At 36.2% G+C, this 144,179-nt stretch overlaps 2 pseudogenes; one reads left to right on the forward strand and one right to left on the reverse strand.

Annotated features, from left to right (window-relative positions):
- Positions 1-4,780: 4,780 nt before the first annotated feature.
- On the reverse strand, positions 4,781-5,990 carry LOC122488281 (annotated as a pseudogene).
- Positions 5,991-18,964: 12,974 nt separating this feature from the next.
- On the forward strand, positions 18,965-74,343 carry LOC122488282 (annotated as a pseudogene).
- The last annotated feature ends 69,836 nt before the right edge of the window (positions 74,344-144,179 follow it).

The raw sequence follows: 144,179 nt of genomic DNA on the forward strand, positions 1-144,179 counted from the left end.
GAACAGTATATGTGTGACTTTGCAATTTATTTATTTATTTATTTATTTTTCAACGTTTATTTATTTTTGGGACAGAGAGAGACAGAGCATGAACGGGGGAGGGGCAGAGAGAGAGGGAGACACAGAATCGGAAACAGGCTCCAGGCTCTGAGCCATCAGCCCAGAGCCTGACGCGGGCTCGAACTCACGGACCGTGAGATCATGACCTGGCTGAAGTCGGACGCTTAACCGACTGCGCCACCCAGGCGCCCCATGTGACTTTGCAATTTAATAATTTTTCAAAAGTTTTTTTCCATTATACTATTCATTTACAATATGGGGAAAATATTAGTATTAAGTTGAGACATATGTAACTTCCAAAAATCTAACCATTTTTGACCTAAAAAAGTGGGCAACTTAATTGGTTTAACTTAACATATTCACAAACACTCCTACTTAATAAGAAAATGGAATTATATTTAAAATAATATTATACATGAATGTACTACGTGCATCAATATATTTAAATTATAACCTGTTATTCTATTGTACAGCAAATGCATTGCACAGTAAATTAAAAAATACACAATACAAGTTTTTTCAACAAATTTTTATTGAATGCCTATGATGTGCCTGATCCTTGTGGGGTTGATCTAGGAATTTGGTGTATATCAGTAAACAAGGTAGGAAACACACACAAAAAAATGTTATGGTATTGAGAGTGGTAAGTAATATGGAAAAAAGTTGGTTAGTATAAATATGATCACGAATACTGAAAGTTGCTATTTTAAATAGAGTTATCATGTAACAGTCTAATTGGAAAGTGTAATTTGAATAAATGCTTGAAGGTAGCAGGGAGGTAGTTAGTTGCATATCAAGTGAGAGTGTTTCAGAGTCATTTTAGAGAACATTTCAGAGAAGATAAAGTGGAAGAATGACTGAGATACTGGAGGAACATCACAGAGGCCACTAGACCGAAAGAACTGAAGGAAGAATACTAGGAGATGAGTCAGTAAGGTAGTATGGGGCAAGGTTGTATTATGTAGGGCCTTTTCCACCTTAGTTTTTACTTTGAATATGATGAGGATCCACTGGAGCCTTCTGAAGATTTACCTACTGTTTAAAATCATCCCTTTGGCTAATGTGTTCAGAATAAATTTGATGGGGAACAAGAGAGAGATAGGGGGACCTGACCAGAGGTCAGGTCTTTTGGTAACCTGTTGGTAGCAGTTGCTGTGACATACAGTGGTTATATCTGGGATATATTTTGAGGAGTATTCAACAAGATTTGCTTATGCTTGTATGTGGCATTTGAAGAAAAAGGAGTCAAGGGCAATCCCAAGGTTTTGGCCTGAGCAACTGGAAAGAAAGTGTGTGATCAACTGAAAGGAGAAAGATCCCAGGAAGAGCAGATGTGGGGGAGGGTGAAGATCAGGAGTTCAGCTCTGAACATCTTAATATATTTATTAACAGTCAAGTGGGGACACTGAGTAAGCTTCTTTCTATCTCTCTTGGGGTAAACGTTATCACTATGTTTTAAAAGGCACCATTTTACATGACACACTATGTTCCCACTCCCTACCTGTGAGAACTCATCTCTTTTTTTCCTCCTCCCTCACTCGGCTTTGGCTATGCTGGTCTCTTTGCTATTCCTCAAACATGTAGGCACAATATTTATTCTAGTGTCTTTACATTTCTGTTGCCTATGACTGCAATATTCATCTCTTAGATATCCACCTCGCTCACTCCCTTTCTTCCTTCAGGTCCTGGATGATGCTGGCTTATCAGGGAAGCACCCCCTGACCATCCTATATAAACTAGTGCTCCCTCTGCCTTGCACTCCCTAACTTGCTTTATCTTTCTCCAAAGCACACACAAAACATCTGGCACGGTATATATTTGTTTCTTCACTTGTGTAATTTTGGTTTCCCTCATTAGAATTTGAAATCAAATGGTGACCATAGAAGTACACTGATTGGATTTCTCTTTCAAGTGCAAAGATTGCAATGAGCCAACCGGCTCCATCCTCGGTGCCTTAGGAGTCACTGCAGCATTCAAGTATATTCAGCATGTACTCTTTCTAGTCAGCCTCAGCACAAAAGGAGTACCAGAGGTTGGCCATTTGTGCCTAACATGAGACTTTTTAATAGATCATATTTGCTCCAGAATTCCCTATTACATTTGCTGATTTTTTTTTTCAGGTTTGCATCATAGTATGAGGTTTTCCTGTGTAGTCTTCATTCCTCCTCTTTCTTTTTTCTTTCACAGATGTCAGATTAGTATTCTAGTCTCAAGCTTTTCCCAGCTCAATTCTGTTTTCTCCTCCTTTATCTTTCACAGGAGTTACCTATGAGTAATGGAGGGGAGTTACTCCTCCCAAGAAACTAGAAAACAACCATAAAAACCCTACCATTTTGCAATAAGAATAATAGTTATTGAATACTTACTATATATTAAGTGCTGTGCATGTATTATTTCATTTAATACAACAATCTTATGCAGAAGATTCTCTTATTTCCCATTTTTAAAAGGAGTCTCGGGGAGCCTGGATGGCGCAGTCGGTTAGGTGTCCGACTTCAGCCAGATCACGATCTCGCGGTCCGGGAGTTCGAGCCCCGCGTCAGGCTCTGGGCTGATGGCTCGGAGCCTGGAGCCTGTTTCCGATTCTGTGTCTCCCTCGCTCTCTGCCCCTCCCCCATTCATGCTCTGTCTCTCTCTGTCCCAAAAATAAATAAACGTTGAAAAAAAATTAAAAAAAAAAAGGAGTCTCAAAATGAAGGAGTTCACAAATGTGTAAATGCTCCTGTTGGGATTCAAAGTTGGAACCCAGGGGGTTTGATTACCAAGTTACAATGCTTCCCACTAACTCATGCCTTCATCTTTCTGAAAACAGCACCTGGCAGAGTCTAACATAATATTTCTTCAATCATTTTCAGTCTATGGAATTTGAATATTCAATTTTATTTGCATTGAGTTTGGAAGCCTTTTATCACCTTTTTTTTTCTTCAATGAAGAATATTGTATTAGGTTAACTAGATATTTTTTATTAAATAACTTTGTTTAAGTAAAGATACCAACAGTATCATTTAGATTTATTTCTGTCCCATATTGTCTCTTCTAAATTTAAGTGATTTACTTAAGCTTTAAAATGCTGGCTGTTTCAAAACAAACAAAGTGGAACTTTGAAGTGAAATGGTTCCTAGCCATCTTTCTGCTTCTTGATTCACCAGCCTTCCTTGGGCAGGGTTTTCTGGTTCTCCTGCCACTGTCTTTAGCCTCTTTGTGGCTTCTTATAGCTATCATTTGAGGATTATGGAATCTCCATATTGGTTAGTATCATGGATGGAGAAAACCATCATCATGGTGGAAGCCATTACTGTGATTATCTCTGTGGGTCCTGAAAGATGATGAGCCTCCAGAGCAGTCTTCCAAGTGTTGCTCTATGTCAAGAGAAAAATACTAACTTTTAAAACAAATTTATTTTTAATCCCATCCCAGTGGCAATAATATCACATCAGTCATCTTATTTGGCAAAATGGCTTGTTACACACTTTTGTTACCCACTTCCTAGACCTCTTTGAATACATTCCCTCAGGATTTCACACAGTTCTCAGATCCAAATTTGAGTCTATCCCACCTCTGTCTTTTAGAGCCACACGGTCTCACTCACATACTATTAATGCAAATAACTTTGTTAGTTTTAAATTTTTTTAATGGTTTTTCCTTTTGAGAGAGAGCGTGTGTGCCGGGGGCGGGGGGGGGGGGGAGAGAGAGAGAGAGAGAGAGAGAATATGAATGGGTAAAGAGCAGAGAAAGGGAGAACCAGAATCCAAAGTAGGGTCCAGGCTCAGAGCTGTCAGCACATCACAGGACTGGAACTCACCAACTGGGAGATCATGATCTGAACCAAAGTGGGAGGCTTAATGGACTGAGCTACCCAGGTGCCCTAACGTAAAGGACGTTAAAAATTAAGTTGCCACACCTGTGGCCATATGGATAGCTCTATTCTCAAGTCTCCTTAAAATTTATCTCACAAATGTATGCAGTCCCAGTTTATCTATTTCTCAAGGCTTTAAAATTTAGTCTCTGTTACTCCTACTTGGATTTATGATTATGCACCATGATTTGATCTGTTATTTTTCTCCGTGGGCAGTTGACTTTGAAGTGGCTCTTGGGACCATTATCTCCAGATTGGTTATCTTCAGTTGGAATCCACCAGGAAGTAGAAGATACACTTCTTTCAATTCATTACAAGGTACAGTTGTAATATGGGAGACAATTGAAAATCGCAGGGAAGATCAGATACTATAGTTAAATTAAGATGTTAGAGAAAAAAGATCAAGTGGTTTTTGAAGTTTCTGACAATTTATCTGTACTTTATAGGTAAAAAAAATTTGCATGATTTGTTTTGTTCCAACTGTAGTTCACAGTGTGGTGACTTTGACCTTGTTTGGGTATCAGGTTTGAACTTGGCATGCTATGGGTAGTATGGAAAATATGAACTGGTTCAGTGTTGCCCTTGGAATAAAGAAAACGACATAGCAAGCAATACCATATGTTGTTAGCCACTGTCGATTCGTTTTTTCTTATCCGAGAAGAAATATCACAAACACACAGTATTACAATGGACGGGGCCTTAGACTTTTTCAGGGTTCCATATTGTGCCTTTTTCTTTCTACTCATGTTGCTTTGGTCTTCTTGCCGTATTTCTACTAACTGACTTTTAGATCTCATGCTTTTCCATTAGGCCATAGGCTCTATCATCACTGACACTATAATATTAAAATAAAAAGGGCCCACTTTAAAACTTTGGAAGTCGCGATCCCACTTGCCCGTGGGCAGCACGGCCAGGACGCCTGCGCATGCCCTCTTTCTCGCTCTGGTCTTGGCGCTGCTGGTGGAAAGGAGCGGAGCGCGCGGGTGGGAAGAGCTCCTCGTCCACCAGGAAGGCGCTGTTCGCACTGGGTAGGTAGGCCAAGTTGAGGCAGACGGGAAGCTGGGCGGGGCTGCCGACCCACTTGGGTTTCGAGTGGCCGTTCTGGGACTGAGGACTTTCTGGACAGGGGTGCCCGACCTCCCTTGTCATTGTGCTTGCTTCGGACGCTGAGCGGTCTACGGGCCCGGTAGGCACCCGCCAGCCCCTTGATTTTGGCACTGGGGGCGGAAGTGCCGGGGTTGAGGCGGGCCAGGGACTTCCGGTTACGACTGAGGCCTTCTGTTAGCCGAGCCTGCTCCGGCGGCGGCGGCGGCGGCAGCGCCGCCACCATCACCTGGGGGTCCACCCAACAAATGGGGGAGGGGTGGGCAGTGGGGTGGGGGGGAAACTTGAGTTGTCAGCGGGTCGCGGCGAGGGACCTCACAGCCCTCCGTGTGGTCGGCCGAGTCTGCGGCGCCGGGGGCAGCGGGCAGGGGGCCAGAGAGGAGCCGGGTGGGCGGGGACTCGCTGATGGGCGTGGGCGGTGCTTCCTCGGTCCCGGGGCATCGGTCCCGGGGCCTCGCTCCAGGGACTAGGCGGTGGAGCTTCCGGGAGACGCAGGTGCTAGCCTTAAGGGCAGGGCCTTGCTTGCTGTGATCAAACTCACTGGGCGAAAGGGGCTGAGCGCCGCACCAGCCTAGGGCCGGGCAACGGGAGAATCTGCCGGCCTTACGCATGGTGGTGGGTGGTGGCGGCAGCACCTCCCGGAAGGATTTGGACAAGGACTTGCCCACCTCGGTGGAGTCTGGGGAGCCCACCTGGTTGGGCAGTGAGGGAGTGGTCACCGTATGATACAAGGCTGTTGAGCACTTAACTATATCTCAGGCTCTATGCATGTGCTGTTTACCTCTTGTCGTTTCTCCTCATCCAAGGTATGAATTCATTCCAGATTAAGTATTTCTCTTCGTGTGTCTCCCAAGACATTTTGTTGCATTTAAACAATCAGTTTTAGTTTTCATCATGAATACCCAGGGGGAGCAGTTCTTTTTCTGATAGGATATGGCAATGAATAATACCCAAGTAAAACAGTGGATTAGTTATTTTACCTCAGTAAAATATTGGCCTGGAATGTTACAATTCAGGGTTCTCTAAGGAGAGAAAGTTGGTTTTGATGAATGTTGGAATCATCGTGGTATGAAGTTGTACATTTACATGCTAAAATATGCCATCTTTGGGTTCTTTATTTAAAGTTATGAAAAATTAAAGTTCATAGAGTGCTATTAGAGTCTTGAAGAAATCAACTGAGACTCTTTATAGTAACAGTAATTACAAAGAAAACACTAGCATTTAGCACAAGGCCTCTCTCTAGTCCTCATCTTACCTCACAAGGAGAAGTAATTTCTGGTGCAGATTCTAGGACATTTTATTGGATCATAGTCATAGTGGTTAGGGCTTGCACAGAAGGAACTTCTCATCTGGGAATTTTATTCTTTGTTCAACTGCTCTTCATTACATTGTGTGGATGTAGTGAAAGTGCTGGAGTGCTCACATGTCACCCTGCCTCTGATTTCACTCTCCTTTCTGACTCTCTGGGTCTTATTTTTCCTCTGAAACTGGGGATGTGTACTTTAGACAGGCCTTAATAAACAGAGATCAGAAAAATACAACGCTTGTTTTGTGTTAAGGACAATGATTCTTGCTCGATCTATACACCTCCTATCTCAAAATGACCTGCTTGCTAAAAGACAGATTTCTGGACCCACTCTTGAGTTACGGAATCACAGTATCTGGTGGTAGACAGAGGTTTCCCTACCCAGCATATTGTTATGTATGCTAAAGATTTTCATTCCTGGGTTAAGTCTAATAGCTGTTCTCAATCCTGTCTGCATATTGGAATTGCTATGAATTGAAAACTATTGATAGTGTGATCATATTCAAGAGAAATGAGCACTTAAAGTGAATTCCCCAAGTGACTCTAAAGCACTTACAGTTGAATTCATGGGTTGGGAAAGCAATATTGCCTAAATAGTGAAGTCTTACGTTGATTTTGTCTTCCTTCTGACCTCATGTTATGTGGGCTTAATCAGAGTTAGATTCCTATAGACTCAGTTCAGTCAGCACTTCCAACAAGAAGGAAGATGAGATGCATTTAGAATCAATAATAACAACTGGAATATTTGCGTTGTGTTATTAGCCTGTGAATAAAAATGTGATCATCTTGAAGTCAAGTTAAATTTTGTACTAAAAAAATGGAATAGGTTTTTTAGTAGTAACAACAACTAACATTTAATATTTTTTATTTTTCAATTGAAGTATGGTTGAAATACAATGTTGTATTAGTTTCAGGTGTACAACATAGTTCTTTGACAATTCTATACATGAAGCTTTGCTCACCATGATGAGTGTAGTTACCATCCATCAGCATACATTATCACAATATTATTGTTTATATTCCCTATGCTGTATTTTTCATTCCATGTGACTTATTTTATAACGGAGTTTGTACCTCTTAATACCCTTCACCTATTTTGCCCATTCCCTCAACCCCTTCCCTCTGGCAATCACCAGTTTGTTTTTTGTAATTATGATTCCATTTCTGTTTTTGTTTGCTTTGTGTTTTAGATTCCATATGTAAGAAATCATATGGTATCTATCTTTATCTGTCTGACTTATTCACTTAGCATAGTACCCTCTGGTTCATTCATATTGTCACAAGTGGCAAGATACCGTTATTTTTTATGCCTGAGTAACATTCCATTGTATATATTTACCACATCTTCTTTATCCATTCATCTGTCTATGAACATCAAAGATCCCCTGAGTTTTGAAAGATCATGATAAAAGTAGCACTTAAATTGAAAAGAAAAATTCTTTACATCCATCTTATCTATTTTGAAAGTGATGGAAATCTGATGCTTAAAGGCCTGGTTACCACACCTGATGCTGAGTGTTATCACTTTTATATTGCTAAGACATACTCAAAACTCAGGTTAATGTGCTGTTTGTGTATCAGGACATCTCCTAAATGACTTCCTGGGGTATGGTGAGTCATATATTAATGGCATCTAGCTCAACCATCAGACATAGTGTGATAAAGGATGTATATTTACCTATACAGTTACTGAATTGTCATTTTTAATTTGAAGTCTGTGGTGATAATTTTATTGAACCTGAGCATTTGTTTCATTGATGTGATGTAGTATTTTGGTTTTGAAAATAGTAATTATAATTTAGACTGAGGGAAAAAAAATCAGTAGTTGTTTTATAATGGCTATTTTTGAATCAAATAGTCAAATCTCAAATTTTATTTTATTTTTTTAAGCTTATTTATTTTGAGAGAGAGAGAGAACACAAGTAGGAGAGGGGCAGGGAGAGAGGGAGAGAGAGAAAGATAGAGAGAGAGGGAGAGAGTCCCAAGCAGGCTCCTCACTGTCAGCCCAGAGCCAGATGTGGGGCTTGAACTCATGAACCCATGAGACCACCACCTGAGTTAAAATCAAGAGTTGGACGCTTAAATGACTGAGCCTCCTGGGTGGTCCCCAAACCTCAAATTTTAGTACACAACATATTTTCTTCACAAAAGAGATCAGTTTCTTAAGGATATTTGCCCTAAAGGAAAGGGGAAATGGACATGCATCAGTCTATTATCGTTTGCCTTCATTGATAAATAATGAGAGTCATTAAGATGTTAATTTGTTTTATTTGGCTATTAATCATTTTATTACCATTAATCTATAAATGCTAAAGCAGTTTAGGGTATAAATTAATGGATGGATAGGATTTTTATAATTAAGATGCTAAGCTTAATCAGAATCATGTAGTTGGAAATAATGCTAAATATAGTCAGAAATGCTTTGCATAATATAGAAAATATTACAAAGTGGTATGGTAAAGATACTTAAAATACATAAAACATTTTGGGGGCTAAGCAGTATTTTAGGTGTGTAAGATAATCATTTATAAATATGGCAGAATTGAGAAATGAGATTGCTTTAATGAGTAACTGAATAAATTGTGAGGCTTTAAGACTAAAGAGATTTTTGTTCTGATTTCATTCCCATTTTAGCAAATCAGTCTAAATCCTATATTGGTTTGATTCAATATCTGTAGCTGTCTTCAAATGTCCTTGAAATTCATCCTCATCTCTTTTAATACATGGGCTGTCTTATTACCAACCTAAAGAACTTCTCCGACACTCCTCCACAAAAAACCTTCAATTTGCTCAATATTTAATTTTGTGATTCACATAATATGAACTCCATTCATTATCATTAAAGACTCCCCAGACTCTCTGTTTTCTAATCTACCACTAAACCTCACATGCTCTCTCTTAACCATGTCAGAAATATGCTTCCTTTGTTCCTGATTATTTGCCTTTGGTCACAGTACACTCTTAACCTCTCATCCACAGCCCTGACTTTATTCATATATCTGTTCAAAGTGTTTCACATTTCCTTACTGGTTTCTGAATATCTTACCCCGCTATAATGTTTTTTGTTTTGTTTTGTTTTGTTTTGTTTTTTTTTTTTACTCTGTCACTAAAAGTAACTCTTTAAAAATTGCAAATCTAATCACAACTATCCTGTTTACAGCCTCTCAGTGACTTCAGTTATTCTTAGGATATAATTAGAAATCCATTATATGCCTTAGAAGGTCTTCAGTAATCTCATTTCTCTCATCCTCTCTAGACTCATCTCTTACCTTTTTTACTTTATTCTACACATTTTTGGCTTCTTTGAATTCCTGTGATAGGACATAGTTATTCTCCAACCCCTTTGGCCTGGTATTTTCTCCACACCCTTGGTACCACATCCTTCTGGTTTTTTGTTTTGTTTTGCTTCCATTTCTCCAGGTAGGAAGTAATTACAGAGATTGTATAGTTAGTGCTTTTAAAAAATAAATAACAGAGGGGCACCTGGGAGGCTCAGTTGGCTGAGTGTCCAACTTTTGATTTTGACTCAGGTCATGATCTCATGGTTGTGGGATCAAACCCCACATTGGGCTCCATGCTGAGCATGGAGCCTGCTTGGGATTCTCTTTCTCCCTCTCCCTGCCCCTTCTGCATGTGTTCTCTCTCTCTCTCTCTCTCTCTCTCTCTCTCTCTCTCTCTCTCTCTTTCTCCCTCTGTCTCAAAATAAATAAACATGAAAAAAAAAAGAATAGAGAGGCTTGGGATTCTCTTTCTCCCTTTCCCTGCCCCTTCTGCATGTGTTCTCTCTCTCTCTCTCTCTCTCTCTCTCTCTCTCTCTCTCTCTTTCTCCCTCTGTCTCAAAATAAATAAACATGAAAAAAAAAGAATAGAGGACCTTTGGGCAAGGTGGAAAAATAGGAACTGAATTTACTCTGCTGCTTAAAACGGAAAAAAATTATACAAAATATATGTAAAACATCTCAGGTGGTAGGATTTTCAAACAATCCTAAAAATCTCTATCACAAAACTTATGATTGTAACTTTGGCCACCTAACTATCTACATGTATTTCTTCAGTGACACCACATCAATAAATTTCATTTTTTGTATATTGAGATAAATCAAATTTTCAAAATGGATCTTGGGCTTAATGTAAAGCCTAAAACTACAAGACTTCAGAAAAAAACAGGAGAAAATCCTTGTGATCTTGAGTTAGGCAAAAATTTCTGAGATTTGATTCCAAAAACATGATTCATAAAAATACTAAATTGATGACTTGAACTTCATCAAAATTAAAACTTTTGATTTTCAAGAGACATTCTTAAGAGACAGAAAAGACCAGCCACAAGCTAGGAGAAACTATTTACAAATTTGTATATTTGAATACATAGGAAGTATATTTAGAATATATTAAAAATACTTTCAGAACTCAGTTATAAGAAAACAAGCTACACAAAAAACTAGGAAAAATTTTGGACACTTTAATAAAGCAAATATATTCATGATGAGAAGCATAAGAAAAGAGGTTCAACGTTACTAGTCAATAAATACAAATTAAAACCACAATAAGATACCACTGTATACCTATCAGAAAGGATAAATTAAAAAGACTAAAGTTTGGAGAAACTAGAACTCTTATATTCTGCTAGTTGTAATGTAAAATGATATGACTACTTTGTAAGACAATTTAGCAGTTTCTTAGAAATTTAAACATACACTTACCATATGGTCCAACTATTCAGTCTTAGGTATTTATCCAAGAGAAATGAAAGCATAGGTATTGCACATGAATATTCATAACAGCTTTACTTTAATAGCCTCAAACTAGGAACAGTCCATATCAACAGATAAATGGGTAAACAAACAATGGTATATCTAAACAATTGGAATACTACTCAGTAATAAAAAGGGATGGATTATTGATACATACTACAACACAGATGGATCTTAAAATAATTATGCTGAGTTAGTGAAGACAGAAGAGAGTACATGTTATGATTCCACTTATGTAAATTTTCAGAAAATGTGAACTGACCTATAATAACTGCAAGCAAATCAGTGTTGGCCAGTGAATGAGGGTATATGGTTGGGAGGGAGGACTTAGAAAAGGACATGAAACTTGGTGGTGATGGATATGCTTATTATTTTGATTGTAGTGGTAATTTTACAGACGTATACCTATGTGAAAACTTACCAACTTGTGTTTAAATAGGTGACATTTACTATATATCAGTTACACTTTAATAAGGTTGCTTTTACCAAAAACACCCCAAAACCAAACAAACAAAAAACCCAAAAGAAAACCCACACATATACACAAAATAGAGTATCCCTAATAGACAAAACTTCCCTTGAGCTCCTTTTTAGCTTTCCAGAGTTGATGAGAGGTGCGATTACTCAGCAGACTGAGTGGTACACACCAAAAAAGTGAGAGTCACAAACCAGTGGGTGTGAAGAATGTGGCTGCCAGTGGCTTGAGAATAGATCTGGGTTCTTGAGGTGTAGACTGGGAATTCCCAAAACCTTAAAAGTTGTTTTATCGGCTTAGGATTCTGGCCCATGGTGTCCAGTTACGCATTTCTTGAAATCAGTCTCCTGGTTTTGTGCCGCCAGCAATTCAGTGAGATTGCTCTGTACCCTGTTGTTCAGATTATGTATATAACATTTAAGGTGGGTAGAGTATTGTGAAGTCGAATTTGTAATTGCTTTAATTGATTTTGGTAACTCTGGACAAGGCCTTCATATCATAATTTTAAATTAGTGTTTTTTAATGGATCTCATGTACTGAGCATGCTTGTAAAAATGTCTTGATTATACTTATCATCTCTATGTAACCTGATGCAATTCTTATCTTAAACTTTGATGAAATTTAGTCTGATTCTATTATTGGAAGCTTAGAAAGCCTTTCTGTGTGATGAGCAATTAAATGTAGGACCAATGGTTTTGGTAAATAGACTACAAAATATGAAAACCACATAACCCCAGTAGTTATATGATACTAAACAAACTTTCTAAAACATATTTTTAGGGCTATACTCAGTACAAGAAAACATGGAATCAGCAGTTTTCTCATGGATTATTTTTTTGATGGCTTAATATTCTGGCCCTTGCATGACTGAAATTATAGTTAGAGTGCACTGGAATTTACATTGCTGTAAAATTCCCCTCCCTTCTTTTGCTGACTGTTGTTATTGATTAATATGATGGTCTATATCTCATGTTAGGAAGACATTTAGTTATTATGTTAAAATATCCAAATGCATTTTTAGACCACATAGAGAAAAATTAATTAGAATTTTTGGACCAAGGAGTAGTATTAGATATGTCTCCCATCAGACATGAAATCAATATGATCATAACATTGCTCATATAGACAGTATTAGTTATTGTCTTCTTAATCAATGAGATTCACCTAACTTTAAATGATTTGGTGGGGCCATTCTGAATAGACAATAACGATTAGTCCTTTTTCTAAGGAGTATCATACATTTCTAAGTGGATTCTTTATATCTGAATGTTTGTTGCTCATCTCAATTCACGTTATAAGGTTAAGATGTGGTTTTATTTTATGGTTTAATTTGTGCTCACTTATGCTAATTGAGGCTTGAACTAGTAGTTTGTGAGGAGTAAACAGACTGTTTTTTTCAGATATTCATATTTTGATCATGGCTTAATTGTACAAATTGTCATTTTTGATATTGCATTGACCTTTTCCAAACATAGCTATTTTGTATAAAGACTTACCTTTTTTTAAAAAAATCATTTCTGCATCTTCTTCTCTATTTTCTTCAGTTGAGGTGTGGCTTAAACTGCCTTTCAGTGGAATAAATACTGTGACCTCTCAGGTAAGACTTCCAGACTTTCTCCATCAAAATCTTTGAATCTTAATAGGTAGAGTCTTATTTCCATATCATTTTGAAGTTTCAGTTGAAACAATTCATTTGTCTCTTGAAGTCTGAAATGATTTTTCAGTTCTTAATTTTATTTAAATATAATTAAAATTTTTAATTAAAAATGTTTATTTTTGAGAGAGAGAGAGAGAGAGACAGAGACAGAGAAATAGAGCCTGATAGAGGAAGGGGCATAGAGAGAGGGAGACACAGAATCCAAAGCAGGTTCCAGGCTCTGAGCTGTCAGCCCACACATGGATCTTGAACCCATGAACTGTGAGATCATGATCTGAGCTGAAGTTGGATGCTTAACTGACTGAGCCACCCAGGCACTCCTATAATTAAAAATTTTAAATTACTGTTTTCAACACTTTCTGCTTCTTCCCATCTCTCTGCCTTCTCTAGTTAAATGCTTGACAGCAACACTACCCGAAATAAACACAATGCAAGCCACATAGGTTATTACAAATTTTCTGTACCTGTACCCTATAACAATTTGAGTCTAATCAAGAGACATAAATCACATATAGTTTAATATGAAGAATTATTGAGAAAGAAGAGTAACTATGAAGATATAAGGAAAACTGTAAAAGATACCCTAGACCTGAGGAAGAGTACTCAAGGAAGGATAATCTTGGAAAGGGGGCACTACTCCAAAGTTGAGGTTGCTGAGGGATTGTGTTCTCTAGAAATTTGGCTAGGGCAGAGTACCACCAGATATCCTAAATATCCATACTACTGATGACTGTGCAGCAAGAGCAAGATAAAAACCAAGAGCTCAGCATTCAGAATTAAGTAGAGGAGTCCTCTTCATCCCGCAGCATCTAACACCCTCAGACAAAGTTTGAAAGCATGTGGACTGTAAAGGCAAAATGCTTTAAGAATTCAGTCCCTTGCAGGGTGCCTAGGTGGCTCAGTTGGTTGAGCATCCAACTTTGACTCAGGTCATGATCTCGCTTTTGTGGTTTCGAGCCCTGCATCAGGCTCTTTGCTGACAGCTCAGAGCGTTGGAGCCTGCTTTGGATTTTGTGACTCCCTCTCTGCCCCTCCCTTGCTCATGCTCCGTCCCTGTCTATCTTTTAAAAAAATAAAATAAAACGTTAAAAAAAAAAAGAATCCCATCCATTGTTAAGAACAAGTACTGGAGAGTGAATTTTGAGCTCATAGGCAATAAATTGATAATTGACACATAACCACATATAAAATGGGTGAAATTAATTTCAATAATATATTGTATTTAATGCAGTATGTCAAAATAATATCACTTTAACAGTTAATTAAAATATGCATTATTAATAAGATATGTTCCAATCTTTTAGTACTATTTAAAATCCAAAGTATATTTTGTACTTACAGCACATCTCAAATTGGACACTAAATTTTCATTGGGTGTACTTGATCTATATTTAAATTTCATAAAACTTACAGTTGAAAAAGAAGATTTATATACCCAAATTGTTTGAAATATACTTAAAAGTTTTCAAAAAACATAATTAAGAACCACAAATCATTTTCCTTTAGCATTTACATTCATTTTGACAAAACTGATTCATATTTTTTAGAGGAATTGATATGAACTTAAGGGAAAAACATCAGTTTTAAAAAAATGTTTATTCTGAAAGGGAAAGAGCATGACTGGGGAAGGGGCAGAGAGAGAGAGAGAGAGAGAGAGGGAGAGAGAGAATCCCAAGCAGGCTCTGCACTGTCAGGGCTTGATCCATGAACCATGAGATCATAACCTGAGCTGAAATCAAGAATTGAATGCTTAACTGACTGAGCTACCAAGACGCCCTGGAAGAACATCAGATTTAAACTTGTGTTTAAGTTAATTAAATTCTCTAACTCTTGTGATAATATTGAATTCAAGAATTATAAAATTTAAAATTAACTCTGAATTTATCATTATCAACAAATGTTATTCAAAATTTCTTAGACATTTACAGCCAATTTACATAATGTTATCAAAAACAATTAAAATGCTCTGCATATAAATCCATGCTAGAAAAATGTATAAAAGCATTATTGTTGACTATATTATGAAGTTTGAATTTTAACATAAATTCTCACAACTGTCTAACGTCATAAATAAGCTTTTCCTTTCCTTGTTGATTCAGCTTTACTTCATTCATATGCAGGGTGGTATGGATTATAATTTGATAAGCAAGAAACCCACCTGGCTTTTAAAGAAAATATACTAACTTGAACATAACAAGCAGAGAGTCATCTTATGATGATAAGAGATCTCTGGGTCTTCTATCTTTCATAGACATGAAGCAGACAGAGAAAGTTATTCAGCTCTAAACACAGGCCAGAAGGCAAAGCCAATAGCCATGGTAAATCACTCTCAGGCAACTGATCTGGCTTTAATCAAGGAATTGATGAGTGTTTAGCTGTATTTCTGAGTTGTAATAGATCCTCGATTGCTATGAGCCTTCCTTACCCCTTCCTCCCCTTTTCTCCCTTTTTTTAGAGGTAAAATATACCTCACATAAAATTTACCATCTCACCCATTTTAACTGTACAGTTTAACGGTATTAAATACATTCATATTGTGCAACTATCACCACCATCCAGCTTTAGAACTTGTCTCGTCTTGTAAAACTGAAACACTATACCCATTAAACAATAACTCTTTAATCTCCCTTCCCTCAGCGCATGGAAGCCTCCATTCTACTTTGTGTCTCTATGATTTTTGACTATTCTGAGTACTTCACTTAATTGGAAGAATAAAATATTTGTCTTTTGTAACTGGCATATTTCACTTAGTACAGTGTTCTGTAGGTTCATCCATGTTGTAGCATGTTAGAATCTCCTTCCTGTTTGAGTCTAAATAATATTCCATTGTATTTATATATTATATTTTCTCTATTCATCCATTGATGAGTACTTGAGTTGCTTTCATGTTTAAGCTACTGTAACTAATGCTGCTATGAACATGGATGTACACATATCTCTTAAAGACCTTGCTTTGTATTCTTTTTGGTATATACTTGGAAGTGGAATTACTAGATCATATAGTAATTCTATTTTAAACTTTTTGAGGAACCATCATACTGTTTTCCACAGCAGCTATACATTTTCACCAACAGTGCACAAGGCCAGTTTCTCTACATCCTTGTCAACACTTGTTATTTTTTTGAGGTTTTTTTTGTTTGTTTTTAATGGTAGCTATCCTAAAGTGTATGAGGTGGTAGTATCTCATTGTAATTTTCATTTGTATTTCCCTAATGATTAGCGATGTTAATCATCTTTTCATGTCTTATAGTTCTTTGTGTATTTTCTTTAGAGAAATGTCTATTCAAGTTCTTTGCCTGTTTCCAAATTGGGTTTTTGTTGTTGTTGAGTTTTGGGAGTTATCTATATATTCTGGATATTAATAAATTATCAGATATATGTTTTGTAAATATTATATCCCATTCTGTGGGCTTCTTTTGTAATCTGATAGTGTCTTTAAATGTACATAATTTTTAAATTTTCATGAAGTCTAATTTTCTGTTTTTTATTTTGTTGCCTGTACCTTTGGTGTCATATTCAAGAAATCATTGCCAAATCCAATGCCGTGAAGTTTTTCCCCTGTGTTTTCTTCTAAGAGTTTCATAGGGCAAGGGCTTGCAACAGGGGGGTGGTACAGCAAAAATGGCCACCTGCCTCTTTGTCTGCATCTTTGTGATTAGAAGCCGCAGTCAGCAATCAGAGCACAGATCCCTGATATTTGGAAGACAGGGTCCTTTTTACCCACTGTGGTTTTTGGAAACTGTGTATTAGCTGTTCCTGGAATGCCTGCATGGCTGCCTGTTATGTGGCTGGGGAATAGGCACCAGGTTCCTGTTATTGTGCCAAGAGCTGAAATTGACCAAAATTAACCACAGTTGACCTTCTAAGCCTTTTTGTAGATTGCAAACCCTCCTGGTCTCTAGGGTCCCAAAATAGTTGCATCAGACATATTTTGCTAGTGCTATTGTAGTCTAGGTGGGGACACAGGTTCCTGGTGCTTCCTATTCCACTATACTCCCAGAATCCTCTTGGAATTAATATGCCTTTATGATCAATCTCCTAAAGCAGTTGTTTGGACATAGGCCAACCTTAAAATATGCATGTTAACAGAGGCTGTTAACATGGGCTAGAAAAGTGTGAATAGATCTTGGGAGATTTTAGCAAGTTCCCTTTTGGTTCGATATTAAAAATTATTTTGATATGACTGACTTTTATGTGTAATGATGTTATAATAGTTTCCTTTGTCCGATATGACATTTAACCAATAAGTAGTTGTATTTATCAGTCTGCAGAATAGAATCTATAATATCTAGTCATTTAAACCTAAAAATAGGTGATAGTAATTGGTTCATAATTTGCTTATTTGGTGACAAGGTCTAAATCAAGCATAACTTCTCACTTTGTAGCAAATCATGTCATTGGTCAGGGCAAATTTCCTCTGTTTAAAAAAATCATTTACCCCATTTTATCTTCAATTTCCATCCTATGTTCTCACCCTGTTTGAGAACATCCTACTGTTTGTATTTGTTCTTTTTAAAATTATGTGTATTGTTGTGGGGATTTTTAGCTTACATAAATTATATCATTATATAGGTCTAATTTTCTTATTTTCTTCTATTTAGCATTACATTTTAAGATCTCTGTTACTTTTTAAATGCCTATTCAATATTTCCCCTGTTGCCAGACAGTGGTTTATAATAGGCATATGTACACTTTATCTGTCCTCTTCCCAGTGGTGGACTCACAGATCTCCTATTCCTTATCGTTGCAAACAGTCTTTGCATACCTTCTCTTGTGGATTGGATCATAAATTTTATTTAGCATAAAACAGTGCTGTTAAAACTGGATTTGAGATAATCTAACTTCATATATGTAACTCTAAAGACTCACATCCTATGCTTCTCCCTGGGAATTTAAATTAAAGGCCAGAGGAAGAAACCTTTTAGTCCCAAATTAAGGGGCCACTGATTTTCCCACAGACTTACTAATGAAGTGAATCAAGCCATTATAGTGTGGTTTAAATTCTGTGTGAATATCAAGTATTGTTTAAATAGTCATTAAAAAATACTTATGGAAAGAAAAATTCTCCCATGGAAGTGTATGAAAATTGTTGCTATCATTATAAAGTCATTCAAAAGGAGCATATTATTTGCTATGCAGTCTATCATAAATTCTGACTTTTCAAAATAATTTTAAGTACTATGAAAGAATTGCCATTTTCTTCCCTCTAATCTTGAATCTTGGCATCTTTGCCAATTCTTCTGAACTGAATCGAGGTTATAATCCCCAAATAACACCATCCGTCAAATTTTCAGACTAGTGGCTAACATGAATATGTACACTTGAACTACTGGTCAACGTTTTGTACTAGTTTTAGGCTAATTCAAACTTAAATATCTAATACAATATAAATCACTTTCTTCCTATGAACAATGATTAAACATATTGAATTTCAATACTTTTTCTTTTTCTCCTTTTAGACATTTAGGAACTTAAAATTCTTTGAAATCAATTTTAAGATTTTTAAGATTAATTTTGAAATAATAATAATAATAATAATAAAATTAAGGCCTTATTTCAAGCCAAGAGTTTAGTATCATAGATTAAAAGTTGTCACAAATTACTTGAGCTTTTTTTTCATTGAGGTTTAGGGTCTTATCCCCACTTCTGGAATCTAAGTGAGCTTGGTGACTTTTCTGATCAGTACAGTATGACAGTGTGACCTTGTGTCTCTTTCCAAGCCTAGCTTTTAAGAAACTGGTAGTTTCCAATGATAATGTCGTGGAATGCTCGTTGTGAGTGCAAAAAGCTTCCATGTAAGAAGACTTTGCTGGAGATTCATGCTATGAAGAAACTCATTGGGCCACCTGGAGACCCGTATGGATGTCTGGTTAGCCCCTGGCTATCCCAGCCATTTCAGTACAGGTGTCAGACATGTGAGTGAAGAAACCTTGAGATAACCTCAGCCCCTCTTTCCCTATAATCAAATGAGAGACCCCAAAGAAGAGCCACTTCAATTGAACTCAGTCAACTCACAGAACAATATGAGAGAAATAATAGTTTTAAGCCATTAAGTTTTGGAGATGACTCATATTCAGTACTGGATAATAGGAACACTTGATCTCCAAATAGTTGCTCAGGCTTATGGGATGTTATGGGTAATTGTATTAAAACAAAATGTGTCAATGGGACCATGTGGACTCTCTTCTTACTAAAATAGTTTATTTCTATCTATGATAACAGGGGCAAAAAGCAGGAAATAATAAGTAGTTGCTAAATGTTTAGGGATTGGACTGAGTTTGAAACTAATCATTGCAGGGACCTATTGGCCAAAGAATTCCAGAAATAGAGACAAATGTATTTGCAACTGTGGATGAATCTGATGAACCTGAAAATGATTCTGTTGTTATAATGCTGGAGAATGTATCTCTTAGGAATTCTTTCATCATTCCCCAGAAAACAGTTAGCATTTCTCTGTGGGACCATATAGACCTGGGAAATTTTTGTTTTGTGAGATGAATCTTTGTTCATTTCTCCATCTGGGACTGTGTATATATTATCAGAATGTATGAAAGCATATTGTACTTTCATATGTCCTACCTTTGTGTCCTAAATCTGTATTGAACAGACCTGTGATCTACCTAGATAGCTGACACTCAGTATCTTACTCTGTAAAATGAAGATAATGACTGTAATGAGTTTATAAGTCTGTATTGTGAAGAACAAATAGAGAACTCATGAAAAACCCATGGCAATGTCTGGAAGATATTAGATGCCTGATGCCCAATTTATTAATATTAATTTAATTATCACCATATAAATCATAAGAATTGAAATAAAAGGTAGCAGCAAGAAAGATTGTTTACAAACAGATTAAGTCTCTATTTTCTCTATTTTTGAGCAAAGGGTCCAGTAGAATCCCAGTCCTTCCCAGTCCTTCCACTGCTATTTGCAGATGATTAAAAAAATATTTTCTTGAGTAAGTAGTAAATATTTGGATGCCAGTGTAAAATGTTCTCTGTGTATTTCTTTAATTTTAAATAGAATACTTTTGTATTTTGGAAGAATGTATGCCTTGCAGTTTGGGCCAGGTAGTGAAAGACTGTAAGTCCTCAGATGATACTTAAAGAATTTATTGCCTAAGGTTGAACTGAGTATGGAACAGTACAGGCTGAGTTGAGATGACTCCCTTCCTGGGGAAAAAAAGATGAAATAAGATACAAAATTCGTCATGATCTGGAGATTTTTTTTTTTTTTTACCTCTTATTCATTAAGTCTACCCATTGCTTGCCATAGAGTCCTCATTTTCTGTGTGTGGTTACGTATATTTGTTGGGCTGCCTCATCTCTGGGAAGCTGCACGTCCCTTCCTCCTGCCAGGGTCCCTCACCCCTAACCCTTTATCTGACTAATGAGCAACATGTATTTTTCTAATCTGAGAATAGAAATCACTTTGGAAAGTCTGCTCAGATGCACTAAAAAGTTAGATGTCTCCTTTCTTAATGTTTGTGTGACTGCCTGAATTTTGCTCAATCTAACCCCTGTCCTACCCTACTGAAAAATGCAACGCCTTTGTCTCTTCCAGTAGATGGTAAGCTCCTTAAGAGAGCTTGTTTTCGCTGGTGTGTACATTGTGTGGCATAAAGAAAGAAAGTACTCAGTAAATATTTGTTGAGTTAAGGAATAAGAAGATGCTAAAGTCAGAGGGTCAATTCTTGAGGCTGATCAGGAGAAAAAGAGCATGGTGCCACAGAAATTATAACTTGTGGCTTCAGCCCTGTCTTGTTTAACCACCTTTTGGAGGCTAGTTGAGTTTTCAAAAATTTTTCTTCCCATTTACTTTGCTTTTGTGTTTCCATATATATCTAGTTTATATCATATTTTACTTATGGGCCTGAGCCCCCTCTTTGTTAAAACATTGACCTGTTTTTATTTTCTAACTCCAAAGATTGAATTTATTTTTGCAGTAATAGTGGTGGCATTTGGATCACCTTTGCAAATGTGGATGTTCCCTTAACACACATTAAGACCTTATCACACTCTATAGTATTCCAAAAAGGGAGGTGAACTGTTTTCAAAGGTAATAAATAGCTTTAACAACAAAGGATGTAAACACCTCATGAAACAAAAAATCTCTAGTCATATGAATGACTTGTGGCTAAACATTTCAACAGGATCAGCCTTTGTTTCTTTGATCTTTAGGTTTTTACTTTTGAATGTCCACACCTGGCAAATGCAGTAAAATACACAGCATCTGGATTACAGAATGCAAATAACATCCATTCAGGCAAACCTTTAAGAATAGCTGCCTTGGTATCTGCATCATGCTTTGGAAGTAAATTGATTTGGACTGCAGTAGGAACTTTATATAATTTTATATGATTTTCAACTTTAACTTTTTTGGGGGGATAGACCTATTATGCCTCCCTCTTTGGTACTGAATAGGTCTTTTTACTATTCTCAATCTCATTTTAATACGAATGATATTAATCTAGTATTTTACTAAGAAGGACAAGTTTTCCTTCTTAAGTGTACCTTTTTGCTTTGCTTTAAACAGACTTCTGAAATGCAGGAGAGAATCATTCACTGGCAAGATTCTTAGAAATTTCCTTTATATTATTCATTGTCTTTAAGTTTTAGGTAGCTTGGAAGAATATAAAAATTTCAAACAAGATTTTTTTCCAATTGTACATCATCATGACTTCCTTTTTATCAAAACTTTTATGGAAGCAGGGATAGGAAATGTGTAGGGATTGGCAAAAAATAGAGGAAGGCAAACATTAATTATTGTGTATAATTGAGTAATATGCCTTAGAGGGGAAATGTTTCTGGGACAGGTTTTATGTTAAATAGACAGCCATGTGACTTAGTGCTCCAAGAAAACTTGTATATTATGTTCTCTTTAAGTGGATTGTTAAACTTGCTTTTAGATATAGTAAAAGTGATTCTAGGTTACTTAAGCAATTTATAATAATTCTAAGGTCTTTTTACTGAAAGCAATTTGGTTATTATATATTTATATGTGGCTGATGCAATTGGGTTATGGTTTTTAATTTCTGTAACCTGGCCATTGTTCATAGAAGGTATGCTAAGAATATGTTGTATTCAAAGTGTATAAAATTAAATACAATTAATATCTATTCATTCAGACAATGCTTTCGTTCTTTTAATTTTTTTTTCCTATCCTATCCATCTAAATATCCAGATGTTTGGTGTTACATGTGATTGTATGAAAGCTCTGATCTGAAATCCTATGGCTTACTGGATTACCCTTTACCCACATGGTTTAAATTAATAATAAAAAAATGAACCAGGGCAATCTTGCAACAAAAGAACAAGACTTTATTGTATAACAGAATTGCAGATGTGGAAAGGTGCTCATAATAGAGACAGAATATTTCTGTTTCATAGAGCATCTGGAATGCCACAAGATCTCTACGTTATCAGGAGCTAATGTTAGACAGCCTTGGTTTGTGATTAATTTAATATTCAGAGAAACTTTTTTTTAAAGCTTTATGCCATTCATCATCATAATGTCATTTTTGCAATCCTAAAATGATTTACAAAGTCAACTCTCCCCCCTAATTTCTAAAACAATATTAAGACATCAAAAAGTTTCAGATAGAAACTTCAAAGGGCAGCCAAATCAGAGATTTCTGGCTAAGACAGTTTAGATCATTTAATATCCTCTGGTTTCCCTAGGATTAAATTACAGCTTATAGAATTCTTGGAATCTAGCTAAGGAAGTATTATATAATACTGCATGGCAATTTTGGGGAGGCTGGCAAAAGACTGTACAAAGAAGGAGATGCCATCTTTTCAATTTATCAACCTTTCAGTGAGTGCTTGTGAAATGTTAGAGGTATGAGAAGTTACCCCAGTGTGAATATGAAGCTCTAATAACCAAAGACATGTTTGTGTGTAAGCTTGGGATGACATTCGTGTGGCGACACTTACTTTCTTCTTTGTTGAGTTGTCACATTGCAATGGAGCTTAGGTTCAAGGAGTGAAATTATGAATCATGAATGGATATCTGAGGCAGGAACTGATAATAGGAATTCATTCTGGCACAGCCACAAAGACAGTGTTTCCAGTCACTGTGGTTTTCTAGGGACAGCAGTGACTGCCGGTTGCTTGTGTAGTGCCACGATGAGGCAGGCCAGAATCACACCACACATCATTCCGGCTGTAGGAACGATCCTGTACATAACCACTAGGTCTCTCTGAGGAAATTTAGCATGTTCCAAAAGAACCGCATTCAGCTTGAAGTTGAGCTGGTAGAGGAGAAGGTCTGTGAAACAAATGTTAGTTCTCTGACTAAACCAAAATATAAGTGATTGTTACAGGAAATGACCTGTTACAAAGGACTTTTCCATCCCAAACACACACATGCTGCCAGAAAGATGAGCGTGTGGTACACTGTGATGTGCATAAAAGCAAGCTCAATCACTTTCAGGATAATGTATTTTTAAACAAATTTTGGCACCTTGGACTACCCTGTTGGCCTGATAGTAGGTTTGTTCATATGCCTTGGCAACAAATTGTACAAACAAAATGAACTGAAGTTTTCATAATTGAGAGAGGGAAGCAACAACAGAAAAGATAGAAATTAGAGAACAATATTTACAGAAAAATTACTTTTCACAATCTTAAGTTGGTCTTCAAAATATAAATGTATACCTGTGATTCCTAACTTCACTGTTTTGTCCATGTGCACAAGATCATCAGTACCCTTAAGCCACAAGCATATGATTTAAGTGCGAGATCTGCTTAAGCATTTAATGTATTGAAACCATAGTCTTAGGAAACCAGAGTTCACTTTGTAGATATATTTCAATTTAGCATAACTAAGTAGATCCAAACCCTTATTAGTTCAAGCTGCATTTTATACTGTTCCTAACATGTGTTGATCTTCCCAATGTATTTTATTTGCGCTTCACATTCTAAATTTAATAATGTATTCTATCAGAATGTGGTTACTCCATTGTGAAGAACAAAACTCTCTATTTGCTTAAGCGTAAAGTCTTGCACAAATTCCTTGATGTCATATTTTTGCAGCCATTTTCTTTCTTGGATTCTGCTAGGTAGTTACTTAGGATTTCTTTGTGTGTAATATGTCGAAAATAAAGGAAACCATAGCAGCACATTCAAAATTTCAGTAGCCATGACCATTACGTCAGTATCACTTCACACATTCATTGCATAATATTTGTTTGTCTATCCTCATTTAAATTTTTTTTAACTGTTTATTTATTTTTGAGAGAGAGAGAGGGAGAGACAGAATGTGAGCAGGGGAGGGGCAGAGAGCGAGGGAGACACAGAATCGGAAGCAGGCTCCAGGCTCCGAGCTGTCAGCACAGAGCCCGATGCGGGGCATGAACTCATGACTGTGAGATCATGACCTGTGCCGAAGTTGGACACTTTACTGTCGGAGCCACCCAGGGATCCCTGTCTATCTTCATTTTAAAGATAAATGAAAGTTGATAAAGAGGGAGTAGGTAAAGGATAAAAGCACAAATATGATTACAAAGCAGTGTTAGAGACACACAAAATATCAAAATGGGGTTAAAAGACTCAGTGCAGGAGAGATGGCTACTGAGCTATGCTTGGAGCTATGTGTTATGCTTTGCCTTAAAACATTAAAATTGGGGTAATAAATAATGGTGGATAGAAAAGAAGAGTGCATTTAAACTGCATGTGATTTCAGGGAGTTCGTGAATGATACAGTGGTATCCTTTTGCCTTTAGATTGACAATCCTGCCATCATTTTTAATGTATCTGCCAGGATCTGGATTATTTAGTATTATTTAAAAAATCCATTTTCCTCTCTGTTGAGGTCACACACTAATGGTCAATGGGGACCAAGCAGGTAGAGAAAGAGGTAAATGTGTCCTATTTGGGATTTTATATATATATATATATATATATATATATATATATATATATATACACACATATACATACATATATATGTATATGTATATGTGTATATATATGTGTATGTATATATATACATATATGTGTGTGTGTGTATATATATATATTTAACATTTATTCATTTTTGAGAGACAGAGCATAAGTGGGGAAGGGGCTGAGAGAGGGAGACACAGATTCTGAATCAGGTTCCAGGCTCCAAGCTGCCAGCACAGAGCCCGACGCGGGGCTCGAACTCACGAACTGTGAGATCATGACCTGAGCTGAAGTCGGACGCTCAACCGACTAAGCCACCCAGGTGCCCCATGGGATTATATATTTTTAAACAAGATTTTGGAATTCTTGGATTTGGAAAGACTCTTCCTTTTTAAAAGGTTCAATTGGTACCTCATTGCTATCCACTCACTGCTGTGAGGTCTCTCTAGGTGTAGCTAACTCCTCACCAGGTTAATAAGAAAACAAAAATTCTGTTTTCCTACTACTAAAAAAAGTGCAGTAGAAATAGTCAAAAGCAAATATAAAATTTTAGTAAGTAATTCATTTCAGGTATCGTCAAACAAGGGAGTTAAATTAAATCACATAGTAACATAATTTTGTGCCTGGATATAGAGACCACATGATAAGATACACATTCCTTTCTTTGAAAATCAAGAACTGAGGAGGATGTGGTATCATATGGGATCCTAGATATCCAGAGGGGAAGAATCAAGGCTTTGTATTTTCTTTATTCTGTCAGTTCTCGCTTTGTCAGTTTTTTCCCCTTAAGAATGGCTCTCATGCAAAACTGAGGGATATTAGAGCACAGGTTGTATATGAACCATTCTGTCTTCCACTGTCTATTTTTTAAAAACATCTCATATATGTTGTTAAAGCAAAAAAAAAAAAAATAGAAAAAAATAATTCCAATGATTACATTAAAGTGGTTTTGAAGGCACTGCTGTAAGTCCTCTGCACTTATACAGGTTCCCCATAGGCATATGTCATCAGTTGTCGGAATTCCATTTAGATTATGTTTCTGAGAACTGAACATTCACTGACAAGAACATGTGTGCTAAATGCAAATATTTGATTTAAAGGTAGGATTTAGCAGGATTTGCTGTGTCTATTATGCAGGAGATTGCTGTAGCCTTATTACTTGCAAGATGCTTTGGGGCATACCTTTTAAAAATCAATCAGGAGCCTTTTGATAAAGGACCTAGGTAATGTCAGCTGTTTTTCAGGTATTCAGTTGGTATGTGTATTTGCTGGACCCTATGAATTACGTGGTCTCTGTAAGACTACTTTTTATGAGTGAGAATTGTGCTATTTTTCAAATAAATAAAAGTACTTTATGCATTAGGAAAAACTATGGTGACATGTGAAATGTGGAAAGACCATAGCAAAGAATTACCTTTCAGACTAGATAGGTCTCTTTGTAATTCTTCATCAAATACTAATTATAAAGTAAATGTATACCTCTAACCAGATGCTTTTAGGTTTTTCAAGTGGCAGGAATGAAATTTCTTTGTACCTATGTACCTTTTTTGGTTAAACATAAATATGGAGAGATATATATGGCTTAATACAAATGACTCAGAAGCTAGGAAATCTCTCTTTAAATAAAGTAAACAAATCTAAAGAGGCTAGATAACTTTAGGTATGCTTAGACTCCCCAGTCACTGTTCACAAAAGAAAATACAGGTATTGGTATATCAGTTCCCTCCACAGACATGTGCTATCCAAGATGACCTAACATCGAAGACCTTTCCTTTGTAGTTAGTTACTGATGTCTGGGTTCTTGTCTTGTGTTGGGAAATGGCAGAGACTGGTCTGGATCCTGTGCTTGTTTTGGGGGAGAAGGCAAGGGACACTGCACTGTACTCTTTTTTTCTGAATCACCAGAAAACTTTATTGAAAACAAAAAGAAACATTAAAAATCAATTTCAAATTTTGTTTTAATAATACAAGGGGTCTAAGACAGATGCTAACAGTGCAGCTTCTTAGATGATCTTAGACAAGTCAATACTGATGGAGTTGCCTTTAAGCACAGCTTTGCTGATGTTGATAGTCTTTTCCCTTCTTTTTGAACTTTCATCTGGCCTCCCTTTGCGATAAGATCTTCTCCTTTTTAAGAGTTATTGTCTTCCTTCTTTTCCAGGTGGCTTAGTGGTGAGTGATTACTTGAGGAAAGCATCATGGGTATCTGCATGTGTAATGCCTAGAAAATGCTTTAAGGATTTCATGAATCAGAACAGTGGAATTTTGACTTTATTCTTTGACATACTGAAAAGTTTCTGTGTAGAATTTATATTTCTTTAAAGTCAAATGTTCTAGGGGCGCCTGGGTGGCTCAGTTGGTTAAGCAGCCGACTTCGGCTCAGGTCATGATCTCACGGTCCGTGGGTTCGAGCCCCGCGTCGGGCTCTGTGCTGACAGCTCAGAGCCTGGAGCCTGTTTCAGATTCTGTGTCTCCCTCTCTCTGACCCTCCCCCGTTCATGCTCTGTCTCTCTCTGTCTCAAAAATAAATAAATGTTAAAAAAAAATTTAAAAAAATGCCTTGTCTTTAAAAAAATAAATAAATAAAATAAAGTCAAGTGTTCTATCCATCAAAAGCCCTAGTGCTTACTGTCAATGATTTTTGAAGACCAGCTTTTTATTTTAATTAAGCCCTTGCTTGGAAACATTAGATTTTTGTTTTTGTTTTATGTCAATCTTTGTTTAGAATCATTTGGAATGGTGATAACGTGGGTAAGTGGCATTGAATGCTAAATGATACTTAGTATTTTATTCTCCATCTACTTGGTGTGGCCAGATTTGTATATGCATGTGTGTATATATATAACAAATATACGTATGGAATCTTTTCCTACTTAGTCAAAAATATGTTTTCAAAGCATTTTTTTTTTCATTGAACAGTCTAAATGTCTTTGGGTCCACTAGACAATGCTTCTGATAGGTTGTTCAGGTTTCTGATTAAGTTGAAAACTAGAATGTAGTTGAATAAAGATAAGAGTGCTAAGCTGTGTTCCAGGAGTACTTTTGCTAAGGACAAGGGAAAAGTAGAATCTGGTGGAGCAGAGTGACGTGGCAGGTAGGTGTTCAGTGGATGACAAACTGTTGCTAAAAGTAGGAATTGTGAATTAGGATAGAAAGATAAAAGGTGGTGGACAAGACTCCACATGTTTATCCTTTGTGGATACTATTTACTCTCTATCCCTCTCCTGATTGATTTACAAATATTGATTTAGTGCTTTCTATGTTTTAGGCATTGTTCTCTCTGTTCTCTGGTCACTGTCTCACTTGTTCCTTCATAAACTTGATTTAATTTGTGCCTAAGTCACCCCTTGCCTTTCTATTTGATTTTTCTCATTCTCACTTTGTTAACATCAATACAGTACTGCTTTTATAGTTTCACTCTACGTGCTCCACGGTGGTCATTAAAAAATTATGCAGAAAACTTTGTGCAGTGGCGTGAGAACAGATACTCAAGTCTCTTTACAGGCACTTTGGAGGTTAGGAAGCTTGCCTTCAAGGTAGATCTGACAAAAATAACAAATTTGTAGTTTCAGATAAAGTGGCAAATGAGATATAGTGGCAAAAGCCATCGACTTGGAAACCAGGTTCCTGGGCTATACAGAATTAGTTACTACCACTATGTGGTATTGAAAAGGTCTAACATTTTCTAGCCTTATTTCCATCCTCTGTAGAATGAAAGGGTTTAGTTATTTGGTTACTTGGGTCCCTTCCATTATAAAATTAGTTCTATTATTTCTGTTCTATTAGGGAGTTGAACATGGGTTACCTATTCACTTGGTGTATCAGGAACTTACCTAAAGTAATTTATAAAAGGTGCATTAATAGTATTAGACAAGACTCCCTAAGGTTATCTGTTTAATTAATTTTTTAGAATCTGGGAATCACTGGGCAGTATAACTACTGAAGATTTCAGGACTCATTAGTGGAACGCACATGTATTTTTGAATACCATTAAGAAAAGTGTGTAACCATCCTCATTATTATATCTCAGTATCTATAAGAAATGAACTTTCCTGGAGTGAGTTAAGCTTACTTCCATATTTTGACTTTCTTAAAAGATATGGAGACTTATATATCAATTTCTCTTATATGACAATCATTTATTGTTATTGATAGCCTTCTTCACAGTCCATGAAGTCGCACCTCTGGCTCTCTCTTCTCTAAAATAAATATCTTTTTTAAAAGTTGTGTATGCCAACTTAAGGGATTTTCAGTGAAGCTAAATGATCTAAAATGAATGTTTTGAGTAATTGTTACTTGGTGAACTTCACTGTATCACAGGGCATAAAACAGAAATATGATCTCCTTAATCTTGATTCTATTTTCTACATGTTCCATAACTTCCTCCATCAATACAACCAAAGCAGCTGAAAGTTAGAAAACTGTGGTACTTGTCTTCAAATCCCTTTGCACTTAGGTAGTGGGTGTGAAAACAGAAATGTAAGAAACAGAACATGTGTGATATATGAATCAAAGTGTAGAGGCTATTTGGTGTGAAACAATGTGATCCTTGTAGCTCCTGCTAATGCATCATTCAGCAGATGCCTGAAGAAGACAGAGTTTTCAATGGCAAAAACAGTCTCCTGGAAATAGACCCTTCATTCAATCCCTTGCATGAAATGTTACTGCATGAAAACAAAGAAATATCTTTATCTTACGAACTTAAAATAGGTGTCTGTAATTGGATACATAACAAATACATGGAAATAAATTTGCTCACATCATTACCTGTTTTCTGCAAAACTAGCTGCCCTCCATTTCAGTTAAAATTCTTAATGAGTCAAGGTGTCACATGTAACACATGGAAACAAACAAATGTGGCTAAGGTATATTTTTTAAAGGGTGTAACTTAACTGGTTTTCCTGACCTTGGGCCCCAAAATATGATTGTAGTAATGAGGTAGAATTCACACAGCCCCAGACATCTGAATATAAGTACTTAGAAACATTCTTTAATCAAGAACTTCATGAAGGTGATATGCATAATCTTTGAGGATGACTGAATTATGGTAAGAACAATACAGATTTCTATTCAGTTAATCTAAATATTATTATATAACCACTTACAGGAGAAATACTGTAAACCTCAAGCCGTTTTATTCAGGGACTTGGTGAAAATGGATATGGGTAAGAGAGTATGGATAAGAGAATTGTTCAGTTCTGGTCTTACACAGGTAGTTATGATCTTCTGTGTGTTCCCAATTTTGCTTATCTCATGTGCTTGTGTGCCTTTTTCCTTTGTTTCAGTGGCCCTGTTTCTATTTGCAGAAGATACTTTATCTCTGCTACTGCAACTGGTCTAAGAGCTCTCAATATGGATCAATACCATTACTATGGAAGTTTTTATTTTTCCCCTTCATAAGCCCTGCAGAATATCTTATGAATTATTATTACTCAAGCATTGACTTCCCTCATTTGTTCAATACTGCAGGTCAACTTCTAACTGGAGAGTCTGTTCTGTGATCATATACCTCTGCTATGATTGGAAAGAGTGAGGTATGGGAATGTTTTACTTCTCCCGATTCCTGACTGGGGCCATAGTTGAAAATGCATCCTACTGTGGGTGGCCTCATGACACAAACTATGTAATTCAGTGAAACAAGCCCAAACTCTGTATCCTCTCACATCGTCATCCCCCACCTCTGGAATTTCAGAAGTTTCTACACACGGGTTTCACTACTTCTGATCCCCTGACTTTGCAACCTCCTTCCCTTTTGCCAGGCTCATGAACTACCAAGTCTGTACCTGTTGACATCATTTTTGCATTTATTGTTTCACTTCCTTTTTCTGTGGATATTTTGCCTGTGTTTCCTCTAAGTATATCCTCTGCCCTTTCACAGATCCTTTTCAGTTTCCCCGTCATTGTTTTCTGTATCCACAGGCTGGTTTCAGGGGTGGACAGGTGGTGCAAACCCTGCTGGAATGTGTTTTATCTTTCTTCTAACTTAGGTATGATTTGAACTTGGAGTGTGGTCTATCTAATGCTCAAGCCATAGTTCTAGTGTGGATTAATTCTTAATGCTTGTCGATTTGGTTGTTTTGGAGAGGGTGAGGAGAATATTTGGAAATGGTCAGTCTTGTTCTCTAAACCCCAGTGTTCGTACTTTTAATCGAGGTATCATGTGAACTTGTAAATATCGTTGGACTACAAGGTGTCATGGATGTAAACGTTCAAATACTCCATCTAGAATATAATTGCTCATTGGATGAACAAAGATTTGTTTTCTTCTATCTCGTGGGGGGCTTTCTCAGGACATGTGTTGTAAGCTGTGTGGTCTTTATTATTGGTATTTGTTATTATTACCTGTACATGTGTCTACCTCTACCAGGACCAGAATTCTGCTTTTCACTTTTGGCTATGTCCAAGCCCTAATCCCTTTTTATAAAGGTGTTGTTACATTAGGATTTTCAACAGTGATTAAAAACAAAATAACAGAGTAACACTTTTAGAGATAGCATATGATTGAGACTCGCTATCTTTTTTGAGCATCAGAAAAGTGCTTGACACTTTCGGAATGTCTCCAACTTTTAGTTTCAGCTTTACCTGAGTAATGTTGGAAAATATGTTTGTGTAAGCTTTTTTGAAATTTTTTGGAACAATATTATGTATAGCATGAGCAAAGAAGAAAAGAATAATTTACTAGGTGTTTCTTTTGTCATCTTGTGAATGAGAATTTATACTAACTGATGGCTAGCTAACCCTACTGAGATAAGATGCTATGACTCATACATGATAAAAGATTCATTGAAATGATCTGATGTCAAGGTGATTTTGTACATAATAGAAAAGTGGGAAGATTTAGAAGGGAAATGAGAATTCTCTTTAATTTTTACATACTCAATTTACTAAAATCTTACATTAAACTGAGAGTTCATTTAAAAAAAAATTGTTTGCTCTGGGGCACCTGGGTGGCTCAGTTGGTTAAGCATCCAACTTTGGCTTAGGTCATGATCTCACAGTGTGTGAGTTCGAACCCTGCATTGGGCTGTCTGCTGTTGGTACAGAGCCCACTTCGGATCCTCTGTCCCCTTCTCTCTCTGCCCCTCACCCCCTGCTCTTTCTCTCTCTCTTTCTCTCTCTCTCGTGCGCGCGCGCGCACTCAAAAATAAATGAACATTAAAAAAATTGTTTGCTCCTGTTACTCTCTCTCTGTGAGTTGGTTTTACCATAAGAGCCTCTAACTTTCAATAACATTTACGTTATATTAGTCTAATACTATAATATGATCACAATATTAATATTTTATGATAGATTGTAACAGTAAAGTACAGTAGTTATTAACATATTATACTAATATGTTTATACTAATATAACATTTATAGTAGTATACAAAATGTGTATATAAAATATATTTAAATATTTATAATAAATATAGCATGTTTCATCTTGGTCTTTTATCATAATGATATATATATATGTATATATATCTCATAGATAATATATCAGTCTTTACTGTGTGACTCTGAGCTCTTTGAGGATACAAATTGTATCTTTATTTTTGGGGTCAGTATGCTGCACTTACTGGGTAGTTCCTTAATTTCTAGTCCTTAGATACATTTCTTTATATATCAGCTCCCTGAAATATGAGTAGTCCCCCATCCAAAAAAGAAAAGGTGTTCTGTGCCAAATAAATTTTAAAAATTGTAGGTTAAAAAAGAAAGTAAATAGACTTCTTTTACAGCAGGACTTCTTAGGGACTTTGATTAGCACATGTGTGTTGTGAATCTCACAGGGAAGTTTTAGTATGAGTGATTGCATTCATTCATTCTTTCATTCATTCAGTATATTTTTAGTGTCTTAAATGTGGCAGACGTTATTCCCATTTATTCAGACTTAAACAGAGAACAAGAAGACAGGATCTCTTCTCCATGGAGTTTCCCACTGATAACAGTATTTTTTTCATTATTATTATTTAAAACATTTTTGAATTTGAGTGGACTTGATGTACACTATTAGTTTTAGTTGTGTAACATAGTGACTCACCATCTTTGTATCTTTTGCTGTGCTGACCACAAGTGTAGCTGCTGCCTTTCACCATGCGCACAGTATTTTTTCCAAGGAATATCTCCTCAGAAGAACTCTCTGCCCTAAATATTTTTAAATTCATATTATATGTAGTAGTATATATTTCTCTTTCTGCTTTTGTTTTCATTCCTGTTTAGAGATGCCTGGATCCTCAATCACTACTATAAATGCTAACAGCAAATATTTATTGAATACTTATATGCTAGTTATTGTGAATAAACACTGAGTTCACTAAATAAAATGGCAAGGCAAAATGGTACAACCCTACTTATCCCTGACATTACTTTTGTCCTAATTCAATTTTCCATTTTTTATCATTTGATTCCTAAACTTCCAGTAAGCTTAAAATTTACATATTGTATTATTTCCCCAGGTATGTATTTTCTTTTGGGTTTCCAGTCACTGCAGAATTACAGGAATGCTAGACAATTAAGGGTTTGATTATTTTGGTGCCTGATCATCTTAAGAAATGGTTTTGTGTTCCAAAACCAAGTAGTGGCTGAGAGTAGAGACAAATTACATGGCTTGTTTGGAATCTTGAAAAGTCCCACAAAGACATGATTGCTTGAAAAGGATGTAGAACTGAGAGTAGAGGCACCAGACCAAGATGTTTCATCACCAGAGAGAGAAACAGGTTCCAAACAGTGGCGTCCACAGAGGGCTGTTGATGGCCATCGTGTCAAAGTTCTCATTCTTACTTTTCATTGACAGGGAGCTGGCATGCATCTCAGCTGTGTCAGGAAGTGTGTTTTTGACATTTGAGAGGTGAGAAGAGAGCCAGGAAGTAGACATTGGGACCTTTGAAATGATTACACAACTTAAGCCGGGTTCTTATTCTGTGGAAATAGTCGTATCGAGTTATAAGTATGAAAATCGGGCTCCACTGCTTTGTAATGTCTAAAGAGCTTAACATTTCATCTTATTTTAAATAGCAACAATGATGTACTTCACCTGCATTTAGCCTTGTCAAGTAGATACTTAATGGAATTAAGTAACTGGAGCTTTATGCTCTGATACAGCCTTTAATAATTATAGAAAAAGTTTTGTGATTCCTATTTTGGAATTATTTTACTTTCATATCAGCAGTATTTGGCCAGCTCAAAAGACAAACTGTGCCCTTTCCCTTAATTTCTAGATTCAACACAGTGGTCTGGAATTAAAAAAAGTATTGTTATAATTCTGTTGAGATTGGGTGTGATTTCAAGTCTAGTTTATAAGTTAATTAAAACTGCTTCGGAATTAGGTCAGGCTCATGTGCATTTGCTTTTGTGCTGTAATTGCTGCCTTTTGCTCTGTGAAGGGTTATGGAGTTAGTACAAGTAATCCCTCCTGCTCTCTCTTCATGCTCTGTGCTCAGTCTATAAACAAGTAGGGTGTGCAGATTCAAGAAAAGTTCTTTTGTCAAAAGGGCTGCTGCCTGCTCTGCCCCCGTATGGACCTCTCAAAATGGTGGGCACAACTTTGGTTGGTCACAACAGGCTGGGGAATTCTTCCTGACAAGACAGAGAGAGGCAGCCTCTCACAGCAGATTCATGCGTTCAACAAAAGACTGCTTAGAGATGAATTGAATTCATAGTAGACCATTTTTTAAACAACCAAATTTAGCTTTTAAGTTAAAACAAAACAAAACAAAAAACAGCAAACAGCCTGCCGTTGACCTGCTCACGCTGGAATAGTGTTGGAGAACATGATCATACAAGACCCCCTCCCACCGTTTCCCTGGCTTTGGGTCTTCACTCCCATGATCTGTACTGCCCTGCACATCTTCCAGACCCACATGCTGATCACTTCCTTGAACCTGAGCCCATATCCTCATTGCAGAGTGCTTTGTTTATGTCTGCATTTGCTCAGATGCCATCTGTGAAGCATCGAGCTATTGTGCCTGTATTTCTACTGGCCCTGGTTATTTCTCTTCCTATTTTCTATGGCACAAATAAGTGCAATTTTGGGGAAGCAGATGTTTTTTCAATGTGAATGATTCTGCTAACACTTAGCAAAAATCTATCTGCTGCAAAAGGCCTTTTGCGCTTGGGGTAAGCAGGATTTCATTGACCTCACTCAATTTGGGCAGGAAAAGTTCGGTTTTCATTTGTATATTATCTGGAAAGAAATTTCTTTCTTATGTTGCTCACAAAATTTTGTTTCTCAGAATGTCTCCTCCCTCTTGGTACTAAATCCCCTGACGACACTAGAGGGGATTAAAATTGTTCTGCTCGTTTTCTAGATGGTGGTTTTGCTAGGAGGGTGAAACTTGTATCTCTTTTAGGAGCTGCTTCAGAGTTTCCTAAAGATTATTGTTGTTATCTGAAGGGTAACAGTGGGCTACTTTTACAGATAGTGTTGGTGATATGTAGGGACAATGAGGTAATATAATACATAGGACAGTGTATGACACACAGTATATGCTGTGTAATTACAGGTATTATTACTGTTGTTGCTGTTTTTATCTCAGACTATAATGGAAATACTTACGTAGTAACCAGAGAAAATGTATTTTACCCTAAATAGGCGTATCACAGAACTCAAGGAAACAATTAGTGTTACCCCTGTCAGAACTTCAACTTGCTAATTATAAGGCTAAAGAGAAAAATACCTTTACCTAAATTTTTTCCTCTATGTAGTGCTTAGAAATGCTTTATTTGCCATTTTGCTTCACAGAAAGTTTTCTCATTGAGGCTTTTTAGATGTGGCTTGAATCTCTCAAGGTAACAGAAGTGTTAGTGGAAGGAATATGTGCCTGCTTTAGGTCACTATGTCGATCTGTTATGAAACAAGGTAATATTTCAAGTAGGCACAACAGATAAAGGAACAATGGCACAAATGGGCTGATGTGAAGGTTTTATCTGAGTCAGTGGCAACTTGAAAGGTTTATTGTGACATAGCTAATAAAGGCCTGGATTCAGAGTCTGAAGATCTAAAGATTGTTTCTAGCATGAACTTTGTATAAGTCACTTAACCTTTGTTTCTCTCCCTTAAGAAGAGGATAAAATTACTAACCCAAACCAAAAATGGACAGAGGAATAGTTAATTATGTAGGGATTTTGAGTATCAAAATTCTCAGAAAGTACACTCTTTAATTACTAGAGTTTTCCCTGCAGCACTTGAAAAATGTTAATCTTTTCCTTGTTCTCCAAAGTTCTGGATTGTGTTCTGTTGGAGCCCATCAATTATGACCCTACATCTTCAACAACAACAACCAAAAAAAAGCTTCAACACGAATATTATGAGGTGACAAGGTAATGAAAGCAGATAAAGCCTGCTTCTAGTCAAGAATTTTTTTTTAAACTTAACTCTGTTTTGGTTTTGATTAGAGTTTAGTAATGCCATTTACAATTACACGTAGGGTAATAAATAACTGATATTTATGTGGCATTTTATTGTTTTGCAAATACTGGCACATGTTATCTCACTTAAACATCACAACAACTTTATGTGAAATTGCCCGAGGAATTTGGATTTCAGAGCTATTAAGTGGCTTGCCCAAGGACACACAGCTGGCAAGAAGTAGACCAAAACATAGACTTTCCAGATTCAAATCCAGCGTTCTGTCCAAAATCCACCACGGCCTCCTTAAAGACAAAAAAGATATTGTCCCTCAGACTTGTACCTGATGAACATTCTGATCGATATGTAGTATGTACTAAGACAAAACCTACATAGTAATGTAATGATAAAATAATGGTTTGATCTTCCAGGCCGTCGCCCCAACCACCCTTACCCATAGCTCCCCCCACACCCAAACTAACAATTTATATTTAACAGGCAAATACCCTAATCTCAATTTACTTGAGCATATTGTGGATAATATGTCTTCATGCAATATGAAAAATGAATTTGTGTGTGTTTTTTTTTAAATTCAGTCTAGAGTTGGCACTTGTTACATGAGGTTCTCATGTATCACAAAACAAATTCTCAAACATATTTCGGTGAAGAAGTGGAGGAGTGATTTGAATTATGATGCAGCTGGCAAAACTGTAGGCATCATTGGTAATTAAGTCCAATTTGACATGTTTATCCTTTACTGTAAACAGTGTCATCTGATCTAGTTTCTTTAGTTCTTGATATTTTACTATGTTTCACCTCTTCAGTCTGTTTCCTGGTATTGATTATTAAACACTTAGCTTTAAGCTGAGGGAAATTCTACATAGCTATCTCCTTTGTTTCAAATATTTACCTGTGAGTTACCACACAGTTTCTGTGAGCTCTGTTAATAGAAAGGAAAGAAATGACTGCCATGAAGTCATCTTTGCTCTGGGTTTGATGATTATTCTCTTTCCTTTGTCTGACCTTAGCCTTGTAGAGTGTCATCGTAACAACATTAAGTGACTTTTAAGAAAACACACAAATTCCAGCACTGCCACCCTTCGTGCAATGGATTTTCCTTCCTTATTTGGCTTTATGTCTTTATTATACTTCACACATTTCTGAGTGGACAGGCAGTTCTCGCTTAGCCCTGATCAGCACACCAATTGTACTGCATTGTAATTGGCTATTCACTTACTGGTTTCTTTCTCTAGACTGCAGACTCTTGTGGGAAGAAGGCTTTACTTTGGTGGAATCCCCCACTCTGCCCCTTCTCTTAGTGTCGGACACATAGCGCAGGTTATTCATTAAACGTTTGATGGATATTGAACCAAGTGAATTACGATAGCATCCCTTTTCTTCCATCCCCTGGCTGTTTGCCTTGGATACAGTGCTCGGTATCCACCTAAAAAATGGAGGCAATCATCATATTATTCTCAGAGACTACTGGAAGAATTAGACCATTCACTTGAAAGTTTTTATACTGGGAAATACTCTTCAAAAGGTGGTTATGCTAATTACCACAACTTTGTATCTGCATATTTTACTTCCCATAATTATATCATAAATACTTTTTTTGCTTTAGTTTTGGTCTGGTGTATTGTAGTAGTAATGTAACTAGCCTCTATGCTTCAGTTCCTGCTCTTAATTCCACACTGCACCTAGACTAACCATAGAAAATATCAGATAGGATTGTCAGTTCTTCACTTTACACCCTTCAACAGAGGCTTGTCTGTCCTGTACACCACCACATCCCCAACCCCCAGGCCAATGCCTGATATTTGAGTTTATAGGCCTCTGTTACTTATGTGCCCAGTATCTGGAGGCCTCCACAGAAGGACATAAAAATCTTTCATCACATGCCTCCTGCATATCTCCCTAGCCTCGAATCTCACTCCAGCAAGACTTGGTTACATATCTAGGATTGTAGTAGTAAGGAACAGTGGGGAATTCCCACGATGTTCCCTTCACACCTCAGTGCCTTTGCATTTGTTTTCTTTTTCTTCCCAGAGGGCAGTCTCTTTCCTCTGCTGGGGCACTTGACAAACATATGTCCCTTACAACTCAGCCTACCTTTAGACTCCCCTTCAAAGCACTTCCCTTTCACCTGGCGCAGGTTTCTTGTCATCTGAGCTCTTATATCTTATAGCACATTGTGCGTAAGCATGTCTATACAGGATGCAAGGAATCTTTAATAATTGTTTGCATGTATTTTCTCTTAACTAGATGATGAGCTCTTTGTGTGGAGCCAAAATGTAATGTCTGTATTCCTTGCATCTAATGTGGCGCTTGGTCCTCCATAAGCACTCAATAGGTATTTCTGAAGTGAATTATTATACAACCTTTGTAACTGTAATTTTATTGGTAACGGTATGTTCTACCATACTGTTCTAGTAGAATTTACTTCACATTTCTGCTACTGTGGAAATTTTAGAGATTCTTGATGCTCTGCCTATAGATTCTCATTTCAATTGAATTTTTCACTTAGTGTAAATTCTCAGGTGATGTGAATATTGAAGAATAAAGTTTCTGATAAATAATGCCTTACAATTGTTAGGTTAAATTAGAAAGGAAAGAAAAGTGCTTTGCAAACCCATTCACAGTCAGGTGCTTTGTATACTTAGTAACATACTTAAAATACTCAGTTATCTATGTAAAATGTGAGGAGTTTATGTGCACCTGTGACTTTAATTTATATAATAAGTATATAAAACAGGAAACAAAGTTGCAAAATGGGTAACTAGCGTGACTAGGCAATTCATAGAAGGGGAGCTATGAATGGCTTTCAAGTATATGAAGAGATGCTCAAACTTACTAGTAATATAAGAGGTGAAAATTCATATATCAATAATCATCATTCAATTCACTCAGAATGGCAGAAATTAAGAAAGGGGGTTATTAGCAAATGCAGGCAAAGGTGTGGGAAGACATAATTTTTTTTGCACTGCTAATGAAAGTGCAGACCTAAGTGGTCATTCTGGAAAGCAATCTTACAGTACATAGCAAAATTAAGTCTATTTCTTACAGTATTATTTGTGGTAACAGGGAGGTGAAGGAAGCCTAGATATCTAATGCATGCAAATTGCACAAGAAATGAAATAGATGTGACCTATTACAATGCAGCAGTTAGAAACGAAGGAACTGAATGACATACAATATAAATCATAACAACATAATATTGAATAAAGAAGGAAATATAGAGAATGTGATACTTACACTTTCTAATATGCTATTTTCTTTCTTATGCTTTAATAGTAATGAAGTAATATGATTATAGTTTTGTCTTATGTTGTCCTATTAGCAAGGCAGCAGCTTTTATAGTAATATTACATAGTTAGTTATGTAACATGTTCCAAAGCTATAGTTATTTCTAAATTTTTTATTTTTAATATTTATTTATTTTTGAGAGAGAGGGATAGAGCATGAGTGGGAGAGAGGCAGAGAGAGAGGGAGACACAGAATCTGAAGTAGGATTCTGTCAGCATAGAGCCTGACATGGGGCTCGAACTCATGACTGTGAGGTCATGACCTGAGCCAAACGAAGTTGGGCGCTCAACCGACTGAGTCACCCAGGTGTCCCAAGCTATAGTTATTTCTTAACATACTACCTAATAAGATGAATTTATTAGAAAAAAACTGAGGTAGATTTTTTTCCCAATAATATGATTGTGAGTTGCTATTCTTTCCTTCATATTTAAAACTATATTTGTTGGATTGCTACATTTTCTTTTTTATTTGCAAGAGAGAGCACAAGCAGGGGAGAGGGGCAGAGGGAGAGAGAGAGAATCCCAAGTAGGCTCCATGCTTAGCCCGGAGCCTGACGCAGGGCTCAATCCCACGACCCTGGATCATGGCCTGAGCTGAAATCAAGAGTCAGATGCTCAACCAACTGGCTCACTCAGGCGGTCCAGATTGTTACATTTTTAAAGAGTTTTTCTTCTCTCTGAAAAGGAATGGCAGTCAAAGGATGAAGGAAAAATAATTATAACATATTTAAATCTCTTGGTTTATTTGAGAACTGAAGAGATCACTTGTTTATTTATTTTTTTTTTGTGGTATTTTTTTACATAGACTATTTTGGTACGTGTTTTCCATTTTCAGTTAAATGTCAGAGAAGGTGTTAAACTAACTAATTTTAACTATAATGGTAAACTGGAGAGCAAAGATAGAGTGCATAGAGTGGAGAATACTACAAAATAGAGAAGTTGACACATAATTTTGAGGACAAATCTAGAATTTTATATATGACTCACTGTTTATACTTTTTATGTTTTTCCAGTTAGAAGTTATCACAGGTGAAGATGGTCAAAAGGTACAAACTTCCAGTTGTAAAATATATAAGCCATGGGGATGTTATATACAGCATGGTGACTATAGTTAATAATACTGTTGTCGTATATTTGAAAGTTACTAAAAGAGTAGATCTTAAAGAAAAGAAAGTTGTAACTGTGTGAGGTGACGGATGTTAATTATACTTACTGTGGTGATCATTATTCAATATATCCAAATATTGAATCATCATGTTGTACACATGAAACCAATATAATATTATATGTCAAGTATATACCAACAAAAAGAAGTTATCATGGTTATTTGTAACTAGTTTATTTTACTGACTCTTAGATGTATCCAAGGCAATTAACTCCTGTACAGTCTCCCTCCTAAATATCTTTCTAATTAATCTCCTCTATTTTACCATAACTTCTTTAACTTCTTCCTTGGTTTACTGTTCTACAGTCTCTCCTCACTGCAATCCATGTCCCCAGTTATCCTTTTAAAATTATCACCTATTTGCTAGTTCTCCCGTTTCCTGCTCACTTTCTGCTTCATCTTCTGCTTCTGGCACACTTCCTCCCCATGGCTCCCTGTGCCAAAATTCATGCCTTCCTCTGGTGAACACAGTGTGTTTAACACCCAACAGAAAGCAGTCCTCCCTCTTTGAAGCTGCTCCAGGAAGAGTTGGGCCCATCCTATGTGATTCCATTGTGCTTTGTAAATGTGTCTATTATAGCACTTACCTCAGTAAATTATACATATTGAAGTTGGGGACCATCTCCCAAGGAAGAGCCCTACATAGTCTGGTGGAGCTAGTGCACATATTGTCCTTAGAAAATAATTAGGGTAGCCATCTTCCTTGGAAATTCAACAACAACAACAACAACAGTCAATGATGGAAACCTCCTTTGTGAGAACTGGCATATCTGTCTACCTATCTATCATCATTTTATATCTTCATCAGTTCTTTTTTCTGAAAAAAAGAGATCAGAATAGATGATCCCTGTGTTTCTCCCCAAGTATATATATGAACCAAATCTCCAGATGTGCCTGTGTCCAAAACCTCAAATTACTGATTTACATTGAAGAATAATGTTATTTATGCCATGGGTCTTTCACCTTAAAATTTGTTTTATTATAGGAGAATGGGGCAGAGGACTTCTAAAGTCACAACCATAGATACACAGAATGGAAGTCAGATGTTTGAAAGTTCCATTGAGTTCTTTTTAAAATACTGTGCTTGTGTTACTTTATAATGAATTTAGATTAAAGATACAACCGTAGGCATGAAGGAATGTCCTTACTATTACTATGATTTTGAAGTATAAACAACAAAATTGGGGATCAACCTATTAACTTCTTACACTTTGGTCTTTTTCTAGCTCCCTTTTGGGTATAAATAAGACATTGTTTTATGTAATTTGGAAAGTTCTCTATAACTTTAATGGAGGAGATTTTTTCCTATCATTTGTTTATACGAAAAGACAAAACTGGTAAATTTAGGATTCTTCTGTGGGAAGTCTCTGTAAATGAAACTAATGAATCTTGATTCAATAAACTTGAATGAATATGTATTTTGTCATAGTTGAATGATCTAAGTGCTCTGAAGTCAGATGTGCTTTCAAAATACCCCCATAAATGTAAATTCTTAATTATGACCATTTTTTAGGGTATTTATCTGTCTCTTGGTGGTTGTTGCTACTTTGGCCCCTTTTATATGTTTTGGATAGAGAAGGAAACACAATGCTTGCATTCCTGTGGTTGCTATAGTAATGGAAAAAAAAAACTACAGCTGTGATTGTAGACTTGAAGAAAAAGACTGAGGTAATTTCAGCCCTGGAGACTTAGTAAATATTAATTGTGAAGAAGAAAGCTCTTGGTCTCATTCTTTAATAGCATGTGTGTGTGTGTCTGTGTGTGTATGCGTGTATATATATATATATATATATATATATATATATATGCTTATATATACATAAGCCAGAAATCGTTACACTGAGATAAATTGTGACTTCGTGTTACTGCCTCTAATTGCATTCCAGAGGTAGGTTGAAACATTAGCTAATATTCCAAGCAGTAGGGTTTTGCATTCAATTAAGTGCACTCCCTGGCTAGAGATGACACTCTGTGACCCACAAGAAAAAAACCATTGTTTGATTTTAAAAAGAAAAGGTATAGATTCTCTCACAGAGCAAGGAAGTACAGTGTTCTCTCTGGTGTTTCTTGATTTTTTTTTTTAGAATAAGTATTTTTTTTTTAGAATAAGTATTCTATTCTAGAGTACCCTTTGGATGACAGTTGCATGGCCCATGCAGACCAGCCTTCGAGAAAACTCCTTTTTGTATCACATAGAGCCCAGTCACTGTGACAGTGATGGGTAACAGAGACTGAAATCATAGTTGGTGCTCAATAAATATTAACTCCTATCCTTATTGTGGGTATTATTTTCATTAATAATAGGTGTTATATTGTTGCTGCTTTAGTTCTAGGGGCAGGAATTTGAAAGCGGACCAGGGTTCAGAAGTTGAAAGTGAAAGTCAGGTGTCATAAAGACAGTGCAAATGCCAGCTGAGCAGGTAAGAAAACCCCATAGTAGCAAGCAGCTGTGATGTTTACATGGGTTTTCATTAGCAGATATTCATTAGGTGTTTATGGTATATTGATCACTATGTTAGGAATATGGGCACAAAGAGATGTGGAATAATTATCCTTTCTGCCCCAAATGGGCTCACAGTGGATTTTGGACTATATTACTAAAAATTACGTAGTTATATAATATTAATATATTGTTACATGTTAATAATAATATATTATTATTTATATATCCCTAACAATATATCATTATTAATATTAATATGTTATATTACTATATTTCTATAAACATATAGTGTATATATATAAATAAAATATTACTGTATACACACACATATACTGTTATTTTACCATAGTTTGAAAAGCACCACCGTGGAGGCATTTATAGGGTGCTGTACAAGCACAGACAAGGGTGAAATGGAGTCAACACTTATAGAAGCACCATTGAAACTTGGTGATTGAGAATGGACTCTGGAGCCCAGCTACCTAGATTTAAATCTCAGCTTTGCCATTTTCTCCCTTTGTAATGTTGGTTATGTTATTTAGGGTCTATGTGTCTCTGTTTCCTCTTATGTAAATGTGAATAGTAAATACCTAGTTTATAGGATGTTATGAAGATTGTATTTATTATAGATGGAGATGAAATGAATATGTCTATCAATCTATCATCTTCTGTATTAGAATAGTACCTGGCGTATAGCAAGTGCCATGTATATAGGTATGTGTGTGTGTGTGTGTATACACACACACATACATACATACATGAGCTATTGTTGTGATAAAATTTGGGCCAGTAATACTTGTACCGTCAAACAGTTTAGTTAACACGAAGTGCTGGGCCTTCTGCTTTCTTGGCTTCATTGGAACCGTTTAAGACTCCATGGGTCCCATAATGAACATCCTTTTAGCAACAGTGTGTTGAATACATATACATTCTAATCTCATTTGGGTTGCTTTGGAGAATCATTGAACATAGTTAAAAATAATACTGTTCTCATAATCCTGGGCAAACTATGTAGAGTTGTACAAATCACAAGCAGTTTAATTAAATACCATGTTTGCAACTAAGAGAGTATACTGCTGAGACTTTTTCAGTTTTAAGTATGAATTCATATTTATTTATGTCCAATGTACCTTTTAAAATATGTCATATCCTTTCCAGTTGGCAGACACATAAACATCTTGCTGTACCTTGGTACTTGAGGTCCCATAAGAAAATTTATGTCTGGTATAAATCTGTATTTTAATGGACATTCCCCCAATAAACCCTCTAAGAATGAGAGATCATACCTATCCATTTTCGGGGATGTAATTCAGGAAAGATGGATGTGCATGTGTATGTGTCATTATACTATTATTGCTGCTGTTTTATTACCCTTGTTAGTAGGAAGAATGGACTCGGGGTGGGCACTGTTTTCACATTCCTGCAAGACACATATGAGTTGATGTACATGTAGTATTCATAAGTACCCTTACACATTTCAGATTAAAAAAATAAGAAGTGATGTATAGAGGACTGAAGAATATTTGGCCAATGATTTCAGGGTCCAATAAAGCTTAGTAGAGTTATTGCCACTCAGGATTTAATACTTTGTCTTTTAAGCCTTGTGAAATTATTTAGTTTTAATAGATTCTAGAGACATTTATGTCACACTTAATTGATTCCATAAATTCAATTTATGCGAGTCTAATTTATAAGGTAGAATGCAAATTTACTTCCCTCTGCAAAGAACTTCAATGGCTCCTAATTACTTGTTGGGTAAACTCCAAATTCTTTGCTCCATGATCTGACTTAAGCTACTTCTCAACCTCATTATTACTTTCCTTTTAAATTCAAGACCTTCAACTGGGGAAGAAAATAATACTTAAGCACTCAAGTCCTCCAGATTTTTTTTTCAATAAGGATTTTAAAGTCATTAGAAATGTACCCTTCATTTCTTTTGTATTAAATTCTCCTTTGTGAGTGAGGCAGGTGTCCTCCCAGGTGAGTCAGTCATCAACTGATAGCAGTTGGTGGGTTTGATTAACTAATGATTAACTTGTATTCACATCTCATATACTTGCTCCAGAAGTTTAAGCTCCCCTCCTAATGAGACACAGCACTTCTTCATTATGCTGGTCTTTGTATTTTTTTTTTTATCAGGAAGCTGTCAACTGCTAATGTACATCTTTTCATTTTGGGATTAATAATTGTCTTCAGGTTTTTCAAGGACTCAGCATTTTTTTAAACTATTTCTTGAAGAAAAAGGTGTCATCTGTTCTCTTGCAAAAATTCTAGCTGTAGCCTCTGTGGAAAGCCTCAAATGTATTGATTGAGTGTTGCAATAGTACGGAATAGAATTTCTTCTCTTTTCCTAGTGTATGTCAAAGTATTACTTTTTTCTGTTGACCACCCCTTGAGACTAGCTTTGAATTATCTTCTTTCTAGAAACTTTCTTTTGTCTGAATAACTCTTTTTTTTAATTTTTATTTTTTAATTAAAAAAAATTTTTTTAACGTTTATTTATTTTTGAGACAGGGAGAGACAGAGCATGAACGGGGGAGGGTCAGAGAGAGAGGGGACACAGAATCTGAAACAGGCTCCAGGCTCTGAGCTGTCAGCACAGAGCCTGATGCGGGGCTCGAACTCACGGACCGCGAGATCATGACCTGAGCCAAAGTCGGACGCTTAACTGACTGAGCCACCCAGGCGCCTCTGTCTGAATAATTCTTCTGTGCTCTCTAGCAAATCTTCAGTCTCCATAATGAAATGGAGAATATAGAAGCATTTTTAACTCATCTACTTTCTATAGTCGATAAAACTATTATGTCATTGTGAGGGAGTCCTTTGCAGCCTTGGGTACTAAGAATGGCTTCCCAGACTAGATACCTGTGAAATAAGTCTTTAAGGATAAGTGGAAATATTTTTTAGTGAGAAGGGAAAGGAGGATTTGCAGATGGAGGGAACAGCATATTCAGAGGCAGCAGAGTTGAATAGTGACATGACATAGTTGGGTCCTCCAGAGTGCAGGTTTTGTCTGGAGCTTATGGAACAGAGATAGTGGTATGAGATGAAATAGGGGATGAAACATTTCTTTGGCAGGAAGGACCTTGTTTGTCACTTGAAGGACATTAAGCTTCATTTGACAGGGTTTGATTTTGACGGATTTCAGTCTAGGGACTCATGATCACAGGATGAAGAATCTTGTTGGACACAGGGAAATAAGACAGGAAGTGAATACAGAGGTTCCTGTGATGACAGCCTGGGATAAAGCAGGAGAAGTTGTGGTAAGGAGGAACAGATAGAAATAAAGGGTATTTGGGTGCCTGGGTGGCTCATTTGGTTACGTCTGACTTCGGCTCAGGTCATATCTCACGGTTCATGAGTTTGAGCCCCACATAGGGCTCTCTGCTGTCAGCACAGACCTGGCTTCAGATCCTCTGTCTCTCTGTCCTTCCCCGCCTCAAAAATAAAAAAATTAAAAAAAAAAGAAAGGATATTTTATTGGTTTAATCAATAAGAATCAGTGGTTGACTGGATGTTGGTCATGAATTTGTTTCCTTTAAAATTTTTGAAGTTATTTTTAAAAATATTAAAGCCATTTCAATATAGCATTGCAGTAAGACAAAATGTTTTTTAAAATAGTTTTTTTTTCTTTTTTTTTTTTTTTTATGTTCTTAATATATTTTGAGAGAGAGCACAAGCGGGGTAGGGGCAGAGAGAAAAGGAGATACAGAATCTGAGGCAGGCTCCAGGCCCTGAGCTGTCGGCACAGAGCCAGAGATGGGGCTCGAACTCATGACGGTGAGATCACGCCCTGAGCCAAAGTAGGAGGCTTAACCTCCTGAACCACTCAGGTGTTCCATGGTAGTAACACAAAACTTCTAAGTGAAGTTAATATGTAATTTAGTATAAGTGAAGTTAATATGTTGTGACTTTGTATCTCACTTTGCATATCTTTTTAAAAATGTTTTTAAAATTGTGCTAAAATATACATTGCATAAAATTTACCATCTTAACTATTTTTAAATGTACAGTTTTTGCTAATTACCTTCAAGTTGCTTTTCAATCAGTCTCCAAAACTCTTTTCATCTTGTAAAACTAAACCTCTATACTCCTTAAACAGCAACTCCCTCTCTCCTCCCTCCAGCCTCTGGCAACACTTGTTCTACTTTCTGTTTCCATGAATTTGACTGTTCTAGGTACCTTATGTAAGTGGAATCATGCAGTATTATTATTATTATTATTATTATTATTATTATTTTGTAATTGGCTTATTTCCCATAGCATAATATTGTAAATTTCATCCACATTGTAGCACATGTCAGAATTTTCTTCATTTTTAAACTGGATTATATCTTTATCTATCTACCTATCTATATCCATCCATCTATCTATATAGATACAGATATAGATATTCGTGTACACACACACACACACATACACTACATTTTGTTTATCCCCTCATCTGTCAAGGCACCCTGGTTGCTTCTACCTTTGAGCTGTTGTGAATAAGGCTGCTGGAACCCTGGGTGAACCATTTGCTTATCTTTAAAGTGAAGATAACAATAAGGCCTACCTCCTGGGGGGGTTTTGTGAGAAGTTAACATAATGATTTGTGTGAAATAATTACCTAATGAACTTTAGTTATTTACATTGCCTCTGGGTGAAAAAGAGAGAAATAAAGATTAGGCTTAGGGGAAGGAAGGAGGCCTTCTGTGCTCTTGGTGACCTGAACTAATACAGCCTGACTGGGGAAACAAGACTGAAGTCTTCTAGTTAGGGCACCCTTCCATCCACCTCCCCCACTTCTGCTCTGATCTATTTCCAGGCTTACCATACAGCAATTTCATTATTCATAGTGCTTTTGATGTAAACCAAAGTTTGATTTTTAAACTAAGAAGGGGATCACATTGCAAAGTATTTTGAATGCTGAGGAAAGGTTATCTTACATGAAATTTTAGGCTTTTTCATTTTATGATTCAAGCACATTAGTGGTTGCAAGACCCAAAATAGACACATTTTAGTGAAAAAGCAGCTTACATGGTAGTTGCTTTCTGACAGATGGAGGAATTTAGTTCATATCTAAATATGAGCTTTGTTTATTTTTATCAGATTACCAACTCTGCAAATTGGATTAATGTGTAATTTTAAGCACGGCGGGCATAAAACTTTATAGAAGGGTTTTATTTTTCTAGCATTTCCAACTTATTATTTTTTAATTTTTACAACTGATGTTCAGGCAGTAGCATATTTTTGCTCTGTTTTTTTTCAAAATTGACATATCAAATATGCTATCTCTCTGATAGACTCCTTGAAAGAAATGGTCTAGGATCACATCTGCCTAAGATCTTGCAGTTCACAGGGAGAGAGAAGCTCAAACTGCTGCTAGGAGTTTGTGAACGAAAATAAGGCCTTGGTGTTTTCCCATTCCCAAACCCACATGATTTTAGATCTGTGTTCAAGGTCACTGTTGGACCCTTTAACAAGCCTAGCTCTGGGCTTAAGGCCAGTGATTCCTGGGCCTCTGCCATCATTCTGTCTTTTAGAGTAGGGAATAGAAATCTGAATTCAACATCTATGTAATCCCTTCCTCTAGCTTCATGTGTCCCTATGTAACTTTTTAGTTTTTCTTGTCATCTAGATATCAAAGTGACAGGTTTTGGCACTTCTAGGTAGCGGTCGCTCAACTAATGGGGTGTAAAGGTGTAAGGACCACCACACTCCTGGCTCCTGCTCTCCAGCATCAGCAAAAAAAGGAATTTTCTGGGGAAAAGGCAGAATATAGCATGAAAAAAATAGTTGCAGCTGAGTTTGAAAAACACAACTGAATGTGTCTTTCCATTAGATGAGTTCATAATTTTACTTTGGCTTCTAATTTGAAGGAAAACTAGCAGCATAGCACGGGCATAACGGATAGAACCCTGACATATTTCAGAAGGTACACAGATGATTTCATCCAGCTCCAGGCCCTATCCCATTTATTGGGGATGCTATATTTGAACACTAGGGTAGGTACACCCTGTGAGGAGGACCAAAGACTGAGTGGGCAATTCCCTGTGTTTTCTACGTTCTACATCATCAGGGGAATTGTGTTTTCAGAGCCTGCTTTCTTTCCTCCTATTACTAACTCCAACTGTCCTAGGGAGAGGTTTTATTAGGTTGACTTTAGCCAAAACAACTGAAGTGTTTTTCTAAGACAGTCACAGCCCTTAGATAATCTAAAAACTGTTCAAACATTTGTATGATCCCTGCTAACTCCAAGACCTAATTGTGCTGTTCTTTACTTGTGGATGCAAGTTACACCTGGCAGAATTTAATGTGCCCCTTCATAGTGGCAGACTTATCAAATCTGAGTGGCACAGGCATTCTGGATGCAACCGCAGGCTCTAGGGACAACTTAATGTCAGAGTTACATGGATGTTAAGAAGCAGCGTTGTATCAAGAGGGAAACCACAATAATTATAAGAGTATCAAAATGGCAGATTCACTGAATACAGTTCAGTTATGATTCTCTTGATCAAGAAATTGAGTTTACATTCATATTTCTTGCAATTTGTTGGTATGAATATATGGAATAATATTTTATATTTTTGAAATCAATGAACAAAGATTATAAAAATAATGTTAAACCACTGAAATGATCTGGAGCTAGAGATCCCAACTAGTTTCCTATTCCCTGAATCAGTCTTCTTATTTTAGCTGACTTCTGGCTTCAATCTGTGTACTGATATTCAGTTACAGAACAATTAATTCAAGCGTTAATGGAAATTCATTAAAAATGCACCAACCTAGCTACAGTGCCATGCAAAAATTTTCCAGATAATAGTTTATATTTACTGTCTGTTTACTGGCTTTTAAGACCCTTTCAATGATATTCAAGGGAATATTATGTTTTGTTTAAAAAATATAGATAAAAATAACTTAAATGATTATCGCATTAATTTTTTAGGCATAGTAATTATTATAATCCTAGAAAAACATTCAGTACTTACATCTGTAAAGTGCTTCATTAACCAAATTTCTCTTTTGGCATGCTTTAGTAATTATTCTCAATAACATTGACAATAATTTATTTATTTTTGAGAGAACGAGAGGGGTAGGGCATGAGCAGGGGAGGGGCAGAGAGAGAAGGAGACACAGAATCTGAAGCAGGCTCCAGGTTCTGAGCAAGCTGTCAACACAGAGCCCAATGTAGGGCTCGAACCCACAAACCATAAGATCATGACCTGAGCTGAAGTCAGACGCTTAACCGACTGAGCCACCCAGGTTTCACAATAGATTAACATTATAAGTCTATAATCTATATCAGTAATTTATGTGTACTAAATTTAATATTTTACTGAATGTGTACTTACTTTTCAAATGTCCTCCTATATTTTAGGCTGATTTAGTTTAAAACTTGCATGTACATCTTTGGAACATCTATTGATGAAACAATAAATGAAAATTAATGCAAGTCTTTGATAATTTATTATTCAACTTTATTTGACATATTTATTTTAATATATTTGTGTTTATTATAAAAGTAATTTGTATTTATTGAGAAAATTTAAAAAATATATAGAAAAATAAAAAATGACAACTTATCACTGTAATAACCAGATAATATTTGGTTAGCATTTAGATGTGTTTTACATGTATTCCTAAATAGTATAATCTTTATTAATATCCATGGCTTTATGTGTCTATTCACCTAAATATATTATAGAAATGAAATTGCTGGGTGGCTAACCACAAATATATACATATATCTTTCCTACTCATGTGAGCAAGACTCCCTGTGTCTATAGCCATATTACATGGCTTTTCTCTCTTTCTCTCCTTTCCCCCAACTCCATACTCACACAGCTGATTAGGGTGGGGGTAAGTGGCCTAACCAGGGCCAATGAAACCTTTATCTAGGGGATTTGGAACTGGAATTAATAGATTCCAGCCTAACACTCCTTAGTCTGTTGGACACAAGGAAACCAAACATTTTCTGACATGTAGACCGGAAGTCAGAGAAAGTCAGGTTGCAGCAGGGGACGGAGGTAAGGCAAACCAGTGGAAAAGAACAGAATTCAGAAACAGGGAGGGGGTTCTAAATACCATGAAGGCCATGGTTAATGTTTCCAAGGCTCCAATAAATTCCTGTCTTTTTTTTTTTTGTGATACGTTTCTTTTTTGCTTAACTGAGCTGGAGTGGGTTTTATTTATTTTAATAGCAGAATAACCTTAACTAACATAATGTTTCTATAAACTATTTTATTTAGCAACATATTGTGGACATTTCCCAATCTTATTAAATATTTTTTCTAAAAATTTATTTTTACTTTGTGATTATTTGCTTGTCCAAACTGCCAGAAGTGTAGGTACTCCGTTAAAGAGTATGAATATATACACAGCTGTTTGTCAATATTTACTAATTCCTAGAAGGAGCTATGAATCAGTGAATTCTCTTTTACTTTTACCAGTACTGGGTATTATTAGTAACAAATATTTTAAATTGACATTTTCAACTTTGTGGGAAATCAAATAGCCATGTCCTGGGTTAGGAGATCATAAGGAACACATTGCAAAGCAGAACTCTGCTTTCTGGCCTTGCTGAAAACAGCTTTCACTTGTCTAGTTAATGTATACCTAAGGGGCATGCCTTGCCTGTTATCTAATGTATATCTAGGGGTTGGGTCCTGCCTGTGCTCATAAATTCCTTAGACCATGTTATCATATAGAATATCTTATCTTGTTTTCCACCCTGTTTTCTACATCTCCACTTTTGTAGTCTTGGGAATGTCTTAACTTGTTTTTCTGCAGGCTTTCAATACCTTCTTACTGGCACGTAGCCCACTGATGCATTGCGTACTCTTTTTCTAAATGGACACTTAATAAATAGGCAAGCTTGACAGCAGCTTGGAGAACTTCCCTTAGTATCCCTTTCACCTCTTTTGACTTCCATAGAGTCTTGAGTAATACTTTCTGCCATCCTTGGCTTTGCTGGACAAAGCCAAGAGCAGAACAGACACTTGGTGACCCCAATGTGATAGTGATACCTTTGAGAGGAAGATTTTCAGGCAGCAGAATCAACATGTTCAGGAGACGAAAGTGAAACCATCTAGACTTCAAACAGACCTCATCTCGGTAAGGGACAGCAGTGCCTGCTTGGGATAGCTGCCAAAGTGTCTAGTATTCAGTGAGAGTATTTCTTTTCTCCTTCTTTACTATGGGGCAACAAATGATAACACAACAGCTATTGTATTTAAAAACTTTACAGCAGCTTTTAAAGGTGGTTCATTGTATTGTTACAGAAGATCAATTAGTTAAATTGTTAGCAACAATATGAGACATCTACCCCTAGTTTCCCAACCATGGTACAATTGATTTAGATCTACAAGAACAAGAAGGAAGACATTTAAAAAGAAAACATAAAAAGGGAGAAAAGGTTCCTGCTCCCATTTTAGTGACCTGGAGTTTAGTCCCTACGGCATATTGTATGTTACATGTATCTCTAGAGAAGGAACAAATTAAGAAAGAAAACCTAACATCCGCCTTTCCTCTGTCACCTCCTACAACGGATGACCTTCCTCCACCATCTCCTCCTGTCCCTATTCCTCCCGATTGCTTAAAACCAATACCTGTATGGGAGGGACATAAACCATGGGTTATGCAGCAATGTTTACCAGAGGGATATGCTACTGGGGAGTTTCATACATTCCCTGTCATTACTACTGCTGGACATCAACCTAGGAATGATTCCCTCCCTTTTACTGTCTGTAGGGAATTGAAATGAAGTGTTGCTGAGAACAGTGTCCAAAGCTCCTTTACTAAGGAGATAATTGAAGCAATAGGAAATGGATATGAAATGACCTGTTGGGATTGGAAGGCATTAACAAAAATCATACGTCCCTCTGCTCAGCATGCTGTGTGGACTTTAGAAATCAAGAGGGTTGTGTCACACAGGCAATTCATAATCGAGATTTGGGTATCCCGATAAGAGTAGAAATACTACAGGGCTTCGAGTGCTTTTCATCTGGGCTCTGAGCTGGTACAAACTTGGTGAATACTCTCTCTTTTCTTTTTTTTTTTCTTTTTAATGTTTATTCATTTTTGAGAGACAGAGAGAGACAGAGCATGAGCGGGGAAGGGGCAGAGAGAGAGGGAGAGACAGAATCTGAAGCAGGCTCCAGGCTCTGAGCTGTCAGCACAGAGCCCGATGCGGGGCTTGAACTCATGAACTGCGAGATCATGACCTGAGCTGAAGTTGGACGCACAACCAACTGAGCCACCCAGGCACCCCAAATACTCTCTCTTTTCTTCCATTACTTTTATTTCAGGGGCTTTTCAAGGAGTACAGTCTTATTGGAACACTTTCATGTCCGTCGCTTGGGTTGCAGTCCTCTAGCCCGTGACTACTCTACGGGAGGAGAAAGCCTGCCTTTTGGCTGGAAGTTTGTACCCTGGCTAGAATGGTAATAAGACCCAGAAACTTGATGCCCTCTCTTTATTCCTGTTCTTATACAAAGTTGTCTTTCTTGGGCAAGGGACGGCCACCTATGTGACCAGCACAGCTGCCAACCTTAAGACTCCTGTGTGAGGTTTCCTCCTCATTGGTCTAATGTGATCCCTTCCACATCCCTGGTCTAGCTGCTTCTGGCTGCATGACCTCCACTGGGAACCAGCCAAAACTGGTACCCAATTGAATTAAAACCCAACAGGGGACTGTTTACTAGGAAGTTGGCTGTAAAGACTATATGTGTTGGAATGTTGCTTAGATCATGATAGATTTCGTTCTTTACTGTTTTCTATCAATGTCCTCTGTCAACTACCTAAATTACAAAATTGGGTGCAAGTTAATGATACATATACTGGAAAGCATAATAATAGTGCAAATAGTGCACCATACATAAATTTCTTAGCTTTTTAGAGTATTTATAGGTTAAAATTAAATTTTATTAAAATATTAAATATAAGCTTTTTTAAAGCCCCAAATATAAGATGCAAGCTAGACAACCAATAATTTAAAAAAAAATTACAATCTTGCAAAGTATAAAAAGGGGAAGAATTTTTTTATGAAATATTGCATTAAAATGCTGAAATTCTGGGGGCGCCTGGGTGGCGCAGTCGGTTAAGCGTCCGACTTCAGCCAGGTCACGATCTCGCGGTCCGTGAGTTCGAGCCCCGTGTCAGGCTCTGGGCTGATGGCTCAGAGCCTGGAGCCTGTTTCCGATTCTGTGTCTCCCTCTCTCTCTGCCCCTCCCCCGTTCATGCTCTGTCTCTCTCTGTCCCAAAAAAAAACAAAAAAACAAAAAAACAAAAAAACAAAAAACGTTGAAAAAAAAATGCTGAAATTCTGGACTTTTTCCTCTGAGTGGAGAAAAATCACACTTATAATTACCAGACTGTCATTGGTTATCCCATATTTCCTTAGATACTCATAAAGACCTCAGATGGAAGATTTTAAGTAATGTTCAGTGTTGAGCTTTTTAAAATCTAGACATTATTTGTTAGAATGTGAATAGTGGCTGAATAACTTATTTAGAAAAATCTGTTTTCTAAAAATAAAGACACTAGAATATAAGGATAAACCTAAAAGAATATTTATCAAAACTTAATTTTGGTACCAAATATCCTCATGAAAATGGGCAATATATGAATTTGTATTACTGATTGATTCAATTATGATATATCTCCGTATGGAATATGATGTTGCTATATAAAATCTACATATAGGGGTGCCTGGGTGGCTCAGTTGGTTGAGCATCCGACTGGATTTCAGCTCAGGTCATGATCCTGGGTTGGTGGGATTGAACCCCCCAAGGGACTCCACGCTGAGCATACAGCCTACTTAAGATTCTCTCTCTCTCTCTCTCTCTCTCTCTCTCTCTCTCTCTCTCTCTGTTTCTCTGTCTCTCCCTCTCCCTCTCTCCTTCTCTTCCTCTTTCCCTCTCCCCTGCTCATGCACACTCTCTCTCTCTCTCTCTCTCTCTCTCAAAAAAAAGCTACATATAAGTACATATGTCTATGCTTCATGGAGAAGGTGTAAGAAGGATATATCTAAAAGTGTTTTTAAAAAGTATGAACACCTGTTTATTATTTGGGGACAGTGGGTTGGGAGAGAGGGAGGAAAAGATTATGAACATTGCTTTACACATTTCTTTATTGACTTATTATCTGTGTGTATGATTGTTCTTGTAATTAGAAAAAAAAGCTTTGAAACATATTTAAAGAAATAAAAAAGAAAGAAGGAAATAAATGACTTAACATAAATCATGTAATTTAGGAAAAAACAAATGCTTTCTTTCTGATAGTTGCTGTTAACTACCCCTACCACCAATAATTAGATTTTTTAATTGAATTTTTATTTTGAGATAAATGCAGATTCACCTGAAGTTATAGAAATTATTCAGAGATCCTGTGAAGTCTTTACCCAATTTCCTCCCTTGATAACATACTAGAAAAACTGTAATACAGTATTGCACCAAGATACTAAGATCACAGGTCTTGTTTAAATTTCCCACCTTTATGTGTACTCATATGTGTGTGGGTGTATTTAATCCTACACAGTGTTATCATTTATGTAGGTTTGTGTATCCACTCCTGCAATCAAGACATAGAACAGTTCCAACACCGTGAAGATCCTTATTATGATTTTTTTATATCTGTATCTGTCTTCCTCCTCCACCCCATCCCTAACCCATGGCAACAACTACTCTCTTCTTTATTTCTCTGGTTTTGTCATTTCAAGAATATTATATAACTGGAATAATACATTAAGCAACCTTTTGGAATTGATCTTTTTTTATTCAGCATTATTCCCTTGAGATTCATCCAAGTTATAGATTATATCAATAGATTCCCCCCCCCCCCCTTTTTATTGATGAGTCATATTCTGTGGTATGGGTATGCCAGGGTGTTTAACCATTCACCCACTGAAGGACATGTGGGTTGTTTCCAGTTTTTGCCTATTATGAGTAAAGTGGCTATAAACTTTCATGTACGAGTTTTTGTATAAATACGTATCTTCACTTCTCTGTGATAAATGCCTAGGAGTGCAATTGCTAGGTTGTATGTTAGTTGCATATTTAGTTTTTTTAAAGAAAACTGCCAGACCGTTTTCCAGATAGGTTGCACCAGTTTACATTCTTACCAGCAATGTATGAGCAATCTACTTCCTTTGCATCTTCATCAGCGTTTGATGTGCTTGTTATTTTATAGGAATTTTGATAGGTGTTCATTGTGTTTTAAGATGTTGCTTTGAGTATTCTTTATTCTAAGAGTCTAAGATCTCTAGGCTTATAAAGATAAAATGAACCTTAAAAAGCTTTTAATCCCAAAGGATATATAAATATCTAAAGTAGAACTTCAGTTCCTCATATTTTTTGAGTCTTTCCTTGAAAAACTGAAGGCATATATCATTGTTACTGCCTCAGGTAAAGTATGAAAATTATAAAATTCCAGTTATTTCAACAAATATAGCAAATATTTATTGAGTGCCTAATGTACAATAAGCACAATTCTAGGTGCTGACACTATGGGAATGAAAAAAATAAAATGCTTGCTCAAATGGGAAGTATATTATTATTGATGTCTAGGGACACCTAATAAATAACACCCCCCCACCTCCTACCCCAATTGATTTGAAAACAACCAGTAGGCACAGGAGTTGGGAAAACCAGAGATTAAACTGTGTCCTAAATTACTGACAAAACTATTTGGAGAATATACCTCAGGTTGGTGGAAATAATGGGCTTCAGATCACTGTATCTGATCTTCAGCAGAATTCCCTGCAAAGGCACAAGAAATTGTGGAAAGGCAGAGGCCACCACCCACAATGCTCCTTATTCGGGAACACCCAGTACAGATATTCTCTGAGGTAGGCTTGTCCCAAAGAAAGGATTCAGAAGGGCTGGGCCAGATATTCTCAGGTTTTCCCTCATAACTTGATCCTTTAGACAGTGTCAAGTATTTTACTCTAATAGAAGCTTCTTCACAGAGAAACCAAAGGACTGGGGAATGGAAATTCTCCCTTAATTATATTACTAATCATCTTCGGCTAAGATTTAAAGTAAAAAAGATCTTATAATGCTGCCTCACTTAACCTTCCAATTTATTGGGTAACTTTTATTCTGGAATATATTGGCTACTATTTGCAGACTCCCACATAGCTTTTCTTAAATGTAAATATGGAGTCTACTTGGAAGGTTGACAAAGAGGAATAGGAAATCCCAAGAAGAGTGGCTGTATGTTACAAATTAGACATATATTTACTTAAATTATATAATAGGTTTGGGGTTTGAAGGAATACAATAAATGTTACTTTTGTTTTCCTTCTGAGTTTAATACCAATTTAGAGATAGACACAAACCATTTAGACAGATGGCTATCAAAATATGAGCTTAACGCAGATGAGTGATACATCGCAGGATGTGGCAATGATGACATGTTGATCCTCAGAATTAGGTTTACCCACCAAGTTACAGACAGACTTAACCAGCCACAGACTTCCCTACATGGGCGTTCTTGTCTTGTAAAATGTATGCCTTGGAAGAGCAAACCAGAATGGATTCTCAATGTAGACAGGAAGGTTTTCAAAAGGAAGAAAAGTGAGGGGACTGAGGGTCAATTTCTTGTTGCACATCCTGTTAGTCAGGTACAGCTTTCCATCCTGTCCTTCTCTCCTAGAGGATGGGGAGAGACTAGAAGTGTTCAGCAGAAATCTCACTTTAGGGAAATTTGAATAGTGAGGAATAAATATTTCTTTCTAATGGTACATAACTTAAAACTAAATTCTGGGGAGATATGCTGATGTGTGGCTTTTCAAAAGTAAAATAAATAAAATAATTAAAACAAAAAGTAAATTAACAAAAATAAATAATTAAAGCTAATTAAACTTAAAAATGATGTTGGAGGAATATGGAAAATAAGGACAAAAAATGATTAAGGTAAGTTGTGTGTGGAGTGTGGGCAGATGCATCAAAAATTAAGAAACTTTTAGAAAAGTACAGCATAGAGAATGTAGTCAATAATATTGTGATAATGTTGTCTGGTGACAGATGATAACTATATTCATCATGGTGAGCTTTGCATAATGTGTAGAATTGTCAAACACTATGTTGTATACGTAAAAGTAATATAACATTGTCCACTATACCTCAATTAAAAAATAATTTAAACAACTGGGGCACCTGCATGGTTCAGTCGATTAAGTGTCTGACTTTGGCTCAGGTCATGCTCTCACAGTTTGTGAGTTCGAGTCCCATGTCGGGCTCTGTGCTGACAGCTCAGAGCCTGGAGCCTGCTTCAGACTCTTTGTGTCCCTCTCTCTCTCTTTCTCTCTCAAAAATAAATAAATGTTAAAAAAATAATTACAAAACAATAATTTAAAATACCTTAAAAATAAGGTAAAGTTGCTGGGGCCTTCTGTTGCCTGTTAACATGAAAGCAGATACGTTTGCCAATCAGTATATGAATTTGATAAATTGTGTGTTCATAAAACCTTAAATTATCAGTAGCTTCAAGAAGAGTCTTCATGATTAATGAAATATAATTCAATAGGTGATGAATCATTAGTGATGACTGAGGTTTGCTACATGCCAGAAGATAATGAATTGGGGATTTTTGGACATCATATAGTAAGTTTTGCATTGTGATGTTATTTGTATTATTATTTAGAATCCAATACATGTATCCCTTTTCTCTAATCTCTGCTAAGCAAACTACCAAAGGTTGGATCAGCATAGATCCAGTGGAGTGGAGTACAGGCTTAACGGATTTTCTAGAGAAGGGAGAATGTCTGTAGCCCTTCATGGGATACCAAAAGATGTATATATCAATTATCCCTGCAACTTGTTAAAATAGATAATATCAGCTTCCATTCTAAAATATTCTGATTCAGTAGATCTGGACTGTGGCTATGGAATCAGTCTTAGTAACAGGCTCCACATATGTTACTAATGAAAGTGATTCTTGAGAAGATCTGTAGGGACTGTGCACATTCTCTTTCATGCTTTGTACCATCATTAACTATGCTGTCAACACTTAGTCAGCATTAAATATGTAGTGTTTTCCTTCAAACAACTACATTAAATATGTAGTGTTTTCCTTCAAATGTCAATGCTGTGACATTCTGGAGCCGCTCATCCCATTTGTACCCCCAGAAGTGATAGAAAGATCATCTCTGGAAGACCATTTTTAAGGCTATTCTTATCTTTGAATTTGGGAAGTTTATCAGTACTGAGAAAGTAGATAGTACAAACTATTGCTTTGTTTCCTGGGGTGCAATTAGATATTTTTTCAGATGCATTTTAATGTTATGAAATCCTGTTTTCTTTTGACTTCTTTCTCATTGAGTGGTTTTCTTCTGTTCAGAAATAAAGCAGATGTTACCTTGACTGAAGAGATGGTGAGGGAAGGTACTGATGCTTTTTTTTTTTTTTGAGTCTATAGTGGAAAATACTATTAAGAGAGTTGAAGAGTTTTCAAAATCCCTTAAACTTTTATCAACACATCCAGGTTGCTAAATATCATAGAACAGAACAGTTGGGAGACGGTCAGATGCAAAAAGTTCTTGTACTAGGGTGAAACCTTAAAGGGCATGGGCAAACATGTATGTTGTTTGGAGATTATGTATTGGCATTAGAAGTCTGCTCATTTAGGCAGAGTCCAGAGAAGCTTGAGACTCCAGCAGAAACATAGCTTTCTGCTCAAGCCTTGGCCACAGTTAGAATAGGTTAATTAGACAGATGAACCAAAAACTATACTCCTGGTCATAGCCTGTTCATGCCATGTGGAAGATCCACAAATTTCTGGTTGCTTGTGGGGGAGAAAAAGGAACCATTGAGGAGGCTGATGCTAGAGGGTCACATACAGTCCCTTGATTCCCAGTTGCATCAGGAAGAAAGGTAGGAAAGGAGAGAAATTAGAAAGACTAGGATGTTCACATGAAAGAGACTAAATAACTAGTTAGCCAGCTAACTAAACCAGAAGACAGGAAGAAACCATTGATTGAATGTTTAAACACATTTCCCCCCTAAAATTTTGTTAGGCATGAGTGGGAATATACAGTGATAATCTACCTCTAAATCTGAATATTCATTATGAGGTTCTGTCTTTCTGTTCAGTCTACCCTGAGATGCAGTCTACCAAGCATGAGGTGGGAAATTCACATGGATTAGCCCTCAGAGTTCTCAGTTATTTGTGAAAAGTGCCAATTTTGAGTACCAGCAGAATGTTGGCATTTAAAGAATGCTATCACCACCATACCACGAAAATAGTTGCCAGGAATAAAGTAGCTTCATAAAAATACATGTTTCATCCACAAAGATTTTCCATCAGCTTTCCACTATTTTTAATTTCAGCAATTTTTAAAATAACATATGAGGTTGTGAGTAAAACTGAATTGAATTCCTGGAATCCTAAGATATAAGATAGAGCCCTTGAAATAAAAGATGAAGTCCCAAATTTTCTGTCTCTGTCCTGGTGGCTTTAGAGCCAATGGTAAGATTGTGTGGTGATAGCTGTCTCTTTTTCAAACACTTATTTTCTCCCATTCACTAAAAAACAAAACAAAACAAAACAAAACAAAACAAAACAAAACACCAATAGAGAGTCTAAGTTGTGGCCAAATTATCCATATCACTAATGTAATTTTCATTTCACTTTGAGATGATTTTTATAATTAAAATCTCTTGCTGTTTTTGACCAATTACAAATAAATGGGGACCACAAATCTAACTATACCATAAATTTACCAGAACCTGTGGTGCAGTTTTAAAGATTGTTGCTTGTGGAAATAATGACTGTTATTATTTCCACATCTAGATGTGTTCCCAACTAGACCATGGCACAGATTGTAAGTCATTCATTCTTTTCTCAAGGTGGCAGTAATTACTTTCACATGATTCTGTAGTGATCTTGATTGCCCTGCCTTTGTAGGCTGTGGCCCATTCATTTAGTAAATATGGGGGGAAACAAGGTATTTGGAGAATTTCATCCTTTTATTCTCTTTTCAAAAGAGAGAGCATGAGATTTTCTTAATATGTCTCCTTCACAGATCTTCTCTTTGTGGCAAAAGTACTAAAATAACCTGAAAGAGTGGTAAGTATTCAGGTATCCATATTTTTAATAGCCATGCCATGAAATGTCATGTTTTAACTTTCTTTTCCTCTAAACAATCTAGTGAGCTAAGTCTGAGCATCATCAGACTCTGTCACATCTTACAGTAATGGACCTTGCATACTGCTATTTGCTGAACAAAAAACTTTCTTTTATTTATCTTATAATTACGTTTATTGTGTTGCAAAAAGTTTCTGTTTCCATCATGTCACTGTTAAAACAGGTCAGTGCATACTTAATTCATTATATAAACTCTTCCTATAAAGACACCTGTCATATGATTGAGCCCCCCCCCCCCCCCCGCCAATCTATCATGACCTGATCTTGAGATTTTTAATTATATCTGCAAAGATCCTTTTTCCAGTAAGGTCATACTCATAGGTATTGGGGATTAAGACTTGGACATATTTTTTTTTTATTGGCAGTGGTGGTGCCAATCAACTCACTACATATCAACTCACTATCTTGACTTAATATTAGTTTATTTGTTTGTGCTCATTTTCACTCCCCCCTCCCATTAGAATGTCAAGACCATGAGAACAAGGATTAAATATGTTTTGTTTATATTAGTGCCTTGAGCAATTTCTGGCATACAGTGGAGCTGAATAAATATACAGTATGTTGAATGAATAAAAGGGGAAACTGGACAAGATATAGGAGTCATAATTGGAGTCAAAAGAAAAACTAGGGAAAGAGAATTTTGAAATTGGGTCAGACTTGTGTGAAGAAATACACAAGTGTCTATTCGTGTCTTCTGCCCATTTCTTCACTGGATTATTTGTTTTTTGGGTGTTGAGTTTGATAAGTTCTTTATAGATTTTGGATATTAACCCTTTATCAGATATGTCACTTGCAAATATCTTCTCCCATTCTGTCAGTTGCCTTTTAGTTTTGCTGATTGTTTCCTTCGCTGTGCAGAAGCTTTTTATTTTGATGAGGTCCCAGTAGTTCATTTTTGCTTTTGTTTCCCTTGCCTCCAGAGATGCGTTACTGGGCAATCAAAAAGAATGAAATCTTGCCATTTGTAACTACGTGGATGGAACTGGAGGGTATTATGCTAAGTGAAATTAGTCAGCCAGAGAAAGACAAAAATCATATGACTTCACTCATATGAGGACTGTAAGAGACAAAAAAGATGAACCTAAGGGAAGGGAAACAAAAATAATATAAAAACAGGGAGGGGGACAAAACAGAAGAGACTCACAAATATGGAGAACAAACTGAGGGTTACTGGAGGGGTTGTGGGAGGAGGGATGGACTAAATGGGTAAGGGGCAGTAAGGAATCTACTGAAATCACTGTTGCACTATATGCTAACTAATTTGAATGTAAGTTTAAAAAAATAAAAAAAACCAAGTTATTAAAAAAAAATAAATACAGAAAAGAATGGTGCCCTGAAGTAAAGAGTGTTTGCATAATTAGGGAGTGATTGCTAATATCAAATGTCGAGTTGAAAGAGGCATGAAAAAAGTCCTCCTAATAATTGTATGTTAGAATTCTTTTGGTTCCAGTGAAGATCTTCATATCATGTGGAAATATGTCCAAAGCTAAGACAGGTTTTGCTTATGTATTCTGGTATCTTTGTGGCTCTTTCACCACCTTGTTAGAGTAAGATAAAACAGATCAAGAAGGAATTATTTCCTGTCACTGGATTAGAAATCATTGACTTTCTTTTTTTTTAGTAGTATTCTTATGGAATCTCTTACCTTCTGGACCCATTGAATTATCAGTCTACCTCTCCTGTGTAGATTGGGTGTTTGATAATTATTGGAGCCTATCAGTATGTGTATTATTTCCCAACTCTACTTTTTGAACTGAACAAATGTTTTTACCCTCGTTAGTTCTTTTCTGCTAATTCCAATGCACATATTCTGTTATGATGTTTTGTAACATTTCTTTTCCATTCATATCTAAACAGCAGAATTTAAAATAATTAAAAAAATAAATTGAGCCTATTCTTAATAGAAACGTGAAAGTTGTTTCTAGTATATAAATAGTAGCACTTAGATGTGAAAAGTAAATATGTAGAGGTATGTGTTTGATTCGGTAATTATAAGAATTTATTAAGTTTTGGATGATAGTGCAACATGCCTATAACATGTCATTTGCAGTTCTGTGGCTGCTTTGTTGATGAAGAGAAACATGTACAAAATAATGTAAGCACTTCAATATTAACTACATTGGAAATAAGATGAGTTTATCATGTGCCAGTGTTCCAAGTGTTACTATCTTACAACATTTTGATTGTTCTAGCTTAATTTTTGAAGGTATGTGTGCTATATAATTTATATAATCCACATTTTGCCTGGTACAACTTATCAAATGTAAGACTGTCCAATTTTTTAAAATAATTCCAGCCTATATCATGTGGACATTACATATTTAGGAAAACAAATTACTTTCTTTAAATAAATAAATAGATGCAATCATTCTTTAGTTTCTAGAAAATCTAAATAATTGCTTTATAAATTTTAATCAAAATAATTCACTCAGATTTTTAAAAAAAATTGTTTGAAATTAATGTTTTCCTTGGAATTATAGCATGTACTTTTCTTCCTTTTTTTAAAAAAAATTAATGTTTATTTATTTTTGAGAGAGAGAGAGAGAGACAGAATGTGAATGGGGGAGGGGCAAAGAGACAGGGAGACAGAGAGTCCGATCCAGGCTCTAGCTGGTCCGAGCTGTCAGCACAGAGCCTGATGCGGGGCTCGAACTCATAAACCATGAGATTATGACCTGAGCCAAAGTCAGGTCAGACGCTCAACCAACTGAGCCATCAGGTGACCCAGATTTAATTTTCTATTAGCATCTTCAAATAGGACTACATTCATTTATGCAATTTAGAGTAACATTATTTCTTAATTATTTTATAGATATATAGTAGTAACTATAGGGAAACACTGTTATATAAACTATATTATGTTATGCCCAGAATTCGTGATCCCCCAAAGACCACCAGGGAGCCGAATCTGATGCAAAAGCAAAGAGCCTTTATTCAAGCTAGCTCGAGCTCAATCTTCTACCTGCACCGATGCAGCCGTGAGATATCGGAGAGAGAGCGAGTTTCAAAAGCACAAAGGTTTTATTGGGGTCTAGGGGCAGTTGGTGAGGTAATGGCTGTGGCCTTAGCCAATTGGCTGGGGAAGGGTCGGAGTCCTGTTACGCAGGTCGACGTGTGTGTTTTGATCAGGAAGTTTGAACAGGTGAGCGGGAGGTTACTCAAGGGGAGGAGGTGTGGTCAAGGTGGAGGACACAGAACAAGATGGAGTCCGCTGGTGTAGGCCCGCCCTTTCATATTGTATAGTATATAATTATATAATATGCTATTATAATTAAAGATATGTACATAATTTTTATTCTGTGATCATTTTTTTTTCTTTTTTCAAATTCTGGAAGCTAGCTCTTTTTTTTTTACATCAGAATGTTTATTGAAGCACTACTTTTATTTTTTAATTTTAATTTTGTTTGTTTTCTAAGTAGGCTTCGCACGCAACTTGGGACTCAAACTCATGACCTAGAAATCAAGAGTCACATGCTCCTCTGACTGAGGCAGCCAGGTGCACAGGAAGCTAGCTCTTTTACATCTATTTTTTGTTAAGTCAGTTAAACAATTTCTCCACTGTGCATCAGTTACCATCTTTGGAGACTTCATAAAGTCTATCAGTGAGCTTTCTAGCATTCTGATCTTACAGGTTTTTGCCTACCTGAACCCTTTTCCTTCATTCCACTTCAGCCCCTTTAGAGCATAGAAAAGTTTTTGTTGAGTCTACTTTGCCTCTTTGGTAGGCCTCCCTTCCTGCTGTGGTGCAACTGACTCTTCCTCCAAGTGTGTCCCCAGGAATGCTTCTTACCCATTAGGGTTTTACTTCACTGGCTTGCTGAATGCTGGCTCATTCCTTTGCATTCGCTATTTGCTTTTGGTATCCTCAGTTTGGGCCATCTCTTTCACCCTATATCCAGTTTGTCAGTTGGTCTTCTCTCCAATCACTTGATGTTAGCATCTCCCTGAGGCCTCAGCTGAGAAGAATGTCACCATCAACTGTAAATCTTCCAATTGTGTTAATGCTCTCACCCCTCCAGCAAGGGAGGGCCCAACCAAAATTGAAAACTCTTAGATCCAGTCTTTGGACTCTAAATCATCTTTTCCCATGGATATTGTAAGACGTCATTCCACCAACTCAGAATCCTTTTGGTCTATCACCTTTGTTCTGTCTCCATGTGTTTTGTTGACACCCCATAATCTGTCATTTTCACAGGCCTTTCACTAGTACTTGGAGACTCTTAGCTATTGATAACATCCTACTTCCAGGGTATCAAGCATTCATAAGAGTCACTCCTGGAATCCTACTCAGAAGGTGGACACTTTTAGTATGACCTTTCTTGGCTGTCATCTTCTCCCTCTCAAGAAATTTGTGTGTCTCAGGGTGCCTGGGTGGCTCAGTTGGTTGAGTGTCCAACTTCGGCTCAGCTCATGATCTCACAGCTCGTGGATTCGAAGCCTACATTGGGCTCTGTGCTGACAGCTCAGAGCCTGGAGCCTGCTTTGGATTCTGTGTCTCCCTCTCTCTCTGCCCCTCCATTGCTCATCCCCTGTCATTCTCTCTTCCTTGAAATAAACAAACATTAACAACAACAAAAAAAGAAATTTGTGTCTCCACCAAACACAACACCTGTGACTCAAGAGGAGATGTATCTCCTTCTGAAGACTAACAATGTACTAGATTCAATTTGCCACCATGAAACATGCCTTTTATTTTGCCTTCATCCTGTACCTCTTCTTTCTATTTTCTTTTTGGTTTCATTTTATCCATTCCATAAAAATAAATACCTAAATAAATTTAATAGGATTCACTTAACCTTAACTCCCATGCATGTTAAACTATTTTTAAATCTTTGCTTTAATACCCCGACATGAGGTAGGAACACACTAAATGGACCTTACCACCGATTTAATGTTTTCAATTTATAATCTATTTTTCCCACCTAAACCCTCTACTGAAACTGAAATCTTAGGATAAATGGTAAGCCTATGCAATAACCCTCACAGCATTTCTTATTCTCTCTCCTCTTCTATTCCATTAGAGCCACTGTCATGCCCTTATTTCTGTTTTTTTTTTCTTTAAATTTGTTCTTTTTCCTTTCTGTAAGGGAGGCAAGTAAGAAAGTGAGGAGGGGTCTAATAGTTATAGATGGTTAGCTATGTACAAGGCATGGTGTTAGGTGATTTTTATATACATCCTATCTCTTTCATTCTTCAGGACAATTCTGTGGGGAAGATATTTTTCCACTCAAAAAGTTCTAGCAATTTTTTCAAAGTTACACAGACTTTGGTAGAACCAAAATCTGGACCTTTGTTCTATCCTTATTCCATTGCATGGTGACCTCATATGTCATTCTGTCTTTCCACCCACAAAAGGTAAGTATCCCTGTACTTCTGTCCTCTGCCTTGTTTAGTTTGTGACATTTGTCTTCATGTCTTGGGTTTATATACGAATTGCTCCAAAGTATCTATCTTAAGCCCAAATGTCTCAAAACATTTTCCCTCCTTCCTCTTTATCTCTTTCCTACTCTTCCTTTCTTCCCACTCTCCCTCCTTCCATCTCTTTCCTTATTTGTTTTAAACATTTTTTGAGTATTCGCTATATATTCAAATGATAAGTGTTTCACATGCATGGTCTTCCTCACAAGGCACACATACTGGTAGCTCAGTTTTAAATAGGAGGAAACAGAGACTTAGAGAAGTTATGCAACTTGCCAGAGGTCAAACAGCTAGCAAGTGTAGAATCGGGCTGGGAGCCCATTTTCCTCTGAAATCTTTCTTCACTGTCTCATGCTGCTGAGAGATTACTTATTGTTTTCTAGACATGCACACTCCTTTCCTACTGTTGCCCTTGCTTATACTATTCTCTCCTATTCTGTTAGAATTCTACCCATTCTTCACGGTGATCTCCAGTGGACCTTTTCTGGAACCCTTGATTGGATGTGATTTTTTTCCCGTTCTCAGCTCATAGCACTTTCCATCTTGTGTATTTATTTTCCTGTGTGCACATATATATTTTCCTTCTGTGATTGTGTAAGTTCCTTGAGGTAGAAACTGTCTTTTATGCACAGTAGGTGCTTTCAATAAATCTTATTGTATTGAGGTGAATTGCAAACTGGCAGTGCATTTTTTTAAAACAAACAAATACAGCAACCATATATTGCAAATGCAGTATTAGTAAAAAGGCAATGAGAGGCAGAATTATTTTTATCACAATTTAGAGATTAATGAAATATAGTCTGCATTAGTATTTATTTATTTCATGGCTTTGTAATTTGCTAAATTTCTTTTCCCTTTTACTCAAATGATTATTCTCTCATCGATAGGATATGAACTCCTGGAAAATATTCATTGTTAACATCTACAGCTTGTTGATTAGAAACAATTTCCAAATGGCAGTGAGCTCATTATATATGATAGTATTTTAATATCTTTTTAATTTTTTGGTAATTCCCTCCAAATCCAATGAAAGAATTCCAAGCCTGTTGTCAAACTTACCTAATATAATTAAGCAAGGCACCCACAAGGGTCTGATCAAACAGGGTTGTTTTGCATTTCCTGTTTGTTTTATTTTTCGATTCTCTGATTTCCAGTTTTGGAGGTCAGGCTTAAAGCATTTTCATGGATGCAATTCCCACAGAGAACCATGGGAGATTGGTGTAGGAGGGATTGCAGCCTGGGTATAAAGGAATTGTGTTTTGCCTTTCTTTTCTTTATTCTCCAGCTGCTGTTCCTTAAATAAAACTTTAAAAATAACTTTTATAGGGTGGTTAATACATTCCTACCCTGTGGGGACAGGCTACATTCTCAGCTGCCCAACATTTTAAGCAGGCTGTAGTAATTTGGGTAAAGAAACAGGCTCTTGTCTTAAGTCTTGAAGAATTGCCACAGGGTCAAGGCCAGAGCAAGGGAAGTGTGGGCGCTGGTGAACTTGCATTCTGCATATACTTCCCTAGAGGCTGCAGAAAAAGGGAGGGGCCCAATTTAGGTGGTCAGGAGTGGGGCAGAGTCATAGGGATAGGCTGAATTTTATGACAAAAGAGGGAATGTCACAGTTTTTAAATTTAGAAGGTCCTATGGCTTTCTCAAGTAGTTTCTTTTATCATTCCTTGGCCCACTTCTTACTGAGTTAAACTTGAATATTTGGCAATGTGCGCAGGTAGTGTATACGCTCACTATGACTCCATATGAAATCCATTGTGTTTAAGTTTCCCAATTTTCTTAGGGGAGCCAGTTGGAAAGAGGTATGTTGGAGGCTCTAAAGTCCCACTGGTCCTTTATGTATGCCTAACTACCTTCTGAGCCACAGGTGGAGCAGTACTGTGTGCTGTCACACCTGCCCAGCTTGCCCCAGGTAGTAAGCACTGGATCTGTGAAGCTACTGGTTTGGCTCTTTGTACTGCATAATCTGCTGCCTTGCTCTGTGAAAGAGATTTGGCTTTCATGGAAAAATGAAAACTGGAAGGAAGGAGGGATTCAACTCTCCTCTCTACTCTATTTATGCCATGCACATTTTACAAATGAGGGAATAGGTAGGGTATAAGAAGAAAAGTGGGCAGAGAATTTACATTTAAGTGCCTTGTATGTATCAGGCACTAGTAGCTATCAGTATTTTTAGCACTTTATAATTTAAAAAGTGCTTTGACTTATGCTGTTTGCTTTTCATAATAATATGTGAAGTTTGCGAAGCAGATGTAATTTATTCCCACTTTTGCTGATGTAGATACTAAAGTTCAAAGTCTTCAAGCAATGCTCAGGTTTAGGTAGTACAGAGGTTAACTAGCATGTGGGCATTTAATGACTTCAGGCTGCCTAGGCACAGTAGGTACTGAGCACCTACATAATTAGCTAACAAGTTTTGGCATTTTGTAACTGTTTAACAGAGTTTTTACCTGATAAAAGCTAGTATATGTGTCTATAGAAAATTCCCCAAATTCTACCACACTAGATTGTCATTATGGTCTGTTTCCTTTCAGTTTTTCTTCCCCTGGGAAAATACAAATATGTACAAAACTGGTATTATATTCTGTATATAGATTTTTATTCTACTTTTTTATACTATTGTGTTTGCCCCATGGTTGCCCTGTCTACATTATACTTTACATAAAATCAATACATACATAAAGTAAATAAATACATAAAGTCCATAAAGTAAATAAAAAGTATTTTTTATAAAACTAGATAGAGTTATATATTTAAATAATACATCTATTGTATTGTCTTGTCTTCATGTCTTGGGTTTATATACGAATTGCTCCAAAATATCTATCTTAAGCCCAAATGTCTCAAAACCCTTGGCGTTCCTTCCTTCCCTCCCTATTAGATGTGATAGCTATATGTAACTTTATCTCTTTTGTATGATAACATACTTATACTGTAATTTATGTAGTCATTTTTCTACTATAGTTTTCATTTTTCTACTATAAGAAATACAGCTGTTATTTAAAAATGCCTAACACAATCTTCTCTTTCTTTCTCATTATGTTTTTAGACTAGATTAGTAGAAGTTAAAATTGTATGTATGGGGTATGTATTGACATCTGTTATCATGTGTCTACAACATCCATCTTGCTTCTCTTAGAAATAGCATCTGGATTTTCCTTTGTAAACTACCTTTCCTAATCTCTATCCCTGCCAGTCAAGCCCTGATTCACACAGGGTGAATCCCATATCCAGCCCTTGTCCCAAGAAGTTGAACCTGTTTCCTCATCAAAGTGATTGTTTCACAGGGGGAGCATGTGGCCCAAGTCATGCCAGTAAAATATAGTGAGGTGTAATCTTGGGATTTTACAGTAAACTATTGGGAAGTTCAGGTCCTCTTTCTGCCAGCTCAGTGAGGCAGCACAACATGGAGTCTCAAGGGCAGGTTGCCATCTTTCACCTTGAGGGAAGGCCTGCCTCAGGAAAAAAAAAAGAAAAGCCGTAACAGTTGAAAGCAGACTGGACATGGAAAGAGATTCATAATGCATGTTTGAGCAGGGGGATTCCATATGAGCACTGCTGGGATTTTTACCTATGTGAGCCAATCCATCCGTTTTCTCATGACAGCATTTTGAGTTGGGTTTCTGCCTTTGTAAGCAGACGTGCTGATTTATGACTTAGTACACTGGCTTCATATGTGAAGGTCTTTAGTACATCTTGCGATTTACTTTCTGACAGCACTGTGAGCCATGGAGTACTTATTTCTGTGTATCAATATTGACACAAGTAATATGCATTTTAAGTGTGAAAACATTCCTTTTCACTTCTAGAATATTTTTCACGTGTTTAATGATCTTTTATATTTCTCCTGTGATTTGTCTGTTCTCTGATTTGCCTGCTTTTAATTTAGGGTGTTATTATATTTCTTCATATTTTAAAGCACTTTTTACATGAAAATATTAATAAATCATTTGTATATTTGTGCCATATATGTTGCAGATGTTTTCATTATTTGATTGTAATCATACTAATGCTACATATGTATGAAATACTAAGTATGTAGTTTTTTTTTGTTGTTATGGAGCTTTTACGTTTAGAAAGTTCTTTACCTTCTAAAGATGAACACTTTTATAGTTGCCTTATGCTTCATTTTAAAATTTAGTGTATATTTCATTTGGGATTTATTTTGGTAGATAAAGTAATTTTATTTAGGAATAGTTTGGATGAAAGTCACAAGAATTGTGAAGCTTTCAAAGGTTAGGTTGCTTCTAATGAATACAGGGATGTTTCAAGGAACCATGTTTGGGATGCAGTCACACTTTGGGGAGAGACAGGGAACCAGGATGGGCATGCTGTTGGGATTCCATTCTTTTTCATCTCTGGCCTATGCCCTCATTCCATTTCCTCATCCTTCCCATTTGTTTTCTCTACTTCCTTGTCCCAGTGGGAACCATCCAACAATACAGAGAAAGACTAAATCTTCACTTACAGTCCAAATTCCACTAAAACGGCCCTGTTTTTCTAGTTTGGATATGGTGCTTAATGTTGCCCTGAAATGAGGTCACATTGGATGAACCCTGGCTTTTAAGAGTCCATTCTCTGGATTAAATTCGTTATCAAAGAATCAGGGGAAGGGTAGTTACCGGGGAAGGGGTAATATTTTGAGCTGCAGACACAACCAGTAGGCATGTGGTCATTACATAGATGAAGACCTAACTCGATTATTTCCCAAATAGCTTTCCTAACAAGTATTGGTGTTCTATCCTTTCACTATTGATTTACAATGTTTTCTTTGTCCTATATTAAACTCATAAGTGTGTTTGAATGTGTGTATTTCCAGACAAAGATTTTCTGACATATTGGTTTCTGTCAGTTCTCATGACAACTTTTATCAATTTCCCTTTCTTCTTCTTTCCAAATTTGTTGTATATATATTCTTCCATTTATTCTTCCAGGAAAATTTTGTTGCATATACAAGTGAAATATATTTTTTAATGTTTGTTTATTTTTTGAAAGAGAGAGAGAGTGCATGAGCAGAGGCAGGGCAGAGAGGGAGGGAAAAAGAGAGGGAGAGAGAGGTAGGTAGAGGGAGAGAGAGGGAGAGAGAAGGAGAGAGAGAGAGAGAGAGAGAGAGAGAGAGAGGTAGAGGGAGAGGGAGAGAGAGGGAGAGAGAGAGAATCCCAAGCAGGCTCTGTGCAGAGCCCCATGGGGGGCTCATACTCACAAACAATGAGATCATGACCTGAGCTGAAATCAAGAGTCAGAATCTTAACCAACTGAGCCACCCAGGTACCCCACAAATGAAATACTTTTATAATAATTATTCTGACTTATTAAGGAAACCTATTGTTTTTATTTATTTGTCTTATACCTGGCTACTTTTCTAATCTATGATAATTCTAAGAAATTTGCAGTTCTCTTGGAATTCCAGTTATGTAAATTGTGCACTGGTTAATAATAATAGTCACTTAACCTTTTCTACTTATACCTTTTATTTCCATTCTGTGTCTTTTAGAATTGTTCAGAATATCCAATAAAGCAATAATTATGTTTATGAGTATTGTTATGAGCAATAATATTATTTGATATCTAATGACATTTACCATACGTCAGGTGCTATTAGAAATCCATTATTGCTATTATTCTAATTTTGCTGATGAAGAGACTGTGACTTGGAGAGGTCAATTAAATTGACCAAAGTTACACATCTTATACACGGTAGAGCTGGCATGCAAAAACAGGTCTGACTCCAGTAACCCTATTTTTAATGATTATCTAGACTACCTTTTTTAAAAAGGAAAATCCAATTTAATATTTGAAGGTATGCTTATATACTGAGAAAGCCTAAGAGAATTTTATGACAAAACATGAAAGGTTTCTTGCATTTCTGAAGAGGTCACTAGTAAAACTATCTGTCTTTGAAGTCTTTTGTAAAAATGATTAGTCAATACGTTTTGCAAATTTCTCCATGGTTGATGGTCTATTCAAGTTTTCTGTTTTTCTCCGGGTTAGTGTTGATAGCTACTTTTTTTCTTCCTAGAAAATTCTCAGTATAATTAAGAATTTCATAATTACATGGAATAGTCCATGCAGATTTTGTTTCAAGAAAGAGCTTTAATGTACATAGCTCTGCCTTTGGAGTGAAGTGCATAGGTGATAGATCTCAAAAGTTATTTTTTAGGGTGATACACCTTCCATGTGTCAATTCCAGCGCCACGGTGCCCTCGAGGAAGTTCTTCGTGGGGAGGGGAGCATGTGGAGGGGGACAGGAAGATGTATGGGCGGAAGAAGAACCTGGAGGAACTCATCACCACTCCGAACACGACCATGGTGCTGGCTGACATGACATCGAAGTGGTTTGTGCACCACGCCCCCCCCCCCCCAACTGCCTAATCGACTTTGTCCGACAGAAGCTAGATCCCAAGATTGCTGTGGCTGTGCAGAACTGCTACAAAGTGCCTAACGCAGCCTTTACTGGGGAGATCATCCCTGCCATGATCAAAGACTGTGGAGCCACGTGGGTAGTCCCGGGGCACTGGGAAAGAAGGCGTGTCTTTGGGAAGTCAGATGAGCTGATTGGACAGAAAGTGGTCCCTGCCCTGGCAGAGGGACTTGGAGTAAACCCCTGCATGGGGGAGAAACTAGATGAGAGGGAAGCTGGCATCCCTGAGAAGGTCGTTTTTGAGCAAACCAAGATCATCACAGATAATGTGAAGGACTGACTGGAGCCTATGAGCCTGTATGTGTCATTGGTATTGTCAAGACTGCAACGCCCCAACAAGCTCAGGAAGTACAAGAAAAGCTCCAGGGATGGCTGACGTCTAATGTCTCTGACGCAGTGGCTCAGAGTACCCGTAGCATCTATGGAGGTTCTGTGACTGGGGCAACCTGCAAGGAGCTAGCAAGCCAGCCTAATGGCTTCCTCGTGGGTGGGGCTTTCCTCAAGCCCAAGTTTGTGGATATCATCAATGCCAAACAATAAGCCCATCCATCTCCCCTCCTTTTCCTGATAATCCAGGGAGTAGGTAGCTCAGAAGCCCAGTGACTGTGCTCCTACCTCCCACACATCTCCACCCCGCACATGCTTCTGATGGTGTCACCTGCCCCCTTCGTGGCCAAACTATACCCCTTCCTTATCATTTACATCTTACCCTATAATGGTTGGGACCAGGCCAGTCCCTTTTCCACCTACTGTCATGTTTGGAACTAAACATGTCACCAAGGTGGCTCCTTCTTGGCTGAGAGGTGGAAGGTGTGGAATTTGTTCATGGGTCTCCTCAGTCCCCAGTGAGGGTAGGAGAGAGAAGCCATTCTCCTCCCCCATCTTGTGCCATGAGACAAAGAGCTGAGAGAAAGTCCTGTTCTCCCCACAGAGGCCAGGGGTGCTCTTCTCTCCCATGGTGCCAGTGCCTGTGTGTGTTGTATATGTGAGCAATCTCACCGTGTGGGGAAAATAAACACCTGGCACTAAAAAACCAATAAACAAACTTTATTTTTTATTTTTTATTTTTTATTTTTTTAATTTTAATTTTAATTTTATTTTTATTTTTTATTTTTTTTCCTGAAATTTATTGACAAATTGGTTTCCATACAACACCCAGTGCTCATCCCAAAAGGTGCCCTCCTCAATACCCATCACCCACCCTCTCCTCCCTCCCACCCCCATCAACCCTCAGTTTGTTCTCAGTTTTTAACAGTCTCTTATGCTTTGGCTCTCTCCCATTCTAACCTCTTTTTTTTGTTTTTTCCTTCCCTCCCCCATGGGTTCCTGTTAAGTTTCTCAGGATCCACATAAGAGTGAAACCATATGGTATCTGTCTTTCTCTGTATGGCTTATTTCACTTAGCATCACACTCTCCAGTTCCATCCACATTGCTACAAAAGGCCATATTTCATTTTTTCTCATTGCCACGTAATATTCCATTGTGTATATAAACCACAATTTCTTTATCCATTCATCAGTTGATGGACATTTAGGCTCTTTCCATAATTTGGCTATTGTTGAGAGTGCTGCTATGAACATTGGGGTACAAGTGGCCCTATGCATCAGTGCTCCTGTATCCCTTGGATAAATTCCTAGCAGTGCTATTGCTGGGTCATAGGGTAGGTCTATTTTGAATTTTCTGAGGAACCTCCACACTGCTTTCCAGAGCGGCTGCACCAATTTGCATTCCCACCAACAGTGCAAGAGGGTTCCCGTTTCTCCACATCCTCTCCAGCATCTATAGTCTCCTGATTTGTTCATTTTGGCCACTCTGACTGGCGTGAGGTGATACCTGAGTGTGGTTTTGATTTGTATTTCCCTGATAAGGAGCGACGCTGAACATCTTTTCATGTGCCTGTTGGCCATCCGGATGTCTTCTTTAGAGAAGTGTCTATTCATGTTTTCTGCCCATTTCTTCACTGGGTTATTTGTTTTTTGGGTGTGGAGTTTGGTGAGCTCTTTATAGATTTTGGATACTAGCCCTTTGTCCGATATGTCATTTGCGAATATCTTTTCCCATTCCGTTGGTTGCCTTTTAGTTTTGTTGGTTGTTTCCTTTGCTGTGCAGAAGCTTTTTATCTTCCTAAGGTCCCAGGAATTCACTTTTGCTTTTAATTCCCTTGCCTTTGGGGATGTGTCGAGTAAGAGATTGCTACGGCTGAGGTCAGAGAGGTCTTTTCCTGCTTTCTCCTCTAAGGTTTTGATGGTTTCCTGTCTCACATTTAGGTCCTTTATCCATTTTGAGTTTATTTTTGTGAATGGTGTGAGAAAGTGGTCTAGTTTCAACCTTCTGCATGTTGCTGTCCAGTTCTCCCAGCACCATTTGTTAAAGAGGCTGTCTTTTTTCCATTGGATGTTCTTTCCTGCTTTGTCAAAGATGAGTTGGCCATACGTTTGTGGGTCTAGTTCTGGGGTTTCTATTCTATTCCATTGGTCTATGTGTCTGTTTTGGTGCCAATACCATGCTGTCTTGATGATGACAGCTTTGTAGTAGAGGCTAAAGTCTGGGATTGTGATGCCTCCTGCTTTGGTCTTCTTCTTCAAAATTCCTTTGGCTATTCGGGGCCTTTTGTGGTTCCATATGAATTTTAGGATTGCTTGTTCTAGTTTCGAGAAGAATGCTGGTGCAATTTTGATTGGGATTGCATTGAATGTGTAGATAGCTTTGGGTAGTATTGACATTTTGACAATATTTATTTTTCCAATCCATGAGCAGGGAATGTCTTTCCATTTCTTTAAATCTTCTTCAATTTCCTTCATAAGCTTTCTATAGTTTTCAGCATACAGATCCTTTACATCTTTGGTTAGATTTATTCCTAGGTATTTTATGCTTCTTGGTGCAATTGTGAATGGGATCAGTTTCTTTATTTGTCTTTCTGTTGCTTCATTGTTAGTGCATAAGAATGCAACTGATTTCTGTACATTGATTTTGTATCCTGCAACTTTGCTGAATTCCTGTATCAGTTCTAGCAGACTTTTGGTGGAGTCTATCGGATTTTCCATGTATAATATCATGTCATCTGCAAAAAGCGAAAGCTTGACTTCATCTTTGCCAATTTTGATGCCTTTGATTTCCTTTTGTTGTCTGATTGCTGATGCTAGAACTTCCAGCACTATGTTAAACAGCAGCGGTGAGAGTGGGCATCCCTGTCGTGTTCCTGATCTCAGGGAAAAAGCTCTCAGTTTTTCCCCATTGAGGATGATGTTAGCTGTGGGCTTTTCATAAATGGCTTTTATGATCTGTAAGTATGTTCCTTCTATCCCGACTTTCTCAAGGGTTTTTATTAAGAAAGGGTGCTGGATTTTGTCGAAGGCCTTTTCTGCATCGATTGACAGGATCATATGGTTCTCTCTTTTTTTGTTAATGTGATGTATCACGTTGATTGATTTGCGAATGTTGAACCAGCCCTGCATCCCAGGAATGAATCCCACTTGATCATGGTGAATAATTCTTTTTATATGCTGTTGAATTCGATTTGCTAGTATCTTATTGAGAATTTTTGCATCCATATTCATCAGGGATATTGGCCTGTAGTTCTCTTTTTTTACTGGGTCTCTGTCTGGTTTAGGAATCAAAGTAATACTGGCTTCATAGAATGAGTCTGGAAGTTTTCCTTCCCTTTCTATTTCTTGGAATAGCTTGAGAAGGATAGGTATTATCTCTGCTTTAAACGTCTGGTAGAACTCCCCTGGGAAGCCATCTGGTCCTGGACTCTTATTTGTTGGGAGATTTTTGATAACCGATTCAATTTCTTCGCTGGTTATGGGTGTGTTCAAGCTTTCTATTTCCTCCTGATTGAGTTTTGGAAGCGTGTGGGTGTTCAGGAATTTGTCCATTTCTTCCAGGTTGTCCAATTTGTTGGCATATAAGTTTTCATAGTATTCCCTGATAATTGTTTGTATCTCTGAGGGATTGGTTGTAATAATTCCATTTTCATTCATGATTTTATCTATTTGGGTCATCTCCCTTTTCTTTTTGAGAAGCCTGGCTAGAGGTTTGTCAATTTTGTTTATTTTTTCAAAAAACCAACTCTTGGTTTCGTTGATCTGCTCTACAGTTTTTTTAGTTTCTATATTGTTTATTTCTGCTCTGATCTTTATTATTTCTCTTCTTCTGCTGGGCTTAGGCTGCCTTTGCTGTTCTGCTTCTAGTTCCTTTAGGTGTGCTGTTAGATTTTGTATTTGGGATTTTTCTTGTTTCTTGAGATAGGCCTGGATTGCAATGTATTTTCCTCTCAGGACTGCCTTCGCTGCGTCCCAAAGCGTTTGGATTGTTGTATTTTCATTTTCGTTTGTTTCCATATATTTTTTAATTTCTTCTCTAATTGCCTGGTTGACCCACTCATTCGTTAGTAGGGTGTTCTTTAACCTCCATGCTTTTGGAGGTTTTCCAGACTTTTTTCTGTGGTTGATTTCAAGCTTCATAGCATTGTGGTCTGAAAGTAAGCATGGTATAATTTCAATTCTTGTAAACTTATGAAGGGCTGTTTTGTGACCCAGTATATGATCTATCTTGGAGAATGTTCCATGTGCACTCGAGAAGAAAGTATATTCTGTTGCTTTGGGATGCAGAGTTCTAAATATATCTGTCAAGTCCATCTGATCCAATGTCTCATTCAGGGCCCTTGTTTCTTTATTGACCGTGTGTCTAGATGATCTATCCATTTCTGTAAGTGGTGTATTAAAGTCCCCTGCAATTACCACATTCTTATCAATAAGGTTGCTTATGTTTATGAGTAATTGTTTTATATATTTGGGGGCTCCGGTATTCGGTGCATAGACATTTATAATTGTTAGCTCTTCCTGATGGATAGACCCTGTAACTATTATATAATGTCCTTCTTCATCTCTTGTTACAGCCTTTAATTTAAAGTCTAGTTTGTCTGATATAAGTATGGCTACTCCAGCTTTCTTTTGGCTTCCAGTCGCATGATAAATAGTTCTCCATCCCCTCACTCTCAATCTAAAGGTGTCCTCAGGTCTAAAATGAGTCTCTTGTAGACAGCAAATAGATGGGTCTTGTTTTTTTATCCATTCTGATACCCTATGTCTTTTGGTTGGCGCATTTAATCCATTTACATTCAGTGTTATTATGGAAAGATATGGGTTTAGAGTCATTGTGATGTCTGTATGTTTTATGCTTATAGTGATGTCTCTGGGACTTTGTCTCACAGGGTCCCCCTTAGGATCTCTTGTAGGGCTGGTTTAGTGGTGACAAATTCCTTCAGTTTTTGTTTGTTTGGGAAGACCTTTATCTCTCCTTCTATTCTAAATGACAGACTTGCTGGATAAAGGATTCTTGGCTGCATATTTTTTCTGTCTAGCACCCTGAAAATCTCGTGCCAATTCTTTCTGGCCTGCCAAGTTTCAAAAGAGAGATCAGTCACGAGTCTTATAGGTCTCCCTTTATATGTGAGGGCACGTTTACCCCTTGCTGCTTTCAGAATTTTCTCTTTATCCTTGTATTTTGCCAGTTTCACTATGATATGTCGTGCAGAAGATCGATTCAAGTTACGTCTGAAGGGAGTTCTCTGTGCCTCTTGGATTTCAATGCCTTTTTCCTTCCCCAGTTCAGGGAAGTTCTCAGCTATGATTTCTTCAAGTACCCCTTCAGCACCTTTCCCTCTCTCTTCCTCCTCTGGGATACCAATTATGCGTATATTATTTGTTTTTAGTGTATCACTTAATTCTCTAATTTTCCCCTCATACTCCTGGATTTTTTTATCTCTCTTTTTCTCAGCTTCCTCTTTTTCCATAACTTTATCTTCTAGTTCACCTATTCTCTCCTCTGCCTCTTCAAGCCGAGCTGTGGTGGTTTCCATTTTGTTATGCATTTCGTTTAAAGCGTTTTTCAGCTCCTCGTGACTGTTCCTTAGTCCCTTGATCTCTGTAGCAAGAGATTCTCTGCTGTCCTGTATACTGTTTTCAAGCCCAGCGATTAATTTTATGACTATTATTCTAAATTCACTTTCTGTTATATTATTTAAATCCTTTTTGATCAGCTCATTAGCTGTTGTTATTTCCTGGAGATTCTTCTGAGGGGAGTTCTTCCGCTTGGTCATTTTGGATAGTCCCTGGCGTGGTGAGGACCTGCAGGGCACTTCCCCTGTGCTGTGGTGTATAACTGGAGTTGGTGGGCGGGGCCGCAGTCAGACCTGATGTCTGCCCCCAGCCCACCGCTGGGGCCACAGTCAGACTGGTGTGTGCCTTCTCTTCCCCTCTCCTAGGGGTGGGATTCACTGTGGGGTGGTGTGGCTCGTCTGGGCTACTTGCACCCTGCCAGGCTTGTGATGCTGGGGATCTGGCGTCTTAGCTGGGGTGGGTAGGCAAGGTGCTCGGGGGCAGGAGGGGCAGGCTTAGATCGCTTCTCCTTAGGTGATCCACTTCAGGAGGGGCCCTGTGGCAGTGGGAGGGAGTCAGATCCGCTGCCGGAGGTTTGGCTCCGCGGAAGCGCAGAGTTGGGTGTTTGCGGGGAGCGAGCAAGTTCCCTGGCAGGAACCGGTTCCCTTTGGGATTTCGGCTGGGGGATGGGCGGGGGAAATGGCGCTGGCGAGTGCCTTTGTTCCCCACCAAACTGAGCTCTGTTGTCAGGGGGCTCAGCAGCTCTCCCTCCCTTTGTCCTCCAGCCTTCCCGCTTTCCGAGCAGAGCTGTTAATTTCTGACCTCCCAGACGCTAAGTCGCGCTTGCTGTCGGAACACAGTCCGCCCGGCCCCTCCGCTTTTGCAAGCCAGACTCGGGGGCTCTGCTTGGCCGGCGAGCCGCCCCTCCGCCCCGGCTCCCTCCCGCCAGTCCGTGGAGCGCGCACCGCCTCGCCGCCCTTCCTACCCTCTTCCGTGGGCCTCTCGTCTGCGTTTGGCTCCGGCGACTCTGTTCTGCTAATCCTCTGGCGGTTTTCTGGGTTATTTAGGCAGGTGTAGATGGAATCTAAGTGATCAGCAGGACGTGCGGTGAGCCCAGTGTCCTCCTAAGCCGCCATCTTGCTGCAACTCCCAAACTTTTTTTTTTAAATAAGAAGGAAAGAAATAGTGTGCAATGCAATTGTTAAATCATATCCAAAGGGTTTCCCTTCTCATTCTTGATTTAAGAAAGCCAATGTATCAGAAGTTGCCAGATGCATGCAAACTTGTTACCTTTTTGGCATTTGAGCATATTTTTACATTGTGTATTAGTACGTCATCATCTAAATATATTAACATAATAAATGCAATTAGTACACTCTGTAAACAAATGTGCATTACTTTCAGACTATGGGTATGAACAGATTAAATGTACAGGTAGAGCAGCCATTGGAGTGTGTCCAAAATACAATAGGGTGGATTGTGTCAGTCTAGTTTGGCATATACAAAGACAGATGTGTCTGCTGGCATTCTTTAGACACAAATCTTGGCAAATTCAGATGAGAAAAATTGGCCTGAGTTGACTGTATTTTCAGTATGGTTGAAATGTAGTAATTAGTGACTTTATCAATAAAGCAGATGGAAAATTGCGTTCAATTTTGTAGCCACTCTAATTTTATTCTAGATATAATAATGCATTCACCTGTTGGTATTTTGTTGTATTGATCAAGTAGGTTGCATGGTTGGGAGTAGTGAACTTAGAACTCAGTTTTGGTCTTAACTTTGACAGTGATTTTCAATTTTGGACAGATACTTTATCTCTTAGAGCTTTATTGGAGCATCTATAAAAGATATAATGATAGCTATATGCAGTCAAGGAAAGAGAAAACATTATAAATTTATTTAAAAAAACATTTTATTGAGGCTCAAACCAAAAGGGCCAGAAAGTTTAAACACCTTCCTCAGGGCACAGAGTTTACAGGGGGATTTAGACCATTATCCTCTTCTAATAGAATCTAATTCTAGATTCTATACACTTAGTGGCATTGACATGCTTTTAATTAAAGCTGTAGCAGCTGAATTAGTCTTACCCTGTAGACAGGTTAATGATACAATTAATTTTGTAAAATACACGCATTTTTGTTTGTTTTACAGATCTTTAAACATTCCATTAGTGACTGAAAGAACAGTACTCATAATAGTAAGAAAACGTTAGATTAATGCATTTATATGTAACTGTTACTTTTCGTACTGTATGTTAAAAAGAACTGGGTAAGAATTGAGGATAAATAATTAAACATATGTGGCAGACTTGTGTTTTCTAAACATGGCCACAGTATGTCCTATCCCATGCTTTGATTTTATATGTGATTTTGAGAAGGGAGGCTTTTACTTGATCTTGAGCTTAGATGGACTTGTGACTACATGGAAGTGACCCTCTGTGACTTCTGAGACTAGTCTTAAAAGGCAGTGCAGGTTCTGCCTTGATGTCTTGAATGTTCACTGTGAAAGCCTGAGCTACTATGTAAGCAGTTCAGTTTCTCAGAGGCTGCCATGCTGTGAGGAAGTACAAACTGGCCTGTGTGGAGAGGTCACATGGGGAAACCCTGAGACTACATGAAGAGAGAAATGTATAGCCAGTCCCCACCTGTTGGCAGCCCTAGTTACTGTCTACTTGAAACCACAGCCCAAGTCAGAATCACTCTGGTGAACTCTTCCCAAATCTCCCAATTTCCTATGGTTGGGAAAAGATACATGCATTTAATGGGGTGATTTCTGAGAAATAGGCAGATGGAGCCTTTAAAAAAAGTTTGTGTCTAATTTTCTCTTTGAAGTCATCTACATGGTTGTAATAGAAAATCTTCCCTCCCTTGAGGCAAACTGCTTCATTATCTTCAGGAAAGTTTACAGGACAGACCCATATTTTGAATGAGTGGCTTTTGTTTTGACTTGTTAGAAATTACAGAATGTTCTGGATTCTCCATCTGGGTTGAAGCATTGTAGGCAGGTACAGAGCACTCTGAATATTCAGATAATCCAAAACTGAGTTCATTCAGTGGAAGCAGCTGCTCGGAAAGACCAGAGGTTTGGGAAGGTATTACTCATCTAAAGGACATGGAATGAATGAGCAGTCAAATAATCTAGTTGAGATCTTAAGACATAAGCAGACGCCAGTTGACATCTGGGCTACATGTGTTCTACAACTGATGTTCATCAACAAGCTATGATTTAACATCATGCTGGATGGCTGTCTAGGTGTTAATCCATCTTAGATATTAAGACTGAGATAGCAGTTTTTCTGCCAACTTTATGTAAAACATCATATTTGAATGGAATTGTCTTTATTTTGGTTGTTATTATATTCCTTCAAAACTGTGAATTTAATTGTAGAAATGAAATCTTGATACACATTTTTAAAATTCTACATATGAAGTCTAGCACTTGAATACATAATGTGTAACATAGCTACAAATATTCAAATCTTAATCACCAATTTTATTTAACAATTGTTTTTACACCTTAAGTGTTCCATAAATCCTAGCTATTTCTACAAAATTTATCCCATCATCTTTAGTAAATAAAAATCTGAAAATACCACTCTACCTTATAATTACCTCCATAAAAAATCAGCAACATAAAACTGAGAAATATAAGGAACCTACCCAGATGTGTAATGATAGTATAAATAAACCACTGAAGTCCTTTATAAATGCTTTTACAATAAATGCCAATAAAATACACTCCACACTACACCATTTCTAAGGAAACATTAACCATGGACTTACCTGAATATGCATAATTAAAATAGTAACTCTGGATGGTGTTGATAGTTCATGGGTTAAGCACTGGAGAGATTCATGTGAGCAAAAACATTTTATTTCTATATCAGCTAATCTAGACTCTAAGGAACAGCCTCTAATTCTTTACATCTCTAAAACAAACAAGCCTTATGCCACCTGTTACTTTATGGGGTACTTATATAGGCTTCTGGCTTTTTCCTCAATACATTTCCATTTAGAATTATGTGTGGCCTATGTGTAACCTCACACCACAAGTTTTCTTTTAAAGTTTTATCTCATTTAATGATCACTTCTTGTACTGTAAGAAGTAATTGCTAAAGTAGTTTCCTTAGTTATATTTTCTTTTTTTTTCTTTTTTGTACTTAATGCACATAGTGTGTGGTGAACTTATTCATACAACCATCACATTTGAATTGTTTATTCTAATTTATCTATAACTTCTGTTTACTGGCTAAGGAACTCTTACTTTTTTAGACCACTCCATTTTCTTTTTGTTTCTATCAACAAGGCTAGCTCTTGATATTTTGGGGGATTTTCTGTAGAGACAATGCTTTATCCATTTCACGAGACTTATTAAAAACATTGGGGAAAGGAGATAAATGAAACCATGAAATCAGAACATTAAAGTGAGGTATAGATACTTTGGGTGGACACCAAGGCTCACTACTACACCAGCCTCTAAGTCCACTTGATTCAAATTGTAACTCAGAAAATTATACTTTAGTTTCATAGCATTTTGAAATTTTTTGAAATTGTATTTTTCATGTTTTCTTTATTCTTTTATTTTCTTTTTCTTTTTTTTTTTTACAATATTTTAAATTGGAGATGTCAATTGCTTAAATGCCATGGGTCTCTAATAATTTTAGTTAAGACTCATATCAGAGGACTTGACAATAACTGGGAGTAGCAGCTAACAGTTTTGTGACCATTCTCCATAGGCAATATCTAAGGTCTGTCCTAATTGAGAAGTTGTTTCCCTTTCCTGTCATTTAAAGAGGAAGAAAAAAAATTGTTTGTGCCCTCTAATTTAATCCCAAATCTTGGAAGAGTCACTCTAACCACTTTCAAGATCTGGTCTGGGAGTAAAAATGAAAGTATTTTAAATTTCACACTGCACTAATTTTAGGTGCAACTTTGAAATTTCTCCTTCTCTTAGATTTGACAAATGTTGCCTAGTGTTTTCATAACGACATAACAGTTTTGTGTAGTACACAATCAAAATGTCATTATAGCATATTACCCAACCACTGAACACGGCACTCTTTGCCAAACAATCTTTTCTTAGTACATGTGTTTCAAAAGCACTTACTCTGTAAATGAAAGATTGAGGCTTAGCTGACCTAGATTGAGCTGTGGGGATTTAAAATCCAGGGATCAATCATTTTGGGTCTACCTCAGTTCAATTCCTTTTTTCAATTTTTTGGATGACTCAGTGGATTCATTCCAGTTTTCTGGACAAAGACAATCTTTCATTCTTGCTTTAAAAAAAGCCTCAAAAATGAAAACAAACAAACATGGTAAAATAAGCAAGGATGATTAGATGAACCTCTTTTGAATAGGATACCACAAGTAGCTTCTGTTTTATATTCAGTTGAGAGAAACTGGAAATTGTATTTTCAGTGTCTCCGTATTTTCAGTGGAGATTGACTGAGAAGCCCAAGCAGATACATAGTTTTATTTGGCAATAAACCTATCTTCACAAAGACATCTCCTTTTCAGCTATGATGTTTGATAACATTTAACTTCTTTCCTTCTAAGCCCCGAGATGAATGAAAAATTCTTTTATCCCTTACTTATGAAGAACCAACAATAGAGAGACCCAACGCTATGGCTCTTCTACTTTTAGTCCTATAATGAATGAAAAAGCAAAGATGAAAACTTTGAAGAGTCCACAGTAAATACAGAATTTTTGAAATGTAATTCTACAAGGAGGAGTTCTTTTTTAAAAGTTGGCATTATTTCTGGTTCTGCTTGCTTTTTAGGAATTTAGCAACCCAATATTTACTGGAAATGGAAAATACAATTGAACTTAACACTTTTGACTCTAAAAGAAAACCAATCTTATGTAGCAATTTGATTACATATTCAGACATGATTTAAATATACAATGATAATAAGTTTCAAAATACACTTATTTTCTAGCATATCTTATTTGAAAATTTATTGTATATTGAGAACTTAGAATAGAAATAAAAGAATTAAAATTTAATGTTATACTTTAAAAATATTGAAATAGAGTTGACACACAATGTTACATTAATTTTAGGTGTGCAACTCAGTGATTCAACAAGTTTATATGTTATACTATTTATGCTCACAAGTGTAGCTACCACCTGTCACCATACAAAATTATTACAGTACCATTGTCTATATTCCCTATGCTGTACCTTTTATTCGTTTTATTAGAAGGTTCTCTTCTTTAAAACATTCAATAACTTACACAGAAAAAGAAACAGTATAGACTTCCTTTTTTCACTCTGATGGAATAGTGGGATCAAATTTACTCTCTCACATTAAACAACTGCAAATCCAAACAAAATAAGTGGAACATTTCATTTTCAGGAAGTGGCCAAAAGGTAGCACAGAATGTTGATCCTTAAGAGAAGGAGAACAAAGTATGTGAATCTCATAACTGCCTCAACTCATGGCCTTAAGTTTCCAGGAGGTGGTGTAGTTAAGAGAAATCTCAACAATACTTAGAAGCCTTGTGAAGTTGGTGAGAGAGAGTTTGGGGAGACCAGGTCACCTAGAATTTGTGGAGCAAAATAGCAATATGAGGGAGCAACACATACACAGAATTCCAAATATCTGCATGGTATCCTTTTGAGGTTTTAGCTGAGCCCTGCGGTGCACATACATGTGAGGAAAATACACGAAACTAAGTAACCAACAGGAAGGAGTAGACAAGGCAATCTCTGGAGCTCACATGAGGCTGGAAATAATCTACATTGCCACCAGCCAAAGTGGTAATATTTTCTAATATATAAGGCATTGGGTGGAATCCTCAGAAGTGTATTGCCCTAGTGGCAAAACAAAATTATACTCAATCAGAGGCTTTTCTGAAATTGTTCTTAAAAGATAAAAAGCAGGTCTCAAAGTATAAAATGATTCTGTTGAAATTAGCTGCATCCCTAAGTTAAAATCAAACAATATTTGGTGTGCCTGGGTGGCTCAGTTGGTTAAGTGTCCAACTTTGTCTCAGGTCGTGATCTCACGGTTTGTGGGTTCGAGCCTGTGTTGGGCTCTGTGCTGACAGCTCAGAGTCTGCTTCTGATTCTGTGTCTCCCTCTCTCTGTCTTCTCCTCCCCTGGTCACACTCTGTCTCTCTCTGTCTCTCTCTCAAAACATATTTAAAGTAATACAACAAATAGAATTCATACTGCCTGGAATCATGTTAAAAATTACTAGGCATGCAGATAAGCTGGGAAATTTGGCCCATGAGAACTATGAGTCAATCAGTAGGAAAAGACCCAGAAATGATACAGATGACAGAATTTGCAGAAAAAGATGGAAAAACAGCTATTATATGTTCAAGAAGGTAAAGAAAAATGAATATTAATAAGAGAGAAACATATATAGAAAAGACTCAGGTGAATTTCTAGAGATGAAAAACGTAACATTTGAAACGAAAAATACAACCAAATGCCTTAATGAATACCAGGTTCAACATTGCAGAAAAGTTCTTTCAGTTTGAACATACAGCAATGAAAAACATACAAACAAAAGTCCAAAGAGAAAAAAAAATCTGTAAAAAGTAGTGGAAAATTGAACTGTGGGACATTAAGTATTCTAACATGTGTTATTGAAGATTCAGGAGGAAGAGGTAGCGGAATAAAAATGATAATAAAAGAAATAATGGTAAAAAATCTTCCAGATTTGTTGAAAACTATAAAACCCTAGATCCAAAAACTCAGTGAACTCCAAGAAGATATATGGAGAAAACCACACAATCGTATCATATCCAAATATCTGATAAAGAAGTAATGAAGAGACAGTTTACAGGTAGGCAGAGGAAAAAAGACAGTACACACATGGAACAAGTATAAATATGACGGCAGAATTTTTGTCATGAACTTTGCAGGTGAGGAGACACTAGAGTAACATCTTAACTGAAAGAAAAAACAAACAAACAAAAAATTTCTACTCTAGAATTATATGCAGCAAAATACCTTCCAAAAATTAAAGAAAAGTAAAGACTGTTCCAGACAAACCAGAGAGAACTCATTGTCAGCAGACGTGTGCTGTAAGAAAAGTTACAGGTAATTTGTCAGGCAAAATATTATAGCAGGTTAAAATTTATATCTTTGTATAGGACTAAAGATCACTGGAAATATATATTTTAAAAATCCTTGATATATTACTGACAACTAAAAGAAAAATAATAAAATATTAAAAAATTATAACATGTACAAGTGAATTACCACATAATCAAATTCCACTATTGGGTATTTACCCAAAGAAAACGAGAACACTGATTCAAAAAGATATATGCACTCCTGTGTTTATTGAAGCATTATTTACAGTACCCAAGATATGGAAGCTATCTGAGTGTCGACTGATAGATGAATGGATAAAGAGATGTGGTATGTATTTACAATGGAATATTACTCAGCCCAAAAACACAGGTGAAATCTTGATATTTTCAATAACAAGGATGGACCTAGAGGGTGTGTTGTTAAGTGAAATAAATCAGACAGAGAGGACAAACACCATATGATTTCACTCATGTGAAATTTAAGAAACAAATGAGTAAACCAAGAAAAAAGGAGACAAACAAAATATCAAACTCTTAAATACAGAGAACAAACTTGTGGATATCAGAGGAGGAGGTGGGTATGGGAAGGGATGAAATAGGTAAACAGGATCAAGAGTATATTTATCTTGATGAGCACCGAGTAATGTATAGAATCGTTGAATCATTATACACCTGACACTAATATAACACTGTGTGATAATTAAACTTCAATAAAGAAGTACAGATTGTGGAATGATAGATTGCTCTCTTATAGGTCTTAAGAGAGAATGAATTAAAAAGAAAAAAATAACTTTAAATCATGGTCTTTATTATATACTTGATTTTTTTGCTCAAAAATGTGAAATATATGACAAAAATAGAAAGGATGGGAGGAAGTAATTGGAACTATATTGTTTTAAGAGTCTTTCAATATATATGAAGTAGTATGATATTTAATGGTAGACCATAATAAATTAAATGTGTATGATGTAATCCATAGAGCAATCAATAAAGAAACAAAGAGTTCACATGAAAAGCAAATAGTGACGATAAAATGGAATCACACATAAACTTTTTTTCAGTTAATCCAAAAGAAGAAAAGAGAGACAGGAAGAACAAGTAGATGGAACAAATATAAAACAACTAGTAATATTTCAACCATATCAGTAAACACACTAAATGTAAATGTTTTATACACTCCATTTAAAAAGCAGGGATTCTCAAATTGGACAAAAAACAAGACACAACTATATGCTCTTCCCAGAGACCCTTCTTTAAATATAAAGTAAATTGTTAGAAAAAGGACCTACTACTGTGTATTTAAATATATTACATATATCTATTTCTTGTTACCCCTTACTTTGATATATTATTATCTTCTTTGTTTTATTTTCATATATTTCCTTCCATATTTCCCATGTTTTATTGATGCAGTCTTCTTATAATGAGGTTAGGAAATGTTCCATGAGAATTTTTCTTTTAATAAAAGTAACTCCCCAGTTTCTATTTCCTGTCCATATTTGAAGGTACTGTGCTTATTAATGCATTTCCACTGTTTGTTAAATGGAAAACACAAAATATGGTAATGTAAATAATAAGTAAAGCATCATTTCTCCCCTTTCATGACCACCAGTTTGTTCTCTGTATTTATGGGTCTGTTTCTATTTTTTTGTTTGTCCCTTTTTTTTTGTTTTTGTTTTTTTTAGATTCTACATATGAGTAAATCCTATGGAATTTCTCTGTTTTTCTCTAAGTATTTCAGTTAGCATAATGTATAAAATGTACCACATCTTCTTTATCCATTCATCTAATAGTGGACACTTAGGTTGCTTCCTTATCTTGGCTATTGTAAATAATGCTGCAATAAATATAAAAAAAGTATATTGTTGTAACATTGCTCAAAGTTAGGGGATCAGATGAAACCTGTAGTTTTATATTTTATTATTCTCATGCTCTTACCAATTAATAATGGTAAAATGGCCTAGACCTTAATTACTAATTGACTTATTCTTTTTTTTTTCTCTCTGAAGGCTGTGACCCTAACATTTATATTATATGAGGATACCTAATATAAAAATAATTATGTTGTATTATTACAAAAGTGGTTATAGAAGACACTCTTCATGATTATAAAACAATCATCTTATAGAGTCCTAGGGTAATGGTCTAATAATTGCAAATCTAAAGAATTTTACTTTTGAAAAAATGCATATTTATATACATAGCATTTATTGCTATGTACTTCCATTACTCAGGTGGAAGCAACAACACTTTAATAAATTAGAAGTTTCTTAAGTTGAAAAATCTCTGTCCTCCTAACATACATTATGTATGTGTCTTTACTTTGCTTTCAAGACTTTGGTTTAATGTAGTGAATGTCATTTTGTTTTTCAAATACTAATTACAGATTAGTTACTAATTAGATACTAATTACATATCAGTTGTTCTTAAATTCATTTTTTAAAATAAAAACTCATTTGGAAAACATGTTAAATAGGAAGATTACCCCAAGTTCTTTAGAGATTTCTATTCAAAATGTGTGGTGTTATGTCCAAGAATAAGCATTTCTGACAGTCTCCCCAGGTAATTCTGGTGCTAGTGGTCCAGGGACAATTTGAGAAACACTAAGCTTTCTGAGTTTGTATTGAACAATTGCCAGTAATTCTTTTTTTGTTTTTAATTTTTTAATGTTTATTTTGGACAAAGAGCATGAACAGGGGAGGGTTAGAGGGAGAGGGAGACACAGAATCCGAAGCAGGCTCCAGGCTCTGAGCTGTCAGCACAGAGCCTGACGTGGGGCTCGAACTCACAGACCTTGAGATCATGACCTGAGTCGAAGTCGGAAGTTCAACCAACTGAGCCATCCAGGCGCCCCTTGTTAATTTTTTAAAATGTCTATTTACATTTGAGAGACAGAGCATGAGCAGGGGAGGAGTAGAGAGAGAGGGAGACACAGAATCCAAAGCAGGCTCCAATCTCCGAGCTGTCAGCATGGAGCCCAATGTGGAGCTTGAACTCACCAACCATAAGATCATGACCTGAGCGGAAGTCACGTGCTTAACCGGCTGAGCCACCCAGGTGCCCCTGTTTCAAACTTTCTATGCTTAAAGGCATAGGCATCAGAGATACAGTAGACGTCCCCTTTCTATGTCTTCTGAGCCCATTCTTTGCCCTTTCTTTCCAGATGTAATGAACCTCTTGAAGTTGTTTGTCTTCCTCCTAACCAACCATGTTTTTAGCTTTTGTATTTTTATCGTAACCATGTGTTTCACAAATGTAGAGTATATTTAGTGTATTCTAATTTTTATGAGAAACTAATGCAGGTATACTGTACTTTTTTCCTGCAGTCTTTCAGTCAGCATTATATACTTTAGATGAATGTGTTGACAAAGTATGCATTCTTTTTAACTCTTACATAGAATTCCACATATGATAAAACAAATTTTCATATTTTCTTGTGTTGATAGGCTTTTAATTTTCAAACAGTTCGGATATTATGAGTGATCTAGTAAAAATTTTTGTATACACCTCCTTGTATAAGAAATATCCTGAATTCCTTAAGACCATAAATCACTGGATCTGCATTGTTAGCATATGCCAGTTTACTTGAAGAGGGTTCCTTTGGTTTTACCATCATCAGCAGCCTATGAAATTGTCTCTTCACATATTCAAATACTTGGTTTGGCATACTTTAAAATTTTTACCAGTCCAGTGTATTACTGTAGCTTTAATTTGATATCTGTGGTTACTGTTTTACCTCTTTACAGAAGCATTGCCCTTAATTAATTTTGGGAGTTGTTAGTATCTTTTCAATAGTAATCACTTATGGGCTAGAGGTTGACAGTTGTCTTTCAGTTTCTGGCTTATGTTTAACTTGGGTTTGTGGTGTACTGAAGATTTTCATTTTAATTGAATCAAATATGCAAAATAAAATGATAATGAAGAACATGGACTTTGGATCAAGTCTTGGTTGCATGTAAGTCCTAAGACCTTGGGATGCTTAACCTCTCTGAGCCTCATTTGTATAATGGGAATAACAATAATACTACTTCACAGGTTCCTAGTACAGCAGTACAGAGAAGGTACCTACTACATGTTAGATTTCATAACTTTCAAAATATTTCTTTATGGATTTTAGTGTTTATGGCTTTAAAGAAATGCTTCTGATATTGAGGTCATAAATATATCCTCGTATATTTTCTTAAAAATTTTATTGTTCTGTTTTTCATATTTAGATTTGTATTTAGATCATCTGGAGTTTACTTTTATGGATGGTATACAGTGGGAATCTAACTTTTTTCTCTATGGCTAACAAATTTCTCCACCATTACTTACTTATCTATCCTAGTATTACCTTGTTCATTTATAATAATGCTACCCTCTGTGATTCGGTATGTTCTTATGTATGCAAAAGTATCTTTCTGTATTCTCTGTTCTGACTGATTTATATAAAACATGAATTATTACCAGGTTTTTAAATTTTATTTTAGCTTTACAGTGTTATGTAGTAGGGCAAGTCACTCTTCTTTTACTTCTTTAAAATTTTCTTGATTATTTTTGCCCTTTACCCTTCCATATGAATTTAAGAATAAGCTTGTTATGTTGATATCACACACACACACACATACACACACACCTTTCTGTGATTATAATTGAAATTCACTGGAATTGTAGATTATTTTGGGTAGAATTGATATCTTCAACATACTGAATCTCTGAATTGTTCCATCAAAGAAAATGGTATAACTTTTCAGTTATTTAAATAATATTTTTATTCTTGCTTTTATTATATTTTAATGGAGAAATCTCAGATTAAGTTTTTTAGGGGGGGACCTTACACATTTTTAAAGTATCTTTTTCTGTTTATTTGTTGCTACTATACAGAAGTGTAGTTAAGGGGCACCTGGGGTGGGTCAGGTGGTTAAGTATCTGACTCTTGGTTTTGGCACAGGTCATGATCTCCCAGTTTCGTGCGTTCAAGCCCCACATCAGGCTGTGTGCTGGCAGCAGGAGCCTACTTGGGATTCTCTCTTTCCCTCTCTCTTTGCACCTCCCCCACTTGCACTGTCTCTATCTCAAAAAATAAACTTAAAGAAATTAAAAAAAAAGAAGTACAGTTGATTTTTACATGTTAATCTTTAATTCAGAAAGCTTGCTGAACTTTCTTTTTAGGTATAATAATTTTTCTATAGATGCTTATCCATATATTATGCAGAAAATCATATTTGTGCAAGAAGTAACACTTTAGTTTTTCCTTTCCATTTTGTAGTTTCTATTTTATTTCCTTGTCCTAGTTTATTTATGAGTGTTTGCTATTCATTTTTGCAAAATTCTTGTCAACAGGATATACATGGATTTTCTCTTGTATTATATAGGATGAAATTACATGTCTTTTAATAGATAAGTGGCTTTTTTTTTGCTTCTTATAATTTCTCAGATATTTGTAATAATTTCAACTATTTTATTTTGCAGTTTCTATTTTTCTGCCCCTCATCATGTTTCCCTACCTTTTATTTCTTTAGTTTTATGGGAACTAAATATTCATATTTGACTAAAAAAGCCTGAATTTAGATGGCATTATAATTTTTTTTTTAATTTTAGAGAGAGAGAGTGCACATGAGTTGGAGAGGGACAGAGGGAGAGAGGGAGACTCTCCAGCAGGCTCCCTGCTGCTGGGGCTTGATCACATCACCCTGGGACCAAGACCTGAGCTGAAATCAAGAGTCTGATGCTCATCAGATTGGACCATCCAGGTGCCCCTAGGGGCATTTGAGTCCTTCACTGGAATAATAAAAGAACTCAAGAATGCCTTAACTCTACTTTCCTCTATCCTATTTTTTTTCTATTATTTTTGTCAAGTGTATTAGTTTCCTTACATTTATTTATTATTTATTTTAAAAATATGGCAAATATTTACGTTCTTTCATTCAACAAATATTCATGTGTAAATATAGGCAAATCATAGACATCTGCTCTAAGTTTACAAGGGTGATCAAAACAAATTGTCTCAAATATATATATGTATATATGTATATGTATATATGTATGTATATATGTATATGTATATAAATGTCAAGTAGGTTTATATAAGGTTTTTTTTCTCTTGTATTAGCGAAATGATGCAAATGATCATCATACTGAAAACCTTTGTTCTGCATCATTTCAATAACCTTGTAGAAAATTACAAATTAACTTGACTGTAGTGTTCTTTTTGAGTCACACAGAACTCTTATGCCTTTTAAATTAAATGTATGTATTCTAGAGCCTCTGCTACTCAGTGGTTTAGTATTTATCCATATTATCTTCCATTTCATTCATAATTGCTGTAATGAAGTATGGTCATAGTTGCTCAGGTTTTTGGGTGATTTTGTTATATATATGTTGAGTGTACAAGTAAGGAGCAAGCTCACCAGTAAGCTTTGGTTCAATTCTACTTGAAGGCAACCATGGGAATTAAAAAGTTGTTTATTTACATCTTTCTATGTCTTATATCTTATATTTAAACTATCCAAATTAGGCACTACTATTACTTATTATTGGCAAATACTTATTTAGATTTACTAGCATTTTAATATTTTATTTCTTCATCATTGCATACCACTTCTTCCTTCTGAGTTTAATTTTGTTCTTACCAAATAGTTATGTTGGGAAATATAGTGATGAGGAGTAAAATGTTAAATAAAATATAAAATTCAGTTAATTTTTAGTTACAATTTTAGAAAAAAGTAGATTTAACAATTTGAGTTAAAAAAGATTTGTAATTTTATTTATTTATTTGTTTGTTTATTTATTTATTTATTTGAGAGAGTGAGTGTAAACAGGGGATGGGTAGAAAGGGAGTGAGAGAATCTTTAAAATTTTTTTTTCAACGTTTATTTATTTTTGGGACAGAGAGAGACAGAGCATGAACGGGGGAGGGGCAGAGAGAGAGGGAGACACAGAATCGGAAACAGGCTTCAGGCTCTGAGCCATCAACCCAGAGCCCGATGCGGGGCTCGAACTCACGGACCGCGAGATTGTGACCTGGCTGAAGTCGGATGCTTAACCGACTGCGCCACCCAGGCGCCCCATGGGAGTGAGAGAATCTTAAGCAGGCTCCATGCCCAGCATGAGATGTGGCTCAAGGTGCGGCTCCATGTCATGACCCTGAGATCACGACCTGAGCCGAAATCAAGAGTCAGATGCTTAACCAACTGAGTCACCCAGGCGCCCCCAAAGGATTTGTGTTTTACAAAAAGAAAACTATACAAGAACAATAAAGGCAAAATAGTATAAATTCAGTTTGCATTCTCATGCTTGATCCCTTCCTGAAATTTTGATTTCTCTCCTCTTTTCGTCTTATTTTATTTTGGTCTCTAGATCTGCGTCAGTGACGGACTGTGTTCCTTTTTCAAGGAGGAAGTAGATTTTCAGGCTCTATTAAAGATGTTGTGCTTACCATGTTTCTCATCTCCTGTATCCATACCAGCAGTAGAATTCCAGTCATCAGACTCTTGAACCCACAGGTGGGTCTAAACTCCCCTGAGCTCTCACTTCTGCTTACCACTTCTAGTTTGATATATCTCCATAATTCTGGAAACCAGGATTTCCCTTTCTTTTAAGGTCTTTGTTTGTTTTAGTATGACTATATTTTGTACAAAATTCTTGTTATTTTGATATGAGAAAATCTCATGTGTGTTAGTTCAAACATTCACATTGCCAGACAACTATGACTAGTTTCTATATAAGTAAGATGTATTTGATGGATGACTTTTTGTTTCAAGGTTTTTAAAAGGTATTTTTGTTTTCAGTGTGGTGACAAAAGCAATGTTTTCCTTTTGGGTAAAACCACTGTGAGCTTTCTTAAGTACATAGTGTTAGTAGTAATTTTTTTTTACAAAGATAAAACTGATGCATGCAACTTTAAGATGGTTTTACAAAAACCTGTGAACTTGAGTCTTTGGTTATAATAAAATTGTTATGTCTCAGCTATCATAAAGACAACCTTGGAGAAGAACCTTTCAACAAAAGAAGCAGTTTGTCAAGAATGACAGCTGGAATTTCTCAGTCTCTAGTGCCAGAGTTGACTTAAATCAGGTCAACAGCCACGTCAGTAGTAGAATCCATGGTCTAAGTTTACTTACACAAATCACGGAGATATAAATGTTAAAAAAAGGCACATTTCTTTATTGTTTTGAGTACTGATTCTCAAATTATTCTATTGAAGTATCTCTGTTATGCTTTACTTTAAAATGTAGTGACCTCTGTTTTCTACTTCATAGTTCTGTTTAATTGTTTAATTATTTGCTTTTTTATAGCCCCTCAATTTTTATATGATTATATTTGTATATGGATGTGTCACACTATTTTGTGACATCATATATTCCCTTCGTATTTCCTTGTAGATACATATCCTGTTTGAAAATACAGTTTAAATATGTTTAAATAAGATTATCTTATGATTGCCTCAGCTATGCAGTACTGAGTAAGATAAAAGGTTTGAAGATGACTGCCTTGAAATCAGATCTACTCAAGTGAGCATGTAGGGGGAAGGAGAAACTTAGTCTATACTTGTTATGAAACACTCGTCTTAAATTTTTGTGAAACCAAGTACATTACAGAGTACTGATAATATTTATTAAATACTCTCTATGCCAGGCATTGTTTTAAATCTTTTTGTATGAATGAACACACTTACTATTCAAAGAAAAACTATTATATTCACGCCCATATAACAAATGATCAATCTGAAGCAGAGGGAGGGTAACTTGCCCAAGGTCACATGACCAGTAAGTGGCTCAATTAAGATATGAACCTAGTTAGATCCTATGCTCTCAGTGGTTAGGAATAAAACAAGAGTAGTTGAGTAGAAGTGAAACTCCTATGATACCTCCTAACTTCTGATTTAGTGCTTTCTATAGGGTATCCAATTTATAGTAGGTAATAAATATAGGTTATTGATGTCCATTAGTTTCCTTTTGCTAAGTTCAAGGGTAAAATAATTTATATTCACAGATTTGAAATTTGAAAGACATCTCTAGCAACTTAGTCTTCAACACATTTGACATGTCAGTTATGATGGGAATGTTGAGAATTTAACTGTCATTGATTTCTTTAACTCTTAAGTTGCATTAATTGCTGATAAGGCAAAAAATTTAGTTTAAGTGATTATATGTTTCAGTTCTTTGTACATACTCCTATCTTTCTATATTTTGGTGTGACTGCTAAGTTGTCTGGATGGATTTGTTTTGTGGTGTTGAATGGCCATTTTTCATCAGTTATAAACAATTATCTGTATTCTGTCAAATTCTGAAAGCAGTGCTTTATAAATTTCCAATAGAAACTAATATAGAACCATTGAGAGAGGAGTATGACATGAGTTGGAATGAAAAATTAATGGTTATTTGCATTTCATTCAATTGCAACATTGTAACTGAGTGTGTTGTGAGCTTTTCCTCCTGATTTATCAGTACTCTCAAAAACTATCTTTTTGACAAAATTCTATGACCAATCAATACAGTATTTCAATCAATTTACCATTTTGTTCTTGGTAAATCTGTCTGATAAATGCATTTATTGTTATTTCTTAACGTTCAAGTTAATTTGCCACGTTTAATGTAAGAATAGTTGAAAGTCGCTGAGATTAAAAGGGAATTGTCTAAGACAGTAAGTCCACAGAGATCTTCTTCCACAATTGTACAGTAATCACATACTGGCCTGCATGCTAGAAAGAAATGTCTTCGTTAATTGGGATCCTTGTACAATTGGTCAGGTTTTGGATATTCCTTCTCTTGAATAAGAGGGTATTTAGTTTTATTTATGATCCTCAAAATGCATCTTTCGATTCTCAATTGTAAACTGACTACCACAAATGCTATGTTCGTAAGTTCCTTAACCATTATGGTAACATTGATGTACCAAGAAAACTTATCTTTGCCAAAACTATACCACAGATCTAGAATCTATTTAAATGAGAGCTTCAAACCATTTTATTTACTTTCAGAAAACAAAAACTTAGAATGATGGCCTTGAATTGCATTGTTACAAATGTGGTTTGGTTTAGATGATGTGCTTCGATTTTGGAACTTAAAAAGCCTGAAAATTCCATCAATTTACCTATTAATTGTAAGATATTATGATAGGGATTCAAAACATTGATTAAGATTTAATACTGGCTAAAATGCATATGATTTTAGTGGTTGTATTAATGCTAGCAAAGATGTGGCTGGATAAATAATAAACATTTTAGATTTTTTTTGGACTAAGTTTTTGGATTCAGACATTTATTTTTTATTTTCTTAATGTTTATTTTTGAGAAAGAGAGAGACAGACAGACGGACAGACAGAGAGTGAGCAGAGGAGGGAGGGGCAGAGACAGAGGGAGACCCAGAATCCAAAGCAGGCTCTGAACTGTCAGCACAGAGCCCGACACAGAGCTCAAACTCATGAACTGCGAGATCATGACTTGAGCCGAAGTTGGACGCTCAACAGACTGAGCCACCCAGTCGCCCCTGGATTAAGACATTTTAAATTTTAATCTTGATTTACTTCCACATCAATATGTTTATTTTAGAACTGGAGCATCTTCCAGCCCATCTTACTGTTAAAATTATAAAACGTTTTGTAGAAGAGCTGACTTACAGAGTTATGGGTAGCAGACTATAAGTTTGAAAGTACATTTGATTTCTTTTGTAATTCTCAATCCACCGAGACCTCCTTCATCATAGTTGGTAATTCTTTCAGATAGGATGAACTGTAGGGATGGCAGAATAAACTGATAATCTTAAGGCATCATAAATGCTAGAGGTCCAAAAGGAAAAGCTCTGAATCTCTTATCCCCATAAAAACTATCAATGTGGGAGACTACTATTAATAAGCAAGCCCAAAAGTGAAAATTCATGTGACTTGATAATTAGATTGATCACATAATTTGTAATGTAAACTCAGAAACTTTTGAGAGTGAAATGGGTCATTATTAGTGTACTTGGCTCTTGAACAATGCAGGGTTAAGGGCACAGTTAAAAATCCACATATAACTTTGACTCTCTCAGAAAACTTAACTACTAATAACCTAGTATTGACTGGAAGCATTACCAATAACCTAAATAGTCAATTAACACACATTTTGCATATTAAGTGTGTTATATACTATATTCTTTCAATAATCTAATCTAGAGAAAAGAAAATGTTATTAAGAAAATCCCAAGTAAAGAAAATACATTTATAGCATTCTACTATATTTATTAAAAGAATCCATGTATGAGTGAACCCAGTACAGTTCAAGCTCTTGTTGTTCAAGTGTTAGATGTAATTACACTGAGACAGTAGGCATAAAGTAAGTCTGTCCTGGATGTATAGTTACCTCATCTGTAGATTTGATGAATCAAAGCTCTTTGTCCTATCATCTACCCTGTTTAGCACTGTGAATAAAAGATTTACTTAAGCAGGCGCGGAATTCCAGAGCAGCTTTATGTTATTCTTTTGGTCAACAGAGGCCAAGTTATGATTGAAGAGTCACTCTAGGGTTGAGCCCAAGGCAGTATCCTTAGGGTATAAGTTACAGGTCTTGCTAGAGTTCATTTTTAACCTGCCTAGGAATCCTTTTAAACTAGTATCTGTGAATCACTTGGGGATGATGTTAAAATGCACATTCTGATATAGCCAGTGGGAGTGGAGCCTGAGATTTTTTACATTTATGATAAGCTCCCACGTGATGTTTGTGCTGTTGGACACTGGACCTGCTTTCAGTAGCAAAGTTGTAAATTATTTTGGCCAATCCACATATCTCGATTACCTCTAATTTTGCTAATGAATGCTCATTTCATCACTCAAATTAACAAGATATGTCACTAGTTTCACCAATAAAAACCCATTTTGGATATCCAGTAACCTAATTAACAAAATGTTGGCTATTGATCAAAGGCAGAAATTTTAGTAGGAATAGGTAGCCATCTCTCAAGTGTGGCCCATTCTCAAATTATGCTGTATCTTTCTGCGTTAAAACTTGGTATTCTTTTTTTTTTTTTCAACATTTATTTATTTTTGGGACAGAGAGAGACAGAGCATGAACGGGGGAGGGGCAGAGAGAGAGGGAGACACAGAATCGGAAACAGGCTCCAGGCTCTGAGCCATCAGCCCAGAGCCTGACGCGGGGCTCGGACTCACAGACCGCGAGATCGTGACCTGGTTGAAGTCGGACGCTTAACCGACTGCGCCACCCAGGCGCCCCAAAACTTGGTATTCTTGATTCTTATGTCAGTTGACCGCTTTGCAAATATGCTTTCTTGGTGGGCACTTGGGTGTTGCCTTAACTTAAGTAATATGTATTATTACTTATATGTATATGTATAAAATATGTACATGCATACTATACATATAATGTGGTATACATTATATCACATTGCTTATGTTGAGGTAGTTCAAGGTATATTTTAGGAATCATGACTCAATCTGTTCTGCCTTTCATCTTTCTATAGTCAACGTGTACTATTTGTGTAATTTTCATAGTTGTGTGATCATCTGATGCTGGTATGAGGGAGAACACAAATACTAAGAGGTACACCTGAATGTTACATGACACTGACTCACAAGGTGAAGGTACAGGTGACCTCCCAAGACAGGTCTCCTAAAATAGTGTTGAGAGTCTGAATGGTCATCTGAATTCCTCCTGATTGTAATAGGAGGAGTTTTTTTGTCTTTTCAGAATGTACTCTTGGGTCATATGGAGCCTGGCTTCCTTCACACATCTATCTTTGACATGATTGAGTTCTTAGGTCAGCTGTTTAATGTTTTTGTCATTGTGTTTTTATTTGTAACATGACAAAGTATGTCACCACACTGCCAAGATGATCAAATGAGTTGATATATATGTTTTGAAAAAATAAAGTGCAATAACAATTCATGAAATTACCAGTTCACATTTAAAATAATATTCAACTCCTTATAAATCATCAGATGTCATTTTTTGTGGCTATAAACCCATCAAGATATTGAGAAAAAACAAAACTATTCTCTCTTACCTCCCGATGTCTTAAGATTTAGTGATAGATTATGATTGGGAATAGAAACAAATGTATCCATGTAAATCATAAAGATGTGTTTAGATTTGGCTTATTCAGTTCTCAAAACTGAGAATGCAGAGAATTTAGAATAAGGAAGCTCAGATTTTCCATTCCTAACATTAGAAAGTGTAGCCATGAAATTGAGTTTTCTTTGTGTTCCAAAGAAGGAATTGTTACCTTCTTTCTTTTCTCAGGTTTGACCCTCCTGTCTGGACCAAGGGTACTTATGCCATATAAATGACCATTTGTTTTAGATTTAAGTAGATGGATATTTTCTTTTCTTTTTTCTTTATAACTAGGATCACAGACATTATGGAAAGTCTCTTTGAAGTTTTATGCTAAGTACTTTCTGCTAAAGCTCTCATTTTTCTCTCTTTACTTACTGCCTTTCCATTATGATAAATCACTGAAATCTCATAGGCTTATCCCTACGACAAAACTATCATTCCTTTCTTCCCTCTTTTTCTTTTTCTTTTCCTTTTATGAAGTTTTGATGACTTAGATGACTTAGACTACACATGCCACTTCTAAGAGTGTTGTACAAATACTTTTGTTCAAGTATGGATTCCCCCTCCAAGCATATCACCTGTGAATCATATGGTAATTGTGAAATACATGTTAAATAACAGTAAAATAAAAGTAAAAAGAATCAGACGATTTATCATTTACCTTAATCTCACCTTTCTACTTTGTCACTGTATCCTTCACTTTCTTTACTTACCATAAAACAGTGTTGAGCTGAATCTTTAACTCATGTATGCTATTCACAATACTACACACCACTTATAACATTTCCCCCATGCCTGTTACTCACAGGTAATGTTACTCTGTATAAAGTCTGTAGTGAGTTTTATTTATACTTTTTCACATTTGTGGTCTTCTGATGTACATATATCTTATTCCATTCTCATTTGAATGAAGTTTTGTATCACTTTTGTTTCTTATGTATGATATCACCAATAAGTGGGTAGATACTGTGTATATATCAAAAAGGTCTATAAATAATTACTATAAAATTCCAAAGGCAAGAAGTCAGAATTTATAATTTGATTCACATTATTTTAAACAGTGTTTCCAAAGTCACTATGAAATGGGCCACAGTTATTATTCCATTTTAAATAAAATTATATAAAACTCCCTTTATAAATTACTGAATAATAAGGCTTTAAAAGTATAATATGAAGATTTGATAACTATTACTGCATTTAATATTAATTTTCCGAGAAACCAGCCTCTAATGATACTTTTAAAATGTCACATTCATCTTGTTAGAGATTTTTGTTAGAGAATTTGTTAGAGAAATAAAAAAAGCACTTGTGTATAGTGGGAATTAAGGTACCATAAACAGTTCATTCTGTTAAATTTATATAAAGAAACCTTTCACAAAATTTTCAGAATTTCACTTGAATTGGACAGAGGAGAAATCATTTCTATGAATTGCACTCTATCAAGTTGCTGCTAAGCCTATTTTCCAAGATACAAATGTGACATAAGAGGAAGCTTTGGTTTGTGTGTGCTCTTTGTTGTCAGAAATCCTGTTGTATTTATTTTTGTGCCCCCGGTATCTGTTGTATTCTGGAATATAGCCATTCCTCAATAAATGCTTGATGACAGACTGAATTAATCTAATTAGTGTATTCAAGAGAACACTCAATTGTGAGTATTATTTTTATTGTAGTTAATTTTCCTCAGAGAAGAGATCCATTTTGTAAGTAAATTTCCACAACAAATCTGAACATTAGTGTAGATATATTTGTCTGCACATTCACATTTGTAGAGTCCTATCTGTTCTGTCATATTTTCATATTTTCCCAATGACACAATAGATCAAAAAGAGTATAGTGAGGGACACGTGGGTGGCTCAGTTGGTTGAGTGCCTGATTCTTGATTCGGCTCAGGTCGCAATTCCAAGGTCGTGGGATTGAGCTTTGTGTTGGGCTCTGTGCTAAGTGTGGAGCCTGCTTAAGATGTCTCTTTCCCTCTCTCTTTCTCTCTGTCTCTATCTCTTTGTCCCTCCCTTCCTCCCTCCCTCCCTCCCTCTACCTCTCTCCCTTGCTTGCACTCTCTCTCTCTCTCTCTCTCTCAAAAGGTACATCCTCTTATAAAAACATCACTTTTTAATAAACATTTGATTTTTATGATGTAAGTAATAAAATAACTACTGCAGTTTTTGTTAATTAGTAGCCAAAGAAATCTGATGCCCAATGTGGTTTCCAGACACCCCCTTAAATTAGATTAAGTGCATCCTTTGGTTCATGACACTTTATTATTGTTGGTACATGAATGGCCACATTTTTAAAAACATAATTAATCAACATAGAATGAGCAACAGTGAATTTACTGTCCAGTCAAAGAAGTAGGTTAACAGTATTTTGTATCTACTTCTGTGTTCCACTATCCTGTCTTTCCTCACCTTCCCACCAGAATAAACAATTATTTTAAAATTTGTTTTTATTGTATTCTTGTTTATATTTTTACTTTGAACTTAAATATGCATTTCTAAACAAAACCTTATTTAGTTTTCTTTGTTTTTGAACTTATGAAAAGGCTACTATAAGTACATGTAGTTTGATATAAATCAGAGGTGAATTACTGTGTGTTTGTAATTAATTTATACATTTTTAAAAATTCTACAGATATATTCGAGGTATTTTGTTAAACCCTATGAATATGAACTAAAATTTTACAATGTTCCATTCTGGAGAGATTCTCTGTTTCTGGTGAAAATAGATAAGTAAATTTACAGTTACTATGTGATTTGACAGACAAAAGATATGCTATATACCTTTATGCTGTGTACCAGAAGGAAGATCAAGTTGGGTCTTGAAGAATAAATAGAATTTACTTAAGCAAGGGAGAGTGGTGTTATAAAATTTTTCTATGTTTTCATGATTTATGTAAACTTGTAGCATAAAATGAGCCTGGAAAGGAAGGCAGAGGACAAATTGTGAAAGACTTTGCAAGCCATACAAAGAGTTTGGACACACCTCTAAGTTATAGGGAGCCTGGAAAGATTTAAAGAAGGTTAAAATGATCAGTTGTCTTATTGAGAGAAATCACCCTAGTTGCAGTGTGGAAGGCAGGTCACAAGGAGAAGTCAGATATGGTTTCCAGACTATGGCAATGGTCAAAGTAAGAAATATTGAGGTATTGATCTAAGATGGAGGAGTGTTGATGGAAAAGAGTGAGAGATTAATAAGGAGTTTGAATAGCACATCAACAAGACTTATTTACCAGTGTGAATGATTGGTGGGAATTATGCTGAAAGATGAGAAATTTAAGAAGACTTTGAGCTTTTTAGACTGGATTACCAAATCACTGGTGGACCCTTAGCCCAGTCTAGGGCTTTTCTGTAAAGAGAAATTTTAGTGAGGGATCAAGTTGGGGTGTGGGTAGAGTGTTTAGTCTAAATGATGTTGAGTTTTCTAAAATCTGTAAGACAAGACCTAAACTTATAGCTGATAGCTGATTATCTAAACACAAGACAATGTGCAAAGATTTCTGGAAGGAACAAACTCAAACAATTTCAAGCCTCTCAGTTATACTCTCAGGCAAGGAATGATATAAGGACCCAAGTGTTTCAAAGATAAGACAGAATATCCTAGGTGGCATCAAATGGAATGTGTGGTGCTGTGATTTCCCAAAGAGAGAAAGCTCTATTCTCTTTGAATGATCAGGATGGGCTACATGAGTGAGATGTTCTTTGAGGTTTACCTTGCATGAGTCTTTTAGTTAATAGAAATGGTGGTGAAGGAAAGAAGTATAGGAAACTGGAAATGAATGTAACAGAGAGTGGCATGGTATATAGGTGTGAATCATGGAATAAATTTACAGAGCATCCAGTCCCTCAATTTGACTATAATTTAAGGTTCAAAAAAACACTAGTGAATGATGAGCTTGAAATAAAAATTGGGACCAGATTCAGAATGGCTTTGAGTGCTAGGTGTTGTAGTTTATTTAGCTGGCAACTGCATTTGGGGTTGGAGCTTTAAGCTTAAGAATGGTTTTAAGGGTAGAGTGACCAACATGCAATTTTACTGGGGAGGATAGAGAATGTGAGGATCCTGTTTAGGAGCTTATTATAAGGGCTCATAAAGAAAAAGTGAGAACCATAAAAGGCAATAGAAAAGAGAGAATGTGGATGCAATTTCTTTTTACTATTTTATTAAAGTTTATTTATTTTGAGAGAGAGAGAGCATGAGCAGGGAAGGGACAGAGAGAGAGAGAGAGAGAGAGAGAGAGAGAGAGAGAGAGAGGATCCCAAGCAGGCTCCACAGTTTCAGCACAGAACCTGATGCAGGGCTTGATCCCATGAACTGTAAGATCATGACCTGAGCTGAAATCAGAGTCGGACACTTACAAGATTGAACCACCCAGGTGCCCCAATTTCTTATTATTTTTAAAGTAAAAATGAAAAGAGGGAATCATGGATGGTTCTAAGAATTGGGGGTAAAAATCTGATGGGAAGGCTAGTGATAGCTGTGTGGATCTGGGATGATCCCAGATGACTATATGTTGGAATAAATGTAGGGTTCTGGGTAACTGGGAGGAAATAATTCTCTGAGAAGAAACAATTACCAAAAATAGCAAAGCCAGAAAAGATAAAGACTAAGAAAAAATAAATATGAGTCATTCCTTACCTTTGAATGGATTTCTTAAAATTGTGGGCATAGAGGAAAGACTAACAAAGGCATGGGATTTTCCCTTTATTTGCAACATCATTTAATTAGATTAAAGATTTGCAAGTTTCTTTCTTGCTGTAATATTCTGGAAGTCAAAGATTCTGCGAATATTAGCAACTTTTGGAGAGATTGGGAAGTGGGTAAATAGAGGTATTGTGTGTAAGGATGGTTTGATTACATTTGTAAATAAAAGGCAGCGGTCCACAGGAGTAGAGATAGTGAAGAAGCACAAGAGAAGTGGTGAGGTAGAGTCCTTGAGGAGGAAGGGATGAGAGCTAAGGCGAAGAGGAGGACAGTCACTGTGGCAAGTTGGCAGGAGTCCACAGGGGCCACGAGGACAGAGAAGGTGGATAAAGATAGAGGAGGGATATAGAAGGGATTTGAGAAGGTGTATCAAACTCCTCCTCTTTGGGGAGTGGCAGGAGTCCTGGGAACATCTGCGAATACTTGCTACAAAGAGTGCAACAGAGAAGAGGGGATGCACCAAAAATTACCAAACACCTGTGAGGCTCTGTGCTGCTTTGTGGCTCTGCCTGCTCAAACTCTGTATTATTTGTTTAGGCAGACAGTGATCATTCAGAATGTTTAAAAAATACTGTTTTTCTGGGAAATGTATGGATAGATGGACATACCTTTTCCTATCGTCCTTTTTCAGTGAGATTAATTGAGGCTGTGAAGCTCAGTGGCACACAGGCTGGTCTGGGGAAAAGGCATCTGATATCGTTTGGAAGGGAGATACTGTTTCTTTGAGCCATTGCATTTCATTTAGAGGAACAGGCTTACAAAATTCTTAGGATTTTCCCCTTTTCCATCCGCTTAGCCCAAATTACCATGGTCGGAAGTGTCTTAGCTTTGAACTGAGGGTGAAGAAGCATGCCGAGTGAGAAGCCCTGAGGCAAACCTCTGTCTGATATTATCCAGGTTTAGAAAATTTTGTGCATAAAAGAAAGAAAGAAAGAAAGAAAGAAAGAAGAAAAAAAGAAAGAAAGAAAGAAAGAGGAAGGAAGGAAGGAAGGAAGGAAGGAAGGAAGGAAGGAAGGAAGAAAGAAAGAAAGAAAGAAAGAAAGAAAGAAAGAAAGAAAGAAAGAAAGAAAATCTCATGCATTTAGGCATGCACTACCTTAAAATTTTGGCCAAGTATAAAGATCTATTTTTTCCTCAAAGAAAGAGATTATATAGATATTCACGCACAGGTAGAAGATAATAGTGGCAATACATATTAGTGATTAAAGAGAATCTTTCAAGAGAACTGCTGGAAAAATCTTTTCTGTCAGTAGTTGTCTATAAACCTCTTTTACTTGCGGTCACAGTGGGAAGCTAGAGCAGGTCAAGGGCACATACCATTTCTTAGTGCCAGCGGATCCCCAGTAATTGGACTTCAAAACGATGCTGTGTCCCTGTTCCTTAAAGACCAAATTGAGACTTGTGTAGCATTTAACAACAAAATGCCATTCCCTGGCCAGAATCGCAATCTCAAAATGTAGACAATGTATAAGCTGGACCTGTTCCACCTGCTTTTGAAAGCTGCCAAATGTTTACTTTCTTCTCATTTTGTTCTGTGTTGTGTTTTCACTCATAACACATATTTTGCACCAAAAATAATTTACTGGCTTAGTGGGAATAGAGTCATAAATGAGGAGAAAATGGAGAAACTGCTGGCTGGTGGAGCAGCCCACGATTAATAAATTGTGCAACATGTGACTTGGCAGCTCTTTGATTCACCAGCAGAATCCCCTCCCTTGTAAATTCTAGTTGGCTTTCCCATACATTATTATGTGGATTCCTTATAACCACTTCCCTTTCTGATTTTCCAGAGACAGGGTATAAAGTTTCCCTAAACGCCAATAAAATGTGAAATCTTATCCTCCTCTTTAGGCTGGCTTTGTGTAGTCATCTTCTAAAATAAGAACAGCAAACGTCTTAAACCTTGCTGTTTGCTATTTTTACGCTCATTCATTAGTTACAATTCTTTGTAATATCACAGTTTTCATTTCAGTAACAGTCTGTTAATTTGGGGGGGGGAGGATGAATATTGAAACAGATTGTGTAGGTTTTCTTTTTTCCTTTAAAATAAAACTAATGTCACACACTGCTGTGAAGATGTATCCCTATCCTTAAGTTAGTATAGATTATACACTAATTTCTCCACCTAATTACAACTGTAGGTGACTGGACTTGAATTAGCTACATTAACTTCAAATCCTTCAACACATAATCCTGATTTGCTGGCATATTCCTGAAACAACATAAAAACACTGGGGTTTCAAATGTTGATTTTGTTTATATAATCAGAGAATATTTGCTTTTTATGGAGGCAATAAATACAAGCATTGTTATTAACTGTGACACATTAAAAACAAGGATTCTTTACTGTACCATTCTGAAACATTTGTTGACAAGCTTTTAAGAGGAAGTTTTCGTTTTGAGCGAAGGGGGAGTGGTGGAGAGATAAAAATAGGTTTCATCGCGTGCAGTGTCTTCTGAGAATAATTTCTTTTTCTTTCTTTCTTCTTCTTCTCCTTTTTTTTTTAAATGGAACTTTGGCAAGGAAAAGCCTAAACTATATCCATGGCATTACATCATTTGTATTAAATCATTTTGTGTTTTGAGTGCCTTCTAGAGTCAGAGAGTAGAAATTAGTTGGAGTAAAAAGATAAGTCGTTCAATATGTCTAAAAGCCTCAGAATCCATGTTCCTGTTATCAGAAAAAGTTCATGGCATATTTATATCAGACCTGCGATGCACAAGCCTTGAGTGTTTAAAAGTTGCCTTGAGTTGGAACTGGAGAAACAGGATTTGCAAAAGGAGTTTGGCAAATTTGGGATGAAGGGAATATGGCTTCATTTGATTTTGATTTCTGTAGCTCCCTGCAAAACTTAGGTAACACAGGTAAATTTTTGGAATTTGTGGTATGATTTCCCCTTTTGCATTTCTAAATGCATGACTTTCATGCTTATGCTGCTTGCACATTTCCCTGTCTCTGGAGGTTGGGCTTGGTGTGAGGGGTGATGTGTGGATTAGATACATTTCTTTTTTTCCTTTCTTTTTTTAAGAGAGAATGAGAGTGAGCAGGAGAAAGGGACAGAGGGGAAGAGAAAGAGAGAATCCCAAGCAGGCTCCACACCCAGTGCAGAGCCCTCCGCGGGGCTCGATCCCACAAACTTGCGATTGTAACCTGAGCTGAAATCAAGAGTTAGATGCTCAACTGACTGAACCACCCCACTTCTAGAGAGAGAGAGGCTTAGAAAATATTTAACTATGTTTTTGCAAGATGGTAGTAGGCTTGAAATGAGGTTTGGGGATTAGAGAAAGAATTGTCCATACTTCTTTAGCTCACATTTAGATATCAAAAATCCACCATGGAGGATCCATACTTAGCGTTGGACCTTAGTATAGATAGGATGCCCCTTCTGCTTGCCAACAAAGCACTTTCATTGTATAAAACAGATATGATAAAGAATACCTCCTCTCTCTGGCTTCAGGGAAATTTGAGAAGGAAGGAGATGGGTGTGGTTGATGAAGTGGGATCCACTGGGCCTTTTAGGAGGGGTGTGGTGAGCCATGGCAGAGGCCAAAATGGGCCATCAGTCCAAGGTCCAGCTGGAGACTGTAGACACCTGAGAAGAGAACCTGTTTTAATTGAGGAGAAAACTTAGCAAAGGTCAAGTGGCCCCTGTTCCCAGGGGGATTTCCTTTGTCCCAAAGAATGCACAAGAATAGTCAGCTGTGAAGTTTAGGAACAGTTTAGAAACAGAGTGCCCAGAAACCAGATGGACAGAGAAAATTCTGCTGGGCACAAGTGGATGAAGCCCGTGTGTAGGGTTTGGGAGGGGAGGTGCCCAGCAATCATCTAAGATAGCAACTACTACTCAAAGAGACTGTGAGTTATATCTGTGCATCAAATTGAGTTTTAGACTGGAAAAAGCCAGAGTTTAGTTCCCCACAGTTGCCCCCAACCAGTAGGTGGAAGAATAGCTGCATAAAGGAGCTCCATTTTCTCAGCATATTCCAGGACTACTGACCCACCTATACTTTGAGCAATGCTCTGGACCGGTTGCTGAAATTGCGGGTTGTCTCTTGAGCAGCATCACTATATGAGAGTGTCCAAATGTGTCATGTGATGTTATAGTGTGTCCTTTCCTATATGGCAGTAAAAAATTCATTCCTTATGCTTTTAGAAAACAAAATGATAAAATATTTCCACAACTCTTCTTTATAGACACTAGAAGTCACAAACTGATAGTCCATGAATCGTATCAAGCTTATAGATATATTTTATTTGACTTGTACACTGTGGTTGTTTTTAAATAAAGGTTATCTTTATTTATTTATTTTTATTTAAAAAATTTTTTTTAACGTTTATTTATTTATTTATTTATTTATTTATTTATTTTTTCAACTTTTTAAAATTTATTTTTGAGACAGAGAGAGACAGAGCATGAACGGGGGAGGGGCAGAGAGAGGGAGACACAGAATCGGAAACAGGCTCCAGGCTCAGAGCCATCAGCCCAGAGCCTGACGCGGGGCTCGAACTCACGGACCGCGAGATCGTGACCTGGCTGAAGTCAGACACTTAACTGACTGCGCGACCCAGGCGCCCCACGTTTATTTATTTTTGAGACAGAGAGAGACAGAGCATGAACAGAGGAGGGGCAGAGACAGAGGGAGACACAGAATCTGAAACAGGCTCCAGGCTCTGAGCAGTCAGCACAGAGCCCGACACAGGGCTCGAGCCCACGAACTGTGAGATCATGACCTGGGCCGAAGTCGGGCACTTAACCGACCGAGCCACCCAGGCGCCCCCAAAGGTTATCTTTAAAAATTAGAATATTTTACAAAATAATAGAGTCTGGCTACTCTTGAAAAGATTTGAAGGTCTGGCAGTATGGTGCCTGAATTCCTGAATGCCACTGATTGCTAGAGCTGAGTATTGGTGCCCATTTCATGGATGATGTACTCCACTTTGACACTGCAATACTGCTGTCTCCCCCTGACTGGCCTCATTCATAGCCTTCAGCTCCCTGGTACTCTTTGGCATTGGATTTGTGACTTCTGCATCCAAAGGATAAATAAATGCTTCAATCCTATACCCACGTCCCCCCCCACCCCAATGACCACTGAATCTATGTTTTCTGCTTTGCCTTTCATTATCTCCTTATGAGTTTCCCCCTCTTCAAACACAGCTCCACTTTCTTCACTTGTGTTTGTTTGACCCCATTCCTTTCCTCATGATGTCTGATGTCCTTTCCCTGCAAACAACACACGCATACTCTACTAGTATTTTCTTAGCCTCACAAAACCCTTAGCGTATAAGAGTTAAGTCAAACCAAGACCACAGATACTCCCTTAAGATGCCACTATTCAGGAGGCATTGTGTTTGATGCTTCTGGGATCCATTCCCATAAGGATAGAAGAGTATCTGGAGGAGTAAACACATAAAAATTAAATTAAACATATGGGGCATTAAATGACATCACTAGAATGATGGAGAAGATATGATGAAGCAGTGTAACCAGTGGCGCCACAGAGATCTGTGCATCATCTGCATCTCTTTAGGCTAGAGAATCAGAATCCTGGTTTTGTGCTGTGCAAGAGTAGCTCCGTTTCTTTCAAGGGTATCGCTAAAATGTCAATTAAAAAATTTATTCATTTAAATTGAAAACAAAATCTAAGCACAAATGCAATTTATATCAATTTACACCTCAATTTCATGCATATATACACACATAAAAACACGCAATGAACATTTACTAGAAGTTAATACAAATTAAAAGCACACACTGAAATTGCATGGTTCTTTGAATTTCTTGGTCAGTGGTTCTTCAAAATTTTGCATTTTAAAACTTGATAATGTTGAAATAGATATAGTTGCTTTCTTATCACATAATACAAATTAAAAACCTATTTTTTTTCAGTTTACTAAAATTTTCCTAGAAAAAATTTAGTTCTAGTTTTAGTTTAGTTTCCTAGACTATGTTCTAGGAAACATGAGAAATTGTTTTTTTCTCTTTCCTGTCACACTGTCAGGACTTACTTATGCTTAGACCTAGTTAAGAAATCACAAAGCTATCCTGCTGGTAAGCAAGTTGACTGCTAAATAAGGCTCTAGGGTTAAAGGTTAATAGGCATGGCTTCAACAACAACTTTTTATAATATACATGTACCACACCTATTAACCTAAACACCCTATTATATCTGTCATATTGGGTTGTATTTTATTACAGTTTCCACCATTCTCACCTAGGAAAATTGTTGTTCCCCTTACATTCCTGGAACTAAGTCACTATTGCCATTCTGAAATTGGCATTGGTGACATTCTATTGGTGACATTCACATCAGGCATTTAAAGTATTACTTTATTAAAACCAGTATGAAATAAGTTCTAAAGAGAGCTTAGTTTAAATAAGCTGAATTAATGCTGCTGTCTCTTTCTTTTTCTTGGCTTTCATGAATTACTTTAATTGGGGGAAAATGAAGCAGCATCTACCAAAGGGTTATTGTACTAGAGGGTACATGACAATCCATTTATTTCAACCAACCTAGTGATTAATTAATGTGGGTTAATTAATTAACCTTGCTGGATGGTATCCCGTGGGGGTTAAGTGATGACCATCCATCTATAATTCTGCCATTGATGAGGCAAAGGAGTAAAGGCATCAGAGAAGGTTTAAAGTCTTCCACAGTCATATTTATGTACTGTGAAAAAAACCCCAACAACTGTTCATGTTCCTATTTGAATAGCCCCACAGCCTTCAGTTTAAAAGAAGTGGAAAAAAAGGAACAAGGGAGTTTGAGAATACTCCCTCTCTATCACATTCCCAGGACACTACTGAAAGCTTATCAGGCCTTCCTTGAAAAATCCCTGGTCCTTGCCAATCTGTTGCTTAGCAACTAGATCATTCTCTCCTTCCCCTTTTGGTCAACTCACCTTGCAACCTAAAAGACTGAAAAAATCTATCCCATATGTGCAAAATAAATACAGGGACATCTACATTCAGATTTTTGTAGGTTTACGGACATGTCAGGAAAGTAGCTAAATGCAAATGTTTTCTAGGGCATCTCTGATGAAAGGAGTTTTAAGTGGATTTGAGTAGCAAAATTTTATCAACTGGAGTAGTTATTTTTACCAAAATCATTTAATGGCCCTTGATTTCCAAATTCATTAGCAAGTATTTTTCCCTGGAAAAAAGAGAAAGAGGGTCTTAAGTTTCCTTTTTAGTGAACAACCAAAAGAATTATCTTGTAACTCTTAAGGTTGGTGCCTAGAAGAGGGACATCATGGGGTTTTCTTTACAAAAGTTAACTTACCTTACACTAGGAAAATGTGTATGATTTCCATTTTATTTATGAAGATGATTATGAAACAAAGAAATGAAGATTTTGAGAACATTTTACATTCATGTATATACTCATGAATATACACAAATATATTCTCATGAATATACACTCACAATATACACTCATGAATATACACAAAAGATGATTTTCATCTTTTTTTTTCAACTTAATTCTTTCTAAACGTCCAAGTTTCTCTAAACATTTACTAGGGAAGAGGAGAACCTCTACTTGTGATGTGATTGTAAAAAAAAAATCGCATAATTTGAAAAAAAATGCTAAATTGCACAAACACATCAGTATAGTAAAAAATGTACTGCTGATAAAGTTTTCTTATCCAAATATTTGTAAATTATTTTGTCAAACAACAACCACCACAACAAAAACCAATGGAACAAGCTTTAATTTGGGGCTACAAGACTGTGTAAAGCAGGCTCACTGATAATTACAAATCAGGCAAAATTGTGGTTAGCTTAATGAAAAGTCTCAAAAGTGTGCCAGGCCAATGGCAAAGGACCTAAATCTAAAGACAGACAAGCTTTTCTTGATTACAGTGATTACATCATGGTCATTAGAATTTAAAGCAACTAACCCAAACACAGACATCATATCTTCATTTGATAGCTGTAGTCTAGTAAATAGTGGGAAAGGATGTTATGTATGGATTAAGCTTGATGAAATGAAAACAGACATTCTTTTTGAACCTGTCTGGCAAAGAAAATGAAAACTTCAGAATCAGGCAGTAAAGTTAACTTTTAAAGCTCAGGCTCTTTGATTGGAAGGGGTCTGTGTAGTGTTTTTGGCTATTCTTTGTTTTATAGGGAAGCCACTGCAACAACTAACTGTGCATAACTCGCTTTTGCATGTAGTCTGTAGTCGAGTAAGATGTTTGAGAACTACTCTTTGGAACTCCAGGCAATTAATATTTTCAAATTTTCAAAGTATAACGAGGTGCTGGCGTGGTTTGATACTTGTTTTCTCATCGACTGGAATGCAGTTAAGTCTCAAGTGTGGGTTTTGACTTTCCAAATGTGGATCTTCGAGCATTATGCGGGGTCCTACTCTGCTCTGCATGTAGACAATTCATGCTGAGAAGACAAATGCTTTGCTCAGGGGAGGGGGATGCATTGGGTTACAGTAAGTGCTACATACATGAAAGCAAGTCCACTGACCTCTGACCCCTGCCCTCCCTTCATGGCACTACCTGTGGGAACATTGCCTGTAACCAGAAGAGCAGCTATTGAGGAAGATCAGGGGAGTGAGGAAAAGAAAAACAAGGCACAGAGCATAAAAGGGCATATTACCTGCCTTACTGGTAGAAGATTGCAGCTTGGATTAAGGAAATGTACCGCTCCCTCCTTTTTAAAATTTGACATTGTGAAAATGAAGACAACAAAGAAATAGACTTATATAACAGCCCCACTATATAATTTTGAGAAAAAAATAAAACTGATAAGACAACCCGTGGTCTGATCTTCAGTAAGACATTCAGTGGAAGTAAAGAGAAAGAACACACGAGTTAAAATCATCTTCGTCATTATCATCATCAAAAAACATTTATTGAGTGTCTGGATGCGCTAAGCACCATTGAAGCTACTATGTTTACAGTACTTAAAGGAAACTAAGTCTTAATGTAAACACAGCTCAAGTAACATGAATTGATATCATGTCCTTAAATTGTACCCTAAAGAAACCATTAGGCTGTTTAAAGAAAAACTATATAGAGACTACATGTGACGCTTGCATGTTTTATCACTCTGGTAAATAAATGGTTTCGTTTTCTACTTGACTGAAGTTTCACATTGGTCAAAGGGACTCACAAAAGTTTCATAGCACCTCTCAGATAAAGTTTTATTATCACAAAGAACAAAACGTGGATTAAATTAATCTTCCAAAATGCATTTTCTTGAGTCACTTTGTCTTAAAATAAAAGTCAATCAACCTTGCAGAGTTTTATATTACCTGTTGTCCTAGCTTCTGCCACAGCCACCGCCAAGGAGCTCCCCCTCAGAGCCCAGAAAACACACATTCATGATGGCATTGCCCAGGAACTGTGAAGTCTGTTTGGATATGAAGAACCTGAAACCTTTGTCTGCTCAGATGGAAGCCAGGCTGGTGGCCACGTCAGGAAGAATGCTTGAAAGCCTCGGTAAGCAGATATGCACGTGTTTACCTTCTTTCAGGGCACTGGTTTTCAAATGAGTCTTTTTTTTTTTCTTTTAATTTAAGAGATAGCACACGAGTAGGAGAGAGGGGCAGAGAGGGAGAGAGAGAAAGAGACAGAGAGAGAAGGAGACGGAGAGAGAGGGAGAGAATATTAAGCAGGCTCTACCATCAGCATGGAGCCAGATGTGGGACGCAATCTCCTGACCCTTGGATCTCGACCTGAGCTGAAATCAAGAGTTGGACACTCACCGACTGAGCCACCCGGGTGCCCCCAAATGATTCTTATTTAACTGTTTTGGGCTGGGATCAAGTAGATGCATTTTATAAATCTCCCTAGGTGTGATATTGCTTAGGTTATTTTATCTATTTTTTTGTCATTAAAACAATGTTTCTTATAGAAGTGATTATTGGTTTTTTTTAAGTAGCACAGAGATCAGAATGATCATATGTCTCAGAGATGAATAACTTTCTGGATACCTACAGATAACTTTCTGGTTACTCTTCTTTTGCCTGTTAATCTCTGCAGCCATGCCATGGAAGATAAGAGGAAAGGAGTTTTAAATTATATTTGATTGGTAATTTAAAAGGAGTTAAATTGTGGTGCATATAATTATAATATGCACCTGGTAGCATTGTATGGGTAAAGGTCAAGTTGGCTTCCTATTCTAATGGTCCCAAGTGGGGTTCCTGAAAGATGCATTATCATACTGATGAGAAAACAAATGCAGACAAGCAGTTTGAGGATACAGGAGAGTTAAGTACTGAGGACTGAGGAACCCAGAACGTGATAAGGACATAGTGGGTGAGGAAACCATACTAATAAGCAAGGAGGTCTACTTAGGCAAGTGAAGAATAGCCTGGAAATAGAGGCCATGTTCTTGCCACTTAGAAATAATACTCCTGAGGGGCTCCTGCATGGCTCAGTTGGTTAAGTGTCTGCCTGTTGGTTTTGGCTCAGGTCATGATTTCAAGGTTGGAGAGTTAGAGCTCCATATCAGGCTCCACACTGCCAGATGGAAACTGCTTGGGATTCTCTCTCTCCTCCTCTCTGTCTCCTCCTCCCCTGCTTGCACAGGTGCTCTCCCTCTCTCTCAAAATAAATAAACTTAAAAAAAATAGTACTCATGATTCTTGTAGGGTACAGTATAAGCATACAGATCTGAACAATGAGTTTAAGAAAGTATGTAAAAATATCCTACAGGGAAATCTGAAGCATTAGAAGTCAACCCCAGTTCTAGGTCATTTTGTTTCAAAATCTCATTGATCTTATTGACAATAAAAATACCAGTGATTCATGTGCATCAGTTTACTGTTCTATATACTTCATATATACTTTCACATTTAATTCCCATCATGATGACAGATAATAATTATTATTTCACTGTGTTTCAGATGAAGTGACTGGAAATTCAGTGATGTTAATGAATTTGTCCAAAGTACATACCTATTAATGATAGAATAAGATTTGAACTATCTGCTGTTAGGTATTTTATCTCCTTTATTTAATTGTTTTATATATTATTTTTTTAAAAGTTTTGTAGTCCAGAATAGAGTTTTAGGTAATAAGTTAGAACGTTTTTATTCTTTTTGTAACATTTGTGAAACCTTAGGTATGTTTTTGCTCATTTTTCATAATTTTATATTTTCATATGCTCATTTCCTTTTCTCATAATTTTGCAAAACTTGCTAGGTATATATGAAGTGCTAATATTTGGCAATAAATTTTTTTGTTTTTTGTTTTTTTTTGTTGTTTTCTTAAAAAAAAATTTTTTTAACGTTTATTTTTGAGAGAGAGACAGAGCATGAGCTGCGGAGGCGGGTGCTGGGGGGAAGAGAGAGACAGACACAGAATCCAAAGCAGGCTCCAGGCTCTAAGCTGTCAGTACAGAGCCCAATGCAGGGCTCGAACTCACAAACGCTGAGATCGGGACCTGAGCCGGAGTCAGATGCTTAACCTACTGAGCCACCCAGGCACCCTGGCAATTAACTAAAAAAAATCTTAATGTCAGTAGTTTGCCATAAGGTTAATATAATTAAATATATAAGAATAGTATTTGCTGTTTTTAATGCAGTGAATATTTTTAACGATTACTTGAAAAGGTAATATAAGGTTTCCAAGACTCCATGATTCTGGAAAAAATTAATAATAAGATTTTAAGTTTGGTTTAAACAATATCCAAACACCAGTTAAATTACTGAGGTTTTATTTTATTAAGAATACAGCATTTACTTAGTGTAATACCCTCCAGTTCCATCCACGTTGTTGCAAATGGCAAGATTTCATTCTTTCTCATTGCCAAGTAGTGTTCCATTGTATATATAAACCACATCTTCGTTATGCATTTATCAGTTGATGGACATTTGGGCTCTTTCCATAAGTCAGAGAAAGACAGATATCATATGTTTTGACTCACATGTGCAATTTGAAAAACTAAACAGAAGACCATCGGGGAAGGGAAGGAGAAAAAATAGTTTCAGAGAGGGAGGCAAACCATGAGAGACTCTTAAATACAGAGAACAAACTGAGGGTTGATGGGGTTGGCTGGGGGAGAAGGGAAATGGGTAATGAGCATTGAGGAGGGCACTTGTTGGAATGAGCAGTGGGTGTTGTATGTAAGAGATGAATCATGGGAATCTACTCCCGAAGCCAAGAGCACACTGTATACACTGTATGTTAGCTAACTTGACAATAAATTATATTAACAAAATAAAAATTAAAAAAATAAAATGTACCACTAAAAAAAAAGCTGTAACTCAAGTAAAAAATTCTGCAAATATTTTGTTTTAAAAAAAGATGGAAAAAAAAAAAACTAATACAACCTATCTTTTCCTGAGATCCTTAAGAAATTAAGCCAATTTGAGTAGAAACACCTAAAGGGACTAAACACAGTTACACTACTACCTACAAGAAAAGATTATTTACAGTTTTAGTAGAAGAGTATTTATGGTTGCTCTGTATAAAGGAAATTGATAATATATTTCTTAATAAACCAAAAGTCATTGTCAAGCATAATGAAATGAATTAGAATTAAAAAAAGATTACAGAATTAAAAAAATATATATATATATATTTTAACCATAGAAGTTATCTGGGTAGGAAATTACTGGAATGTTCACAAATCCAGAACCTAACCCATTAAGATTAAGAACTCATGCTTTATTCAATCCTGGGTGTCTTAAATTTTAATATGCTAATATTTGAATTAAAAGAAAATTCATGAAATCTTTGAAATCACCTCTTTGTGTTTAAAGTAAATATCTGCTATAGAGGAAGCATTAATCTCAATCACTATATCAGAGTTTATTAATCTTTTGCTATTTACTGAATGCTCTTGAATGCTCAAAGGAAGGGCAATAAGACCTACTTCCTAGTCTCAAGAAAACATATGCAAAAAAATACAAAGGGACTAATATGAAACAGCACTGAGTAAGCAAGTGTCTAAATATGTGGTATAGACTTTATTTTCAAGACATGAAGGAAGCAGAAAGTAAGGCATCGAGAAGGACTTATAAAGGACCTGGCATGTTAACTAAATTCTCAGCGAAAGGTGTTATTTAAAGATGGCAGCAGCTTTTCGGACATAAACAAAGGATGGGAGTAAGAAATGTGTGATAGCTAGCAGGAGGAAAGTACTCATTTTAAAGAAGTGATGATGCTGGAAACATAAGTAAGCCAAAGTTATGGAAAGTCTGTTTTCCAGCAGTGTTTTAGACTTGAAACAACCGCCCAAGTTTTTTTTTTTTTTAATTTTTTTTTAACGTTTATTTATTTTTGAGACAGAGAGAGAGCATGAACAGGGGAGGGTCAGAGAGAGAGGGAGACATAGAATCTGAAACAGGCTCCAGGCTCTGAGCCATCAGCACAGAGCCTGACACGGGGCTTGAACTCAAGAACCGCGAGATCATGACCTGAGCCGAAGTTGGACGCTTAACCCACTGAGCCACCCAGGCGTCCCACCGCCCAAGTTTTTTGTATAGGAACGAGTCTTACAACGATTTGTTTAAAGAAGATCAGGTATGTAAAGTTTTGCAGAACGGCTTGTTGGAGAGGGAACAGAGTGTGTGGCAAACTTTCATGACAAGGCCCCAAAGAGTTAGTGGCATAGGGGTAGTGGCAATGGAAAGAGGAAGTACTGACACTTTTGGTGACACTCCTTTGTATTTTTCACATTCTTACAATGATGCAATATATTAAAGGTTACTTTGGGGAAAAAAAAGGAAAAATATCACTTTTACTTGTTCTATTCAAATACAAAAATTTTTATTTTAGGGTGTACCCTCCTAGTCTTGATTGTCTTATGTATTTTGACATTGTGGTATTCAAAGAGGTACATAGTTTAAAATTTTGTGTGAAATAGTGTGTGTATATATATATATATATATATAGTGTGTGTATATATGTATGTTATGTATATATATACACTATATATATACACAATATATATATATAGTGTATATATGTATATATATTGTGTGTATATATATGTATATATATAGTGTGTATATATACACATATATATGTGTGTGTATATATATATAGACACATATATACATATACACACACATATATATGTGTCTATATATATATATGTGTGTCTATATATATATAGACAATTCCCATTGCTGAAAACCAAAAAGAATTTTACAGGAAAAAAATGGAAAATTGAATACCTGAATGATAAAAAAATTAAATGTGGACTCCAAAAGAATGGGAACTGATTAGTGAGTGAATATTAAGTTTAATTTTGGACATGCTGATAGTAAGTTGAAAATATCTCAAAGGCAGTTGGACACATGAGACTGGAGATCTGGTCTGGAGATACAGATTTGACAACAGAGAAATAGTATGGCATAGACTTTATGTTCATAGAGATTCAGGTTTATTATTATTCCTTCTGTTTATTATCTGGGTAACCTTAAGCATGTTAGGTAAATCCTTGAGGGGGTCTTAGTTTTTTAAAACAATTCTTTAAGAATTTTGGACTGGTACTTTGTAGACACAGTTAAAATGTTTATTCTGAAGAAATAATAATCATAAAAAAACTATTCTGCCATCTCCACTGTCACTTCACTCTAACTGAACATTTCTCTTGGCATAATAATTGGGAACACCATTCATTATAAGCTAGTATGAATTTTCTATTTTTTTAAAAATCAGGAATGCTCTAAGTTGGGCAGATTGGCTCAATACACACATATATACATCTACTGGTTTGGCAGAAATCTGCTCTAACTGGATGACTGATGGAATAAAAAAAGGTCATCATATATGTTATTTTGTTTTCCCTACACTATATAACCTTCTGCCAAAAGACATTGCTAATGTGAAACCCCTATTTTTGCAAAGTTGTCTGAGAAATGAGTAACGAGAAATGGTGATTTCTCTGTAGCTGGAATATGCCTATCAGAAATGATACTTGATGAAATGTGAAAATGCTGATTAATGAAGAAGAGATTGTACAGCTCTGGGAATGCATGATAACTTTGTACTCTAAGTTGCATCTGAAAGCCATGTATAACAGGGAAAATGCTCTGCTTTTGCCTGTGAATAAAAGAGCTTCAGTCTCTGTGACTGCCCATCTGGCATTTTTCACCAGCACCAAATTCATTAGCAATGATTAGTCTTTTTCTCCAAACCCCTCACTCAAAATAAGTAAATAAAAGGAGAGTTTGGGCAGTAAAAGATCAAGGAACAGTATCTGTATTTTGAGATGTCCTTAAGTTATCCTTATTCGTCAAAACCTAAACAAGCATTAAAGAAGGAGCTACGTGATGAAAAGATGAATTCTCAGTAAACATCTCCAATGCTATGTTCTATTTAAGGTAACATAGAGAATTTAGTTGCAGTAACTCACAGATATTGACAATTTCTCATGTGAATTTAGATTTTAAATGATGGAAAATTTGCTTCTCTAGTTCTCTACTTCAGCTACTGAGAAGAATATTTATAGTTTGTTTTATTGATATACTTACCTATTATAGAAACCCTCAGAATATACATAATTTTCTTTTTTAAATCTTAGTTCCTTTTGTGTACAATATTATATTAAAAGATAAGTTTAATGCTAAGTTATCATGTAGTCATAATATTATCATTATTTGTTTGATATTGTAAAGCCAATAAGATTCTTAAAGGTTTTAGCAACCATATTCAACATTTATACATTAGCAGAATAAATTCTAGATTTTAGGGCCCAGTTTTAGCTTCAAGCTGGAGTGGGATAAGGACAGAAATAGAAATGGAGAGAGAGAGAGCAAGGGGTGGGGGGGCGCAGATTTAAGAATAAATTTCCTCTAAGGAAATCCCTAAGTCATTCACTTCTCAGAAATGCTCTTTTGGAGAGTGCTTTGTGAAGAACATGATATCATGTGGTATGCCTAGACTAAAGCCAGAATTTACAAAAATGCTAGAAACCTTACTTCGATCTTCTGATTAAATGCATATAACATGAGTTAAATATTAGACATCAATAATAAGGAATGAAGATACACAGTGACCAAAATACTATAGTGCTATACAATCATTTTAATATTAGATTTAAATATATACCAGAAATAATATGTTACTTTATCAAATGCCACAACATAATTTCTTTTCCTAAATGTCATCTCATTCATCCCCGAATAAATTCCTGTTATATTATTTGTTGCTGTCTGTAGATAGTTTTATAGTTTATCAGGATCGAATGTATTAGTAGAGTTATAGTAATCAGTAGTGTTTGGTTAAAAAAAATCCCTTTTCCTATCCTCAGCATCTACAGTGTTTCTATCATTTAAACATGGTGGTTCACGCAATAATCACATTACCTTCTTTGCACTGACTGCTAGAAACAGAGCCAAATCCATGCCCCACTTCTAAAAAGTTTAGTGGACCAAAAGCATTCTTTTCATATATTAACCTTTTTTTCCTGCATGCCCTCATATTTCCTTACATTCTTAGTTTAGTTACATTATATGTTTTTGGATATCCATTCTGTAACAGAATTTGCATATGTTACCACATATTTAATATCATAAACATATACTCCAAGAGTGCTTATAGTGTCTACCACATAAAGAACATGCATTCTAAGAAGCATGTTGTAGAGAGCCATAGAATTTTCTTTTCCTGGGTCTGACTTGTAAATATTCTCCCAAATACAGTATTTGCAATCTTGTTTAAAAATTCTTTTTTAAAAAAGTAAAGGGATCCAATGAGAATGCTAATGTTTATTGAGCACTACGCTAAGCAGTAAATGTATATAATCTCATTTGTGCTATGTAATAATCTTATAAATGTAGGTACTATTTTTATCCCTGTTTTACTGATGAGAAAAATGATGTCCAAAACCTTAGGTAACTAGCTGGATGTTACATTCTGGTGATAGGACTATAGTTAAGAACCTTGAGCTCCACATTCTTGCAAAAGAAACCACTTAGGAAACAAGTCATTTTCATGCATTTGGAATGAAGCTGTACTGTTGATGGCCTACAAGTTTCTTGGTTAATTCTGCCACTGAGAGATTAATTTTCTGCCATTAGAAGTCATTGAGTATCAGTTGTCACTCATCTTTTTGCCATTTGCTAAAGACTACCAACCAAATAATGTGTGTGTGTAGGATGGGAAGGGGAGAAAGGATTTCAGAGAAAGTTAATTCTTCACAGGACCAGGGGATGCTGATTACTGTTGCATATGATCTCTTTATCCTGGGAGTTATTTCTTGAAAGCTCTAGAGAAGAGATATATAGTACCAGAAACAAGTCTTTAGCTGTAGATCATCATTCAGTTTGGTAATTTAGGAGCTGGGATTTCTGATTGGAAGTAACAGTTGAGGGCACATGGAAGTCTTTCTTTAGGAGGGCTTTGTCTCTCTCTGATGGCATTAGCAAATTGGGAATTTAATTTGTTTCTTTCAAAAAACGATCACTGACAGCCTAGGATGAGAACTAGCAGAGTGAAATATTAGTGGTGAGTAACTGGAAATATTCCCTTGATAAATCAATTATTAGTAATTGTGGCAGCAAACTTTCTCAAGTGTTTGTGATAAAGACTGTGCTGATTCTTTTTTCAACTCTACCTTTATCAGGAACCTTCCAAGATGTTAACTTTCTGTCTTCATTGAAGGGTATATCTATTGGTTAAAGTGCTAATAACCCAAACACATCCATTTGAAGTCTGTTGAACCTCTGAGTCTCTTTCATCGTTATTTTTATTTGCTTAAGGATTACAAATAGGCAGTTCATCTTTGAAATGGGAGCAAGTTTTATAAGTTTATCTATTAATGAAAACCAGAAGTCTCTGAACTGTCCTACCACTTGGCCATTTAAGTGGCTTGTGATAAACTATAAATCCTTCTTTCATCAAATGTTCTACAGATACATTTTCCTGACGTCCACAGTGAGTTGATAGCTTATCTCTGCAGAGACTATGATTTAGTTTTGCAGATGCAGTAGAAGAAAGAATTGCCAATACTTAAAATCCCTGATGTTCATCTGGACAGTTGGATCCTCTATTCACATAGCTATAAAACAACTGTGAATAAAAATGTTCTAGGGGCGCCTGGCTGACTCAGTCAGTAGAGCATGTGACTCTTGATCTCAGGGTTGTGAGTTCAATCCCCATGTTGGGTGTGGAGCCTACTTATACAATTGAAAAAAGAAAAAAAGAAAAGTTCTAACAAGAGATCTCTACTGATGAGCAGTACAGTATGGAATAAGGACTATGGGGCTGGAAGTTAACAGCCTTCATTAAGCTGTTGTTCTAGTGTGATGATAAAGTACCTTAACATCTTGATAAAGTCCTCTAATGTATCTGAGGTCATTGTTTTCATTTGTTAAACTAAAACCTCAGTTTCTAAAATTTTCTCGTTGCCCCAACTCAGTGAATGATATTGCTCTCAACCCCACCAGTTTTGTCTGAGACCAAGAATTGTATCCATTGCCCTCCCTGTGGGTGTGAGTACTTGCCAGTTGGTAAACCCTGGGAAATGAACATTTGGTTTAGTTAGCAATACTAGATGATGACTAAAGCTTATGAAGCTGCTATGGCTTTTTTTCTGCAGCACTTTTTATTATCGCATCTATGTTTTACAAGTATTTGATTAGTGCAGAGGGGACAACAGCTTATTTTTCTCTAAATGTTTTACATACCATAACCTATTTTTTAATGGAGTCAGTTACTTGGCTGGAATTGAAGAAAACTGGTTTATTTGAGAGACTCCATTAAAAAAAAAAGAGACTCCATTAAAAAGAAAAAGTAAAAAAGGCTCAAAGTAGGTGTGTTAGAATATGAAATATAAGGATTTAAAAGGCTGAGTTTTATCTGTCATGAACTTAGTCTTATTTATTAAGGAATTTGATATCACACATAGTTGGCTATCCCTGTTCAAGTAAAATAATCAAAACAAAAACAGAGAAGTTGAGCTTGGTGAGATTATTTTCAGAATTTGTGTCATATTCAAAAGTCACAAGTTAAATAACAAAGGCTATGGGTCTAAAAGTACATATAAATTCAATTTTTCTAATTTATCTCTCCCTTTACTTCCCCATCCACCTCTGAAAAGTCAGCAGTTTCTTGGGGTGCCTGGGTGGCTCATTCGGGTAAGCATCCGACTTTGGCTCAGGTCATGATCTCAGAGTTCATGGGTTTGAGCCCCGTGTCCGATTCTGTGCTGACAGCTCAGACAGAGCCTGGAGCCTGCTTCGGATTCTGTCTCCCTCTCTCTTTGCTCTTTCCCTGCTCATGCTCTGTGTGTGTCTCTTTCTCTGAAAAATTAATAAACATGAAAAAAATTTTGAAGTCAGCAATTTCTAGAGTATAACATTTGTTGAGACTAATTTCCAGCTCAAGTTATTAAGTTAGGTTTGGTAGTGTTCTTCATTCTACTGAAACTCTAAGTTGATATTCAAGAACAGTTCACCCAAACTTTGAAAAAAGTATCTTTTCCAGTTTTCTTAAATCTTACAGCTATTTTGAGTGCTGTCCAAGAAAGAAAACAGATTACAATTTTCGATAACATAGGAAGAAAATATTATTATCACAGCTTGAAATCTGTTAACAGGGACTTTCTTAAGGGAAAAACGGAACATTAAAGTACAACAGAAATTTAATTACAAGGAGATTTTCCACTTGTCAGAAATATTTGCATTAATGTCAGTAATAACTACAATAAAGAAACTATTGTCTGGTGCTACAAGAAAAGGAAAAGATGAAAGAGATCCTTGTAGTCCCTGTCACAGATATGCTAAAGGGTCATTGATTATTTAGATTTTCTCTTGGATAACCCTAAACAAAATATTAGGTAAAAATATTAAAGCAATGCTCACTTGTTAGTATCATGTTAATTGTTAATATTTTACCAGGAAACTGTCAGGGCTGCTATTTTTTCTTCTGGTCTGGTATGGAAGTAGGTCACTAAGTATATAATATTTGTGGAGTAATATGACAACTATGGAGAATCATTAGCGTTTTTCTTTGCTTCATACCATTAAGTTCAGGGGGTTGCTTACAGGATGAGCTTTAGTGAGAATTATATGAGAAATCCCTATATTAAACTTACTTAGAATCTGAATCTCAATGACACTGTAAGAGTCAAAGTCCATTGAAAATCCCCTGGTAGATCAGATACTGGGTTCAAATGTGGCTGTAGGTCCTCTTGTTGTAGAGAAAAGAAAAAGATGTTAATGGAAATAATTTCTTACAAGGAACCAAGAGTGGTGTCATGAATTAAATTTTGATATCCATTTCACATCTGTTGGAAAGACAGGAGAACTTTACAAAAGAACTTTTACTGTGTGTGAAACACTTTACATATTTCATTTTTCTTCACAACACTTAGTTGATGCACATATAATTATGCTCTTTTTAGACACTTCAGAGAAGCAAAGTGCATTTCCTAAGGCCATTCAGCTAGAATATGGTGGAGCCATGATTGAAATGTAGGTCTGCGAAGTTCATGTCCCACTCACTTAACCACACCATTTTTTCTACAGCACTGGTGGGCAATTTGAGAAATCCTCTGAGACATATTTCAAGGCCCAAATAATAAAAGCAAAGTTGTTATCCAGCGCTTCCCAATCTGTGGATCATGGGTCCCTGGGTGACATCCAAGTTAATATAAGGCATCCTTGAGTCCAAATATTCAGAAAGCATTATCTGTAGACAATAAAGATGTCACATACTACTCTTTATTAAATGTAAATGTAAGCTTTGTGAGTGATAAAATGTAGGTTCAATTTTTAATTGCCACTGACTCTTAGCAGCTTTATTATTATCATTTTTCTAGCCAATTATTAACAACAACAAAAAGTTCTTACTGAGTATCAACTATCTGCCAGATGTTGTTTCTAGTCATTGGGGAGATAGCATTGAAGAAAATGGACAAAGATCTCCACTTTTTGGGGAGTTTAAATTCTAGTGTTATGTGAACTGTGTTACAATGTATGTGTTTGTAGCACAACCAGAATTATTTCCCAAAATAATATTGGCTTTCCTGAAGATACTACTTTCGTACACTTATCAGTGGAGTTGGAGTGGAAAATGATTCAGACCAGTATCTTGTATTTTCCAATAGCAGTGATTTTGGAACTGGGTTGGACAAACTGTCAAGCATGCCAGCCATATGCAATCGATACACTCCAGCTTATTGTCAGAGACTATAACCCTTATCACAACTTGGTTTTTGAGAAGTAATACTGAAAAAGATTGCCTGAAGGAGTCTAGTCCATCTAGTGTGCTAAATTGCCTACAAACTTACCCCTGGATCAAGTGAGGCAAACAGAAAGCTGTGTGCATAGATTGTGTGGTTTTGGCAATCCTTTGGAACTATGTTTTTTAAACTGTGCTTTGGCATGAATTACCTGCGAACATGGTAGGGCAGCCACAGTAAGAAACAGCTCTGTGGAGATCTCTATATGATGTAGGAGTATAACTGAGGATGATGTTTCCAAAGTTCCTCAGTGTTGCCTCTAAGAGGAATTGTGGGAGAATTTTATGTGGACTTCATTGTAGGAAAATGTGTGTTCCTCTGGACTAGCTGGCATATTTTTATTTTATGCATGACGATAATTTTATAACTAATCATATTTCTCACTTCAGTTTGTCTTATAGAGGACTTGGATGGACCTTAATTTATGGCCCACTTTTAATTCTTTTGCAGAAATGTACATATCTGTTTCTGAGTTCTTACTCTCTTGCTTTTGCATAATATATGAGCCTCATTTTTCTCTATTCCATGATTTCCCTAATTTAAAATTTTATTTTACCATGTGGAATTTTATAAGCAACTGCAAGTACTTTGGGAACAGGGCCGGCTATATATTCATTAATGAAATAAATAAAATAATAAGGGCCAGGAGAGATTTAAAGAAGTAAACTACTCTAAACCCCTCTGCCTTAAAGTCACACCAAATGTGAGCCAATGGTGTAAGGTGACTGCTTGCTGTTTTCTTTCAAACTTTTCAAACCTGGCTCTGGAACATTTCCTTTTGAACCATCTTCAGATTCCTACCCGTGTCCCCATGGTTTACTGTTCTTAAGCCTTCTCATGTCAACAGAGAGTGGTTAAAACAAAACAATTTACCTGAAACAAGAAGTTAAGCAACTGAAGATAGGGTTGCATGATATATTTGTTATATCTTATTTGAATTCCACCAACTGCATCTTTAAGAACTTCATGTTTTTGTAACCCAGTCTAACAGTCTTTATCACAGGTAACACATTGAGTAAAATATTTGGACACCCTGGCTTTTTCTTTTTTCATTATGTGTTTTTTCCATTAGGTTACTCTGATAAGTCATTTAACTTCAGTCTTCGATAGGCTAGAATTCATATGAATAGGAATGTTTGTTTACATAACAAAACAGATTTAAAAAAAACTCACTCAATATATGTTTCAAAGAGCCCGCTACATTAAGAATATGAAGCTATCTTTAGTCATGCTAGCCCGTCTTCATTTTTTAAAATAAGAATGTCAGTCATACCTAACTGTCAGTTTTATTGGTTTATTAACTGTAGAACATTTGAAAGTAACTGATGCTCACAGGAGGTTCCTGTTTGAGTTCATTGGACTGATGATGGTAGATCTCTTAAGAGGAATTTAGATTAGGAGATGTACAGCCCTCACAGGTCATATTAAGCTTACTTTCCCTACATATGACTGTAGTTCTTTTCAGAGAGCACAATTCATACTCCTCCATAGTCCCAAGGAGATTGTACATGTAAACAGGAATTTTCTCTTGTGGGGTGAGAGAGGAGTTGAGCAGGATGTGAACCAGGCTAATAAAATGTGAATTTATAGGTGTTCTGCTTCTGAGCCCACTCTTTGTGTCTGTTAGGACCAGCCCTTCCTAATCCTTCCTTACTGCAGAGAAGTGCTGTTTTTTGTTTTTTTTTTGTTTTTTTCTCTTTCTTTCTTTCCTTCTTTCTTTTTGTAGTTAATGAATATGAGAGTCTGCTCTGAAGATAGAGCATTGCAGACTGATAGAACCACATCGGGGCTCAGGTGAATTATGTGGAGCTACAGCCCAAGTTGAAAAGTTTTTCAGAGCTTGCTAACATGACATTTAATTTGCCCATGTACTTGAAACAAGGACACACCGTTTCCTGATATTTTTTCCCTCTGAATGTTTTAGTTAATTTGGAACCAATTCTCTGCCTTGATAATTATCTGCATATTGATTTTTAAACACAAATATTGATCTAAATAAAATTTTCAGAAGCAATTGAGCAGCAGGTAATTTCCCAGACCCGTATGGTTACCACATTATGAACCTTTTTATTTATCACTTAAACAGACAAACATTCCTTTTGAAAAACATAATACTGAACACAGCATTTCTGCTATAAACTATGTATTTTCCAAAGTATCTAATACTTTTTTCAAAGTAAAAGGCTTTTCGGAGTTGATGTTAGATATTCCTGTTGAGCAATTCTTAAAATGCCTAAGAATGTAAATGGTCTAAAATTGAAGTTAACCTCTTTTGACAATTCTATAATATCTACCATTATAGACTCAAAGCAGGGCAATAATTCCATATGAAAACTTGGCTAGTTTGGTCTTAAAAAAATTTAGGATAAAAAGCCCATGCAGGATGCTCCCACATAGTATTTCATAAAAATATGATTTGATCCGATCGTCATAGTCTGGAACATATTTTTCTTGGTATTTGGCTTTTTTCCCCTCATGCCTGAAATAAATTTTGTGGAGTCTGTGTCTTTTCTACATACTATGTATTCAGAACAAAAATATCTTTCTTCTCTAGGGAGTGACTGAAGCAAATGCTTCTTTACATGGGATATTTTACTGCCTGCACTTTTTCAGGTGCTTTTGCTTAGAAATGTCACTTATTACATTTTTGTTTCTTCTTATTTTTCTAAATGCACTAAAATCCTCCTTCTTATCTTATCTATTATTAACTCTCGTAAGTCCAGTTCAACCTGCCACTTATACAAGTCTTAAATATATCTAGAAGACTGCCATTCATCCCCTGTGGTTTCACTTTGCTTTTTATTTCCATCCACTTTTTGTTGCTTTTATTAAGTGTGGGCTGTTTGGTGATGCTCAACAAATATTTGTTGAAGGAATGAACAAATAAAGTATCTCTTGCATTTACCATATTAAACTGCTTTGTTGTATAGTTAAATTTTGTACATATGAACTATAAGTTCTTTGAAGGCTGTAATGTTGGGATACATTTCTTCTCACCACCACATCCTTGTGCATATATATTCATGTAGTGCGCGCACACACACACACACACACACACACACACACGGTACTTTGCTCAGAGTATTGCCACCGTAGGTGGTAGATGTCAAAACATTTATATTGAGTATATAAATCAAGAAAGGGTTGTGGCAAACCAGAACATGGAATATACTGATACTACATTTTAAATGTGGTGCTATTCTTCTTCATTCATTCATTGGACAAATATGTGTTGAGCCCTGCAATTTGCCACACGCTATTCTCTGAATATAGGCAGGTATTTTGAAGAGCTTTGCTAGAGAGGAAAACAAAGAAATGGGGAAGTTTCTATAAGGTGTACTTAGGCCTAGGAAAATGTTTTGTTTGCTCTTTTTATCTTATAAAACAGTCAGTATTACAACCTATATACGTGTCTGTATTGTGAGGAGAATAGTATATCCAACAATGAATAACATCTGTTCTCTGCCCCTGAGATAAGGGTGAGAAGTTGTGACTAGGTTGCAATCAACCTGAGTGACGTCATTCATTCTCATTCTCTCTCTCTCTCTCTCTCCTCCCTCTCTCTCTCTCTCTCTCTCTCTCTCTCTCTCTCTCTCTCTCCAGTGCAGATTAGTTCAGGATTCTTGAGATTGGCTTTAGATCTGGAAGAATAATTTAATATTGGGAGAGGGTCTTAATAATTTTTAACTCCTTTCGTCTTACTCCTTCTTCTGAGTGAAAAGCCTATTAACATGTCTGTAGAGAGGTGCCTGGGTGGCTCAGTCGGTTGAGCGCCCAGCTCTTTATTTCAGTTAAGGTTGTGATCTCAGGGTTCATGAGATCCAGGCCTGCATGGGACTTCACACCGATGGCACAGAGCCCGCTTGGGATACTCCCTCCCTCCCTGCCTTCAGCCCCGCCCCCCACCACTGTCTCTCAATAAATAAACTTAAAAAAATATTAAAAAAAACATGTTTGTAGAGTATTCATTTGTTTCATAAGTACTTTCTAAAGAGACATTCTGTTCATTAGATTTTGTTCTAGGTGTGGAGAGTAGAGAGAAGTGAACCGATGTCTTTTCTGTCTTCTTGGTATTCACACTTGTTACTTGGTGGACTCCTTCTGATTTCACATTGCACATCTGTGGCACACTGGTCTAAATAGTAAGGTTGAAATGTCAAATCTAAAATGATTTTTAATCATTTTTATGTTCATATTTCTATGAGATTAACTTTCTGTTTTTAGGAACATATTATAATGAACAAAGTTTCCTTGTTATATTTCACAGGCTGCCAAGAGCTTTTGGAGCATAGTTTAATTTTATTGAGAAAAATATTTTTAATTACTTACAACTTCTGTGATTATTAAATCCACAAATGATAAGTAAAACCTTTAAGATTTTCTTTTTATTTTTTTTTTAACATTTATTTATTTTTGAGAGAGACAGAGAGACAGAGGCAGAGTGTGAGTTGGGGAGGAGCAGAGAGAGAGGGAGACAAAGAATCTGAAGCAGGCTCCAGGCTCTGAGCTGTCAGCACAGAGCCTGATGCAGGGCTCAAACTCACGAACCGTGAGATCATGACCTGAGCCGAAGTTGGACGCTTAAATGACTGAGCTACCCAGGCACCCCTAAAATTTTCTTTTTAATTTGATACAGGATTGTAAAATACTCTTTCTAAAAAATGATCTGGGGAAAAAAACACTTTCACTCTGGTGAGCATCCAAGTCTAGGACACATGCTTCTGTCTCTTAATATCTGGTATAAATGTCTGCATCACAATTCCAGCTAACCACTGTATTTGCTATGTGATTCATCAGGCAAAATTCATTCATTGTGTATCATGTGTTTGATTAGCATTTTTGTTGTCATTTCTACCTTAGCTTTTAACAAAAGATTTTGTAAATTTGAAAACTGAACCACTTGCAATCCTTTGGGGGAAAAGTAAAAGAGGGAGTTTTACGTGAATCTGTTCCATGATGATATACGCCCAGCACGGGGTGGAATGTGAAGAAGGGAAAAGGTTGGAGAAACTGAACAACTTTATTGAGCCTCCTGTGTGGTGTCGTTACAGTAGGACGTTATTATTTCCCTTGGAGTGGGTCCCCCGAGGAGCAGATTCCACCTTAGTCAAATGTCAGTATAAAAACACAATCGCTTGATTCAAAACACAGGCTTTCCGACAAGGATCTGTCAGCTCGGGTTGTTCACCCTTCTGTTTTCTTCCACTGATACCAAGGGCCAACAGTTATTTATAGTTGTAGGAGGCATTACAACTTTCTTTTTAATTAATCATGTGCTTTATTTGCTTGATTTCTGCAAACAAAACTGATGAAAAATATCCCGGTGTAATATTTCCCATGTGTTTTAAGTTTATATTTTCACATCCCTGAGTATTATCTAGTTATTAAAATTGCAGTTAACTTAAAAACAATCTGCAATTTAAGGAAAGTAAGACATCTTCCAGGATTTGGGGGATCACTAGTATTTGTTGAGGATCTCCCCCATGTATAATGTGTTGTTCCAGGTGTCATAGGGGAAACAGTGACACTTTCCACATCAGTGTTGGGATCATGGAATTATAATTAAATTGGAGAATGGAAACAGGCACATATAGAATTTGCAGAAAGCAAGAAAGAATGCTTCTTTGGAGGAAAGTTTTCAGGTTAATGGTTTATGAGTTATTTATTTTCTTCTGCATTCTCATTTAAAAGGCTTAAGTACCTCTGTATTCTTTTTAAGTTAAAATAGTCTAACAAGAAAACATTGCAGTAACTTTTCAAGGGAACTTACCTAAGAAGAGGAAATATTTTAGCGTGGAAGATGTGAGACATTTTAGTAGTACAAAGTTCAACTTGAAAATAAAAATGTTAACTTTTAAAATTATTTTGTAATATTTTCATACAACCTTAATTCTGAAGGAGTTGACCCACTATTTATCCAAGTCTTTTTAAAGAAGTGTGCAATGCCAGAAAAGAAAATTTTAGACACACAAGAGTATTTTTTCTCACAAAGTTATGCACCAATAAAAGAAAATTATGATAAAAAAATTTCTGATTTTAATTATAGCATTTGCCTGCCATACACGACTTGCATAATTATAGCTGGGGGGATGGTTCAGCCCCATGTCTTTAGTACTTAGACTCCATGGAACCAGAGTTCTGAATTCTGCCAGACTGAACTGTACTCTTAATCCCTCTGAGGCAGATAAGTTGAGTTCCACACGATTTAATTTTCGAGATCCCATTGGTTCTACAGTGTATTAGTGATTTCATGAATGTTGTAAAGACCACAGATCCACCCTGGTGTCCTTGGCCTGAACTTCTGTGTCTAAAGACAGGGGAACGCTAAGATATCCAGTTAGTTGCAGGATGATGGAAATAGGTGCTCCCTTCACTCTGTTACACTTGTGTTGAAGAAGGTTATGTTAAAATTCAGTGAAAGGGTGAAACCTTGATGGCATTGATATTAGTTGGGTTTCCTCTTCTGATCATGAGAAAATGTTGGTTAGTTCAGTTACAGTAAACTGAAAAGCTAGGGGAGGATATGGAGGTTTCAGTGTTAGCAGCTTTAAGTCCTTTCCTGACAATTTCTTGGAAGTTATAGGCACTTCACCTTTCAGAAGTCAGAGGGAGGGAAAAGGAAGGAAGGGAGGGAGGGAGGAAGGGAGGGAGGAGGGAAAGAAGGAAGGAAGGAAGGAAGGAAGGAAGGAAGGAAGGAGAAACATAAGTAAGCATCTATTTAATTTTCTCTGTAGTTTTGGTCCTCTGGAAAGTCTTCTTCCCACCTGTCAGCCAACCATCAGAAATATCTGTGCAACGAAGTCCACATTCCCTGGAGCCAGTCCACCATGCTAGCTTCTTCCCTCAGTTCTAAAGTAGGGCTTTTTAAGTGCCATTCTCTTATATTCTATATATTCTCTATATATTCTCTATATATTCTCGTATATTCTATTACTCTTATGCTTAGAAAATGGTCAGAATAGGTTGGATAACCAGAGTTCAGGAAGCTCAACTCTTTTTCTGTTTCCAGAGGCATAATGGGTAAAGGTTAATGTCATATGAGGTCTTGCCTAATCATAGGATTGTGTTTCCTTTATTGTAATGAAATCTCCTAACCTGTAGTAGTACCTCATGTAAAATTACCCTTTGAGATACATTTGAGAGAGGACATGTAATCACTGTCCATCCTTAGATAATTGGTCTTAAACTGCAGTCCATGTATTAAGGGGATCCTTTCTTTGGTTATTGTTTTTTGATTTATGTGTTATTTTAACCATGCAAGAATATCATGAAACTAAATTCAGCATTCTGTGCCTTTTCTTCTGCAGGATGGAAATGAACCCAGCATGGTTTCAACTTTTCCTCTTTGATTCCCAAACGTAACATTAGTAACATTAATATAGGGCCATTTCTTTTAAAACAAGATGATAATGTAAACCACAGCGATCCTGTGCCCCTTCCTCATCTTTAATTGGCTGCATTATATACATTATCTGCTAATGTATAGTGATTTTCTAAACTCCTTAGAGCTTCTCCATGTTACAACACATCCACCAAAATTAATGTTAGCCTTTTCCTGCCAATTCACCCCCTATGTTCTAGCCAAGCATATTTATAATTAGAAAGCTATTGCTTCACACTCAGGTTTTATTTCAACTTCTCTTTATTGGTGATTTGACCCAGTTTTCACCTTAATGACTACTCTGTTTGGCTTCTCTCCCTTGTACCCATGGGGTGCACCTTCAACCCTCATGCTTTCATTCTCCACATTCCACTCCAGGAAACTGTTCCACCTTTGACAGTCAAATCTTTTTCTTTCAAATTTGAACCATAACAAATTTAATCCATAAAAAAACTTATGAGCAATGTCACAATGTCCCTTAATGAATATTTCTTTTACTGTCTTAATTATGTTAATCACTTTTATCCAGTGATCTGTACCTTAGACTTTTTTATGTCTCCCTTTGTTCCTAATACAAGGTATTATATGCAATATTATATATATATATATATATTTATATATATTACATTATATGTCTTATATGTTATGTGTTTATAAAATCAGTAGAAAAATTATTTTTTCTTTTTCTGTTATTTTCAAACTCAAGCAAATGACAATTTTGAACTCTGTTTCTGTGCCTTTCCCCAACTTGAAAAGTCATTTTTTAAAGATAAGAAGATAGATATTAATTACAAAACCTAGTTCAGTAAATATTTTATATTTCATAGGGGTAAGTTTAAAAAGTATTAACTTTTTACACCAATAATCTAAGATCTCCTTATAGTTTTCTTGTGGTATCATTTTAAATAAGATATTTTAAAATGGCCAATCATTTCAAAATATTCAATTTTGAAGAATGAAAATGTTTTAAAACAATTAATTTGCTTAGCCTAGTAGCTAATACTATTATTAATATAATTAATATAAGCAAATATTCTTAGCTTTAAGAATATCAGAGGGAAATTTAGTATTAATTGGTTATGTGTTTTGAACCCAACATTTCTAGAACTTGGCATGCTTAAAAATAATTTATACAAAGTAATTAAGTATATTTCATATGATTATGATTAAGGAGGATTTGAGTTCATTTTAGAAATTGGCTAAGCAGTTGAATGGCTCTCTGTGCAAATGTAAAGTAAGAGGCCATATTTGGATAAAAATGAATATTTAAGAGATGAGAAGAAGAAAAGTAGAGAAACTAGAATACTCTTTTGAGACTATATAGCTCCTGAGTAGTCTTTGGAAACTTGTTTTAGACATATTAATCTAATCTCATTTTATTTCTCAGAAAAATTCTTTCCCCTATAATAACCAAGTAAGCTTAATAGGGGATTTGATGTTAAAGAAAATACTTTGTGATTCTAAGTAGTTTTGTTTTCCTTTGTTTTGTTTTTTAATTCTTTTAAGTTTATTTAAGAGAGACAGAGAGAGCGAGCGAGGGCAGGAGGGAGCAGAGAGAGAGAGGGAGAGAATCCCAAGCAGGCTCCACACTCTCAGTGCAGAGCCCCATTTGGGGCTTGAACTCATGAGAAACCAAGAGCCGGACACTTAACTGGCTGAGCCACCCAGGTGCCCCTATTTTTGTAATGTGAAATAGAATAACTGGCCAAATCTGAAGAGGGTATTAATAATTTAGATTTCTTTTTATGTGAGATTCTATCTAATGACTAAGGAATTTCATTACCATGCTTTGCATACACTATAAAAGAGGATAACAAAGCAGAAAATTTTCTATCCTATGTACAGTTTAGTATTTCATCTGTCCTTTGTACCACATACACTAATTCAGCTGTTTCCAGCAAAAATGATGAGCATTCAGGCTGCTTCTCAGTGAGACATTCAGACTGAGTTTAACAGTGTAGCAAGAGCACGTTTTGTTTTCTGCAGGGAGACAAATTGCCACACTTGTTTTTTGTTTTTGTTTTGTAATTAATCACTTTGCTATCTGGATCAAACATTGTCTGTGTCAGATTTTTGAATTCTATAGATTACATTCATGGTATCTGTGAAAGGAACATTAATGATTTGATATATCAAAATCTGTTATTTAGACAAAAGCTACTGTCCTATTATTCTGAATGAATTATCTGGGAAATTTGTTTAAGAACAGCTCTATCTGCCCTTAGTGTGAGAGACCTTTCATTCAGCTCATTGCCAGGCAGCAGTTTAGTGAGACATCACTCAAGATGATGATAATGGTTTGAATTATTTTGGGCCCCTAAATAATAAGGTATCTCCTGCAAGTGACCAAAATTTATAGCTGTGGCTTGCATAGTAGCTTAGCAGTTCACATATGGCTTATGTCAGTGGCAGAAACAACATTATTTTCTAAATCACATTGATTTGTTATGTGGTATTGAAAGATCTTGAACAGAATCAAGGTCTATAAATTGCAGAATGGAGTCCTCAAAACTTCTTATCTGTGTTTCACTTCTGTCAAAATGAGCCCGAGAGCCAAGCATTCTATGTACACAATGCTACTAGTCAAAGAATAAGAACTGAGACCATTCAATTTCCTCTTTTTTTGGCAAAACGCCAGACTGACATTTTCCTTTCTGTTAGTTTTGGCAAGGAAGAAAGAGAGAGGAAACTTTACTGCTCAGTTACTGATGGTTTTTCTATTTTGTTTTTATTAAAAATGTTGAAACATGGACCCTTTGTCAAAATTATTTTATTATTGAAGGGTGGGTGGGGTGAATGAACTGGCAACTGCTCAGAAAACCATTAACAGTACTGATAATGGACAATCTTATTTAGGTTCCCCAACACAGAAGTGCTTAATTGCAATAAATTATATTGCAGTCTGGTGACTGATGTGCATGTTTAATGAATTGGTACAGACTTGGAGGTTAATCTGCTGGGAGGTAACAAATGCAGCCCATCTGATATTGCAATAAAAACTATGATCTTTTAAAGTTACATGATGATATATTTCGGGCACAAAACTAAAAGAATGAGTTTTCATTGGCTGCGGATTTGTTGGGTCTCCAAGACTAAAACATTGAAAAATCAACATCCCTAATGGTGACATTTGAATTAAATAGAAAACCTAAGTACCTCAGCAATGGAATGCAACCCACCCAGACTGAGACTGGTGGCCATCAGAGAACTTCTAGAAGATGCAGTGTGTTCTCAGAAAACAATTGCTCTTAAGCCAAGCCATCTTTACCTATGCAATGGATTATATTTTTAGTTCTCAAGTTATTTCTGTAACAAGAAAACAGATACTCTTTCTACATAATTCTGTGATAAATACCCCTTATTGTAGAAAAATATGACTTTCTTTAGGAACCACAGGGAGAAAATGATTTTATAACCCGAAACGTGAAACTGAGTGTCAATTAGAAAAACACTAATAATGGATCTGCTGATGGTTATGGGGTCACTGCCAAGGTAAGTGAAGAAAAAAACAGTAAAACTAAGCAACAAAACCCTTCAATATGTGAAAAGGTTTGCAGATGGAGAAGCATGAGACACAATTACTTCTGTATTTTGTAATCAGGTGCTTAAAATTGTCATTTGACAATGTGATATTTAAACTAGGCAGAAAGTGAAATACATTGATTCACACCAAGTATTCCTGTACTTTAATGTGTTAAATGTTTGTTTTTCTCATCTTGGAGCAGTATCCTGCCTAAGGAAATCGGACTAAAATATTTGGAAGCCACATCCCCTAGCTATGTTGCCATTGAAAGGAAAAAAAGAATAACTAATTAAAAGGCTTAATCTGTCTAGAATTCCTATCTGGAGTTTTTTGTAGAGTACTTTGCAGATGATTTAGTGAAAAATTGCTGACAATTAAAGGTCCTTGAGAAAAGTTAAAATATGAAGTACTATGTTTCCAAAAGAAGATAAGAACCACTCTTCCAGATAAATTAATCAAGAGGACTGTTTTGATAGCAATTACTAAGTGACTATAATAGGTTGTAAAGAATAGAATTGTAATGAGAGGATTTGCCTAATTGGAGACGTTGTGCAGACTCTTGTAAGATAGATGTCTTCATTTGTTTTTATTAAGGTTTTTTTTTTGTATTTACTGAACATACCTGTGGATTCTTCCATATACATCTTTTACAAAGCCTTACAAATGAAAACCTACAATGAGATAGAGGAAACTAACAGCACAGTACTTCTTAAAGACCAGGATTACCAATTCCTAAGCTGCCAGAGTTCTTTTTTCTGAACTGTCACATTGATGATATTGTAGTCATTTTTTATATTATGCACAGATCAAAGAACAGCCTTATATGTCTGCCAGTTTCACTGATATGCTTAGCTCTTTCTTAAAAGAAGACGAGATTAGAGGCTGTTTTGTTCAGATCTTACTCATGCAATCGTTACTTGGTACAATAAATCTTTAATATAAATGTACTAATGCTCTTTTTCCAGTCTTACCACAGAATAATACAACCTGTAGTATAAAATTTTTTCAAACTGCTTCCAAAGACTCCTCCCTATCTTGCTTTAGTGAATTGAATGAATATTGAATTTTCTAACTTAACTGCTCAAATGTATTGCCTAAAATTGAGGAGAATTTGGTGCTAGACACCCACGAAAAAGGATTTGGCAGAGTAGTTGAAGCCATAGGTCCAAAATTTCTTTCTTTGAAGAAAGAAAATTTCTACCTATCTCATTCTATTCTGGGAAGTAAATTTGCAAGGAAGAATAGGAATGGCAGAGGCCCCTTTTTATGTAATGTTCAGGACAAATAACATGTTGCTACAGTAGCTTACTCCACAAATCAGTAGTATTTTTTCTGGATGGGAGAACTCAACAAAGCGTCTTCTCATTTTGCACTGGTCTCCTCAACATTTAAAATTTTGCCCTCAAAATGTACTTTCCAATTTGTGTAAATCTTACACCTAATTTGATGACAAATTATATACAACAGTTTTAAGAAAATGGGGTTTTTAGGGAAAGTTTTTGTTTATTTTATTTTTTAAAGTCAAATCAATATGTTTAACTTATGTAACAGATAATATTGGTTAAAAAAATTGAACTAGGATTATATTCATTAAAAAAAAATAGCCTGAAGAAAGCCATAGAGCATATAGAGAAAACTGGAAGTAGTCAAGAGACATATTCAACACATTGAACTGAATTTGGTATTTGCAAAACTTAAAGATCCTATCTAAATTATACTTTCATCTTAACCCCATAATATTTTGACTAGCTCTCTAAGGAGTGCATTGTTGACCTGCAAAGATTTGAATGGACCATCCTTACATAGTTTAATGTTTCTTCACTGATTAGAGCATATCATGTTCACTGAAAGCAGAAGATAAATGACATTGTATAGAGCCATATTCTGAAAGAAGTTGAAACCAAAGTTCCCACATTCAACAAGTGAAACAGAACTGCATGGAAATGGAAAATATGGAGAGACCTTGAACAGGCTGTTTTTGCATATGTATCAGGATTTCTTAAATTATTTGTGATGAGGGGAGAGAGTTGTTTTTGCTTCTTGAAGGAATGTACAAAATAAGGATGGTGATGAAAAGGGAAGGATGAACTATTGCTTGGAGACTGTCAAGATGATGATAGAATGACGGAGTAAGGAGGCTCATCACAGTATGCAAGAAGAGAAAGAAGAAAGTAAATACTACGTACGGTAATGAATTCTTTCCCTTTCCTGGTGGCATTCCTAAAGATGGAAATCAATAAAAGAAAAAATTCTTTTTAAAACCAATTTGGTGTAATTATTTTTATTTTATAAACCAATATTTGTTCAGATATACATGCCTATAGCTCATAATCTTACACCTAAATGCTACTTTTCAAATGTTGAGTACTAATTTGGATTAACCTACAATATTTAAGGAACTCAAGATAAGTAGCTAATATTAACCCCATGTGTTCCTGTTGCAATAGGGTCATGAACATAATAACAAAACTAGACTTAAAGAAGTGATATTTCCAAAGCCACATAACTAAATAACATCCATTAAAATTGAACTGAAATCTTTTGATTCTTTTAACAGTACACTTTCCAATACACCACACTGTGAGTGAAAACATAAATTTATCCCACATTACTAATGAAAAATTTAAGACTCAGGTGATGTGCAAAGCTATAATGTCAGCAACAAAAGCAGGAATATCAATCACTAAACCACCAGATTGCTAGTCCCAGTATTGGATTAACAGTGCTACATTTCCAAATTTGTACTTTTCAGTGACATGCATAATAGTGAACAGGATTCTTATGTGTTTATAAATACACACACACACACACACACACACAAAACCTCCCATGAAAGATTTGGTATAAATGTTAAAAGAATTGTAGGTATTACTTTTATACTTGAAAAAATAAACAATTACCCAAGTAAATCAGAATTTGTATATCGGCTGGAAGTGAATGGATTTGGGTGCAAATCCATTTTCAACCATTGACAGGTTTGACCTCGGGCAGGCTCTATAATTTAGTTGTCCTAGCTGTAAACCTGGGAAACTAATAGTACTCATTTCTTCTGGAGTGAGAACTAAAGGAGATAGTGGGTGCATTTAAGTGCTGAACACAAAAAAACACTCAAAGAATGTTCCCTGTTATTAGCAACCTGAAAATGTAGAATCACCTATCAATTATTTTATATTCCCATCAGTTCATAGCACTGTATAGTATACCAAATAGTCCTGAATTTAGAAATCTTTTATTTTTAATGTATTTTAACTTTTAATTGTGGCATAATGCTCACAACATAAAATTTACCATCTTAACCATGTCTAAATGTTCAGTGATGTGAAGTGCGTTCACGTTGTTGGTACAATAGCCACACTCCACCTCCAGAACTCTTCATTTTGCAAAACTAAAACTCTATGCCTATTAAACAATAACTCTCCATTTCCCCTCACTTCTCCAGCCCCTGGAAGCCACCATTCTACTTTCTGTCTCTATGAATTTGATTACTCTAGATATTTCATATAGTGGAATCAAACAGTATTTGTCTTTTTGTTACTGGATTGTTTCGCTTGGTATAACGTTTTCAAGGTTTATTTATGTTGTATCATGTGTCAGAATTTCCTGCCTTTTTAACTCAATAATATTCCATTTCATTTCATTTATCCATTTATCCAGCAATGGACTCTTGGGTGGTTTTCACCTTTTGGCTATTGTAATATTGTTATGAATGTGCTTGTACAAATATCTCCTTGAGACCCTGCTTATGGGTTTTTTGGGTCTATACCCAGAAGTGGAATTGCTAGATCAGGGTAATTCTGTGTTTAATTTTTGGGGGAACCGCCATATTATTTTCCATAGAAACTGAACCATTTTATATTCCTACCAGCAGTGCACAAAGATTCCTGTTTTTCAACATCCTCATCCACATTTGTTATTTTATGGTTGTTTTTTTTTTAAATAGTAGCCATCCAAATGTGTGTGAGGTGGTTGAAATTTTTATTTTTAATGCAAAGTATCTTGAGGAACTGTTGACATTGACTGCTCTACCCACTAGGAACTCTGCTGTGATTGAGTTTGCAAAAGTCACAGCAAACCCTTGGGGAGATAATTCCAAATTCTTAACGACTCACCGACATTTGAATGACAACCATGGAATGAAATTACAAACTAGGAACTAAAATTGTTATTCCAAAATTGTTAGGTTTATACCAGTTACCCTGAATCTAATTATGACCAAAACTGTCTAAAAATTGTAATGATAAAACCCAATTAGTGTTGAGGAGATAATGAAGCTTGAGTCTGTGTGTGCATGTGTGTGTGTTTTACATGTTTGTTTTTGAGAGAGAGAGACAGAGATAGAGAGCAGGAAAGGGGCAGAGAGAGACAGAGACACAGAATTCAAAGCAGGCTCCGGGCTCTGTGCTGGCAGCACAGAACCCGGCACAGGGCTCGAACTCAGAAACCGTGAGATCATGACCTGAACCAAAGCAGGACGCTCAACCGACTGATCTACTCAGGCACATGCTGAATCTGTGTGTTTTATAGATACTAATATTGGGATGACTCCTTAAGATTTTCACCATTCATTTTCTTCCTTAATAAGGTGTCATGCAGAGTCTGAAATATTCTACCCAGCCCTGAAGTGACAGAGGGGAAATTTTTTTTTTCTGACTTAAATAAATGTAGAACCTTGTATTTAAAAAAAATCAAAACCAAGTATTTCATTCTCTTGCAATTTATGCTTTTTTGTACCTGAATATAGAATCTTGGCACTAAACAGTTAAGAAATATGCATTTAATTAGCTCATAAAGGTTAAATCAGAAACATACTCATGAGTATTACTTTTACTTAATTTTGGAGAAAAATAAGGTGAATAAGTTATACTATGGATTTTCATTAGGAAGTATCTATTTCCTCAACAGCAATAATGAATGATTGAAGGACAAAACCATTAATCCTCCCAGTGTGCCTACCCTCTCGTTAAACCAATAGACACAAAAGATAAAACAATTTAGAGAAAATAGAAAAATAAAGTTAAAAACTATGAATGAAATCAAAGAATAAATAAATTAGTTATATTCATGGATAAGAAGACTCAGTATTGTCAAGTTCTTCTCAAATTTATCTATAGATTTAATGCAAAATCTCAGTAAGTTATTTCATGGATTTCAGTAAACTCATTTTCAAGTGTACATGGAGAGTCAAAAGACCTATAATAGCCAACAAAATATTGAAGGAGAATAATAAAGTTGGAGGCCTAACACTGCCTAACTTCAAGACTTACTACAAAGCTACAGTAATCAAGAAGGTGTGGATTGGCAAAAGAACAGGCAAATAGATGAATGGAACAGAATAGAGAACCCAGAAATAGACCCTCATAAATAAAGTCAACCAGTCTTTGACAAAAGAGCAAAGGCAGTACAGTAGAACAAAGGTAGTTCTTTTCAAAAAGTGTCCTTGGAACAACTAGACACCCACATGCAAAAAAAAAAAAAAAAAAGAATCTAAACATATATCTTATATCCCTATTAACTAAAATTAACTCAAAATGGATCATAGACCTAAATATAAAATGCAAAACTCTGAAACTCCTAGAAGATAACATAATGAAAGTTTAGATGATCTTGAATATATAGCAATTACTGATTGACTACAGCACCAAAGGCAAGATTAGTGAAAACAATAATTGATAAGCTGACCTTCATTAGTGTAAACAACTTCTCTGTGAAAGACAGTGTCAAGAGAATGTGAAGACAAGCCACAGTCTGGAAGAAAATCATTGCAAAAGGCACATCTGATAAAAGACTTTTCCAAAATAGATACAGAACTCTTAAAAAGTTTAAAAACTAGCCACCAAAGTTAATTTTGTTTTTCCTCAAATTTATCTACTTATTAGTTGGCATATATCTTATTGTATTTTTAAGCCAATTAAATGGATGACTTAAGTCAGGGTTCATTGTAATACAAAAAAATTTTTAAAAAAAGCACTTTATTCTATTTATTGTCAGGTTTGAATGTGAAAGGAGATATATTTTGCCCTAAATTTTAAATCTTGGGTCCATTTAGGATAGTTTGAAAGCCCTTTCTCATATACATTTTTGAATATGGAAATATATGATGAGTTCGTACCTTGACTAAGATTTATAGAGCAATCTGGATGTTAATAATGCCAAAAATAATACTTTCTTCCTTTTTACCTATTTGGGGAAATATCAGGAAAAAGGTTTTGGAGAATCTTTTCTTATTCTAAATGGAAGAAAAAAGGGGGGCACAGGCTTTAGTTTCAGACTCTCTTAAATTTTGCTTGTAGGTTTTGGGACATTTTAAGTCTAATTCATCATTTGTAAAAAGGAGGTAATTGAAGTATCATTGGATGAACTAAGTTTAACTAGAAATCTAAAGTGCCTAGTTTGTAGAGAATGTGCTAAAATATTAGTTCAGGATTCCTGTAAGTGTACAATATATTCAGAAGAGATTGTTTAATTGTGGGCAGAGAGAAACTTTGTGTATGCTTGATTTTGTTTTAAATGGAGTCTGTACAATTTATTTATACATGAGTAACATGTAAATTCCATTGTGTATCTTGGTATTAAATTTAATACTTAAATTTAATATTGGTATTAAAATTTAGTCATTTTATTTTAACTCAAAATTATCAAAGTAGGTAATGTCTCTGTAGCCTTCCAGGAGCTTGGTAGAGTTACCTTTGAGTGAAGACTTAGATTTTCTAGGGCTTTTTTTTTCTCTCTTTGGTTACATTAAATGAAGCTGACAACTGCCACAAAAGAAAGTATTGTTCAGAAAGCTACAGCTGGGATTGTTGATGATATTATGAACCTTCAGCAGGCTGAGTTGAAAAAAAGAAAGGCTGTTTAGGCTCCTACCCGAGATGGAATTTAGAGGTTCCCAGTGAGGAGAAAATTGAAAGTTCACCAAAACCATGTATGTATGGAAAGTGATGCCTTTAGATACAGATAAGGAAAAGTCTTGATTTTGTGCATAATCAGAGAGAATAATTTTAATGAAAATAGGCCATTTATATTAAATTTTTCTTAAACCCTAGTTGATGTCATTAATTTTTCTAGAAATAGTACCATATTCCAATGAACTATTGGGTATGAATCATCTTACTAATAATTTTGATCCCTAATTCTGTTGAAGTTTG

Source organism: Prionailurus bengalensis, chromosome A2 (genome assembly GCF_016509475.1).
Source record: "Prionailurus bengalensis isolate Pbe53 chromosome A2, Fcat_Pben_1.1_paternal_pri, whole genome shotgun sequence".
NCBI classification, from domain to species: Eukaryota; Metazoa; Chordata; class Mammalia; order Carnivora; family Felidae; genus Prionailurus; species Prionailurus bengalensis.